Source organism: Anomalospiza imberbis, chromosome 1 (assembly GCF_031753505.1).
Source record: "Anomalospiza imberbis isolate Cuckoo-Finch-1a 21T00152 chromosome 1, ASM3175350v1, whole genome shotgun sequence".
In the NCBI taxonomy this organism is placed as follows: domain Eukaryota; kingdom Metazoa; phylum Chordata; class Aves; order Passeriformes; family Viduidae; genus Anomalospiza; species Anomalospiza imberbis.
In genome coordinates this window covers 95,190,485-95,334,663 of record NC_089681.1, presented here as the reverse complement: position 1 = coordinate 95,334,663, position 144,179 = coordinate 95,190,485, and the positions used below count along the sequence as shown (strand labels likewise).

General features: G+C 42.2%; 2 protein-coding genes across 6 annotated transcripts in view; one reads left to right on the top strand and one right to left on the bottom strand.

Moving 5' to 3' along the window:
* KCNG2 (potassium voltage-gated channel modifier subfamily G member 2) overlaps positions 1-50,135 on the top strand; it is a 63,076-nt gene extending 12,941 nt beyond the window's left edge. For 2 of the 3 annotated variants that reach the window (XM_068200760.1, XM_068200740.1), the window contains exons 2-3: positions 26,785-27,608; positions 49,235-50,135. In XM_068200760.1, the coding sequence (XP_068056861.1) occupies positions 26,853-27,608; positions 49,235-50,029 (1,551 nt within the window). In that variant the 5' untranslated portion in view covers positions 26,785-26,852 and the 3' untranslated portion in view covers positions 50,030-50,135. Of the gene's footprint in view, positions 1-17,034; positions 17,232-26,784; positions 27,609-49,234 lie in introns of those variants that run through there. The other variant, XM_068200750.1, reaches the window with a different exon arrangement.
* Positions 50,136-57,499: 7,364 nt separating this feature from the next.
* Positions 57,500-129,689, bottom strand: SLC66A2 (solute carrier family 66 member 2). 3 transcript variants are annotated; one of them, XM_068200713.1, is made up of 6 exons: positions 129,543-129,689; positions 128,841-129,190; positions 119,798-119,931; positions 116,583-116,636; positions 78,490-78,706; positions 57,500-58,105 (listed from the first exon to the last, which is right to left on the bottom strand). In XM_068200713.1, the coding sequence occupies exons 2-6, from the start codon at positions 129,041-129,043 to the stop codon at positions 57,898-57,900; spliced, it is 816 nt and encodes a 271-aa protein (XP_068056814.1). In that variant the 5' UTR covers positions 129,044-129,190; positions 129,543-129,689; the 3' UTR covers positions 57,500-57,897. The 3 variants fall into 3 exon arrangements, with proteins under 3 accessions (XP_068056814.1, XP_068056820.1, XP_068056826.1); XM_068200719.1 differs by having other exon boundaries at positions 116,583-116,630; XM_068200725.1 differs by lacking the exon at positions 116,583-116,636 and having other exon boundaries at positions 129,543-129,688.
* Positions 129,690-144,179: the final 14,490 nt, after the last annotated feature.

Here is a 144,179-nt window from a genome sequence, read left to right as displayed (position 1 = left end):
TGACAATTCAAAAATCATCTGTGCTGGTTTACTGAATGCTGATGTGCTTTAGGTTGAGTGCTTTTCTTCTTCAAACTTCCAGTGCTTTCATTAACCTTAGGTGCATGAACAGCAATTTCTAGAGCATTTTCCTTCTTATTAAATATTTTAAATCTCCTTATTTTTTCACTCTGGAATTAAGATAAGAAGTATGCAATCTCCCAGCTTCTTAACATGAACTGGCATCCCTGGTAATTGTTCAGGTTCTACCAACAAATTTGCCATTTCACCACTATTTGGTGATAAAATCTAAATCTTTGAAGCAAGTCAGAGGTTTGTGGTATTTTTTCCAAGTGACAAAAAGCTAAAGGAGGTATTTCAATTACTGTAATTGAATTAAGCCACTATATTCCTATTCCTGAGTAGAAAAGGTCTCAAATGATTTCTTTCTTCTTCTCTTTCAGGGTTCTAAATAACTACTTTAAAAATAAGGATAATTAAGACTGTAAACTGTGACACCAGCTGTTGGTCAAAACAAATGTAAAACCACTATGTTTGCAGGGTATCTCCACAAACAATGGTTCTCCATGCTGTGTGCTTAGTCAGCCAGTGTCTTTCTGAGGTCTCAGCAGAATCTGTGATGCTTGTTGAAAATAAGAGATCCAGCTAAAATGTGTTAAATTAGAGTTCTGCACAAGTTGCAGGAGATAAATCAATGTTTGACAAATGGGAAAGGATATGAGCATTTAAAAGAAAAAATGTACTCAAGATTCTAGGAATATTAAAGCGGCCAAGATGAAACAAAAATAAAGCATTAAAAATGTATCCTTTCAGTGTTGTTTCAAGAAGAAGAATTACACATGTTGGTGTTTATGGAGATTATTCTCATCTTATTCAGAGCTTTGTGTTTCTTGAAGATACAAATAATATTTAGACTGACATGGTACCCACAAGAAGCACTTCATAAATAATGTTTTGGGGGATTTTTAGCAATTGAGTTAGAGCTGTTTGCCTCAGCCATCTATAAGTGGTTCTGCAAACAAAATAAATAGACTGATATCAACTGGACAGGGAGTAATGAGTAAGATCTATCTTTGTCTGTGTGCAGAGTAGTGCCAGGATGCCCAGTCGAGAATGGGAGCAGTTGGAGCTATGCTGGTGATACCCTTCTCTGCCTGAATTCCATCGTTCCTTAGGGGGAAAATGGTGTTGACACACAGCAGGATCATAGAATCATTTAGGATGCAAAAAATCTTTAAGATCATGAAGTCTGACTGTTAGCACTAGCCCAGTGCTATGCTGGCTTTGTTTGGTACACCTGGGATTTAAGCATGGTCCTCTAGGAACTTGGGAGAGGATTTATAAACATGTTTGTTTGTTATATATCTCTTTCCATCTTGCAGTGTTTGTTGGGGTTTCTTCTAATGTTTCTAGTAAGACACATTCTTGGGATGGACTGACAATGTGACTGGTTTCCTAGATGTACTGTGTAGCAGTTGTGTGTTGGCTGTGAACTGAATTCCTCACATCATCATTTTGTGCACATTTGCCCCACTGAGTTACAAGACATCTGTGATTTTAAAATGTTTAAGAAGAAACTGGACAGATTAAGGAAAAAGGAGGAGAAGTAAACCATATTTAGGATAAACCATCCTCCAGGGATTTGACACAGCTGTGAGAATATTTTTTTTTGTGACTAGCCCTGTACCCCTGAAAACTAAACCTAACTTCTTCAAGTCTAGCACATTTCTGAGACTCTGGGATTTTTTCTGCCCAGTATGTTGAACAGAACTGAATCCTGAAATGAAAGCTTGTTTCTACTCACTTTTTAATTTCTTGAGTTATAACTGGACTGACACTACTGTTTTTAAATGTTTGTCACATCAAACCAGCTTTGAGTCAAGGAAAATACTGCTTGGATACCCATTTGTCTGAAAATGGGTATCTCTTAGTGCAGATCTGCTTAGTGTGGTGTCTTTGAGGGTGTAAATATTTGCATCTTTTTAGAGTCTCTCCCTTTTTCCTTCTCTCCCCCTTGGGTCCCTCCCTTGCTATGGTAGTACATGGATTGTGAGCCCTGGTTTCTGTGCTTTGTACCATTCCTGGTTCAGGTGGCTTTGGCATTACTGGGCTGTTACTGGCCTGAGCTGGAGGGAATTAATTCACAGCCAAACTCTGTATTTGTTTACAGCTGAAGCAACACTGAACTACATGAGCAGTAATATAAGAACATCACATTCAGAGTGAACAAGAATGGGAATGTGCTGGTTTAACCACATAAGTGATGTAGATTTATGAAGGGACCAATATCTGATTCCCATGAATGGGTGTAGGTCGTGTTGTTTGCACTAGTGGTGTAAGGCAGTGTCAGCCAGGAACTTGTCCCACTGTCTGAAGGTGGTTATCATAATGATAGACTGATTTTTGCAATGTATAGAAAAAAAAATCTCTAGGGTTTTGTTTGGTTTTGGACTTTGCAGGTTTTTTTTTTTAGGAGGGGGGTTAATGTGTTTCTAAGAATAAGAACATCCTGCTTTGGAAATGAGGTGGAAACAATTGCTAGAGAAAGTGCATTGTCAACACTGTGAATCATTGACTGTTCTAAATAATAGGATGAAGGATAGACTGAGCTTGAGGGAAGATGAGGGGTTTTTGAACTTCTCAGAGTGAAGTGTGAGAATCCTAGGTACTCCATGCTGAACAAATTGTCATGGACGTGAGGAAAAATAGTTGTTTTCTTTCAGATTATCAGTGCAATTTTTTTTCAGCTGGTAAAGCCAGGAAGACCATAGCCTCTATGGAGACTCTGCAATCACAATATAAATTAATTCAACAAAACTCTGAGTGAAACTCAAGCCTCTTTAGAGCTTTTCAAACCTTATCCCAACACTAAAGTCTGTATGGTTTAGAATTCTACTTTATTCTGACCTGTCAGGATGAATATTTTACTTGCTTCTCACAAATTAATTCTCCTCCCTCAGAAACTGCCTTTGATAATGTTCCAAAATTAAGGAAGAAATACTTGAAAAAGCAGATGTTTCCCAGGACATGGAGAACATCTCATAAATTTTAGTTTCTAATTCTCACATCAGAAATTATTGCTTTTGGAGATCACTATAATGTGCTTCTAGTTAATGAAGATTATTGTAGACCATCAAGACCGATTCTTGCAGTGAAATTGCAGTTATACTTTGATGGCAGAGACTTGCTGTATGCCTCCATGGACAATCTAGTACCACTCTGTTACCATTACTGGACCTTTTGTCATCTTTTGACACTGCCAGACCTTGTTGTTCAGTTGAGCTGTTAAATTTGATTACAGTAATGGATGCTGATGTACAGTAATGCCTGTTGATTGCAATAATGCATATTGATATATTTCTGAACTTACCTCCATGCTCAGAATAATGACCAGCCTTACCTGCCAGACTTAAGCAATCTGTGAAGCCACAAGAGGCTTGTCTGGGGTTTCTGTTAATGTGCATGAGTATGCTAACTTTGAATGGTATCACTTATATGATGGCTTTGGAGCACACAGTAAAATCATGACCCTGTTAGGTTTAATCAGTTTCTGTGGCAGTGCTCAATAATATATTCAGTCTGTTCCCAGCTAAGTTTTAGGCTTTTTTCTGGCTTGCATTCAGAACTTGTGTTCATTGTTTAAGGGAAAGTCATATCAATTCCTTAAGAAAGTCTCCTCTATTCAGCCTACGAGAAGGCAGGAACAACTCTAGTCACACCAGTTCTGGTTCAAATACAGTTGATTTGTTTTAAGTTTTGTACCTAGAATAATTTTATTGTCATGTTCTTGTCTGTTGTGTTTTTCAAGGTCATTTATTCAAATTTTGAGGAGTAATTTTTAATGTTATTATATACTGTAAAGTCATCAAAGGTGTTTCAGGAAGGACTTTTCTGAGTATGACTTTAAAGTCTGCAAAAAACCTTTGCAATATATATATATGGATTAAGGAAGTTGATCAGGGTTACATGTGAAAGGGAAAAAAAGAGGAATTTTGAAAAGTCTTTTCATGACAAGTTTAAGTAGTCTAGAAGGAGCTATAAGGCTCCATTTCATATCTACTGATTTAGAAACAAAAGGTTGAGTCCTGTAAGGCTGGGAAATGCACAGCATACACAAACTTTTATTTGTCCACCGGAAGCAAAAGCAGCATACTCTCCAGGCTTTAGAGCGTTCCCAGCATTTTGTGATTGTAGATTGTGAATATCCTCTTTCACATGTATATTCTTCAATGTAAATGTCACTAAAATATTTCTCAGTTTAGTATTGCATTTAGTGTATCCCTAAAAGCCTGATTTTGAGCTCAGCCACTCCTGGTGGTTGTATGAGGCTTAATACCATGAAGGCTTCCTCTGGCAGCAGAGGGGCTGGAATTTGTTCTGCAGACTGCTGTTCAGGGCTCTTGATTGAGAGCAATTCCTGGCTGCATGGCAGGGAACTGTTCTTCTTGGCTGAGGTAAATCAAAGGAGCCTGTCTAGACCTACCTTTGTGTAAATGAGAGCATGCCTCAGTCCTAGGTGTTTGTACTTGCATTTCTTTGTACTTGTACAGTGGTCTAGAGTTAAACCCCTCAGAGTTATGGATGAATAATATATCACCCTTGGATTAAGCAAAACTTTTGATTTTACTTCTTTCCTAGCTTTAAAAAAATGTGAGAAGAGCTTATATTCAATGTCTAATTCTGACAGACTTCACCCTTAGATCATAGAATCATAGAATATTTTGAGTTGGAAGGAATCCACAAGGATCCTTGAGTCTACGGATGCAATTTGTTCTATGGCTTCTCAGTTTCCATTGGTTGGTGTTCTTGCCTAATTACTTTTCAATTAAAATAGGTGATTCTCACTTTGCTGCCACAGGTCCCCAGCCAGGTAATAATTAGCATGGACTCCATGATTCTCATAAGGCTAATTAATCACTTTATTATACTATACTTATTAAGAAAGCCATCACCCTTGCAGACAGTCACGATATAGGTGGACGCAGTTGGTCCTTCAATCTAAACACCATCAGCGTTGGCCAATTAAGAAATCACCCTTTGGTAAACAAATCTCCATAACACATTCCACATGTTCACAACAACAGGTGCAGCAAGTGAAGATAAGAATTGTTTCTCATTCTTTTCTCTGATCTCACAGCCTTTCCCAGGACAATGCCTGGGAAAGTCTGTGCCTGCTCTCTGTGGCCAGAGAGCTGCTGCCACATCACTTGGCTTTCTTCCTCGACTCTGAGTTCCAATATAATTGTTCTGCACTTGGGTCAAGTGAGAGCAGCCTCAGGACTGCCCAGCTTGGTCTGTTTGTCGACACGTATGATCAGGGATGCACTTTCCATCTGGAAGTCACTTTGGCAAGCTCTGCTTTTCTCCTGCAGGAAGGGAATCAGCATAAATACCATCAAAACATGTACTAGTTAGGACTTGGCACCGCAATACTGTGTTTTCTGTAGGTGACAATTTTAGCTGAACAATTGCAATCAAAGACTGGCCACTTCTCTGCACTGTCCCGGTGGCATTGGATAACGGAATAGTATGAGCTGGGAGGGACCCTTCATGAGTAATTCACACAAACAGACTACCAAGTGCGTTGGTATCCTGAAGCTGATGGGCTCACAAAAAGTAAGGGGTTTCAAGAGTGGGTCCTTATAAAACATTGAAAAGCCTTTTATTTATCAAATCTCATTCATTCTAATGACTAGCTCATGGTTCTTGTGCTTTGTCATGTTAATAAGTGCAGTGAATCATCTTTAATAACCATTGTATTCCTCTGTAAGCTAGATAGCATCTGTGGGAGACTGTGACAAATAATACCTGTTCAAATGCTGCACATGTGGATATGCATGCTTTTTTCATATCAAACATGGCTCCTTGTTCAACAACCTACTACAATTCTAAATTCTGGAAAATTATTTCTTTTTTTTTTTTTTTACATTATCTAGAATTTATTTATCTTTTAAATGAAGGGATTCACCTTTATCTTAAGTGAGAGAAGACTGGTGTACGATCCAAAACTCATACTTTGATACTTTTTAATGAACTGGATTAACTAAGCTTCTTATAAAAAAGTGTTATAAGGAGGGCACATTGCTCTATGCATGCATCAGTATGAAGAACCAGAAAGTCAGATGAGGATTTGTCATATATAGTGGCAGCCACCTGATTCTTTTCTGAAGCCTCTGGAGTCAGCATTTCTCTGGGCTTTTATTGCTTCCTTTGTCAAGAAGATTTTTCAAGCACATTCAGACTATCGAAGTTTAGTGACATGATTCCTTCCCCACATTTTTGCTTCCTTGGCATCCTTTATACCACTGTTGGCACTCTCAAAAGTGGACCATTATTAAAGAGAAAAAGTAATTATACCACTAAAAGATCCTACTCTACAATTTTTAATCTATTATATGCATCACTGGAGATTTCTGGGAAAAATCTTGAAGAAAGAGACACCGCTAAAGTTAAATTAAATAACATAAGAAAGGTATCAAAGACATCAAACCCTTTGTTTTCAGAATATAAATGAAAATGCAGCATTGGGGTTTAGGGGCAAGCTGCTCCCAAGAGCAGGATACATCGTGAATGTGCAGTAATGAGGTTTTTTGAACCTTCCAGTGAAGTGTTCTATTAACTACTGATTTTGTCCTGTTTCCACCTATGAAAGCTAGTAGGCATGGTCCAACTTTGAAGCATCCATTCCTGGAATTTCACCTGGCCATTAAATGCATTCAGGTAGTCATAATATAATGGTCCACTTTCACTTAAAATAAGTTAGTGTAGAATCACCACAGACTAGTGTTCTGACTTAAAATAGTGCTAGGTCAGAGTAGAACAACAGTGTTCAGGCTGTTTATCTGTACAGTTTGCATTATTTTCTGTCCTCTATTGTAACAAGCAAGAGTTTTTCTCCATTCATTTTGTGCATTCACTTACCCATTCACAGAGATAAGAGGTGTCACCTGAAGTGGTTTCAGAGTCACCAGCTCCATATTCATGGGGCAGTCTCTGAATAAAGGTGTGGGTCCTTACCAGCTAGGATTGACAATACCTGACTTCAGGTTTTTGAATTAACTCCTCAGCCCCATGTAGGGGCTGGATGAAAGACAAAGGCAGGAGGGAACATGGCATTATGCCCTATACTGGTGGTGGTATGGAGCATGTGTCTTGTACAGTGATAGTGAGGATGGAAGATAATGAATGAGTGTGATAAGGAAAAGTGTCCCTCTGCCTTTTCCAAATTTCATCGGCACCAACTGGTAAATATTGGAGTGCAAGGAAACAATGTTTGGGTTTCCAGGGATCCAGTGATGAATTTTGACACATTTTTGTGTTGCTTATTTGCCAGTGTTACATTTTTGCTTCCAGTGGGTTCTCAACAGCACAGGAATAAGTATATTAGTACATTTATGATTAGGGCTTTGTAGTTATATAAAGGCAGTCTCATTTATCAGGTTTTATTTCCCACCCAAATTCCATCCTTTGGTTTTTATTATTTTTTTGAGTGGAGTGGCAGGCATGAATGGGAGAGGCAAGGCCTTGTTAGCTTTGCAGGGGCAAAATGGCTGGAAAGTGATGCCAAAGTCCCATTGGAGAGGAGGACAAGGCAGGCAGCCAGGGGGTTAGGAACGCCTGCTATGAGCTGGCATGCTGGGTGTGGCTAGAGGGAAGGCTTAGGTGAGACTGCAACAGGGAGGTCTTGCCTGGAGTTTCATTTCAAAACCTTTTGAGCCTGGGAAGGGCTGGAAATGGTTTGTGCGCATGCTTGGCTGTAAGAGCTCCATTATTGCACTAGACAGTCCTGACTCCTGATGGAAACTGGTGTCACAGAACTCTTCAAGGAGTCTCTCTTTATACAAAAGGTACTACTCAGCCTCAATGACACATATTGAAGCTTTTGTTCTTTTTAGCATGTTATAGGGATAGATTTAGGCTGCGCCTAGCAGAGCTCTTCTCCCATTGCCTATCCCCCTGCTCCCTTGATGTAGTGCAAGAGAATCAGAACCACACTGACTTCCCTCCACCTCCTCAACCTGGCATGCTCCTCACAAGAACCAGAAACAAAGAGTGTCACATGTCGCTTTGTGTCTGTGACTCAGCCAGCCACAGACCCTCAAAGGATCACGTGTCCCTGTTGCATCACTTGGTGTAATGTGCATGGAAAAGAGGCACCTGCTCCTTTGAAGGGTGCCTAAGGCACCAAAAACCTGTTTCAGTGACTTGAGGTGGGATGAGAAGACATTAACCTGCAACAGAGTAAAGTGCACACCATTTTGGGGAAGGCTGAGCCAGTGGACTAAAGTACATAGAACTGGTTTCCTCCAGGGGGGATGTGAGTGAAGGAGGGATAGGCAGCAGCATATGGCAGTTCAGCTCTGAAAAGCCACTGTGGAGAACAGCGGCTCTTTATTTAGCAGATCAGCTTCCTCTCTCGATGCCCTGACTGGATTTTGTAGAAGACCCAATTCTTTTCTTGATAACTGAATGGATTTGGTCTGGAAATAGAGAATTCCATGGTGGCTTTAACTGAAGATTTTTTCTGAAGTGCAAAGACACTATCAATTTCAAGGCAAATAACATATGTTTGAGGAGAATTTTAGGAGGCAGCATATCAAGATTTTAGGCCAAACCCTGAGAAAACATTTGAAAAGCATTTCAGAAGTAAGTAAATGTAAAAGATAGAATCATGGAGGGGGAAAAAGTCTATTTACTTTCATCTATTTGCTTTCATCTGGACAAAGTCAAAGGAAAATCTTTGCTTAATCACAGATGCGTCTTGGAAGCACCTGCAGGCTGATGATTCAAATAAACTCCTTCCTCCTACTCTGAATGTTCTGGAATGGGAAGCACAGGTGGGATGAGACTGGGGCTTAGGAGAAAGAGAAATTGTGATTGTTCTGGCAAGTTGCACATATTATTGTCATTTGAAGCTACCTTAAGGTCAATCTTGTGCTCTGTGAGTCACCTATAAGAAGTCATGGAGCAGTGCCAGGAGCTGACAAGCAACTGATAGTAAATAACTGACTTAACTAGAGTGATATAGTTGGAATAGACCCAGAAGGCCAGATATGACAAAAATAGCTCAGTGTAAATGACAGATTTTGTTTTCCTGTGCACTTTTATGGCCATACACAGTTATTTTTCATGTTTCAAATCAACATAAGAAGTACCAATTTTCAAAGCAAAAATTAGAACAGGAGGCATACAGAATATTTCTTTGAATTTTGACTTTGCAGCATGTTGCTAGTCTAGTATAAAATTTACTGGCCTCACCCTCTAGAAGGAAAAAAGAAAACAAAGAGATGCTGAAGTAATATATATCCATTTGCCTTAGGCAAAGCAGTCAGGTAATGCAATTTCACTAAGAGTAGTTGAAACAGTGATGAGGAGAAGAACTGATCAGGAAATGGAAAAAGTATATACTTTTCTAGGGAAAGCATGCACTTCTGGTTTTAGGGTTTGTATAATGTGCCCAAGTTCTACTTCTAGACATTGAATGACAGATGAAGTAAGACTAAGCAAGGCTAACTAGAGAGGTGTGCTCAAAATTTGTAGTTTTATCTTGTCAGGGTGAACCTTATGTACTTTTGCATTAGTACTGAATTTCAGCAGACCAAATTTTGAAAGGTTTTAGAACTGCCAAGGATAATGGAATGGGATAATAAAAAGTGCTCATAAAAAAGGGATCATAAAAAGTGCTGACACTTAATTTAGTAAACTGAAAGCCTAAGGGGTACACGTGCTACCTAGCAGTAGGAAAGAAGCTTAATCAAAAGAAAAGAAGTTTGATACCAGTCCTTGTCCTAGAAAGCAAACAATTGTATGAGAAAGGGGGGCATATGGAAGATTAAATGTAACTATTGCAGATAGTCATTGGAAGTTCCAAGAGGTGAAATATTCAGAATTAAACAGAAAGAAATGAGAGATTTAAGATAGCCTTTATTGGAACATAAAACAACTAATTGGAAAAGGTTTTAAGAAGAATAAATATATGTCACCAAACAGAGTGACTCTGAAATAAATTATGAATGTACCAATTACAAAAGTTTGCTTGTTCTGTTTGTGGAAGCACATTCTACATTTTATAACAGCCTCTGACCAGATTTATTTTCAATGGATCAAATGTGATTCTTTTCATGAAGGAACTGCAAATATATAAAAAGATAGCAATAATTTACACTGTTGCAACTTAGAATGTGTTTCTTAATATGCAATATCCTCTAGATTAAATAGCCAAGTCTTTGTTTGGTTTCTGGTTTGTTTGTTTACAGTCGTTCAGGTATGAAAAATCTACATTTGGCTGTGTACAGATGCATTTGAAAAGGCATTTGAATAGCTGCACAGCTAATTAGCTGATACAGTTATGTGGAGGTATTTTGAACCTACAAATAAGGAGGTGGTGAAAATGTAACTTTAATATAATTTATTTTTGTCACGGTTTTGATAATTTAAAGAGCTGATAGTCACTGTTTATTGTTTCCAAAATGCAGCTTCAGTAACCCGAATTCAGTTAACTTTTGACTTTATGCCTTAGATTAGATAGCTAAAATTGGGATGAAGTTTTGCAGTAGATAACAATTGCAGGTCAATTATTTAGAACATATGACAATGACTGCTGATTTATATATGCTATTTCACATAATGTAATTATGCAGGTGTCTGCAGAAGGAAAAATGGACCTGGTAATGAGGAGCTGGAACTGATGCACAGTGGGTTGATACTGGAAGACATTTATCTGGGGTGAAAGGATCCTTAATAAGAGGAAAAGTATGTTGCTCTAGCAAAGAATAGCTCGGAGAGAGAGTAAAGAAACTGTTCAAAAGGTGATCTGCTAGATTAGTAAGAAAGATTATTAGATCTGCCAGGAAGTAAGAAAAGATACTGCAAGTGACTCCTTCGCCTTTTCAGTACTAGGAAAGCAGCAGAAACCAGGCTAATGGATCAAAGTGTTTTATTCATGCTTTAGAAAAAAAACTGAGCTCAAGATTTGATTGAGGGGATCACTCATTAAAAAGTGACATGGACGTAAGACCAGATGTCCATAAGGGAGGTGCTCATCAACAGCTATGACACTTTCAGGAGAATTTGGAATGAATATGTCTGTAACTTGTATAAAATTCCTCCCCACTGTCTGTCTGGGATGGCTTGACCGGGGTTCTGCAGTCTTCATCGCTCCTGTCTTAGTGGGTTGGAAATAAAGATGTTAAGGAGTGTGAAATGAGGTGGAAATGAGGCAACATGTCTATTCTCTCACCTTGTCCCCATCTTGTCCTGATAATCTGAGACTCAGTGCTCAAGAAGGCTCCTTTGTAGTGGTTTCTACATTGCTTCCTCTTCTTCCTCTCACTTGGTGGAACCACGCAGAATCCCGTAGGTCTTGCTGAACCTGAGGGAGCATTGATTTTCTCTGTGCAAAATCACCATAGTCTGAAAACCTTAACAGGTTTACATGCAAAAAGACATTCTGCATATTTCTGTATCAAGAATTAAAACACCTTCTTCATTTAGGTGTTTGTAGCCTGTCCGTACTGCAAGACTTCATCTGCAATTTGCAACTGTTTTTTTATAAATATTTATGACAGTCTGACAAACACACAGTATCCAGGCATTCCAACAAAGCTACCAGTGAGTGCTCACATGATGTCTGTACATACATTATGAAAAGTAGCTTGCTTTACTCTCATAGACTGTCAAATTAAGTGGCCTTGCTTTTTCTGTCACTGTAACAAATTCCCAGTTTTGTCAAGTCAGTGGGAATGCAGACTGTGCATAAAACAGAGGCAGGAGAAAGCATGATATTCTGTCACATGAAAAAGATATTTAGGTGGTTAGGTTTAACTTATTTTTCATAGCTGGGATTTGGTTTTGTATAAAAACAATGACTAGTAGAATTTCTAGGGTTTGGAGGAAACTGGGACTTTTTTACTGTGGTTCATAGAGGATGCATTTTAGTTTAAAATCCTTCTGCTTTACCAGTCCAGGATCAGGAAGGCTATTTGCTATTTTTAGAAAACAGCATTTATGCAGCAGCAGAAGAGGTAGCACCTACTGACATTAACCCTTTCACTGGCTTCTCTTTTTCCATTTGGCTCTTGGATGTGTGTATGTGCTTTGGAAGGGTGAGGACCACCAGGTTGTCCATAATGACATTGTGTGACCAAAGTATCTCCAAAAATAAGGAATAATGTGCACCGTTTTTCAACCTGTACACCCATTTGTACACACATTATAACTATGCACAAACTTATTTCCAGCTGGTCCCCATCACAGGTACCTTTGTATGAGCAGACACCTAATCAAGCTACAGACACTGGAAATTCACATGCACAGGCTGAGTATGTGCAAAACCAGTATCTGCAGTGATCACATTTAACTTCAAAATTAAGGACTTATGCTCTGTAATGCAAATTGTTGAATTTGTTCAGCTTGGGTAAAACAGGAAACATTTAATAATAAATATAGCTGCCTAATATGAATCTTATGGAAACTTCTTCCAGGATAGTATTTAACTTTAATTACTGGAATTTTCAGGTTTACATGCACCAAAGCATGGTAGAAATCCCCTTTTTTTTTTAATAGCGCTTCTGCTGTTTCAGTGAGTATCTCATCTGCATGGAGAGGTCAGTTGGTCTGCAGCACTGACTTTTAATGTAAGAGTGCCATACTTTAAAAAGTTATGAATATGGAGGATCTTTTGTCACTGCCAAGAGATTAAAAATAACCACCCAAAGGCTCTGTGTGCAAAGATTCTCAAAGGACCTGTTTACCTAGAGTAGTTCTGGTTGCCCAAAGATGGCTCTTTCAGTTGTACTAGTGCATCATTCTTGGCATCCAGCTGTTGCTGTTGTGCCACATCTGCAATCATCAGATATCCCAAGGTGTTTCAAATTGCAGTGGATGGCAATGCAGGCACCAGATTCAAGCTGCTCATTTCCACTGGAAGCCAGTGGGAGCTGATGACTGATTTTGACCTTCCTTGGTGCTTCCTGGCCTTGTGCTCCTGAGGGCTGGAGCCGTGCCACATACATTTCATGTTGCAGATCTCACATCTGTCATTTCCCTGCCTGTTGAGGGGAATATATGGATATCTGCATAGATATATGTATGCATGGGGGAAAATACAACATTTTCTAGGGGTGTGTTTATATATATTTAAGCATGGGCTTAGTACCCGTTATGCATGTAGTTGGTAATGGTTTTCCTAGGTGATATAGCAGACTGGGGTCCTGATTCTGAGAGCTTCTTACAAGCTGCTTGGCACTTGCTAACTTGCATTAAAAGTGCAGGGATTCAGCATATGCTTGAATTAGGCTCTAAAATAATGAAGTATCTGCTTTATACCATATTGATCTCTATCCTTTTATTCTTCTCCTCTGCCTTCACACCGTAAATCACATGTGGGGCTTTTTTTATATTTAGTAGTTGTAAACATAAAACCACCAAGTGATTTTAGGTTATGATCATATTTTATCTCAAAACAGTACCATTTACATTTCTTAGCTGATAACAAGAGGTTTAACTAAGTGCTTTCTCTCTCCCACTCTCTTTTTGTAAACCCATCTGTGTTTTCTCATGTCTTATATTTATTTCACACTTTATTTCCCTTTCAGATCATGAAGCTATCCTTTACAGCCACAAAAACATCTCTGTAATGATGACAGAGACACAGAAATTCATTTTATGAATTGGGGTTTACTGTATAGCACTGGTAGGATCTTTCCAGTTCTGTCCAGCAAGTCTTCCTGGGTGTACCCTCCGCTCCAGCTCCTCAAAAGCGTGAGGATGGACCTCTCTAGAACACAATTTCACAGCCCATTCAATTCCTGTTGATTTAGTTGAAGCTAGGCTTTGTGGAGTATGATTACACACTTCAGGACAAGGTTTCTGAGACCAAATGGGGTTTCAAGTTGCTGTCAGGGTATAGAAGTATTCACCAGCCAAATAAAATTTTGCTGTTGGGAAGGGGACTGATTGAACTGGAGAGCAGCTTCTTAATCAGAGTTCAAAATAAATTATTCTGTATCAGTGAGCTACCGAGACTGAATGCATTAAATAAAACAAGGTCATTTAAAGTGTAAAATATATTATTATATATATTATTACACAAAAAGAATTATGCAGTACAAATCAGATTACATGCATTTTTTCGAGCATCCTCATTAAGTAGCTGTTAGCTATTTATTTGCCAATCTTTATTCAGATTTTTAGATGCTGATATCTGTGCTTGCTCTTTACTTGATGAGCAAGTAAACTGGGTATGAATTCATATTTTATGAGATGTCCTTCAAATAAAAATTTTCAGGAGGAGAGAGAATGAAAGGTTTTTTGTTGCTTATTTATTCAGTGTATCTTTTGTGCTAACAGTAAAGTTTGGTTGTTAGCAAAAAACCCAGTAATATAATAATGAAGTTTTGTTTGGAACAAATGCCCTAGGATAAGTAAAATTTAGGTAGATAAATCTGGGGTGTTTTGCTGTATTGCATGATACAAATATACAGAGCTGCCGATCATATAAGACTTGTGCCTGAGAATCACTTCTATTCTCTGCTGTCACTGTCGAGAGATTCTGTAGAGACCATGCTCCAGATTCTTCAGTGTAATAGATAAACCTTATATTTACCTAAGTACAGGCTTGCAATAGAGCTGGAGCCCAGCTTTTTTGTTAGTACTATGAAACTCCATTCTGTGATCTTTCTCATTTAGCTGAACATCCATCTTTTTTCCCCTGACTATGCCAGTACTGCAGTGCCCTAGTAAACACAACCTGATGAGTTAGACCAGCTTATTCATCTGCAGAGCACCTTCCAGGGAACCTCCTTTGGCAGTTAGAGAGCATAGCTGGAAAGAAAAAGAGGTGCAAAATTATTCCTACGTTTGCCAGTCTCCAGCTTCTTTGAGAACCTGTCAGATCTTCTGACAACACAAGAAAGTGAGAGCAGCTTTCCATTGCTCAAAGTGAAATAGTTATGGATATCCTGTTAGCTGCACAATGAACTGGCCAGTCAGGTAAAGGTGGAATGAAGAAGGAACTTGCTCAACTCTGCTGGCCCAGTTCACCATCTTGGTCACCTTCCTGTTTTCCATTGGCAATGGAATTGCCAAGGCTTGTTGCCCTCTGTAGGCCTAGTTCTGAGCAAAGCCATCACGGCACACACTGGGAGTGGCAGTTCTGCATGGATTTCTAGCGTAACCCAGATTTGGGGTAAATTGGTCTGTGTAATCATAGTGCTTTTGCTGATGTAAAGCCTGTTTGTGTGACTGCATAGTACCCCACAGTTAGCCTCTCTCACAGAGCGCTGCAGTAGGAACCTGCAGGGAGAAGTTAAAACCAATGAGGCAACCATGAAGGAGGCCTGGAGTGAAGTCTTAAAGACCTCCTGAACAAGGCCCTTTGGTTAATTACCTCCTGAGTTTTTAATGTGAGCACCACAGACTGTGCAGCTCATGGAGTCTTCCTCATGGAAGGGGAAGGCCACTTGGCAGTGAACTGAAGTAACTGGAAATTCCTCATCATCTTTCTGATGGTAATAAGATTTAAAGCATGACAACACAGAGGAAGAAACCAGCAGCTTTGAAGTGTGCCAGAGATACTGGGATCTGGCAGTAATTTATTGTTTGTCTCACTTGCTGAATAATGTATGCCTTATGAGTAACAACATGTCCTTTTGTTGCATGAAAATTACTGCTCAGAAACAAAATCATATCAGTAGTGGTGATGCTGTAAAATTAATTCCTTTAACAAAGAAACATTTTATCCCAATGTTTCTGTGTATTTGCCAGTATTGCAAATAGAAAGGTGGTGAGCAATCTGGCAGAAACTGAAGGAATTCTGAATAGGGGAGAGCTTTCTCATGGAGAACAGGAATTGTTCATTTGCTAACCCAAGTGCAAAAAAATTAGTGAATAAATAGCCACCCTGAGCATCCTTTAAAAGTCTAGATTGTTGTCATAGTGTTGATATTATTGCCTGCTTTCACTGCCCCAAGAGCTCACCTTACTCAGTGGTACACATAAACCCATTGGGTCAAAAACCTCTAACTGGGGAACTGGTCTTAGAACTGAGCTTTTGACACATCTGCCATTATAGCAGTTCTCTGGAAATGTTACATCAGTGTGTCTGCATGACATCTGATCTACAAGGGTTCTCCAATAAGGTATCAGTGAAATGTTTTCATCTATTGCATACATGAATAATTAGCCTGTCAGCCTTTCTCCTGTATCTGTTCCAGTGTTTTTGAAAAGAGAGGTGATTTATGAAGGATTCAATGATTGCTGAAGATATTGCACATAACTGGATCAGTCATATTTTACCTGATTTTAAAGCCATCATTTTCACAATGGAATCCATTAATTCCCATTGCATTGCGTAGACAAGTCCATTGAAATTGTATACAGAAGAAGATCTTAAAAATGCTAACATCCTCTGTCTGTGACCTGACTGAAATAATTGCATTAGAGAAAGTGCAAAGTTTTCTAACCATTTTGGCTTTTTATGAAACATTAAAACTGGTAACATTATCAGATGATCTTTATGTGAGTGAGTGTGTTTAATGAATTTAAGTGTTTCTCTACTTAATACAGCAATGGCAATTCAGTGGAGGGGAAAGTGGGTTGCTGGTGAGAGAAATTACAGAGATGCCTTAGACTACTACAGGTCATTTTCATCCTCTTCAATAGCAGGGTAAGAATGTCGAAATATATCTGTAAACCCAAAGTGCAAAAGACCTTTCTCTGCCTGTTTGAGGAGAAAAAATATAATCTGTCTCCCACCTTTCCAGAAACCAAAAGAATGGTTCTACACAAAGTGCTGTGGCTTTGTCCTTCAGCTTTTGTTGGGAAAGTTGATGTTGCTACCACATTTGTCTAGGAGGAATTCAGGACAGAAGATGTAATTAAATTGACATTTTGAAACAGAGTTTTGCGTTAAATTTATATAAATATATTAGGTGTTCTTTGTTAGTCACAGTATTAGTTTTCCTGCTTATTTGAGCACAAATTTTAATTTTTTTATTTACTTCAAGCTGCTGCAGTATTTCCAGTTCACCACAACTGAAAGCTGCAAAATGCAGATGTTCCTGGGTAAAGACTGCACATAATAGAAGTGAAGGGCTCTGGGAACTTCCCACTCCAGGTAGTGATGGTAGTTCCATGTGGAAATGCAAGCTGTGTACAGAGCAAGTTCTGGAACACCTTCTCATTTAAAAACACATCTGGAGGACAGGATTCCTGAATTCTGTCCACAGCAGGTAGGGCAGGTAATTCTTGCTGCACTAAGTAGCAAGAATCACTGTGTCAGTATTCCTAGTGCTCAATATGGGCATCATGCCACAGAGTTAAGAACCCCCTCTGTTTAGGAGTCACCTCATCCAAGGGCTCTGGAACCACAGCCATAATAATCTTCTGCAAAATATGTGTGTCATTGTGAGTATGGGTAGGGATATTGGGACAAACAAGGCAGAACAAGCTCTGGGGACACCAGATGTGCACAAAGAGAGTGATGAGCTAAAGTGGACAGACTTTAGGCCAGGAACTATCCTTTAACCAGTGTCTCTCTGAGATAATTCTATTGCATGTGGAGTTTTGTTTGATCCAGTTCCTGTTAACCCCAACCATGGATTAAATATACAATCTTAATGAGTCTAAATTTACAAAGTATTCTATGCAATGATGTTAATAATTAACTACAATCATGTTAAATTTAGAGGCAGAATTGTGTTTAAGTAGAGATGGGAATATTTTTGAGGTCAGTGCACAATTGACTTACAAAACACACATGAGAACAAGAATGTCATCTGCAAAAAAAAACAACGAAAACACATAAAAACCAGTGTTCACTAATTCAAGCTAACAAGAGAAGCAAGATGCATCTGTATACAATTTATCTTCTCTGCAAAGGATTTCATGTGGCAATTTAAAAGACTAGATTGTCATCTAAAATCTGTAAGCAGTTAATAAGAGCATTTATTCATAGAATCATTTAGGTTGGAGAAGACCCTTAGGATCACTGAGTTCAACCATAAGCCCGGCACTGCCAAGTTCAGCACTAAACCATGTCCCTAGCTGCGGTGTCTGCAAGATCTCCAGGGATGTTAACTGAACCACTTCCCTCTGCGGCCTGTTCCAATGCTTCTTCCAGTGAAGAAATGTTTCCTAATATCCATTCTAAACTTCTTCTGGCACAATTTGGGGCTGTTTCCTCTCATTCTTTCACATTCAGTCATACATATCTAACAACCATTCATACAAAAACCTGTGAATGGCCCTGAAAGAGACACAAGGATAGGTACAGTTATTAGGAAAAATGCCCCAGCAAATCTTTATGAACTTCTGAATGTGAAACTGTGTCAAGAGTGGCATCACACAGCCAAACCTTCTTATTTCTAGTCAGAAATCTAGGTGGTATATTCTGTATGAAATCAAGCATATTAATCATGTGGGTGGGAAGCTACTAAGTATAGAATTGCAAAACCTCTAGGATGGATCAGAAAGAAAAGATCAGTGTTAGGAGCAGAGCTTGTGTTAAAAACTGTTTTTTGTCCCTGCAGTGATCTGCAGACCAACTGGAACACTTGACTGTTAATTCTGTGAATTTCAAAGATACCAAAGCTTGTTTTTTTTGTGCTTCCCAAATTTTGGCAACAGAAATGAAACAATTTGTTTAATTTCCTGGATGAGAGGGATAAATAATGTGTTTTAAAATACTACACAGTCTGTCACTTTTGCACTTAATAGTGCCATTCACGTTGTATCTTAGGCCAGCTGTGGGTATGTAATCATGACTGGAGAAGATACTTTAAAAACTGGATTTTGATGATTTTTTTTAATTCTGAAATACAATAATCTGAGAACAGGGAAAGAAAAATTTCAGATTGGCAACTAACTCATAGTACCTTATCTGACTGGCTGATTAAATGGGATACTAACAGGATTAATCAGTAAGGCTCCTAAAATAAACTTGTGTGTGATTCATGGAAGAATAAAAACTTCACCATCTAGTGGCTGCCAGTAAGGGTCAAAGGTACTGTGTTCACAGGGCTCAATCTCTGACCAAGCAAGTGCAGACAGAACACATTTTAATTTTAGGCTCTTGACACTGTATACTTAATCCAAGGTTGCAGTTAACAGGTACTGGATCAAACAAATCTCCATGTTCAATCTAATCTTCCCAGAGTCTGGGAGGTACAGCTCTGCTCTGAAGTCCCTTCCCTTTAGCACATCATCCACTTGGTGTATATTTGGAGTCTGTTCAGTTGTTCAGGAAATATGAACTGAGGGTGAAAGCACATTTTGCAAACCTGTTTTTCTGGTAACCAACTGAGGGTTAATTCACCTAAACAAATAAAGCATGGTTTGAACATGATGCTCTGTTTTATTGTAAGTAGTAATAATTCTGTGGGGAAAAACTTGTCTGCCTAATCCTTTCAGTCTCTGCTTGTTTTTTTTTATTTATAGTTCTTTTTAAGTGAAATACGTGTTTTAAGACCTTTGTGAAATTTTGAAGCTTGCAAGCCTGAACAGAATTCTGTACTTCTGGGTAGAATGAAGAAATAAGCGGTTCTTCCTCTGTCTGTATTTTACCTAGCACATCTACCTTTGTCTGCTGTACAACTGAAGTGTGCAAATAGCTTCATAGAAATAATAGTTTGATGCTCTTTAGGGTACAAAGATAAATGGGCATTGAAAGCTTGTGGAAGTGCAGAATAAGATTGAGTTTAGCTATAAAGATACAGGTGAGGATCCCATACCTTCATGTAGATAGTAACCAAATCCCTGATTTCTTAAAGATGTCACAATACTTTCGCTATAGAACTCTGGCAAGTGCAATGACACAAGATAACTTAATCTGTCTAATGGAGACAAATAGCTATGGGTGTATGTCAGAATAATTAATGTTGAGCCAAGTTAATTTTTTTCATTTAACAAATTGAATTGTTTCAGCTAATTATGTAGTCTGGTCTAAATGTGATGAGGGATATTCAGAGAAGAAAATTATTACTTTTTTCCTCCACTGAATTAATGAAAATATTAAGGAAAATGTACACTCAGAGTATGAAATAATGTCCAAATTCACATGCTGAATTTTGCAGCTTTCATTACAGCATGAGCCTCCTGAGCTTCTTCGACTGACTAATGCAGCATCCTCCTCAAGGCCCCCAAAACACTCTCTGGAGAAAACTATCTTGGCTGTTGTGCTCCATACCTGTACAAGAAACACTTCTTTTTCTGTTAGATGGGGACATCTCAGCTAGGTGTGTAAGGTGGTGTCACTGCTTCCTGTTACTCTGATGAAGAAACAGACAAAATGAAGGGCTGTTCAAAATTCTAGTACCTTTTCAACTTGTTGAGCTATTGCCTTCCCTAAGCAGGGGCTTAGGAGGTTAGGGATGTTAAAGTTTACTGATAATAAATACAGAAGTATGAAAAATTTGACTATGTCCAAGTTAAAGTTCCCCTGAAAGGAGGGTGTAGCGAGATGCAGTTCAGTCTCTTCTCCCAAGTACCAAGAGATAGGACAGGAGAAAACAGCCTCAAGTTGTGCCAGGGCAGGTTTAGATTGGATATTAGGAAGCATTTCTTCACTGATAAGGTGGTCAGGCATTGGAACAGGCTGCCCAGGGAAATGTGAGTCACCATTCCTGGAGGTATTTAAAAGACCATAGATGTGGCACTTTGGGATGTGGTTTAGTGGTGGTTTAGTAGATTTGGCAGTGTCAGGGTAATGGTTGGACTCAGGGATCCCCTAAGGGTCTTTTCCAACATAAATGATTCTATGATTCTGTGATAATGAGTCTGTAGGGAGCCGTAGTCATGTTCACTGTGGACAAACTCAGAAGCTAATTCCCCAAATCCTGTAGGATCTGCCTTCTAGGCTTAGCTGCATCTGTTTTACCATATCCTCCCAATCCCCTTTTCAGTTTTGTTTTTTTGGGGTTTGTTTTGTTGTTTTTAAATATGGGAATTTCTTGCACCCCATCTGTTTTGCATTTTGTAAGGCTCATGGGCAGGTGCTCTCCTCTCCATGTTTCCACAATGACTAGCAAGGATTTATTATTGGGAGTCCAATAGAGTTCTACTGATTGTAAGAGTTCTACTGGATTGTAAGAAGTGCAAGAGTAACGTGGATCTCCTAAGCCTCTTTGTCCACACTATTAGCTGTAATAGCACCAAATGGAAGGTCAGTTGCATGTGTAAGGTTTAGTATTAAAATGATTGTGTGTGCTGTGATTTATAAATCACGTCACAGTAAGAAGTAGGAACTGCTTTGGTCCCAGGCAGCAAAGCCAGGCTTCAGCACATCCCTGACTAGAAATGGCTGAGCACTGCAGAACAGATTCACTGACTCAACTCTCATTGGAATTGAGAGAAAACGTCTTGTGGTCACCTTAATATAAGTTTCATGTTTGTGGCTTTAAATATGACACAATTACCTGTTCTCTGTAAAAATATGTTTCATTTCACAATGGAAATCATAAAACATTAATTACTGAAAGGTCTCACAGCTTCCTCTTGCTACTGTAGCCCAAATGTAAACTTTCAATACTTTGTAATTTTACAGCAGCCATTAAAAAGAGACTGTTCTCAAAATCACAGAGTAGTTCAAGTAGAAAGGGACCTCCAGAGTTCATCTGATTTATCTGTCGCTGCTCCAAGTGGCATCAGCTAGAACAGGTTACTTGGGTCTGTGTCCAGATGGATTTTGAATATTCCCAAGGACAGAGCCTCCACCACCTCTCAGCTTTCTCTTTCAGAGTTTGACCACCCTCAGAGTAACAGTTTTCTTCTGTGCAACTGCACAAAGACCTCTGAATTCTCCCTGTTTCCCCCCGCCCCAGGCCACCTACTTTTGTCTATAGGCCCTTCAGAGCCACCTGGTCAGTCTGGTTTCTCAGAAAAGGTGTGAGTGCTCTGCCCATGACACTTTCCTGTAACCTCATTTATGTGCACACGCTTTATGTAGCCACACTTCCTCACAAGGTCTCTGCTGCAATGGCACCCTGCAGTCTTTGCTCCACCACTACCTCCCTTTCATCACTGTTTTCAAGTTCTCTTTGCCAGGCTGCTCAGCCTCTTGGTAGGGATGATTTTGCCCCATTTTTCATTCTTATCCAAGGCAATTTGAGACCAGGGGAGCCACATGCAGAATCACATAGGACTTAGATCAGTGATACTGATAGAATGGGATAATGAGGAATGCTGGCGTGAAGAGAAGCGGGAGCAGGCAAAGTGAAAAGGCAGTAAGCAGGGAAATAGCCCTCTCTCCGCTGAGGAAATAATTCAGCAAAAAGAAGAATATGAGGCAGTTGTGTGCTTCTGACATTTATTAAACCTTTGAAATCTTTTATGAGAAATACCTGTATTGTGAAGATCCAGCTGTTTGCTGATTTATTAAAGAAATGTGAATATTGATCTAGTACTGATATCCAACTGTGACAGACAAAAACTCTCTAACAGTTTAAGGTTAGAAAGTGTATGTTTATTGTGATGCTGGGCGGCATGCAGGATAGCTCCCAAATACACACTGCACCTTTCAAATGATTACAGAGTCCTTTTATCCATACAAGTATTGGATACCCAAAATACAAATACACATTCATAACTTTGGTACATCCCATTCCTCGCTTTGTATGCTAATCATTTCAAAAGCTATTATGCATGCGTAGTTTGTTCCTTGAAATAGGTCAGTGGTCCCTTTCATGGGGAGGGGTCCCAAAATGAGGAAGTAAATGAAGTCTTCCTCATTCTGACCTTTCTACCTATTCAATGCAAATATGACAAATGAACCTTGGTAGAATTCCCATTCCCTGTCTTAAACTGGTTTCAGAACAGAGGAGGCCCACAATTGTCTTATGTTCCTAAAAGCTGTTTGTCAGTTTCTATATTCTTCATTATAAACCCAGCTAACTAAACATTGTGTTGACAAGCAATCAATTATTAGTTAACTACTAACTCTTAACTTCATCAAGGCCTACTCATTTATTTTAATTAACTCTAGTAAGGCTTATCTCTAACTAAAATCTTAACTCCTCTGAAACCTCTAAATTCCTTAAAGTTTATGTTTCATTGCTACTGACAAAATGTGGCCGAACTTATGTGTTATTATGTATACATGTGCATACACACATGGCCAAAGAAAGTACTTCTTAGTGAATAAAAATTGTTGGACTATCTATGCTTCAAAAAAAAAAAAAAAAAAAAAAAAAAGAATCCACACAACGCATGACCCACCCTGTATATGATCCTCAAACTGAAATATTCATACAGCATTTCTCCCACAGCACTTCAAAATTATGAACAACAAATATAGAGTCAAATTCTGTCCTTCATCCCTGTGATGGGCAACTTATTCCAGACTGTGTTTTAATAGTCTTTCATGCACCCATGTGTCAGATTAAATAGCAGAAATGCCAACTGGATGAAATTGTAGTACAATTTCTGGAAGTATTGGCTTTTAATGATAATCTTCAATGGGATGCTTTACTGCAGGCATGTGCATACATTAGATAACGCTGGCATGCAGGGAGTATTTTAAGACCTACATAATTTTGAAACACCCTTTAATATTTAGTGAAAGTCATGATACATTCCATGCACATAAGATCAGAAGCAGACCTTTCAGGCTTGTTTTACTTCTCAGGATAGATGCCAAATTGGGAGCCCACAGTATTTTGGTTTTGTATAGGAGAGTTAAAATCACACTACAAGCTGATCCACTGACATCTGAGCCCGGTCTTGGGCAGTCAGCTCACAAGGTGGAAGTGCTAAGGACAATAATAAATACAACTGTCTTCACATGCTTATCTTTTAATCTGAGATTAAATATGAGATTTCCAAAACAAATGCTGCCAGCTATTATGGATTCTGGGATGTTGAACTGTGACGTCAGAAAATTCATGTTAGTTACTGAACTCCAACATCTGGTGCTGCCTGCACTGTCCAGAATCAACCTGTTAAATCATAGGCAACTTTAATTTGTAACTACTTCTCTCTCACTTTCTATTTATCCACTGATGATTAAAAAAAAAAAAAAAAAACAACTGCATTCTTAAGCTTTAGAGTTAAGCAACATTATATATCCACAAAAGAAAATACTATAATTCATAGATTTTGTAGCAAACAACATACTTACAGATTTTCACATTGAGTTAGCTGCTGCTTAGAAGGAGGAAGAAGTGCATGTAAGATTAGATTCAAAGCAGTTCTGTGAAATGTGTCTGGCCCCTTTATGCAACAACCTGCTACACGGGGGAGAGGAAAAAAAAAATCCTGGACTTGATGTCAAAACAATGTAAACTCCTTTTAGTATGTTGACTTGTGGAACAAGTGCAGCATGAAAACAAAAGTGCAGAGCCCTCAGTAGTGACAGTGAATATTTTATCTTACCAAGAGAAAGCAACAAGAGACCAAATCCTTAAAGCATATGCCATGCTGACAGTGTGCTCTTGCTGTGACAGTAATGGTATTTGCAATCCCAGCTGCACTCAAGCCTGTGCTGTAAAAGCACCCATTCCTTAGACTGCATGTTGCCCTTTACTGGCTTTTAGCCAGATGAAGGAGCTCTTCTCTTTTGCTCATGTTGCCCTGTAGAAATAAATGTTTATTAAACAATAATTTCTCTCCCCCCAAAGTGAAATTACAGAGATTTTGGCATTGTTAGCTCTTGTGAAATTTTCACAGCGCTGGAAAGTATCTATGGGTGACTGTAGCTTTTTGCACATAAAGCAACAATTCTCTGGCTTTTTACAAATATCTAAGTGTTGTTCTGAAATTCAGGGACTGGATCCTCATAGAAATGTTGAAGCAAAAGTACTACTGTTACTGCAGTGTTGTTGTTTGAGAGTGGTTGGTAAGAATGTTTTGAGGGTGATTCAGGACTGTGACTAAAAGTATACACCAGCCTGTCAGAGATCATTTTTACTAAGTCTAATGAGCTAAGAGTTGGTGAGCTGATTAAAAATAAAGGAAGTTGCTCCTCTGGAAATGTGTTTGAATGTGTATGCTCTCCAGTTTTTCTTAGCACCCATTTGTTTGTTGTTTTCTCCCAATTGAGGCATGAGATTCAGAGGAAATTGGAGAATGTTGCTTGAAAATTATGGATTTACTGCCTCATGATTACCATTCTTCATCAAAAATGTCAGTTTTTCCTTCAATAGTCAGTTTTTTCTCAGTTTCTCCATCCTCTGCTTAAAATTGTTCCCCATCACTGCATCCATTCTTAGCCTGGGTCTTTGTGTGGAGACCCAGTCATCGTACACTGACTTCTTATTTCCTACTTCATATTTGAGCAATTCAGGAAGTTTTGGGTGATTCATAAATGTGATTACATGTGACGCGTCCTGGACTTTGGTCCTGCAGGGAAGCCCACTGCTGACTGGTTGACGGGAGCCCAGATAGCTTAGAGTCTTAATCCACCAAAGACAAGAGGACACCTGGAGTGCTGCAGTTCTCGAGGGTTTATTGAAGGTTCAGTGAGGGAAGGAGAAACCAGGAGAAGGCAGGGGGAAGCACAGGGAGACAACCTCATGAGAGGGAAGCTGACTCTAGGAGCCTCCTCCAGAGGAGGGTTCAGGGCTTATAACTGGGGAAGGAAAGGCAGGGTCCTGGTACAAAGGACCAATGGGGAAGGATGGGGTGATCAGGGAAAACCAATGGGAGAGAAAGGAAGGAGGGGTTTCGGTGGGAGAACCAATAACAGTACAAAGAACAATGAACTTTCCAGAACTGGGAATGACATAAATAGTAGACTGGCAGGAACAAGGGAGGGTGCAACAGTTGATAGGCATGGAGAAAGGCGGGAATCCTGGGGCAGTGCTTTCTCTTATACTACTGTGTTTTCCCAGGGCATTCCTGGTAGATCTTCCCCAGGACCGCCTCCCACAATTACATGGTAGCATTTCAAGACATCCCATTATTGCTTTAGAGATACAGCTTTGAAGAATGCATGTGATGGGCTTCAGAAAAAGTAAGGAAGCAATGTGGATTGTGGTGTGGTAAAGGAGGCACAAATTAAATCCTGGAATTATACATAATTCCTTCTAAGTATGACCAGTTGGGTTCTGCACTATCCAGAAGTAAGTAAGAGCAGCAACCGAGTCACTTCCAGCTCGGCTTCAATCTGAGTTTGATCTCCTGTTTCAGAGCTGCTGCCAGGCTGCTTGGAACCCTGTCCACAACTGCAGCCAAGACCACAGCAGAGCTTCCTGCAGTTCCAGGCTCCCAGGCAAGCTCTGGTTTTAGCTCAGACCCAGCATGCCCTCAGCTCCCACATATTCATTGCTATTGCTACCTAGGCTTGGTGAATTTAGGTTGGGAATTACTCGCATTTTTGCCATCACATTTCTGACTGTACTGTAAGTATCCTTTTTATCCTCACCCTATAGGCTTTTTGTAATAGGAACATAATGTAGATGGGCCAAAATAATCAAAAAACCATTTGCAACTAAGTTTTTTAATTAAGTTGCTAAACTGTAAATTGCCATTTATCCACATGATTAGATTTCTCTTCTAGTATGCATTGATGTCCAGGATACAGCTTGAACCTCTAGAAAATTCTAAAAATGGTAATACACTGGTTTTGTTTCCATTCAATCATTAACTAAACCCTTGAGAAGTAACAGCATGGCTTCTGACCTGATTGTAGTGTAAGTTCTTTCCCCAAGCAACTATCAAGCAAAGATAGTCCTAAAATGATGGGGGAAGAAGGAATGCCATAGAGAAGAGTTTCTCGGGAGGGAGAGGATAGGATTGTTATCATTTAAGAGTGCCCCACTTTTCTTGTAATTTTAAAATTCTGTTTTACAGATAGACTTTCTGGTCAAGCTCGAGATGCTTTTGTTTGAGTAGCCTCAACCTTGCTATGGACTCAACAGATGTACCACGAAATGGCATTGCTCACTGGAAATACAGATCCTGACTTCAGGTCCTGCTCCTTCAACAATTTGGAAAACCTGTGTGAAGTACAAACCAAGAAAGGATTCTTCTATAAAAAAGCCAAACTTCTGCATCCTGGAGAAGACCTGTGCTGCTTAGCCCGCTTGGATGACTGGTCCAGGTTTGTGATCATCAATGTAGGTGGTATTAAGTACAAAGTTCCCTGGACCACCTTGGAGAACTTCCCCTTGACCAGGCTTGGGAAGCTAAAATCTTGCAAAAATTATGATGAGATCATGGACATCTGCGATGATTATGATGTTAGCTGCAATGAATTTTTTTTTGACCGTAATCCTAGTGCCTTCAGAATGATCATGACATTCCTGACAGCTGGGAAGCTGAGGCTTCTCAGGGAGATGTGTGCTCTTTCTTTCCAGGAGGAGCTTGTGTACTGGGGGATAGAAGACGACCACCTGGAGTGGTGCTGTAAAAAGAGATTGCAACAGAAAGAGGAAGAGGCAGCTGAGGCCAGGCTGTTTGAAAGGGAGATGGTATTTAATGAAGCTACACAATGTGCCTTCCAGGACAACAGCCGACTGAGTCTGTGCATGCGAAAGCTCAGGGATATGGTGGAGAACCCCCACTCAGGGATCCCAGGAAAGATCTTTGCTTGCATTTCAATCTCTTTTGTTGCCATCACTGCTGTCAGCCTCTGCATCAGCACCATGCCAGATGTCAGAGAAGAAGAGGATCAGGTAAGTGCAGCCTTTCTTGGGTTAGACTGTGTTTTGCATAGTTGTCTCCTCAGGAAAGGTGACAGGAAAAATCACTCCAGCAGATATGCAGGTACTCTGTTCAGTATATATGATGTGGAGGGCTGGCTGGGTAGAGCACAGAAAGCATTATGTCACTTAAAACTGAGGCAAGATTGGGCCAAACTCTGCCTTACTAACCCAGCTTAGCCAGTTCACACCAGCAAATAGCCTTACCCACCAGATTTGTTTTCTGATATGTCTAACCAGATGACAAACTAGCTACTCTGGGAATAAAAACCAGCCTTTTTTCTGGTTTAATGTTTTGAGGTTAAGCTTAGACCTAACAAATCAATTTTCCCTAAAGGTACTTTAACAATTTGAATGAACTCTCAGTGTGTCAGTGTAAAAACCACATCTAAAGTATTTTGATGCTATAGGGTGATGTAAAGGCCAGGGAAGCTGAGGCAGCAACTTAACAGCAGAAACGGAGCAATTGTCCCAATTTTCAGACCTGCTTAGTATTCTCAAGTGTAAACTGTGGATGAATCATGCTCTTGAAAATCAAGTCTTACAGATATTTTGTTTATTCTTAAGTTCATCAAATTTCCTAAATGTTTAGTCCCTTTTCTGTGCAATGTAGGCCAATGAGAGCTCATCTGAAAAATGGTAGAGGAGGACATTTACATTTTCTTCACATACATGCTGAAATGCAAACTGAGGAGTTGGGGGTGGAGACGTTTTGAAGAATTCATGCCCTCTCTAGTTTTACCCAAGTCCAAGCTTGACATTAAATGTTTGGGCTTATTTCCCAGCCCCATGGTCATTAAATGTGGTTGTGAACTTCAGCTACTAAGACTACTTCAGCCCATGAAGTGCTGCCTCTCAGCTGAAGGCTGAGCTCTCCTGGAAGCAGCTCTTCCCATGTTCTGTCACAGAGGGGCTGGATGGTTTGTGCCCTACTGCCATGAGCAGAAAAGAGGGAGATCATCCCCAGACTGGAGGCATTTACTGTTATGCCGCCTTGAAAGTAAAATACAATGTGATGGAAAATGGATCCAGCTGTTCCAGAGAGACCCCTGCATCTGACTGAGCACCCTGTGTACAGTTAAACCCACCCTTTGCTTGTGAGGTCTGCTCAGGTTACATCTCACCTGAGGAATTTGATTTAGAATCAGACTCATTCAGGAGCAGCCAGGAAAAAAAGATAAAACATTGGTGTGTTAATTGATATATGATTTATTATCAGATCTTTATTTTAAGTGTTTTTTGTGATTTAAAGTTTGAGGATGGTAGTACTGGGTACTAGTTAACACTATGTTGTCCTAATAATGTTTTTTTTAAGATATCATTTCCAAAACACATGTCCTTTAGTGTAATTAACCATCAGGGCTCCAGTACCCTGAATTCTAAGCACAAGGGATATTTTACTGTTGAAAACTGAGATGTATTTAGCATTTAGTTGTTCCCAGGTTTAAGTGAGAGCTGAACTATTGCTTTAATTATGAATTATGAGATTTTAGGAACCTTATGTTTTTACTAATGGTCTGAACATAAATAGAGACTCATAATAATAGGCCAATTATTTTTTGGGTGGAGCAGGATAATAATGAGGGTAGAGCAAACATATGAGAGAAGCCTGGATTTCTTGGTAAGCTGGAACCACTAGAAGGAGCATATTTTCATAGTCAAATGCAAAATTTTGCAATAAAGATGAATGCAGGCTTGCTCATGTAAAAGCAGGGACTCTGGTTCCCAAAATGAGGCTCTAAATAATATTTAGGGTACAAGCAACATAAATTCCTATTCCAGCATAAAGTCAGAAGGATTAATGTCATCCTTGAATATCTAAGATGGGGTGTATTTATAAAAAGCTGGAAGATTTTTTGTGCCTGTATGCAGTATTGGTGAGACTGACTCTAGAATACTGCAGTCGGTTCTCACATTCATGTTTTTAATGGTGTTTTGAAAAATAGGGAGAGAGCTAAAAACCTGTAAATCTTAGACACCTGGGGAAAATGCCATACAATAAGAAACTTGAACATTTCAGTTGATTTAAATTATTGGAAAGAAGGTGAGTGGATTAGGCATATATGTGTTTTTTTTATGAGGGGAGAACTGTATAATCTAGAGGACCTTTAAATTAAGCAGGGGAATGATACATGGATAAAAGCTGAATCCTTATAAATTCATATGGGAAACTATATGCCAGTATTTAATACCAAGGTGATTCATTACTGGGACAGACTAGGAAGAAAATTAGTGGATTTCGTGCTTTTAGACATTTTCAGTTAAAAGCTCAGTGTCCTTTTGTTTTAGCGCTCAGCTAAACAGAATTTACTTCAATCAAAAGAAAAACATCAATTGCAGATCAAGTTACAAAAGTGAAATTCTTGCAATACAGAGACAATCAGAATAAATTATCCAATGTTCTTCTGTGCCTTTAAATTCTAAAAGCACAGAGCTCCTGCAGATAATCTTTGTTCTGCACTTTGCACAGGGAAGGTCTGTGGACAGACTGGAAATGGTTATTTCATTTGAGACAACGGTGGCTCCTCTTGCACAGGGGACTGGTGAAGGATCACTTCTGGCAAGACAAGGAGTAGGCATCTGCTTACTTGCAATCACCTGTAGGGTCTGGGACCATGGCTGCAGACTCCTTTTGTGTACTCCCTGTGTGACTTAGCAAGCCAAGGCAGCTCTGCAAGTAACATGTGTGGAGATAAGAGAGCTTATGTGAATTCAAATTCATGGTAATAATCCTGAGCTCTATCCCCAGTATCTAGTTTAAAATTTGTGCCCAGGGATAGCTCTTTGGTCTGACTTTGCAGTCTCCTAACAAGCAGAAAAAGGATGCACATCCCCTGACTAAGGAACAAATAAATAGTAAATACTATTTCAAAGGCAAACCATACTCAGTGTGCACATTTTCCAGGCTTTCTGGCTGACATTGCTGTTGTTACGGTTCCATGACAAGGCTGTCATAGGTGCTCTGGCTAGCAAGCAGTGACTTTTCCTTGAGCTGGTGTTACTACAGAAAACAAAATCTCTATGTGCCATCTGTCTGTCCTGTTACTGCTTCAGGGAAAGACAGAGAAGCCAATCATGAAAAAAACATGCTGGGGAGCAATTTTCCATACCCTGATCCTTTAATGCCATCTGAATGGACCAGCTGTTACACCCAGTGATGTCCTGCAAAGGTGTAAATGACCTCACACAAGATGTAAGAGTGGGAACTTAAAAGTTAGAAGTAATTACCAGGTGGGTGAGGAAATTATTTTAGGTGCCTGCCTTTCTCTTCTTAAATAGAGCAGAAAACTCAGTCATACATTTTGTTAACGTTATTACACCTGCTCCAGGTGTTCTGGATGACAGTGGCAATTCCTGGTGGTTTAACAAGAGTGGGAAGGCTCATGCTCTCCTGTACTTGTTCTTACTAAAGGTCACCTTGATTCACCTTGAGTGTTACTCTTTTTTGGGAGTAGTATCGTGTATTTCAGATGCTGCACAATTGTCAGTAGAGTTAACAGAATCAGATCCTGAACTACTTTTCACTTACCAAAGTAGGATATATATTTAGTCCATTTTTTTCTCATTTAGCTTTTATTTACTAATTAAATTAAATAAAATCCACCAATTCAGTAATGTGTACAATAGCTCCTTCTGGAAATTTCAGGAAAGGGACACTTCAAGTATGTGAAGAAAACAAACATGTGGAGGCAGTCAGGTTCTTCCATGTAAAGTAACAAGACAATGATAAACTTCTTATTTCAAAATTTTCAGAATGGGAGATTTAGATTTAACAGTGAAAAGTCTCCTCTAAAGGCTAATTCTGCTGAGACAAAATCATAGCAGGAGCCCTCAGGCACCAGGCTCTTTCAAGAAGACCACAAAAGTCATCTCCAAGACATAAAAACAGCCAGAGGCACAGAGTATCCTCAAGGCATTTTAGGCATATCCTACCTTTAAGTGGACTTCTCACCTCTCTAAACAAACAGCAGCTATAGAGTGACTCAAAGAAAGCAGCTAATACACCAGAGAAGTAAACCAGTTAGGGATATATTACAGCAAAAGCTTTAAACACACGGTAAGAGCTAAACAACCAAAAGACACCAGAGAGGTTCAGCTGAAAGCCAGATGGTCATCATACTAGACTCTTCATTTTTTTCTTGGTGAAAACAGAAATGTCAACCATTTCCCTCTGAAAATGAATCTTCTCTTTTTTTTGTTAGACAGCAGCCTTTGTCATCAGAGAAGAAAAGGTGGAACTTAGAGAATAATATCAAACGTTCTGTCCTGATTCAAAAAAGCATTTATAGGCCTGTCATGGTTTGACATAGAAGTGAATTTTCTCAGGAAGTTGGTAGTCAAACCAATCAGTGGTCAGGTTTGGATACTGGTACCTGGAGTGACCACTGAAGGTATGGACACGCCTCTGAGAACACAGGGGGTTAAAAGCAAGAACTCCCAGGGGAGCTCTCTCTTTGGTTCCGGTCAGAGTACAGTGCAGATCTCCCCTGCCCAGCCACAGGCTGGGTGGGCGAAGGGAAGCCATGTGGCCTGGTCAAGGTGAGTCGAGGAGGCTGAAAGACTAGAACTAAGCCAGCTCCTGTGGACAGAAGGGTGGAAAGAAGCAGAGGTGCCTTTGTCCCGCCCCCCAGAGGGAAGAGACAGAGAGTCCTAAATTTGAAGAGAAGAAGTGGGGGGGAGGTTCCCAGCCTTGGCCTTGGGAATTGGCTTCTGGGCAGAGATTTCAGCCGTCAGGGGAGTCTAAACTTTTAACCCTTTCCTCGGAAATGAGGGCTTTGTAAAATACTACTCCTCCTTGATTTAAAGTAGAAGAGAGACAGTCTGGGATCTGAGATGTTAGAAGAGGAAATTTTTGGGTAGGAGGAGTAGCTTGTAGCTGGACTTTTTTTGTTAGCCATAGACTGAACCAAATTCTCCTGCAACATACACTGCATTTTAGGGGGGTGCAGTGGTGAAGGAAAGAGACCTGCTTCAGCAACCACCAGCACAGGAATGGAGAGAACAGAGGAAAACTGAGGAGGGAATGGCGATGCCCTCTGTCTTCAAGGAAGAAGATGATCTCTGTTCTTAGACCCTCGGCCCCAGGGGGAAAATGGGGGGGGGACTGTGGTCCCAAGATGAGATGCTGAACTGTTGTCTCTTTTAGTCCGTAGCAAAGCATCCTTAAAAGACCCCTATGAGCACTCTGTCCATGCACGGTGGTGAGAGAACTGTGACATAGAAAAGAGAGTGTCACACTGGCAGATTTTCTCTGGGCAGTTGCCATGTGTGACATGGAAACACAAGGGTAGCAATTGTGTTTTCTGGGGGAGTCTGTGGTACAAGAGAGACTTCTCTCTCCTTTGAGAGCCTGAGTATTGATTATCTGAAGAGCAGCAACTTAATCAGGAATCCTGGGTGGTGTCTCACTGTAAGTTTGTTTGGAAATTGAGTGAGAAGAGGAGGAATGTTTTGGAGAGTCTTCATCCTAAATTTAGTGTCTGTGTTTTTTATAGTAGTAGTAATTTAATAAAGTTTTTTTCTTTTGTTATTAAGCTTAAGCCTGCTCTGCTCTGTTCCTGATCACATTTCACAACAATTATTTGGGAAAGTGCATTTTCATAGAGGCGCTGGCATTGCGCCAGTGTCAAACCCTAACAAGGCCTGAGACCCCTGAGCTCAGTCATTGTAGCAGCACAGCGCAAAACAGAAGAAGCAGATCAGAGAGCTCGTTTTTCACCACACTTCATAACATGCTGGGAAAAGCTAGCCTAATTAGAGATACTGTGATATGAAGTTACAGTTCAATAACCTTCAGCTGTAGAACATTACAACAAAGAGACTTATAAATAATGAAGGTAATAATAGCTCATAAAGCCAAAACTATTTAACCTTCTAAGCTCAATTTACACACCGTGCTTCAACTTCCATAATGTTGAGGATGGGGAATAGGTAAATTGTGAATGTGCATTTTAAACAATCTTGTGACTAAAGGTTTCATGTCACAAAGGTACACACAAAAGTAATCTCAGACAAGGTTAAGAGAGTCTTGTATAATGATTCTCAATAGCTTTTAATAGACAAACTTTCTTTAAGAGGCTGGATGAGCAAGACAGTGAGGCTGACTGAAAACTGTCTCAATGGCCATGTCCTGAGCATAGTGGTCAGTGACACAGAGTCCAGTTGGAGCCCGGTAACTAACAGTGTGCCCCGGGGGTCTGTACTGGTTCCGGTCCTGTTAGAATTCTTTATTAGTGGCCTGGAGGGTGAAGCAGAGTATACCAGCAGCAAGTTTGCTGATGACACAAACTTTGGACAAGTTGTGGCCAGACAGTTGTGCTGCCGCCCTGAATGGCCTTGACTGGCTGGAGAAACAGGCTCAGAAAGACTGTGGACCTCAGCAAGCTCAGCAAGAAGAAATGCAGAGTCATGCATTCCTGGTGAGGAACAGCCCCACACATCAGTATGTGCTGGGGACCACCCAGAAGGAAAGGAGATTGGTAGAAAAGGACCTGGGCATCCAGGTGGACACCAAGTTGACTGTGCCCTCGCTGCAAAGAAAGATGCCGGTATCCTGGGCTGCATCAGGTGAAGTACTGCCAGCACATAAAGGGAGGAGATTCTTCCCCTCAGCTCTGGACTGGGGATGCCACACCGGGAGCAGTGTCCAGTGCTGGGCTCCTCAGTGCAAGAGAGATACAGACATGCTGGACAAAGTCCAGTGGTGCTTACTACCCTAAGATGGCACTCTACTTGAGACTCTGGAATTACTGGTGTCATTTTTATGACTTTATCTCTTTTCTAACTGTTCAGTTGTTCTGCTTGTGATACTGAGACCTTAATTTTAACTCAGAGCCACATGTGATGTATAGATGGTTTGTTTTCATGAATGAAAGTATTACTAAAATTGCAGGTTGTGTTTTTACTTTTATCGTGGAATAAACTGTTCTAGAAATTACAGCACAGTCAACAAAAAACATGTATTAAAAAAATATCTCCCTGATGGTGTTACAGACAGCTATTTATAGTGTATAGGCACTGAGGGTGACTTTTTATAAAAAGAATCCTGGGGAATTGGACTAACTAATTTCCCTGGGGATCATCTGAGAATTTGTTATACCACTCTCAGCTCTGCTGTTGAAATGCAAAAATCATAAGCTGTAACAGTATCACCAGTTCTGGCATCTGAACCAATCTACTGTACTTGTACCCTATATTGCTAATTTGCATTTTGTGTCTGCTCCAGACTCCTCAGGCCACAGCTGGCTGGAGGCCAGGGAAAGACCAAATGACTCAGTAGCTATGGTCACCTGCCTTTTCTACGTTGTGCACAAGGAAGTTCCTGTAGGCGCATGAGATTCATATTCAGTTTAATATTCACATGTTCTTGTTTAGGGGATGTAGGACTCAGAGCACTGCAGAACTCTGTTTTAACTAGAAGCAAGGTGTTTCTTACTTTTTTTCCTTTCATAAGCCAAAGTAGGTTTTCTCCTCAGATAGTACTTAAATCAAACTGGTAACATACACTCCAAATTACAAGCTTTGACAGCATCCTTTACTTACAGTTTCAGTTATCAGTAATAAGTAAATGTTTGCTTTCTTGTTGAAGTTCTCAATTGGCCTCATTTAGTTCCATCACCTGTTCTGTGTAGTCTTGCCTTCAGATTGGGAATGCTTTGGGGCAGAATATCTTAAACACAATATCTATGGCCATCATAATAACAAAAATAAAACTACGTAACTGCTGTTCAGGTACCTTCCTTATGCCTCACCTGCAAGGCATGTTTCTAGGTAAGGAAATTATTTTTTGCAAGTGAGATCAAATTAGTTCATGCTGAATCCAAACTGAGGAGTAACTGCAAAGTTCTCATGTCTGAGTCATGCTGGCATGGTCTCCCAACTCCTTTCTAATGGTCAGAGACATTTGCTAGGCAAGTTGTCTTTCAGAGAGATCAGGTTTGTCTGAAAGCAGTGGGAAGTGATGAGGTTTGGTTTTAGTAAGTGATGTTGCTTCTATGTGTCATGCAGACAGCGTTAAAATTATGGAGCTGAGAACCTTTGCACTGCTCAATCTAAACCTTAAATGTCAAGTTCTGTGGGGCTTTCGGAGTGGTGTGCATCTTTTATCTGACTCCTGTGGAATTTTTAAGTGTGAGGCCAATGGCAAAATGTTCTTGTGAATATTGAGAAGTGATGATCATGTCCTTTGATGATTTTCCTGGGAGCTGTCTGTGAGGCATCTGATAGATGCAGTCTCTAATGTAAAAGAACACATTTGTTTTTGCTTTGTGGATCCGAATCTCAATCCCTCCTTTCCAGCTGTCCAAATCCAGGTGTTATATGGAGCATATCTCAGTATCAGTTTATTTTGCCGAGTTCAGGATTGCTGTATTCACACACTGAGGAGACACACTGGGTACTGGGAATCGTCAGCATCACTGCTGTACATCTCACTGCCCTCTGCACCAGCTCTGCCAGCCACTGCCTGGGACCCCTGCTGCCTGCAAAACCCCTGGTCAAATAGCACATCATATGCCAGCTTTGCCAACGCTTTTACAAGACAGTCCTTCCTCTTTGCAGGGCTGCCTTAAGCTGCTAACAAATAGAAAACATTTGAAAGAATGATTGGTTGTTCTTGCAATTGGTTGTGTGGACAAGATGCTGGATAACAACTGGCTGTATTTAGTCATTACTATGTTTGGAGAGTTCTCACCATTTCTTCTGCTTGGCTTGCTTGCTCTTCTTGGGAAAAAAAGAAATTGCTTTCTGCATTTGTCCCACCCCTGGAAGAAAAAACAAAAATCTAGCCTTCCTGCTTCATCAAAGCTCTCTAAACTTTGGCAGATGTACCTGGTTGTTCCATCATGGCAGCTGCTTCAAGAGCAGATAAAGGAATCATCATCCTAGTAAGAAAATCATCCTCCATTGTATCAGGAGGATTAGGAGGTATTTTCTTTCTCTAAGAATTGCCTTTAGATTGAGGGTGGGGACACAGCACTGCATGACAGGCTTACACTGAGTCCCTCAGTGAGCCTGCAGACCTTCTGCTCAAAATTCCACCTCTCAGCGAAGTCGCTGTCTGAACTCTCAATGCCCAACCGTGGCTCTCATGGCAGCGCCTGCTATTGGATTGCTCTTCCCAAATAAAGAGAGAAATCCTTATGGGTCAAGGAGCTGCCCTGGAAGATTTTGAGGACAGTAGGTTACAATATAGGCTTTGGGAGACACCTGAGATTCTCTGCAGTGTTTTAGGCTTAGAAGTGAAAAAATGAAGAGTGTTTGTCTGCACTGCTTGGGAACAAGGCAAGAATTGACTAAGATAAAATTACTTTTGACTTGTTAATAACTTTATTCTGTGCCAATGAACTCTTTCAGTCTGCAGGATATCTTCTCATGAATAAATAGCAAACTTGGGTATTCTTTTAAATATTATATAAATATGCTGCAATGTAACATTAGTGATAAATAATTAAACAGCTAAAACTATTTCATAAAAGCATTCGTAACTTTGTCACATTGTTAACTGGTTTATATTTGGCGCAGTGTGGCTCACCCAGCAAAATATGCTCCATGTTTAAGTTCTTTTAATATCTCTCTCTGGTTCCACCCTTATAAGTATCTATTCCTACCAGTGAGTTTGTTCTCCAAACTTCCAGGTAAATCATCCATGGAATCTCTGAAGCTATCTCACAATAATAGCTTCTTGGCCTTCAGACATGTTTGTAAAATTACTACAGCTACTCATCACAGCCTAATATCCTGGGGTACAGCACAGCTCCTGTATTCCATAGATTGCTCCACTGCCTTTTGTAGGACAGTTTGGGCACTGTGGGCCTATTGAGTATTGTCCCAGTGTTCTGAAAGAGAGAACTCTTTCATTTATTTGAAATGAAAATATAATCTGGAAAATACATTTCAGAATTCCTGGATACGTTGCTATCAGTTCTGGAGGTTTCAAATGAAAGCAAGCAGGCAAATGTACATTTGGCTGCACCTCATATAGTTAGGCTGAGGTAATGAGCTGATTTATGTGTACGGCACTTAGAAGAATTGCATTAAATCATTCAACATTATAAATGCTTGCATTTTCATTGCCTAGAGTGTGGCAGTGCAGATGAAATATAAAAGTTTTTGAAAATGGGGTTTTTTGCAGTGTACACATTTATATTCAAGACAAATTGAATAGTATACACATGAGAAAAACATGGTTATAAGATTTTTTGGAGAAGTTTTTAAACAAAGGCTTGAGAAAGGTCCAGGAGAAATCTATAAAGCTGTTACGTTTTCTAATGGTAAGCATGATATTAGTTCCAAGTAATCAAAACATCAAAAACATGGTACTGAGTACAGTCACATTTGATCTAGTCTGTGTAGAACACCATTCATTAATCAAATTTAATATAATTTTTTGAGGTTATAAAGTTTTCAGAAGAAAGTAACTTCTGATGTAGGTACTTCTGTAAGACATTTGAATTAGTGCCACACAATATTCTTCCTTAATAAAAAGGCATTTTTCAAAAATTGGCTTCTTTATTGTTTAAAAAATTCTGTTAGATCTCATAATAGAAGAAAACCAACATAAGATATCAAGTGAGGCTTGAGATTCTGTGTCCAGAATTCATTTGGCAGGCAAATTGAAAAAAAAGTTTTAAAAATGGTTGAAAATCTCAAAGTTCTGCTTTATAGCTTTTAATGCAGTGGGAATCATAATAAGAGAACGTCTGTGGGCAACAGTGAACTGAAATAACTGAAAGCTGCAGTTGGACAAACTCATGCTATGAATTAAAGTGTGTTATAGTGTGAGTAATTAAAAATGGAAACCATTTATCTAGACATGCCTGTGTGCATCTCACAGAGTTTTTAAATACATTCTGTCAGTCCTTCTTAATGTTATAAATCAGCTCAGCTGAAGCTATGCAGATGATGCATGAGCCACTTGGCAAGATCCTCTGCTCCACGGGGAATCAGCTCAAAAGCCTCTTCTGCCCTTCCAGGCCAGTGAGCTATTACCATCCTGTCCCTGACTCCTGCTGGTATAGCAGGTGCCAGCAAGGATGCTGTACATATTCTCACTGTCTGGGGCTTTCTTGGCCCTTGTGAATATTCAGACCTGAAGGCATCAGTAAGATGAAATGAGCACTGACAGTTCATAATTGTGATTAAAGGCAAGGGCAGCCAGAAAAACTCAGAAGCCTGGAAGCTCTCTGAAGAGTGACATGGGATGAGTCTGGTTCCATGAAGGCAACATCCTAACCCAGGTGTCTTGTCCAGCACTGACTGTGTTTGTAGGGGGTGCCACAGGGGCTGGGATATGCTATTGGTGGGGCTTAGCCACAGGTGGAACAGGCTGTTCATCAGAACATGTGCCAGCCCACCCCTCTGCCCATTCACTAACTCTACCCTCACCCTTCCATAAGTCACACACACACAAACAATCCCTTTCCCTTGCCCCATCTCATTTACTGAGCCTGGATTCAAATAGGAAATACAGAGAATAGTGTGAAGGTCCCAGCCATGCAATACATCCTGAGCTGTGCTGGAAAATTGGCACCTGGTACACTGGGTAGAGATGATGACAAGAGAAATTGCAGCACTCTCCCAAAAAGTCCCTGCACTGACTGTGAGCAGACACTGCAGAGATTTTCTCCCAGTCTGCAGCTCGATGCCTTCACACACAGTACAAATGTTGGGTGTTTTAAGGTAAGCTCTTGTGTGCTGCACTGCTGTCACAGAAAGCACTGTTTTTACTGTTGCCTTGAGCAGAAAGAGAGAATATGAAAGTGTGTGTGGCTTCACGGTGGTCTCATCTGCCTTGCAAAAATCCATCGCAACTTAGAGCATTTCAGTGCAAGGGCACTGCAGGAGCTCACTGACAGCTGGAAGCTGAGCTACTACCAGCAGGAAGGTAAATCTTCCCACAGGCAACACAGGCAAATCCTTCCCTTGCTCTCAGATAAGAGGATAAAGGTAGACTGAGGAGGGAGAGAAACAGGTTTGGAACAAAATGTCAAAGGAAAACAGTAAGCTTGACACTGACCTCCTTTCCTCCAAGGAAAAAAACAGACACCCTCAGATTTACAGCAGGTTACAGGGTTGCAGGAACCAGTAAAATAAATATGGGTCAGTAAAACAGAACTAGCAGTGAGGGGGAGGCAGGAGGAGAAGAGCTTCAAAAAATGATTGAAAGAAGTGAGAAATTGGGGTAAATAAGAGGGAAAATACACTTTTAAATTATATTAAGAATCAGTTGATCTTTTAATATAATTAATAAGTGAGAGAGAGAAGGAGAACAAGACAGATTCTTTTTTTAGTGTGAGACAAGTTTGAGGAGGAGAAGATTGAAAGAGTGTGCTGGGTTTCGGAAGACCACAGTTCTAGGCAGTGTATATCTGTGAGCACAGCTAGGTGCCACCACATCACCTTTTCCCAGGTATTGGGTAGGTGTGAAAGCCTTGGGAATTCCACTGCTTTGTCACACAGCCCTGTCCCTTTTGGGCTGGTTCTTTTGGAGGGGTGTGCAGGTGTTCCCATTTCCTGGGGAGAATGTTCAAACTGCACCCAAGTGCCCTTGGCAAGAACTCAGCCCTGCTCTGGTTCTGCAGTTTTATGCTGGTTTGGTTTAAGGGAGATAGCCCTCATCTTGATTTCTGCAATCTTGCCCTGTCTGTGAGGACGAGGTGTGCTGCAAGTGCCAAGTGCCATTGCTCAAGCTGTTCCCAGTGCCAACTGAATCTACCTTGTTTTCAGAGCACTAGGATAGAAAATACAGTTCTTCAGAAGTCAGATTTGCTAAGTTGCAGTGTAACTGGGCTTCTTCCTGTGAAAGCTCGGGATCAAGCATTTACTTAGTTTTGCAAATATTGGATTTTTTTAAAAAACATTGTAAACTTCCAAGGCTCTGATGCCTCTATCAGAGCTAGAAAATAGAGGGGGCTAAGGAGGAAGATTTCTATTCATGTAAAATCAGGGGAAGAGGGCAACACTTGTCAGTAAGGACACTCCTGGTGCTTCATTATTCTCTTGGGGATTTTTACTATCAATTTCAGTGAAAGAAATGGGCCAAACACAAAAAAAGAATTCTGGAAATCCAGAAATAGAAAATTCCAAGGTAACTAAGAACATTGGTGTTTCTAAATTGAAGCTGTTCTTTGGAGGACACTTTGACTTGGTGAAATCATCATTTTTTTCCTGCCTTCCTGCCTCTGTCGGTGGCAGGAAGTTTCTAAATTGAAGCTGTTCTTTGGAGGACACTTTGACTTGATGAAATCATCATTTTTTTCCTGCCTTCCTGCCTCTGTCGGTGGCAGTGGCTGATAAACAAATCCTCTCTTGCTGAGCTGCCCCCTGAGGCCAGGCTGGGCAGGTTGTGCCTGGTCCAAGCACAGCGGCCTGTGCAGGAATCCTGGGCGCACCTGTACCCCTGTGTCACCCATGGGTGTTTCCCACAAAGGGGTCAGCTGCAGGGCAAAGACAAGCAAGCCACTTGGGCAGGGGTCTGTGAAATCCTGCCTCGAATGTCATGGGAGTTGATGAGTTTCAAATACAATACCTTGTTTTCCTGGACTTGTCTCTTCCTGTGCAGTTATTTGTCTTCAAACAGTTTCCTGATGGCACTGAATGGCTGCAAAATTGCCCAAGCAGACCCCAGGTAGGAAAGTAGTGTTTTGATTTAAAATATTTGTTCAAGCAAATGGCAGTAAATTTATTCTTGTACATATAGGTTGTAATTCTCTAAATATTAATAATAGCCTGCTTATGTCTTACATTCACACCTCAGCCAGGTGGGGATCTCAGACCCCAAGAACTAACTCTAGCAGCACCAAGAGATCATTTCCTTTGCCAGTTGAACCTTATGGGCACGTAGGACTTGGAGGGGTCCTCTGAGGTGAGCGCAGAGCCCTGTTCTCATAGGAACTACATCACACCACCAACCCTCGAAACTGAGAAGCTTCATCTTAAAAGGTCTCTGGTCTTCCCTGTTCTTGCAGGAAGTCTTTTCTGGAACTTCGTGTGTCTTCTAGAGTCCAGGTTCTGAAAGCTGGTGTAGCTACTTCTTCTCTGGCCAACACTCTCCTGTCAATTAGTGATGGGCTCTCTTTGCAAGAAGTCAGTACAGACTGATCATGTAAGGTCCCTTTCCTTTGGCCTACTGGCTCCCCTGCTGGTTGCAGTTATTCAGCTGATGGTGCTGCCCTTCCCAGCCACTCCTGGACCACATCTGCAGAAAATGTTACCCAGGGTGTATTGCTCCTCCTTATGTGATAGTACAGCCCCTCACTCCTGGTCTGTGGTGTGATCAGAGTGGGAGATAGGAGCAGCTGGCTGCTGGAGCTCACACTGATTCCTTAAGCTGCTCCCAGCCACAGTCACAGAGTCTGATGAGCTTTAAGACATTGAATGTCTTGACATTTCCCCCAGCCTTTCTGGATGAGGTGCTGTGTTTGTTCCTGATAGGCATCTGAAAATCAGGCAAGTTGATAGTGTTTTGTTTCATAGATATTTCATGGTCTGTTTTATTCTTTCTGTGTTTCCTGCTTCTTGCTGATTTTAGATTTTGGTTGCTTTCCATAAAGTAGAGCCAGATAGCATTTTTTCCCCTCTAACAAATACTGTTGCTTTTGGAGAAGTGTGTGCTAAAATGGGCACAGGCATGAGGAGAGTTAGTTCAGAAGAAGGCATTAATGAGGGGGTATTTTGTACATCTGTAGTACTACTTATCTGTTTTCCATTCTTCTTAACAGCTCTACTGGAGCAAAAAGAGGCAGGATAGTGGACCAAAGAATGTATCTGCATGTGTCAGGGGCAGTACGTGAAGGAGGCAGGGAAACAGAAGAAAGCCTTAGGATCATACTAAGTCTTGCCTGGTAGATAGGCAACTGAATCCCTCGTGTCTGTCTTTCTCCACCATTCAGATGTATATGCCAAATCCACGCGGTCAGCTATTAAGACATCAGTAGCATTTCCAGGGAAAAAGGTATCAGTTAAACAGATCTCAAAGCTCAGTATTTATATGGCTTAGGAACCCAAGGCCTACTTACAGTGTCTAATTATGGTTGTACAGTTTGGGGCTGAGATGGCCCAGAGCATCAGCTGCTTGTGGACTGGGCAGAGTAACCCAAGGAAACACAGCTGGTTCCCTCTGCAGCCTCCTGGATCAGCGGTGCCATCCATGTCTCCTGTCTCTGTAGTCTGCAAGGGTCGTCATAGGTAACGTCCTCATGTGGTCTTATCTTCCCTCTCATTGACTCCCAAGGCCTTTTCTGAGATTTCCATGAACACAGACATCTGGCTTCACAGTTACAGGTCAGAGGAGCAATTTGAGACAAATGAAAGGCACATGCAGGTATCTCAGTAACCCTTTGGCTGCATGACTGCAAGTAAATAGCACAGCATGCAATTCCACAAGCTGATTAAACTCTAGCTGGGTATTTCAGCACACCCTGAAGTTACCTTCTAGCAGCTGCCATAGTCTTTTGGCATCTCCCTTGTTCCTGTTGGTGTTCCGGGTTGATTTGCAGCTTCACTGGCAGGATAAAAATGGCAGGCTGAGGGGTTTTGAGAAGTGATGATTTGGGGCTGTGCTGTTTCAGGATTAAGGGAAATCCAGGCAGGTAAGCAGGTGTAGCTCCTGCCTACCTCCTTGCCCTTTCTCCTCAACAAAGACAAGCTGTACAAGAGCTATTTTGTGTTCATAATAGGGCTGCGCAAAGTTCGCAACAGCCCTCCCTCAGAAGGCACAAGTTAGCTTTGCTGGCAGCTGGGCTGAAGATGAAGCACAAAGTAAACTCGAGTTACAGATCAAAGTGTGGACCGCAAGAAGCAGAGGATTCTTTCATGGCCCTTTGGTGACTTTAAAATGAGAAACTCTTACTTTGACTTCATAGACAGCCAGCTTTGAGGACAGACTGTGCAGTTATCTGAATCATCTTTGTTCCAGAGCACAAGGAAATATTCGGAGCAGGCTGACTGCGAGTTCAGCCTGACCCCAGCGTTAATGGCAGAAGCACTGAGTTACAATCACTGTGTCTGTGGGTGGTCAGATCGAGGGGAGCTGCCTGTGCCCCAGGGCAGGGTGGGATGCTGCCCTTCCAAGGTCGGTCACATCGCAGGAGTCCTGCACTTATCCCTGCTGTGAAAATTGTCTGGATGCTTTCACCAGAAAATCACTTTTCATCAGAAAATTGCCTTTCATCAGAAAGTGTCAGCGTGAGCAATACCTTTGAGTTTCGTTGGTGAGGCGTGTTTCTGGGAATGTTGCTCTTTTGCTGGAATTTTTCTCAAGGAAGGATTCTTCATTTTGCAATGACGAGAGAGCAAATGATCCAGCAGCCAGTGCTCTAGGCGCTCCCATGCACTAGGACAAAGCCAGATGCAAGCTTCCACCCCTCTCTCATAGGAGTAGGAGCTGGGTCTCTCTGCAGCCCAGCAAAGGCTCCAAGTGTTGGGCTGCTGAATAATTAGTAGTGGAGGAGTGTCCGTCTTCTGGGTCACCCTGCAGATGTTCATTGAAACAGGTGGCTCAGCCTCCCACCAAATCCAAAGGGAGCACCCTAAGCCTCTGGACTGGGGACTGTAGGCAGACTCGTCAGCAGCCTCAGGGCTGCAGGTCTCTTTGTCTGCAGGTCTCTTAACACGGATCTCAGTTGCATCAGAATTTCAAGTTCCACATTGTTGTTAAAAAAGAGTTTGATCTGATGTGCACAGAGAAACACTTGAAATATGTGACCTGAAAGACTCAAGTAACAAGGGGCAAGTGAACATGTACAAAAATATAATTTAGGTATGTCATGATTTTCAAGATTATGTAAGTACTTTTGTATGCAGTGCCTCTCATGTTGAAGTCTCTTTTTTTCTTAACATATAGACTTGACAGTAAGGGAAATCTCATTATAGGGTCAAAGTGGGCAGCATTGAAACTTCTTCCTTTAAAGTGCCGTGGAGCTGCTGACATCTCAAAAAAGTGCATGGAAAGCAACACAAGAACTGGAGCAGTTAGAGGTGATCTGGCTTTTGACATCTTCTAATGCAGAGGGATTAGAAGATGGTGTCAAAGCCTGCAAGAATCTAAGGAAGAGTCACAATTTCTTCTCAGGAGACCAGAGGACAAAGCAGGGCCAAGAAGTCACACAACACACAGTGGAGAATTTTTCTGAGGCTCAGTACAGGGTTCAGTACAAGTGAAATGGATGAAATGGACCCTGCAAGCCAAACCAAAATGTTTCTGAAAGATGTCTGCCACTTTTAGACAGGCCATACAGAACAATGAATACAGATGGATTTGAACTCCAGTGACACTGATTTTCCTTTCTTTAATTTCCCTTTTGCCAAAGGAACTTTTGGCAAAGAAAATGTTTCTCCAGAAGAAAGATGCTGTGGTTGGCTTTTAGACTGCAAATTTCTATAGTTCCTAATGAAGGAGACTCACTTTAATTTGACTGCACAGAATTACTCACTGATGTCTTTCTTACTTTCTTTCCTTGTTTCCTGTGTTGACATTGTGTCGTGTTGACAGTATATAGCCCCCACATTCTGTGCAACTGCAGATAATTTCCCATATTCAAGAAATTTCTGCATGGAAAAGAAACCCAAACTACTCATGGTTTGAAAGAAACAAATGAACACAGATAAATAAATATACACACTTTGTGAAAAACAACTGTTTTCCCTGTGGCTCAATTTCATCAATCTAAATATGAAAAAAAAAGGAATCATTAGATTACAGGGTGAAGAAATTTCGTTACTTGGTATGAGGGAGAGCTGTTTTGCTTATAAGAAGTAAAAAGCAGTGTGTAGGTGTTATTGGACACGTTTATGGCCACAAGCTGGTATAGCTCGATCTTTTTTGAGAACATACAGATTTGATGAAGACCTATTTTGGGCAGGATGCCCTATTCTGTTAGGACTTCTTTTTCTTGTGTTCCAGTGGCTGATTAATTCCTGATTTTTTTCCATCTGTGTGTGTGCCTTTCTGAGAATTTTTGCTTTGTTTTCTTGAACGGAAAAACCTCAAAAGCCCAAGCAGAATTACAGCATCCATTTGGACTGGAACACATAGTTAGAAGGTTTAGAAAGCAAAAAAATACCTTTTTTTTTCTTTATTAACCAACGCTGTAGTCAAGCAAGGAAAATAAAACAGCAAGGAAAAGCAGCTGCAACTGAAAGAAATGAAGTGCAAAGAGCATGAAATACAATTTTGTGTTGCTGTTTTTGATAATGTGTGAGGATAATAATAGGTCACACCTAGATGACATTGGAACATGGTCCAAGGGATAGGAAGACAATTAGTGGAAAAAAGAGACCTCTGGCAGGTGGATTGACACACAGATCTGTTTTCTAAAAGCATGTTCAGACACTCTTATTCTTAGGACAGCCTTTGGACAGAGCCTGGCTTTGTGATACGTTAATAAGGATACTGAGCAAGTTGCTGGAGATAATTATGCATTTGCTGGAAGGGGAGATTGTTTCATCCTGTTGAAGTGAACTCTGTGTAGTAGAACATTATCACTCCACTGTAATGAAAGTTAACATTTTGACTTTCATATTATTTGTCAGCTGTGGAGAGTGGGAAGAGTGGAAAAAAGCCAGGGCCCAGCCATGACTCTGGATGGAGGAAATTTCAGCTCCTCATTATCTTGATGTGCAAAGATGAAGCTTGGTTCTGCAGTGTTGGATTATCTGAGCTCCAGATTCCACCAAGCTTCTTGAGCTTGGCTGAACAAAGGTTGCCAGGCTTCTCCCGCCTTTGCATTTGGGATGTAGTTCTGCAGGAAGATTGAAGACATGAATAGCAATGCTTTAAGTCTGTGAACGTAGGATAAACATGTCAGAGTGTGGGAGAGCAGACAGGGTCTTCCTGAAGTCATCTGCCCTGGTAGCCCATTAGTGAGGAACAATCTTCACTCCTGTTTTCTCCTACACCAAAATTCACATACAAAAATGCTTTAGAGAGTCTCCTTTCCATATGAAACTAACAGAAAGTCCTGGGGGAATTAGGTGCCAAATTAGCTATTAATCACCTTAGTGACTTTGTAGGTTTATTTTAAGGCCAAATTCCCTATAGGCTTCACTGACTTTCCCAAAACTTTTAGTGGCACAAAAAGTCTGTACATGTGCATCAGAATCCAGAACACTTCCTGCCAGATAAAGCTCTTAAGGCAAGGTGCATCTGAGTTTCCACAGATGGTGGTCCAAGTATGGTGCATCTATCAGAGAAAGCAAATTTGCACATTTGGGTATTCATCTTGTCATTGTTGTTGCTTTGCTCAAGCCATAGCTATTCTTCTCTGGGTTGTCATCCTAACATCGTAACCTGATCCTCTAGAGCACCTGCAAGGATAGGATGAAGAGCTGCAAATCACCTCCAGCTACTGCCCTTAGATATGAGATCAAGCATATCCTGATGAGAGATTCCCAGGCAGCAGAGCTCTGGAACAATACTGGTCTGAGGGTTGGTTTCTGGGTCATAAGGAGAGAAGTTACTGTTGTACAGGCAGAGTCCTTCCACTGACTTTGTGAGTTTTTTCTCTGGCTCACAGAGCCAGATTTGTGTTGTGATGTGAAAGCATCTTGATTCTGTATTTGACAGGAGAGCCTGACAGCATAATTATGCTGTGATAGGAGGAAAGCTCCTAGAAACAAAATCTTATATGCTATGTATTATGCTTGTGACAAAAATACTTACTTATGACCAAATTAGTTTTGTGAGGCAGATATAAATTAAGCTCCTAGTGTTCACACATATCAAAATTTGGAATTTAAAGACAGGCTATCTGAGATACTATATTGGTAAAATAAGATTATCATTCCTCCCTGCAATATGCTTAAAATATTGACAGTAATTTCAAGGTGACGAGAAATTTTTCTCTCCATATCAGCATGACCCCCTGGGAAACAGTGGGAGGTAGATCATGTGCCAATTGAAAGTGAAATACAGAACAAAAATCCATAAACACAAGGCATCACAATTTTTTAGTGTGGTTACTACAAGGACCATAAATGCTGGCTCTGAGGATTCCTTTTCACATCTGTTTTTCTTGTTGACATCTCTTTTAGTTATTGTCTCAATCTCTTAAGTGTAAGGTGTGCAGAGTGCCGCAGCATTTTGGCTATCATACTGAGGTAACCCAAGGCTTTGCATTCAATGTGATGACACTGCTCTTACTGCTGGCAGTGCAACAGCCCTTGAAACATATCCACATTTTGGGGAAAGCTGCAGTTAGCAAAGAGGGCAAGAGCCTCATCAGCCTTTTGCTGGCTGCTTTCTTTCCAAACAGGGAAAAAGCCTGTGCATACACACTTCAAGAGGGATGAAGTTAGCATGTAATGCTGTGCATTAAAAATCTCCTTGGCTCTCTGGAGCAAAAGACTCCCATGGCTGAGTATGTAGGCAAAACTGCTAATAGATGTGCCAGGTTCTCAGCTTCTCCAGTGGTGAAATGGGGACCAGCTTGACACAGCTTCGCCATTCTCAGCTGATGTCTTATTGCTGTAATTTGGCATAGGCAAGTAAAATGAGGTTGGGCATTGGGACCTAATACCTGTTGCATTCAGTGGGAGTCACACACCCTACTAGCATGGCTGGACTCCTTACAACAGTTTCACAAATTGTTCAAGCTGTCACTGAATAAATATACACTTCCCTTAAATAAGTATACACTTGCCTTCCACACAAAGTCCCCAGAACATCCACAGTTTTATACGAGCATTTACAGAGGAAACAGCACTAGCCCTATTTTGTCCCCATCAAAATCTGTTTATTTAGAGAAGCTGTTTATTATTCAGCTGGAGGTACCAAGATATAGCAGAGAATTGCCACAGTATTAATAACCGAGGAGTGGCCAACACCAGCATTATTGTTTATTGCCTTTCCAGTGCACTGAAGGCTGACTTGTTTACAAGCATTGTAACTAAAGAGCCAGAGCTCTCTTTATTTGCCACCAAGTGAGCCTGCAGGGAAGAGCAGAGGAAGAAAGCTTGGGGAAGACATTGTGGTCACTAGCTGTTACAGATGCAGTAACTAAAAACACTTACCTCTCCATTCCCCACTCTCTCCTGTGGTATTTTTTTATTTTAGAAATGCCTACATTTCTCAGTACTTCATATAAGACTGTAGGGGTAGTGTGTTAATAAACGTTCACTGGAATGTAAAATGTGTACTGTATTTAGTGAATAATAGATTATAGGTAACTCCAAGCATAAAATGCTGCAGGTGTTTATGAACTATTAGTAAGCAATTCATTATTGATCAGGAAGGGAGGGAAGGATTACATATTTATTACAATCCATGAATCCTGTATTAAAGGTATTAAAGTCTTGGTGAGAAATTAAGTGTGAGCCACTGGCTTTTTAGCAGTAGGCTCTCTGGCCAACAGCAGATAAGATCACACCAAGTTCTTGGCAGCTTTGGGACACTCCAGAGCATTGTTGACCTGTCCTATAGTCAAACACATAGCCTCTGGTTTTAGTGCCCCTCAGCAGCCATGATTTTGCATTGGTACATCACAATTCGTATCAATTTCACATGGTGCTTTCCTTTAAGAACTGACACTCTCTTTGTTTCACTCCCTGGCTAAATCAGTTTCTTCCTTCTTTTATGTGTTTCCTTCTCCTCTTCTCCCCAGGGTGAATGCTCACAAAAGTGCTATGACATCTTTGTGCTGGAGATGGTGTGTGTGGCGTGGTTTTCCTTTGAGTTCCTGCTGAGATCCATTCAGGCAGAAAACAAGTGTGCTTTCCTGAAAACCCCGCTCAACATCATCGACATCCTGGCCATTCTGCCTTTCTACATCTCTCTCATTGTGGATGTGGGTACCACACAGAACAGCAGCAAGCCTGGCGGGGGAGCTGGGAACAAGTACCTGGAGCGCGTGGGGCTGGTGCTGCGTTTCCTGCGGGCGCTGCGCATCTTGTATGTGATGAGGCTGGCCCGGCACTCACTGGGGCTGCAAACGCTGGGACTCACTGTGCGCCGCTGCACCCGCGAGTTCGGGCTGCTCCTGCTCTTCCTCTGTGTTGCTATGGCCCTCTTCTCACCGCTGGTGTACTTGGCTGAGAGCGAACTGGGAGCCAAGCAAGAGTTTACCAGCATCCCCACCAGTTACTGGTGGGCTGTGATCTCCATGACAACTGTTGGCTACGGGGACATGGTGCCTTGTAGCATCCCTGGACAGGTGGTAGCCCTGAGCAGTATCTTGAGTGGGATTTTGCTGATGGCTTTCCCAGTCACGTCCATCTTTCATACCTTTTCCCGTTCCTACAGTGAGCTGAAGGAGCAGCAGCAGCGAGTAGCCAGCAGGCAGGTGCGCCAGTGGCACGAGAACACTCAGCTCCCGGGTGGTGACAGTACAAGGGGGCTCAGTGCCACATTCCCACCAAATGCTGATGAGCAGGAGGATCTGGCCTTGGTAGACCAGTAAGCCAAGAGAAGTTCTTGACCCTGAACAGGTAAGGACATATGTTGGCAGCACAAGAAGCAGTGGACAAGGGAGGTCAGTTCTGCAAGAATGCCAAGAACTGCATAAATGACGGGCACACAAGGTTTCTCTAAAGACCAACTTCTGATCTTAAGGGACCTCTGCAAAGTACCCCTATAAATTCTACCAAGTACAGCTCTGCTCTATTGCTTTACTTAAGACTTTTCTATTGAGCAAGTATTTTTGGGTATGCCCAAGGAGCAGCCATTGAACACAGCCAGCCAGCAGAATGTAATGTGAAGCACAGCCTGTGCCAGGTGCCATGTGGCAGAGCAACCACTGTGCCACCTCCTCCCTGCCCTGCTCAGTGGCACTCCCTGTGTGAGGGGCTGAGCAAGGAGCTCCCCGTGCTGTGATGCCCCACAGCATGTTTGTTTTGGCAGCACCACCAAGGAACACAAACTTCAGACAAGCCAAGGGGCGAGGGCAAGAGAAGGGCAGAAGCATTCCTTCAGCTTTATCAGGGGCTTGCTTTTGTCCTCTACAGATGAAGCAGTGCAGCCAGAGCGCTGCCAGCTCTGCCAGCTCTGAATTGTGTGTGAGCACTGTTTGCATTATTTAGTAGAGATGCATATTTACCATCCTAAGCTTTATATCTTAGTCCCATGACAGAAATATACATACAAAAAATCTTCCTGACTATTGTACTGAATGTTAACTTGGTTATTTTTCCTTTGCTAAAAGTCAAATATTAAAAATACCGTTACAAATTATGATGTTTCTCCACTTTCTGTTAACTATTTCCATCTCTCATGTATCGAGAAATGTGCTTAACAGGCAACTGAACCAATCTGAACTACATGTAGCTCAAGAAGGGGAGGGTGATGTTAAACCAGCAGTAACTCCCAGCTCTGCAGAGTCTTCCTCAGTGGTGGTGGCTGCACTGAGTGCAGTCATGTGCAAAGAGGAGTAGGGGAGCAGTACAAACCCAGTGAAACCAGTGAGACATCTTCAGTGGACTCTGGCCCAAGCTGCAGTGCAACAGCTGTGCTCTGAGTTAGGAGTAGCTTTTTGGTTTTGCCCTTCTACTAAGAAAAAAGAAAATCCTGTCATTAGAACAAGTGTTCTGGCTCTTCTTCCTGATTCTCAAAGGATTTAAGTCAACTTAAAGGGAAAATTAATCATATGGTGGCATCTGTATGTTTGCTTATTGATGCCAGCCCCATACATGAGCTTTCCAGCCCCCACCCTGGCGGAGCTGTGCAGCTGGTCCAAGTCAGGATGCTGCATGTGTCTTTCAGTGTTCCTACAGGTGGGATGTGATCAGGGAATGGAGGGAGATGGAACCCAACAGTCTCTTGTACCTACACTCCTATATGTACTAAAGCCATGCAGTGTCACCCACCATATTCTCCACCCACCAGGAAGGGAACAAAACCTGATGTATTGAAGACAAGATTTTTCTGGTATGTTGTTTGGGTTTTTTTTTTTTTTTTGCTTCAATATATGTTGTAAAACTAATCCTACATTAGCAAACTCTCATATTAAGCCATTCCTTATGCAAGGGAAATGGAAAAGTTACACTTTATTTTAATAAAAATATAAAGCTTTGTTGCTGACTCTTTGTGTCTGGTGATTTGGGTGCGGAGGGTGGTGGTGTTTTGCCGTGCTGATCTGAAATAACTCATGTTACTTGCTGCTGAACACTGCAGGAGATGCAGGCAGCAAAACTAAGCCCCCTACCCTGCAGAATGCACCTGGGTCAGCAAAGCCCCAGCTGTACTGAACTGCAGGCAAAGCAAATGCAGGGGCCCACACCAGGGTTCTGCCCATCCTTCATGGCCCAGCAGCACTGGGAACACATCTGCTCCTTGTGCTAGAGAGGAGGGCCAAGAGCTGGTGCCTGGTGCCTGGGTTGACTCAGACTCCTGGCAAAGCAATGCTAGCACTGGGTTGCTGTGACTCATGAAATATTTTAATTGTATTGGTTTTTTATTCCTGCTGGAGACATTTTTTTCATTAAGGATTATTAAGGCCTGACATCAGGGATACAGCTTTGGAGACAGCTGATTGCAAACCGGAGAAGGGAGCAGTGACAGGGTGACAGCGTGGTCTGGTGTAGAGGAGCAGCACCACATCTTCTGGTGGCATTCAGATGCTCAGTCTTAAGGTAGCACCCGACAGACTCACCAGGTGGACTCACAAGTTCACTCCTCATAGTGATTTGGCTCATGTGCACCAGGTGTGTTTCATGCTCCATCTCCAGTGTGAATGAAGTGACCACGGCTAGTGTGCATGAAAGGTGCAGAATGCATCTCCTCGAGGTGGTGAAGCCCAAAAACTGCAAGCACCCTTACCTTACTACTAGAAAAGCCAGACTGGAGTAGACATCCTTGAAGAACGAAGAGTTTCACATTTGCAGTGCTAGCAAATAACCATTAATCAATGCAGCTTATGGCTTTGCAGCATGAAAAAAACAGTGCTAGGACAGCAAACTGCAACTCAGCAACTGTGTAGAAAAACAGACTGAGGACACATACCATATTGCTGCTGTTCTCCACCAAGTTGCTATTCTCCTTCAATAGTGAGTTCTTTGTATTTTTCAAAAGGCACATAATTAATTCCAGCATGCACAGAGTTTTAATAAAGTGACAAAACCCACTCATTATGTCTCCTAGTCAAAGCCTAGCTTTTAATAAAGTTTCATTTCATCTACTGGGATGACAGATGAGGAAACAAATATAAACCAGAAAACTTTTAAACAAATTTTTTTTGGAAGCTGTATAAAGTTGTGATGCACATATTGCCAGACATAAAAGACACTCGGAGGAGAATGAATTTCACCCAGAGCAACTGTTGTTATGGGTGATGCTTATTGCTTTTGATCAGCTGCTGCAGAATGTTGATTTTGTTGTGTATGGTGGTTGAGGTTTTTTGACACAGCACACAGATGATTTTAAGGCCATTTATCTCTAACTATAATAAATGCCACACTGCTGTCTGCAGGCACACTGGTGCCAGCTGGTAGTTATACCTGTTTCTTTGAACAACTAAGTGCTTCATGATTGTAGCACACTAGTTTTGCCTCAAGGAAAAAGTAAAAAAGAAAAGGAAAGAAATATTTCTCTCTTTTAGATAGGATAAAGACTCAAAACATGAGCAAAGCCACCTCTTCTACATATCCACACGTCCACCTTGGTGGCAGCATGCATGGATCTAGACCTACAAATTCTGGCAGCTGGCAACACTAGTCATGAAAACCATAGCTTAGGAGAGTTAAGGATGTGTTAACTGGTAAAGGGACAGAGCTAAAGGTAATGGCACAAAGTCAAACACAACTTCAGCTTATAGAGCACATGTGCACAGCCACTTTCTACCGCACAGAGGCCTCAGTTAAGAAAAAGCAGTAATGCAAAGAAAAATGTGATGCTGGTGTCATCTCAACTGTAAGAGGCTGCTGTCCCACACTGCTGATGCCAGAACAGGCACAGGCTATGGCAGCCTCACAGCAGATGCTTCAGGGGGCAAAGCATCCTTGGCAGCTACAAGCCACAGCCTTAGAGCATTGTGAAGCCTTGGAGTGGAAGAGGATGGAGGCACATGGAAGGGCTTATGGGTAGAGAAATCCAGTGTGGTGTTGCTGGCCCACCTGTGGCTGAGTGAAGGCCCTCAGACTCCCAGCTAGCACCTACCAGATCAAGTGCATGTAAGCCGGGACACAGAAGGGCAGGAGGGGGGTCTGAAATACTGTATTTGCTGTCAGTGCATTTCTAGATGCTGACATCCACTTAGGACTGGCATTACAAGGCTGTTTACAGGAAAACCTGCCCCTGCCCTAGGGTGAACCTCACATTATGTTCTAGTCCCCGTCTTTTATTTACAGCTGTTGGCATGGGTATCCAGGAAGTGTTTATTTATTGGCACACTGTTTACTCTCATACTGATGTCTTCTTTCTTATAGAAAGCCTTCAACAAAGCTACAGTTGTCAGTCAGGTCCTTGAAGCCTGTTTGGCTCTCAAGCCTAAGGATCACAATCAGATTTAACAAACAGAACCTGTGGGCCAGTTTTTGCTTAATACCCAGTACCAAATGTGAGCTTTATTATATGTTGTAAAATTTTTTTAATTGCACCTAACTGCATGCATCTCAAACAGGTAACCATGAAAATTCTTCCTCCATGGAGCCACAGTGGAGACCACTGCCTGCCATGAACAGCAGAGAGAGATTTGACTTAAGGGAGGCCTGGGGCAGCACTGCACCAGTCAGCAGTCTACTGCACCACCCAGAGATGGGGTTCCCCTTTGTTTCCTTTGGGGCCAGCCCCACCATTGGCTTCCCCACAGTGAATGCCAAAGCAGCAGCCAGTAATACCAGCACTGCCTGGGAGAGAAGGTGCAGGCACTGTGAGTGTTAAGCAGGCTTGACTGCTGTGAGAACTGCTTGGGTCTCCACTGCCAGCAGACTGCAAGAGAGCAGGCAGGGTTTACTCTCCACCCTCACATTCCTCCTCCTTTCCTGTCCATTTTGCTGATTTACCTATCTTTACCTTCATGTTTTGGTTTTCCTTCTATCCCTTCCCTTCAGGAGTACCACCTTTCAACACCTTATTTGAGCAAGTTCAGTCTCCCCCACATCTCTCCTCTCGCCCTGCCCAACCCTCTCTCCTACACCTCCAGCCCTCTCTCCTCCCCAACTCCCCTTCTGCAGCTCCTGCAGTCATTGCACACAGCAATAGCAAATCACCTCTCCATGCCAGAGCAGCCCAACATCCTGGATCAGCAGCCTGGCAGGATCCAGGAGGTGCACAGCAGCTGCAAGGCTGCTCCTGACAGCCTTGGCTTGTTTTGCCATCCAGAGTCAACAGAGAGGGTGGCCAAGACTTCTCTTGGGGCAGCAGTTGGCCATGAGATGACAGACTCAGTGTCCTCATCTGTGCAGAGGCTGCCAAAAGCACATCCCTAATCTGTATCCCATCTTCAACTTAATTCTGCAGCCTGCATGACACAGGGTTCCTTTAAAGCTATGTAATAATCTGATAGTAATTTGGTTTTTAGTGTGAGCATTGCAAACACAAGTTACATGGTCTCAATGGTTAAATTTACTCTGGTATGTATGGAAGAGCAGGGAACAGAAGTCCAGAATCCCTGCTGTGCATCATGACTTCAGGACAATTTATGCCTTCTGCTTACTCACACATCAGAAGGAAAAACCACACTAATTATTCATATCAACAATGCTTCTGACAAGATAATTTGTAACAAGAATTAAGAAGAACACATTTTGTACCTGAACAAAACAAAGCAACACTGTAATTTATATATAATAGGTATTTTTTATTTAAAAAAAATGGAACTGACAGAAAAAATAAAGTCTGTGAAATGTGCCATACATTCAGAGATGCATTTAAAGTAAGCGATTTCTTATTCTCTGAGGTGATCATTGAAACAGATACTTCCTGACAATTAGAGAACAAAACAAAAGTTCTGTCACACTTTGTCCCTAAAGTACCTTGCAAGAAGTTCTAGAGTTCCTGGCCAAGAGTCCTACTTTCTAAATGCCACATACAAAAGATGACTTAGACATGGTTTCACTGGCTTCTCTTCCAGCATTTGCTGCTCTGGTGTAAATGAGACTGGTCTGCAGAGCTCGCTGGTTTAGGTATTGATGACAGACTCAAAAATTCACCCATGGAAGAATCCCAAAAGGAAAAAAACAGAAATTGTTTTATCCTCAGTAATATCTGTAGTTCAAAGCCAAAGAGGTGGGCAAAAGTGTGCACTCCCAGGTGAAGTTATAACATACAAAAGTATGTTTTCATTTTCTTACATCCCTGCTTTGCAGAATATTAGAAAAAGACCACCAAATACAAAAATCTTACTATTACAAGTTATTAAAAACCCTTCAGGCCATTAAAACACACAACAAAGTGTTTGTTTTCAAACAGTAGAAATACAATCCTCGTTAAAGCAGAATACTGGAGAAGCCAGTTGTTAAGTTTTCAATTAAAAAAGATGAAAGCCAAGATGTTCTTTTAACACAACCAGAATATTGGAGAAAAGAGAGGAACAAAACATTCATAGTCTGCCATGCTGAGTACATTGTCTTTGTAAGGTCACTTCAGGCCCAGAAGAGTACAGTATCAAAGAGCACGGAGTCAGTGCCTGGCACAGTGTGATTCCCCTTCACTGGACAGTTTGCCACCAATGAAGACAGTCCAGACTCAAATTGTGAGATTCCCAAAGAAAGCGTGGTAGGGGAAGTATCTGACTTACACACTGAAGTTATCAAACATCAGACTTGCTGCCACTGTTTAGAAAACATAAGCTCTTGGGCTATTCTTAGAGAAAAAAATTATTCTGAAAAATCTGTCCAACACCTTGCCCGTGGCCAGATGGGACTCACACAGCAGAGGGAGGAAGCCTCATGAAGGAAGCAGCACAGGCATAGCTGTTCCTGGGACCAAGGGCATTGCTGCATTGCTACAGCCTCCTCACATCACCTGGGGCAGTTTCATGACAGCAGTGTTACAACAGGAGCCCAGGGGCTTGGTGACAGCCCCCACAGGTCCACACTACCAGCAGCTGCACGTCACAGACAGAGCATGGTGACCTATGCTGGCTAATGGCCTTTAGAGACAACATCTACATGAACTCTGCTCTCTCAGCCTTCTCAGTCCCTCTCAGTACAGGCTGCTGATTCTTCTAAAGGAGAAGAACTTCTTCTTTAAGAACCTAACAGTTCACAACAGTAAAAGGAAAACATGGACTTCTTCCTTGTTGGGCCAATGCAGGAAACACCCCAAAACATAACCTGGTTCTTGCTTGGCATTGAACAACATGAACATGAATCTCAACCTCAACAAATCAAGCTGTCAGATGCTGGTCCCACTCCAGGGGATGCAGTTTTTTCTCTGTCTTAAACTTTTTCATTTCTGAGCCAATGAAAGTGGACCTGCTTCTATCTTTGCAGCTCAATCACATCTAGAAATACTTGCCTGTCAATACTGGCAACACCCCTCTGCTGGCCCCTTGGTTTGGGAAAGACATCCTACAGCCCAGCTCTGTCCTGTGCACAGCTGCAGGGGCAGTGCTGCCCCCCAGGTGCAGGGCAGGCTATTCCCACACCCCACAGTTTCAAAGCATGACTACTAAGTTCCCTGCAGTCTCCCACTGGATCCTTTTTTTGCCTGGATGACTGGCTGTGTCAGTCTAGATGTGACTCCAGCACCATCAGACCCCCTCCATCATCTCCTCCATGTGTCCTCCTGCAGCAGGGATAAACATCTGCTCGCTCTTTAGCTTTACAGCATCTGTGGCCAGCTTATTTCTGGCTGCTCCCCTCTTTGCAGGGCCTCCCACCCCCACCTTCTCTCACCAGACACCTTTATAAGGAAAAGAGTAAGCTCCTGGATTTGCTCTTGAATACTGCTTCCTCCATCGTGGAGATACTGAATGCTAGTAAACACCACAAACTTCCTGCCAATATACAGACTTGATATTATATAAATAGGTTGAAGTTTCAGACAAAATATCCTATAATTTCTGTGGTATAACATTTTAAAATAGCATTAAAAACACAAACCATCCAGCCCTTGTGATTAAATATACAAACATTTATGAATTAATAAGGCTCATAGGTACGTATGCAAAAATAAAGTGCCCCTCCCCCCACCAAGAAACAGTTCTGTACAGCTAAGTCTGAAAACAGAGCAAGTTATTTAACATAGAACCTCCCAAGCTGGACATGCAAACATATTTTCCATCCTTGTTCTCATTTCTGCTTTCAACTTGGCAACACAGGAGTATTTACAAGTGGAAGAAGAGATGCCATGGCTGACTCTGCTGACCTGCAACCTGCCCAGCCAAGTTCCTCACAGGGCCTTGGTGCTGGCTGGGTGAGCAGTGTGGGACACGGGCTTTTGAGGGTAATGACTGTACAAGTAAACCTGCAACAGGATAGCGATGTCCACAAATACCTGCAGGAGTCCACAGATGGAGAACTGGAAAGGGGCCTGATTCAGGATGAAGTAAACAGTCTTGAACGTGTCCCCACTAGTCCACATCAGCACCATCTTTATACTAAAAGGCAGAAGAAAGGGAAGAGTGTTTACTAAGAACTTGGTTTTGGATTAGACCTGCTGTGCCAGAGGATCCCACCTACTGCAGCTAGGATTTATACCCAACAGGAGGCTGGGACTCCCCTTGACAGGGGCAGACAGCATGCCTAGCCGAGACAGGCAGCACTGTACTTGGAAGAGAGGATCAAACTCTCTGCTCCACAAACTGCAGCACTCTTATCTCAGCAATTACAGCTCTGAACACCTGTGGCTATGAAGGCATCAAACATTTTAAAATCTCCAGCTAGGATATTTGACTCAGTGGTGCTCTGTAAACATGGCTGCCACATGCTGACAGCATTGACCATAAACCGAAGTAAAATAGTGCATGGAAAAGAACAATTAATCCCAGCAGTTACTTCTTGTGTGTACCATTCTGTGCTCATGCAAGGTAAAGTAACACAGAGATTGCTTTCTTATGCGTGCACATTTTTAGCATGTGCTGAAACAAACAAAACAGAAGAAATCACTCATTACTGCAGAAAATGTCTAAAAAACTAAAAAAGCAGACAGATTGTCCAGTAATACAGAAAGAGGAGAAATTACATGCCTGCAGTTGTTACTGGAAGGATGAACAGCACTAGGGATTTTTATCAAAGACACAGATCAAGAGCAATGCTCAGAGTTCCTTTTAATAACCAAACTTGCTTTCATCTTGCTCTTCTGCTAAGTATTTCGTGTCCTGTAGTCCAGCTTCTGCTCCCCCACATCAGGAGAAACTCTGGGGAATAGAAGCAATTTCTTCAAACAGACCAAATTATTTTCAGTGTCCTCAACAAAATGTGAATAATCAAACCTGGAAGGCTGTTTCTGAGCTTCATGCACTTTATCATGAGAGCTTTTTAAGCAGCTGGATAAGCAGCAGTGGACAAAAGCTTTGTAGTTCACAGAATGAGCATTGCACATGATTTGTCATAATTACAAGCAATTTACATTTTGCCAGCACAGACTCCATCACACACAGTCAGGCCCATGTAGCAGGGCAGGACTTAAATGTTCATTTTTCAAACACTCAGGCAGAACCTCGCAGGAGTTGTGTTTTGGGCACAAGTGCACAATGCCATTGCAAGCCAAATGCTGCAGCCCATTCTTTCCCCACATGGGAAGGGTGGACAAAAGCATCAGTTTGTACAGGAGCCTTTTGTAACTTGGGTCATGTGGCCCACAGCACAAAACAGGTCTACAATCAGGACTTTCCACAGAAACTATGTGGAATTGCAAGCAAGGATATGGGGTTAAGTGAACAGTCATTTCCCACCCAAGGTCAATCTAAAAACGTAAATAAATAATCAGAGAAAGAAAAAGCTGCTGAACTCTAAACATCATTTGTACTTGGTGCAAACAGCTTGCACCACCTGCCCCGTGCATGTTCCCAGTCACACCAAGACACTTAACATCACACTTACATGACATTTGCAGATGCAGGTGGTGGTCAAAGAATTGATTGAGATTTTAATTAGATAAGCAATAAACTTTGAGGGTAATAAAACTGGCACCTTGCTTGCTGGCAGCCAGTATTTCTCCTCCTTTTATTTTAAGTGTATTAATGTTTGCTGGGCAACTAATCAAAATGTAATTGTGAATCTGTCCTGGTATGGCTAGGCACCCTCACTAAAAGCACATGCTCAACCAGGTCGATCAAACTAACTGCTCACTCTTGACAAAAGGGAAATTCAGGAATACCATGAGATAGCTGAATAGGAATTTAACAAATATCCATAATACAAAGGATATTTGTCACTCATTCCCTCAATGGAGAAAGCCAGCTGGGTTTTTTAAGTGACTTTACAGTGCAGTGCAGTTGTGGGGGAGAATATACAGAGTCAGAAGATGTACAGCCTAGAGAAGAGTTAACCCCCTCAAAGAAAGAATAATCAATCACTGAGGGAAAACAAGGACCTGCAGTTCAGCAGAACCACAGGAGCCAAGGACACCCCTGTGTCCTGGCACATGCTGTGCCAGGTTTGCCAAAGCAAGTCTGTGTTTTGCTAGGAAGCCAACTGTGAACTCAACAGTCTGCAATACTGGCTGGAAAACTCGATGCATGTTCTGATAGTCTCTGCACGTTCCAGAGCCCACACTTCAGCTCATACATCTGACACTCAAGCACATCATCATCGTGCCTGGAGTTCTCACTCCAGGAGGACATGACAACACTCCACACACATGAAAATCTCAACCTATCCTTGACAAAAATGATCTTAAAAAATGCTACAGGTAGTTCAAAGACCTAATGCCACTGGTCTGTCTGTGTACCAAAGAACATACATCCTTCTCAGTCCAGTAGTTTGGACAAAGCTCCAGAGAAAACCTGCAAATCACCAAGGTACAACAAAAATAAAATACAGAAAACACTTGACATCCCACAACACTCAGTCCTTCAGCTGCACCAAGGTTCTCAGGGCTGATGCAAAGTAGTGACTGTGGGAGTGCTGGCTGCCCTCCCATAGGAGAGGCTGGGACTGGGCAAAAAGATCATGTCCAACAGAGACCAAAAGGTGCAGGGGGTAATCACAAAGAGCTTAGCAAGAAAATGGGGACGGTGTTGTGTAAGAGAAAAGGAAATGAAGGGCCACAGAGGAAAGCAAAGGAGACAGCAGAGGAACCAAGAGATTGGTCAGATGAGAAGAGGATAGAAAAAAAAGAGACTGGAACAGGACAGAGAATGACAGGAATGGAAGAGAACTGAAAACTTGGTACACAAGTCCTTGAAAATGACCTTAATTTGGGGTTGACAATCTGGGGTATGGCAAGGTTTTGGTAGCAGGGGCCAGGGAGGCAGGCTACACAGTGACTTCTGTGAGAAGCTGCCAGAAGCGTCCCCTAAGTCCAAGAGAGCCGATGTCAGCTAGCTCCAAGATGCATCTGCCACTGGCAAAGGCTGAGCCCATCAGTGACAGTGGTAGCACTTCTGGGATAATGTATTTAAGAAAAGGGGGGGAAACTGCTGCACTACACAGCAGCCAGGTGAGAGGAAGAGAGAACATATGAGTGGAACAGCCCTGCAGACACCAAAGTCAGTGCAGAAGATGGGGGAGGAGGTGCCCCAGGCACTGTAACAGATTCCCCTGCAGCCCACGGTGAAGACCATGCTGAAGCAGCTGTGCCCCTGCAGCCCATGGAGGTCCATGGCGGAGCACAGATCCACCTGGAGTAGGTGGATGCCCAAAGGAGGTTGTGACCCCATGGGAAGCCTGTGCTGGAGCAGGTCCCTGGCAAGACCTGGGGGTCCATGGAGAGTGCAGCCCACAACAGCAAAGCTGGAGCAGCTTTCTGTCAGGACTTGTGACCCCTGGAGCAATGGATGGAGCAATCCATTCCTGAAGAACTGCACCCAATGGAAAGGACAGATGGGGACCCACACTAGAGCAGTTCATTATGAACTGCATACCATGGGAAGCACCCACATTGAAGAAGTTAATGAAGCACTGTCGCCCTGGGAGGAACCCCAAATAGAGTAGGGAAAGAGCATGAAGAGGATGGAGCAGCAAAAACAACATGTGATGAACTGACTACAACCCCCATTCCCTGTCCCTCTGTGCCATTTGTGGGGAGAATGTAGAGAAGATAAAATAAAATTGAGCTTGGGAAGAAGGGGGAGGTCTGGGTAAGCTGTTTTAAGATTTGGGTTTATTTCTCATTATCGTACTCTGATTTTGATCAGCAATAAGTTAAAATTATTTCCTTGAGTGGAGTCTATTTTGCCTGTGATGGCAACTGGTGAGTGATCTCCTTGTCCTTATCTCAACCCATGAGCCTTCTGTTGTATTTTTCTCTCCCCCTGTCCAGCTGAGGAGCAGGAGCAGTATGAGTGGCGTGGTGAGGACCTGGCATTAGCCAACATCAATCCACCATGAGGGTAAAGCTAGGGAATGAGCAAAGAGGTGGGTGCTGGCCCAGGACCCTCACCTCACCACTCCAAGCACTCTGAAATGCCCCCAGCACCCTCTCCAAATCAGTACGTGTCTCACTCCCTCAGTGCCCACTCCAGGGAGAGGAAAAGCTACAACTGCTGCTGGCTCTCTCCCATCTCAACCAGCACCCACACACACAGCCTCAAAGTTTCAGCTTACTGGGAAACCCATCGAGTCTCTGTGTAGCACCTTGGAGGAAACAACCCTGCCCCCACTACCACATCACAGGCCTGAGACAGGCTGGATGAAGGTTACACCATTAACACAGCTTCTGTCAAGTTCTAGTCTCCAGATTATCAGTGCAATAGCAATGGTCCTCCCCCTGGTTTGAGATTTGCAATTGCTCTGCCCTTGCTGCATATGCAGATGTCACTTGCAATGATGCAGCGGTTTGTGTATGACTATGAGGGATGGATGGCATGGATACACTGTCACTGTTCTCATACCTTCCAGCTATTGTGTCACTTCAGGATGCTACATTGCACAGAAAAGCCAGTTTTTGTCTGTAGCTTCTTAACTTTACCCAGTCACCTGGGGAAGAGAGGTAATTCTTATATTTGGTCTTACTTTTGGGGTAGACAAGAAAGACACCATTCTAGTTTGGGCAGATAGCTGCACCTTACCTGGCCTGGTGGATAAAAGAGCAGTGTCTGTGAAAAAGGAAGCATTTTTCTGCCTAGAAGAAATAGGAATTTTCAATTGGTTGTGGAAAAGAAAGAGCAAAAAGAGGAGAGCACACCTAAGCCCTTGCTTCACTGCTCTACTGTAACTCTGCTGAGTGAATCATAGAATCATTAGGTTGGAAAAGACCTCTAATATCACTGAGTTCTATCATTAACCTAAACTCACCCAAGCATGTCAAGTCGACCTCTAAACCATGCCCCTAAGTGGTGCATTTACACATCTTTTAAATATCTCCATATTTAGGTGGATGTCAACCAGCACCCCCAGGTCCTTTTCTCCTGAGGACCCCTCCAGCCACTCTTTCCCAAGCCTGTAGCTTGGGCTTGTTGTAACCCAAGAGCAGGATCCAGCACTTGGTCTTGGTGATGCTCATATAACCAATGTCAGCCCATGGATCTGCACCTTTGCCATGTGCCAGGTATTGTGGGCTGGTAGATCACAGACTCTGTTGCACCAGCGTCTGACCCTTGGCTTCACAGTGCAAGCAAAAATGCTGCACTGCTAATGCAGAAGAGGCTTTGCTACAATAAGCAGTCAGGGCCCATCATCAACACTGCCTTATACTGGACAGTACAGCACAAAGAGGCTGTGTGCAGCAAAAATTTCCCAGACTATCTCACAAAGACCAACTTCACACTCCATCTTCCTGCTATCTGCAAAGTCACACAAGCCAAGCTGTTCTGTGCAGCACTGGCTACAAAGCAAAGCAGGACTTAGGAGTAAATATTTCTTTCCTGAAACAGCCCAGAGCTAAGCTGGGGAGAGGCAGAAGGCAGGAAATGCTCACCTTGTTGATATGGAATATACACTCTAGGAGGACAGCACAAATGCTCTTAGCACAAATGAGCAAGCAGGTTAGGGGTGAGCAGTGCCAGAGACAAACCTGGGGATGCAGAAATAAGCAAATAGCAGCGTTTGTCTGTCTGACAACAGAGATGCCAACTGGAGAGGCAGGAACGGCACTCAAATAGCTGGTATTGCCAGAGGCTAAGGCAGACTTGCCGTAAAAAAAGCACTTCCCAGTAATGTACATCAGCACCACAGTATCCATGACAACAAACCTCCTAAAAAGCAAGCGTCTTCCTCACAGCTGAGCTCGATAGAAGGAATTGTTAATGTAGTAACAGCCAGGCCAAGTCTGCATAAATTGCAAATGACTATAAAGAGGAAAAGCTGGTATTTTTTCATTTGTTTTTAAAATCTGAAAGAGCACTTATTTAGTCTGTTGCTGGAATTAATTCTCAGAGAGACACCAGCCCTTCTGATCAGACACTAGATTAGGGGTGGGTTGCTAAATGATGGTTTTTAATATGGTAATATGAAAATGCCTTATGGTGCTGCTGTTCTCTACCACTAATAGCAGATTTCATAAATAAGCTGTACCCGTCTTCATTTGCTAAATAAATAAATTACATGCTGGAAAACATCATTCAATTTTCGCATGGAATAACTTCCTTCTTTCAGGTTCCCTGTATGTTGTATATTAATCATGAAGTGACAGCAACTAGAAGTAACAGCAGTTATCAGTAACATGGTATCTGCAGTCAGCCAACAAACCTTTCTTTTTATAGAATTATTTAGATGTAGAAAAAGCTACATTCGAAAGAGGAAAAAAAACCTCCATATTTTGTTGCTTCTTTCTGTGGAACTCTACTAGAGGATGAGTAATTTACAAAACAATTATATCTGCTAGATATTCAGGTTCTATCTGCCTTATCCAGGACTAATACTGTTCTAATCAAAGCTTCTCAGCATCTTCATTCCTTCTGCACAAAACCTGGCTGTCTCAAAATCAGAGTCTCAAGTCTCTGATTCTCCCTTGGAGTCTTTGCACACTCTGCTCAACATTAGTCATTTGTGGATCATTACACTTTTCTTCTTCCTTCATCTGAAAGAACAAAAATTAACAAAAAGAAGGATCTTGTAAAAGAATATGAAATGTGAAGCCCCCCTCTTCCACTTCCCTGGTAAACCAGTCTGTTTTAAGACTGTTGCAACCCTCCATCCAAACAGCAGCAGGGCTGCAGAGCAGCAGTTTGCAGAACGCAGGCTGGGACTGAGCACAAAACATGCAGAAGGAAAAAGACACAGCAGTCCTCGTTTCCTGTTTGCACTGCAAATTTTCTCACACTGATGTTATGACTCTGAATGTTTGTAGCTTAACACACAAACCCAAAAATACCCTGCACGCTGGAAGACACTGAGAGAATCAGACACTAGACGGTGACTTCCATTGAAAAATCCTGTAGTGGTTTGAGCAGACATTTCAGCACAAATAGCAACAGGAGGTACATGTTGCCCTGATGTAATTACATCCTCCTACAGTCAAAAACTTAGGGCTAGCTGTGCTCAGACACTCTATGAACTCAAAACATCTAAGTTATGTTTGATAAGAGAAAAAAATAATATAATTTATTTACCTTTACCTACATAAAGAATTAGCCTGGACTCTGTTCAAGAATCAGTGGAAGCTGTCCACAACTTCCACACATCATGGCCCCACATTGTGGCAAACTTCCCCATATCTTGGCCATGACACAGGTTTTGCCAAATCAGAAAATCTGATTAGACTGCCACAGTTTCAGACATTTCTTCATATATTAGCACTTGACTTTCACGCATGTTAAAACACAGTGACAAATCTTTGAATGATGGGATACAAAAGCAAAATAAAATAATTTAAAAGCTGATAATATAGTATTTAGTTCAGGAATAAATCCACACAGAAGCAGCCTGTCAGTGAGTATTTTCAACACTGCATTTGGTTTTGGCAAGTGAGGAAGAAGGTACAGAAGGTATCTCTCCAGCAACATTTTAAGCTGCTACTTCCCACAATCCATTTGCACAGGAATGTCTGGAAGAGAAAGCAGACTCAGTTGTAACATCCTGACTTTGGAAAACTTTCAGTTTCCATTTGCAGCTCCAAAATAGTCTACTTAGGAAAGACAGCAAGCATCCCTAACACTGCACTTCAATCAGAGGCTGGCCCACCTACAGCAGTGAAACACGGACCAGAAAACATGAAACACGAATGCCATGCTATTTTTAACACTGCACAAAACAAACAAAAATTAATAAATAGAGCATTTGTTTCTAACAAAATGCCATATGGCTTAACAAAAAAGGAATCCTCCTCATGATAACCAATTTGCTTAGCCTGCCAAAAACAATTAAAAGGAAAAGAAGAAAAAAAGAAAACACACGGATTCAATATCCAAAGTGTCTGAAGTTTGAAAACATGGAAACTAAGTGTGCATACCCTAAGACAGGTCCTTCCGTGTGAACAAGCAAAAATCTTGTTTTAAATATTGCACAGCCAGCTGGGAATCCAAGCATGAAACCATTCACCAGTCCTACATGCCCTGCTTGGTGTGGGTGACTTACCTCACTTCTCAACAATTCCTCTGAGGCTGGAGCAGCACTGACCATCTCCAGAGAAAGACATTCATCCAGCCCCACAATACTAGCAGAAGAGGAGCGTGCAGCAAGAGAGATCCAGCATTTATTTTGGACCTCTGTAACCAAGCTGAAGCAGATGAGTTAAAGCCATAACCAGAAGCAACTGATACCACATCAGCTGCAATCCAAGAGCAAATTATCTAAAAGTTCCTGTGATTTTCAGGGACTGTACTCATCAATGAGGAAAGATGAAACGCAGGATTTCAGTCTGAAACACCATCAGGCAAACAAACCCAAAAAGGTGCATCTAAACAAAAATTTCACAGAAAAACAGGTTAAATAGGTATTTGTCTTTTTTTTTTTTCCATTAATATCTGTTTTCTAAATTCCCAAGTATGGTAGTGTCAGGCATTTTAATCCCATGTAGCATATCCACCCAAAAGCCAGTATTTGTTAGAACGTGTCTGTAAAATGATAGTCAAGAGGAAACTACAAGACACGCCACACAGGGCTGGCAGATAGTCCAGGATCACTAATATGGCCTTCAACTATGCCAAGCAGCTGTGCCTGGAGTTCAGTCTGTAGGGGTCCAGAAACTGGTAACCCTTAACAGCTACAAAGTACTTCTAGCACTCTACAACTTGTGCTGCAGAAAGAAGGGCAGCAGGTATTAAACAACACAAAAAACCCCAAGTTCTATGAAGCAGGTGTGGATCAGAGGAGAGATTTGAGCCACAATTCACACCAGTGCCCTTTTCACAGGAGACACAGATGGATGCCAACCAGACTGCAAAGCTCAGGTCTGCTTAGACATGTGGTATGATCACACCAGACAGGCTCTGTTTCTGCTGCTGGTGAACTGGGAAGCTTGGGACCTGCTGCCATAGTAGAGACCAGATTTCCTCTGGTGCCAGGGCAGAAAATCACATCCTGCACCTCTCACGATAACCGCAGTCAGCTGCCAACACACATGGTACCACCAATGTAATGAGAATGATGCAGAGCACACTTAAATTACAACATTCTTCAAGATCTCACTTGTGAAGTTGTTCTCAAAGATCTGTCCCTGCTTCCCTGTTTCTCACCTCCCACTCATGGCATTGCAATTGGTGGAGCTGCGGGCACAACTGCTGGCCCATGCTGCTCTAGATGCTCTCCTGATGCCCATCTTCTCTCCAGCCACTTGGCACAGCCCACCCTGGGGCCCCACATCATGCACTGAAAGGTGGGTGATAAAAGGACCTGCTGCCATGCAAGGGCACAGGGAAACAAATTCCAGGAAGCAGCACTCCTTCCCATGGCTCACTTCCCTGCAGGGTGAATTGGCCTGCCACATCCCAGTGGTTGCAGCCTGCCCGCTGCCACATCACCACTATGTCCTGCAAGGCCATTACCAACAAATATCAACATAACATCCCTGTGCAACACCATTCAGTGCATTTCCTGCTCTAGTTGTAAATAACTTGGGACAAATTCAATTTGAAAGGTAATCAAAAGACATTAGGGAACAGAGGTTTGCTTCAGCACAGCTGTGTATCCCAAGGTTCAAAGCAATGCTTTTAAATCTTCCTTTCTTCCTGCCCTAGACAACCAAGATATCATCAGACTCTTCATTCAACTTGAGGTAATATGAGCACATTTTCCCTTAATCTTCATATGGTAACAAGTACATTGCTTGAGCACACTTCTAGTTTCTACTTCAAAAACTCCAATTACCTCTTTAATCAACATACAGAAAGTTAACAGTCCCAGCTCCAGTGCTTTCCTTTTTCTAGATGGAGTTCACTTTTCTTCAAAGCCAGCATCCACAAAGACAAAATCTAATGATGTTGAAGTCATTACTTTTCATGAATAATCATATCCTTCAGTTAGTAAAAATGCTTCTCATGTTCTAGGAAAACACTGGGGAAATTAAAACCCCAAACACACTAGTGGGTAAAATAAGAGTGATCACTCAGGGACAAAATCCAGTTTACTGTCTGGAAAGGAACTACAGATAGTTGCAAGAACAAAGCTTGCATTATCCTCCAAAACATCTTAGTACCATAAGGAAATAATGGTAGACCTGGCAGTGTTAGGTCAATGGCTGGACTCAGTATTTTAGAGGTTTCTTCCAACCTTATTGATTCTATGAAATAACCCCTTGCAAGCTCCATATGAAGGTATGTCACCACCTAGTTCATCATCTGAAATTCCAGGTTTCTCCATTTCCTTCCACATGCTCAAGTGCACACAGAGGTGCAGCAGTGAAGTTACTGGTGACAGTGACACTATACACCTCTATGCTGCTTCTTAAAGCAAAACCCAGTGGGAAGGCTGTGCTTTGTCAGCAGGTGCCACCACAAAGCAACCCCTTCTGAGCCACTTTCCACTTTGCCACTGACCCACAGTGGCTGCAGAGCTTTGAAGCCCTGCTGTAGGCAGAAATGAACGCTGCAGGGAGGAAATAAAAGCATAATGATCACATCCCACACACAGGAGCATGAAACAAATTTTAAAATTTGGGCTCCAGTACGGTTTTTGCAGTTCAACAAGGATAGACATCCCCTAGCCTATCTTCATTCCCAAATTCTTGCCATCTGCTGCCTTGTATGCTATGAATCCTGTTTTAGGAAATTCTCTAATACGAGACATAGTATCTGACAGGACAAGGCTTCCACAACTACCCTGAAAGCTTGCCTGACAATGCCAGGACATCTGGCTAGGCATGTAATTCCCTGACGTGATGTAGACATGTATCATTCCTAGCCATCCTCCCCAGAACAAATTAAAACCCTACCTTTCAGCCTTGTTCAAACAGGTTTTTCTGATATCAAGACTTTTTTTTTTTCTACATTCCACTCAAGAATACTATGAGCACTTTCTCCCCATCTCAGTTTTTGGGCTCATCATTCAGTACATCAGTCTCTGCACTTCCCACTCTTCTTCTGTTTGCTTGTCCCTCTGTGTCTGAGGAGCAGAGGACCAAACACACCATTACAGGTCAAAGCTGAAACAGAAAATCTTTGTAGTCGACTCACTCACATCTGCCCTACCCCCATTCTCTACCCAATTCTTCATGGTAGTCTTTCTGGACCACCCTGCAAAGTCACTTCCTGACCTAAGGTACTTTGTTATCTTTTTAATGTTGTTCTGGCTCATCTGTTAACTACTTAAATTACCCACCTCTCTGTTGACTTTACAGATCTTCATCACAGTCAGTATTATCATTATGGCTGTTTGCATCCTTGCATCTCAACCTACTTTTCTTCAAACTCAAATCTCAGTTTACTTCCGTATTTCTAATCCCACTCAGTCCTACTGCACTAAGGGAGACAGCTCTGCTACCACTAATGTGCAGGTAACTTAACACACACAATTGGCTGTGGTGAATTCTAACAAAACAATACAGGTGCTGGAATGTCAAGAACTGAGGCACTTCTATTCCCAAATTTGTTAGGTAACATAGGAAGACAACATTTTTAGAAAACTTTCATCTCTCAGGTGTCTTCATGACAGGCTCAGTTCCCATCTTTTGTGCCTTGACCTGACTTTATCTAAAAAAATACCTTGCATGACACCTCCTTGCCAGAGGAAGATGGAGCACCTAAACTTAATGGAATGGTTTTGTAACAGAAGTAAAATAAATTTTCTCTTGTAATTCAAATTCTCAGGGCACAGAGAAAAGCACCTACCAAGAGAGCACTCATTAAACATGCCAGCAGAGCTTTATTCCTATTACTGTACAGAAGCCTTGAACTATTTGTAAAAGATGAATGCTTTTGGTTTGAAGTCATTTGCTTTGATTTTACTTTTTGAACAGAGGGGATTAGGTGCCAGGGAAAGAGAAATGAGAAAGAGGTTCAATACGTGCAAGAACCTTAGCAGTCCACACTGTGCTACAACCTTAGAGATGCTTAAGGTAAGTGGATACCACTGCTCATCCTGTCAGAAGTGCTGGGAGGCTGAGGGAAGGAAGGTCTCCCTCCTGGGGAGGGAGCAAAAGGACAACAAGAACTGTCTTCAGAGACTCATACTGTGCTGCAGGTCTTGAGAGAACAGTTCTGGGGAGACACAGCAGGAGAGCACAGAGGTGACTGCAGTGCTGACCCAGCACAGCAACCCATAGGCCATAGATCTGCAGAGAGTCAAGCAGAAAGTGCAGGCCCTTGAACCTGGGACATTGATCACAAGTCTGCTTCAAGTGAAAGCAGGGTCTGGAGAAGAGGAGAGGATCCACTTAATTCCTAGGCTCAGAACAAAATAGTTTCAGCCCATCTGTTCACATGCTGACAGGACTCTGCCCTCATCCTGAGTGCACTGAGACCAAGCCTGTTTATTTTCCCGATGTAGTAACACTTTCAAGGGAAAAGAAATTAGAAATATTCTGAGGATTACAAACTACTTTCTTTAATCTCTTAGCCTTAAAACAGGCAGATTTGAGAAGGGAATCTGCTGTTCCTGTTGCCATTAGAACTACAAATGAAAAGGTTAAGAGAGAAGACAAGCAGTTTGTAGTAAGCCTTACAGTTGTACAAAAACCTCAACCATCCAGTCATGAAAACTGTTCACTGACTATTATGCAAACCTGGATGTGCATGCGAAGTCCAGAAATGAAAAACTTTTGAATATTTTACATAAAAGCCATGATAAAGGAGAATAGCAACCAGTTAATCAGTGCCAGGAGCAGAAGAGGAAATGTCAGCAAAGCAAAACAATCCAACAAGTAAAACTTCCCCAGAAAACCATGAATGCTGGCTGGAGCTACAGAAGCAATGACAACAATTTTAAGTCCACAAAGAAAACTAAGGATCTGAGTAAAGAAGAGCATTTAGGAAGACAAAAGAATACAATCACAGAACAACAGTAAATTACATCGTTTAAAACAGGCAATTTCTAAGCACAGTGACAGTTCTGATTAATTTAGTGCAATAGGAAAGGCAGCAAAACTAAGGAATGGGCTATACAACCCTAAATACAAACCACATTTAAGTAGAGCTAATAATTTTACATTTTCTTGATGTAGTTCTGGCTCATGCTTAAGACCTTGATTTCTCTATTCGCCAGGACCCCATGTTTAACTTTTAGGTCCTAACTAGTCCCTCAAGAACTACTTTTTCATAACTTAGTCCCTATGATTGTCTGCACAATGCTTTATGCAATGAAAACCTGCTTCTTAGTTGGGTCAGATGATTTGAATCCACCAATCTATATTGGGGGTTGGTTGGTTGTTTGTTTGAACTAAATGGCCCTCACCTCCCATACCGCTCTACCATGTTCTCTGTTTTCTCTGTTTAATATACAAAGCAGCTGCTATTTTACGAATAACAGAAGACACTGCTTAACCAGCACCTGGAGGGTACAAGGCCAAAGCCTGCGGGAAACAGTTCTCCCTCTATTCAGCATCTTCCTTTTTATTAGTTCTGGACTGGACACAATTTACTCCTAACTCAGGTCTCCACTGTACTGGTGTCTGCTTTGTGTATGTGGCATGCTCAGGAAAGGAGATCTTTCCATAGGCATCCATTATCCCTACTCCTATTTCTTTGATTTTGCTCTCATCCATGCAATTTCTGACACTGAGAAAATGGAGCTGAAGAGAAAAAAACCCATAACATTCAATATGGCCATTGCCTGCATCATTCTCTTTTAACTTCCCTTCCTTTTAGCACTTTTTAAATTCTTTTCCAGGTAATTTCTGTTACTGAGCCTCCCCCAAAAAGCACAGATATGTAACAAAGTTGCCATAACAGATGTGAATTGCCTCCCTTTTTAATGGAACTAAATTTATGCTGAAGAAGCTAATACATAGTTGGTGCCTGAGCAGAAACATCCACAAGTCTTGCTACCTCCCTCTAGCACAGGGTTTTGTTTTCTTTTAAATAGCATAAAGGAAGTAACTCAAAAGTTACTCCAAAGGAAGTAACTCACTGAAGCTGTTTTACTTATTCACTAATAAAAAAATCCCTCAGGCTAAAAAAATACCAAGAAACCACAGGAGTAGCATTTTTAGAGTACTTGCTGAATCTCCTTAAATCCAAAATCTCACTAAAGGAGGTGGCCAGACATTGGTTAGCCAGTCCTGAATAAAGCCTTCAGTTGCTTCATCACAGCAACTGGTTAATACAATGCAAGCAGAAAAAATATAGCAGCTTTCATTATTTCTCACCTTTTGAATAAACCCAGGATTTATCTCTAGGACAAATACTGTTCTCAGAAGTAAAAAAAATTCTCCTGAAAAATGATAAGAAGAGCTGCATGTCTCATAAAGGAAAAAGTTATAAAGCAGTATTCAATAAAAGCAACTAGCAATAAAATTTATCTCTTTAAGAAATACTATCTTCTAGTATTTTTAATATTATCTGTAGAGGAGAAAAGTAAACAGTATATTAAATATATATACATATTAGAATAATTTAATAAAATTTATTTCTTTCATACCCCTTTATACCACACTCATTTCACTGGATACATTTCAGATAAACACTTGCTCATAACTAGCTCACAGCTGCAGCACACCTTATAAAACATTTCTGAACGAAAAAGCTTCTTATAATTTGCAGCTTTTGACTCCAGCAGCTTTTGAGACAATAAATGCCAATTGTTCCTCCGTCAGTTGTTTGCACTTTTTAAAACAGAATAATCTCTGTGACTGACCCAGCATTGCCTCAGGAGAGACTAAATTAATATTTTTCTTTCATAGCACAATAACCAGATTGAGTGAAATCCTGAGATTATCCTCATTCAGCCTTTTCAGACTAGATTTCCCAAGACAGTCTCGTATCAACACATAAGCAGAGTCACTGATTGTGTTGGCTGTGTCCAGGCAGTGAAATTCTGTGCCCCCAACCCAATGTCAGCCAAACACAACAGTCAAAGTTGTGCAGAAAGGAGGTTCCTTCCAAGCAGACTGAAAGCTGTCCATGAGCAAGAAGACAGACCTGGGAAATTGCTTGCAGAGGGATGACACAGGTTTGTGTCCCTGGTTGTGTCCTTCTGACCCTGCAGCTGCACATGTAGCCCTGAGCCAGTCATGGCAAGGGGCATCCCACACTCAGAGTTTAGCCAGGAAAGAGACAACAGTGCATATCAGGACCTCAACTACTGCTGCAAAAATGCCTTGCTTTATTGAACCCACATGTTTCCAAGCTAATAACTGTTGGGCACATTTGGGTATCCAATGGACTGTGGCTTCTGAGATTTCAAGATATGCAGTACAGCTCTGTCCTACTGCCAGACATCTTTCTTGGACCTGGGAAGATTGTGCCATGCAGCAGCTCTGACTGAAAAGAAACTGCTTCTCCATGGGGTTTGAGCAGCAGCTGGCAGTCAAAAAGGGTTACTGCCAGGTGATTTTGAGAAGCCTTTGCAAAAAACCTTTGATGAAGGGCAGTTGCTTTTTTTCTGGAGCAGGGCAGCAGACAGGAACGCAATACTGTCCTGGAACAAATCAATCCTTGTGCAGTCCCAAGGTCAACATGGTCCTTGCGTAGGACCATCAGCTACAACTTGGCCATAGACCTTACAGAGGAACACCCTTGTCCTGGTTTAGGTTAAATTTGGGAGAAAACCTCCAAAGGGGTTCCCTCTAGAAAGCAAACTCAAGTGGCCCCTCCCCCAACTGGTTTGGGAAAAGATTTCCTTGGAGAAAAGTGGAAAAAACTTGTTTATTTAACAGCCAAAGCATTCACCAGCACAAAAAAAAAATGAACAATATAAAACAATAAAACCTCTTGATGCTCCAAAAGAGATAACAAACTCAGAAAGTCCCCTCCATGGGCTGTAGCTCGGCTCACTCAGTCTCTTATCAGTCTCTCCGGTGCAGGAAATGCCACAGCCCAGACCCGGCCCAGTGGGTCACAGGTGCGAGCTGCTGGTGCTCCTCTGGGTGTTCAGTCCAGAGCAGGTTTAAACAGATCCAAGAAGAAGAAAAACCTCAGTCCAGGGAACTTCTCTGCCTCAGCTAGCTAAAAACTAACTAAAAGCAAAGGAGAGCTCTGTCCCGCTGTCTCTCTGTGCTGCAGACAACACAGTCCAGGAGCAGGATGCGGGGGAGCCAAGTGCAGTTTCTGATAACAAACTCTGCTCTTCTTCTCTCTCTGCCTTCACTCTCAGAACCAGTCTTAAAGGTGCAAAACTTATTTCTGGGCTAAACAAACAAATGGGGATACAAGCATCATAAAGTCACCCCAAGACAACCCTCCATCCTCCTCCTTTGGTGGAGGGAGGTCAGATGGGATTATGAAGAGAGCATAATAACAGCAATGCCTCCCCTCAGAGGCTCTCCCCACACCTGCACAACAGTACACACTGCCCCCCTACAGGAACTCCATAAAAGGTGTGTCCACACAAGGATGGGATTCTCCCAATGCACTCACCTCTGTATGCAGCAGTGCTGCTGCCAGATCCAGAGGCAACCTTCCTGCCCTTTCCACTGCCTCCTGTTGAATGCTACCTTTTCTTACAAATGCAGTTTATTAGAAAGAGAAAGTGACTGGGAGGCAACTATCCTAGAAGGAGTGGAGACGCAAAGATAAATAACAGAGTAATTTTCTTGTCCCCAAACAAAAGTAGTTAATAAAATAAGGAGCATCACATCCCAACTGTAGCATTTAGCAGCTCTGACTCCTAACAGGTGGTATAGGAGAGGTGTTCTGGATGTCAAATCTTGAAATATTTTACCACATAATATAAAAAACATTTACAAGTGATGAACAATCTTTTAATGTCATAGTGTCTTTTTTTCTCAAATACTCTAAAGCTCTTTAACTTTGAGGCAGCTTTTGTCTTTTCTAACACAGTTGCTTATAATTCTAATCCACCCCGATAATTAAAGTAATTAAATTACTCTTTTACTAGGTGACCTGACAGAACTAGTTTAGTTCTTGAAAAGAATGGAGATAAGTGAATATTTCTTTGATAGTGATTAACACAATTCATTACAAAGCACTTCTGTCAAGTTTAGTACCATAATTTATATAACTACTATTGTACTATTCAGGTTTGCAACCATTCAAAAGTATTTAAATACTTAAACAGAGCTCCAAGTTTCTATAAAGTACTCATCCCAAAAGTAATCAGGTGAATCATCAAAGAGAACATGATGAAACTTTCTGTTGCTTTGACTAGCTTAGTTGTTTACTTAATCATAGGAAAATTTCCACCCATCAATCATCAGCCCACAAAGACATACTACACTGTCTTCACTCCACAAAAGCTGTTACCCAGCATGCATCTCCTTTCTACTTTTATTGTTTCCATTTCTTTCCAACTCCTCCTTTGGTCTCTGCTCCGTCAGAACAGAGGAGGAAGCTACGGGACCTAGTAGTAATAATCCTACAACAAGAAGGAAAATGAGAAAAGAAGGGAAAAATGAAATCTTAGTAAGATGTGAGGAGCTCTATCCAGTAGAATAGAGCTATCAAAGAACCAGCAGACTCATTCTCAGGAGCACTACAAAGCACATAACTGAGATTCCTTCACTCCAGCCATGCTCTATGACAATAAACAAAACTGTCTAAGCTGCAGATGCTCTCTGGACATTTACCTCAGACACAGAGGACATTTTCAGTAGGGGACTTTTCAGGCAGTAGCAAATGGAAATACAGGGGTGAGATGATAGGACCCTTTCCAAAACAGAGTCCTAAAGGGTATCCTGGCTGCCACTGCAGCCCTCTCCCATTTAGCTCTCTCATGGCCCCTGGCCTCCAAGTTTGTCTATCAGGAAATGACTGCTACCTCAAGTATGAGATGTCCTCAACTTCTCACTTAAACAGGTGTTACTGGGGGGTAAGGGATGTGGATAGTGTGGCCTTTTTTCAGAAACAAGAGTGTCAGACTAGTCTGGCAGGATAGTCTGATCAGATGGGGACTAGTCTGGCAGGATAGTCTGATCAGTCTCACATACTGAGACTTTATTCTCCATTTCTTTTTCAGCAGTTAACCTTTATGAAAGGACTTGTTTGCTAAATAGAATTAATGTATCAGCTGCTCTGTCCCAGTTCAGAGACAGATGCACATTACAGCTTTTCTCAGCCAAGCCATGATGACCTGTGAACGACCACTTCTCTGGCAGTAGTGAAGGTTGCGATCTTTATCAGGGACTGCACTCCTGCACTGGGTGACAGAATTACCCAGTGGTTTAAGAAATTACCACCTCCAACCAAGATGTGATGACTGACCAAAAGGTCACTATATAGAACAGCTTAATATTAATTGCTCTCCCCATTAAGCTTAAAGTCACAGAGATACTAGAAACTCATCTCTTTTTCTTTGCCACTGAGGCTAGCATGGCTGGCAGCCAGCCATTTTGGCCTAGATCCCCAATGCAATTGCTTCCGACAGTGTAACCAACCACACACATGGTTATTTCTGCCCTGAGCTAACCAGGACATCAGCCAGCCCTCACCTGGTAAATACCCATGCAAGTAGGCTGGCTGCACTGTTACATGCTCCCTTCAGTGTTCCTGTGACTGGGGTCTCTTCTTGATATGTTCTTAGAGAAGTGGGCACAGGAAGGGAAGTTCAGAGGAAGTATTTCCAACAGTGGAAATACTGGCAGTAGTCACTCATTCTCACAGGAGCAACAGCCCAGTACTGCTTAGAAAACATCCAGTCAATTCAGGATTGCATGGTACTACAAAGTGTGTGTAGTACCTGCAAAATATATATAAAACCACAATTTAACCTGATAAAAAGAAAGAGCACCAACATATGCATGAATATCCTCCCATTGCAGTACAACAGCACAAAGTTGTGCATTATTTCATCAGTGCCCAGATCCATCAATTTCTAAAGCCACACAAAGTACTGCTTCAAGAGTGGAACCAGACAGAGGAATGCATTCTGGAACCATGGGCACAAGTGATAAGGAGTGTGGCTATGCTTGACCTGGTTCTGTTCCATGGCAAGGAAACATAAGCTTTTATGCTATTTTCTCTTGACTAAACAGAGTACTCTTTCGCCGAGCAGTCCTAGATGAGAATTCTGCAATTCTATGCTTAGCAGTTTACAAAGAACAAAGGGTTTTTTTGAATCATTTTCCTAATAGCACATACAAGAAATAGCAAAACTGAAACTCAGTCCCCAGGAAGGAGTTAGGAAAAAGCAAAACACTACCAGTGGCCATCATTAATAGGGCATTATGATTCACAGATGAAAAACAGAAAAGGAAAAGTCAAACCAGAGCATAAAAACTGTCTAGCAGGTAAGTTGCTTACTGGATATCACAGCTACAGAGTTTTCCAAGACAGTGGGTGTATGAAAAATACCTCAATATTTTGGAAGCAAATCCTGACTCATTCCATACCAAAAAGGCTCCCAATCAGAAAATACCTAAAGCATCAAAGCAAATTTCTGAACATTTCAACATTTGAAGTTAGAAAGGATCTCAGATTAGCTAGTATAAGCATGCTCAAGCCAAACAAGTAAAGCAAACAAGAGGACAGAATTGCTTTGGTTTGGGGGGTGGCATGGTTAATTGTTTTGACCAAAGTAAAAATTATCCCAGCAAATTTTAAAAGGAATGAAGAGAAGTAATAATGAAACAGTGAAAGAGAAAACAGAGTCACAAATGATCACAGCACTCTGTGAACTGAATTTACTGTTGTATTGTTTCCACAGACCAGTGCACTGATGCACCATAGTGAAGGTTTCCTCTCTCAAAAAACTTTACAAGTTGCCTTCGTAATCTTACTGTTATCATTTGAGTTATCCAATAAACAGTATGAAAAAATATTCTGATTTAATGACTCAAGAGTGGGCACAGATTGAAGTTTTCTGTCCCACATTTTTACAGTCATGACTGTAGAAGTCACATTGGAGCTTTCATAAATGTCAGTTTCAAGCTCTGACACAAAAATAAATACTGATGTCATGTTCTACAAATGTAGTAATGGATTATGAAGAAGTGATGAGCAAATATGTGAGGAAAGCTAATTATATGAGTTACACTGATAGTTATAGCCTGCAGGCTCAAAATATTTTCATCCTCTTTGTTACTTTTGATATGCAAGATCTCTTTAGACCATTTCTAATTACCGGCATAGCACAGCTTGAGTAGAACTGCAACATGTTGCTAATGGCAACAGCAGTGGTTTCACATGTTTATTTCACTAGAGCATGTTTCACCTTGGAACTCTCCAGCTGGACTTGAATAATGGGTCAGACTTCAGAGGTGACATGGAACTCCCAAAACCTTCAGCAGTGCTGCACCAGCTCCTACCGACAGAAAGTCTACTCCAATTGCTGCTGTGTTTTCAAGTAAAAATTGTAAAGATGACATTGCCCTTCCTGGAAAAGCATTCCCACACTGCAGAGACAACCCCCACGAAGGCACACACACGTGTTTGATACAGGACAAGCACCATACCTCATTCCTTCTGTCGATCTGTTCTGGTAGTTGCAGTACAGCTGGGGGATGCCCAGCATGGCCTCAGTGAACACAGCAAGGAAGCCCAGTGTTTCCACAAAGAGGGAGGAGTCCAGCCACAGGTAAGTGATGTAACCAGTCACAACAGTGAAGGTGAGGACGCACTGCATGTAGTCTGTAAACTTGCTCCAATGCCAGAAATAGTTCAAGTCAAAATCTGCAACAGAACAGGAATGCAAAAAGAATGAAATATGTTTTCCCAACCAACTCAAAGTTAATCAGGGTGGAATTGAGAACTGGGAAGCATGAGGGAGCCACGGTCTTTGGAGGAAGGGGTTAGTAGAAAATGAGGGATAGGATTAAAAAAATAAAAACAAAACAACCAAACAAACACACTTGCAATCACCCCACCCCACCCCCAAAGAAAATCCCACAAAACAAGAAAAAGAAAGAATAATAGTCCTGATTTCAAAAACATTTTTTGGGGGATGTTCAATAAAGAAACAAGAAAAAAAAGGCTTGCAAGCCAAGGAAGTATTTACAAAGATAACTTTTTAAAAGTAAGCATTTCAAAAATATCTTCCTCTATCAAACATAAAGGACTTTGCATACTGCTGTAGTGGAGCTGGCATAGGAAATGTTTCACAATCATTTTCCAGTACTAATAACAGGCCCCAAGCACCGCAGTGCAAGCATTCTTTCTCTTAGGTCATTATCTCTGCCTTCCAAGAGCCTCAATCCAAGCTGTTTAGAAGGTCACCTGAAATTCACAGCTCTGTTCCCTGGTGCAATGCAGCTGCCTGTGGGGAAGGGCAAGATGCCAATGCAGCTGCTACAGTTTTACTGAGACAGGTGTAAGACTGAGGCAAGGTTTTCCCTGGAAAAAAGCCTCTCACAGACATCATCACTCTCACTCCTAGGACAAAACTTTGCTCTTGCCTTTGCCAGCACCAAGGAGTGCAGTTGTAGCACCTATTTCTGCATCCATCACAACGAAGTGCTCAGCCACAGAACGCAATATCCCCTCTTGAGGGAAGGAGAGAAGGAACAAACCAACCATGGCATTTGCTTTGTACATTAAAAGTGTATCATTAGAAGACACCTAGCAGTCTTATTGATGAATAATAAAATACACAACCCCATAGCGATTGACTATATAGCAATATAACAACTTCATTTTTAACAAAAATGCTACAATAACTGTTCATTAGCAGGTGCGGTTCCTGCCTTCCTTTCATAGAAGCACCTACTTTAGACCAGCTGGACTCTGAACTACCAAGATGATGAACTACTGTCCTAACAGGGATATTACAACCAGCCCAAAGCCATGCAACACACAGCACATCACTAGAAGATTTCCATTGCTGTCATTTCAGAAGTAGTCGAGAAAGCTACAGAAGTAGTGCCACTGCTAACTCAAGCAAGGAAGACACTGACCTCCAATGACTAACAGAAAATTCAGTAAGATGGGAATATAGGCCACTTAGCTGCCTCAGGATAGATACATACACCAAGTAATAGTCTTATTTTCTGCATCTCTTCATGCCTTCATATCAGTATCAGTCTGGCTCTCAGACACATTTTATCTGCTATTCTCTTTTTGGTACTTAGCAAACCCACGCCTCAGGACACCTCCTGACTGCACCCAGCTGAATCATTTTATTTTGCCACCCAAAGAGGAAGCCACAACTGGCCAGGAGCCATACCAAACCTGCAGCATTATCAGCCATCACCCAGAATTGAGTAATATGACCTGGGGCAAAACCCCTGTCAATGTAAATGTTGACTTCCAGTATTTTATGGTAGTGTCTCCTCAGCCTCAGAATTCAAGGACACAAGACTAAATAAAAGTTAGAGCCAGTGCTGGCACAGCCCAAACCATGTGAGCCTCTTGCATTTCTGGAGCTTTGCGAAGGCCTTCCTTTTTGGAGATGAAGGGCCCATGGCCCTTCATTCATTAACCTTCCTACCAGCTGTCACATCTGCCCTGCATACACTGTGTTTTTCCTCCTTAGTTCTCCACATGCTCAAAGATCCTTTTCAAAATACCTATCCCTTTACACCAAATCCTAAATTTCCCAGTTCATTTTCGTAATAGAAATCAAAGAACTAAAACTACATTGAAGGAACGAAAGTTTAGGAAGTTCATGAAACCAAAAAAGTCAACATTCCCACAGCTATCATGAGGCAAGCTACAAAATCCATGGATCCATGCAAACACTTGAGCATAGATGAGAAAAACACTGTGTGAAATAGGATTTCAGCTGAAGCAGAAGAACTAATTACTAGCATAGAGATTCTATTTTGCTCACAACTATCATGATGCTAGATAATCTCCATTTCAGTGTAGTAGCTTATAAGTTCTTGTTTCTGCAATAAATTTTGCTTGGTAATATAGTTAAGAAAGAAGGGAAGAGAAGACAAAACAGATAAGAGCAATCATAACATAGTTAATAGTTTTGCAGAGAAAAAGAGCTGAGTTATTGTAAAAACAGCCCAATATAAAATCACTGATTGCTCTATTTAACAGATGTATTCTCCAGATGCAGAATTCTGTTTTAGGACACTAAACCTCACCACACTGCATTACCAAAAAAAAAAAAAAAAGTAGAGAATGAAACACTTGACTTTCCATAAGGGTTGTAGTTACTTTAGCCCTTATTTGAACTGCTAAAATGTTTTGCCACATGATTTCTTCTTTTTAACCAAGGCTAAAATTTATTTTCTTTAAGAAATAGCTTCAAAAACTCAGAGGGAACAAAGTCACACACCCATCACTTCAAGGTCTGGAAATAAACTGTGACTCATTTTTCCAAGTGGCTCCTTTCTCAAGGGGGTCCAAACACATTAGTTCTGTAATGGGAGTGATATTTTTAAATAAATAAATGTTAATTCTGCTGCATACAGTGACAGGTATGTGCAAAAAAAAATCTTAAATACTTTAAAAAATAGTAGTTTTTAAAAACAGAATAAAATTCATGTGTGCAAATCAGTCCTATTCCAAGAAGACAGGAAGAGAACACCAATCTGCGTCCCAGATCATGTCATCTGAGAAATGAACAAAGTTATACATATTATTGCAAACATTATTCATGTTTGAATAAAAGTATGAATAATAAATATCATATTGGGATTTTTCCTCCCCCCATCATCTCTTTTCCTTAGAAGGACAAAACAAGAAATCCCACCATACCACCATTTATTTCTAGAAAACATCTTAAAAACTGTCTAAGTTAAATGTGGATGCATATCTTTCTACTCCCTGAAATGGGAAGTCACTGCCTGCACAGCTCACTCCATTCTGCCCAGTGAGAAATCCATGACATGCGTTTGTAACCACACTCAGCTGATGCAGTTCAAGCAGTAACTCCCAGTCACTAACATCCTGTATGGATCAGAATTAGCATTACTGTGGTGAAAAGTACTGTATTTTATTACCCATGGCTGAGCTCTTTAAACCACTCAGTGAATTGCATTTTAAGCAAGTTAATCCATTGATAGATGAGAGATTTATGTTGGAAAATCCTATTAATGCTGGGGGAAGGAACAGCTTGGGAGGTTTTTTGTGCACTGACTGGAGAAAACTCTACACAGCTTGAGGGTGGAGAAGGATGAGGTTAAAAGACCTCCTTTGGGAGGCACTTTGTATGTCAGAGATGAAAAATGTGAAGCAGGCAGAGACAGCATTTTAAATAACAATGGTTATTACCAGCTGGGCCAAAATGCAAGTAGTAAATTCAAGATTCTGGTGTGGGATAGATGCCAAGTGACACAAAAAAGAGTCCACAGTATCAACTTTCAAGTGAGGATGAAACAGAGGTCCAAACAGTTACATTATTTTTAGACAAGAAACATTTTATACCAAGCCAGATACCATGCTAGTTCCTTTTGGGAAAGTGAAGCAAAGACTTTGACATCCTAAAAATTATTTACTGTAGCTCTCAATTTCTCTTACTAGCTGCATCTTATTTTGTGCCGTGACCTAATTCTGTTCCTACATCCTTGCACTACATTCACTTACACTTGTCCTTAGACATTTGACCCAGTTCCTCCATTTGGTTGGTTCCTTCCTAGTTTTGAGGTCAAGGATAAGCTTCTAATTTCCACTGTCTGTCTTTGCAAGGTGGGAGAGTTTGCATTTGAGCCCTTTGTATAGCTTTGACAAGAAAATAAACTCTTTTCCTCTTACAAAGGCTCCTGGTTTTACCCTCTCTCCCACTCATTACTGAATGCCATTACATCACAGTCACTCACCCAAACTGCCTCCCATAACTAAACTCTTGACCTCCTGTATGAAAAGCACTGCTCACTAACTCCTTCTAAGAGCATGCTGAGCAGACAGTCTCTAGCCCTGAGTGCCCTTCTAAACAGATGACTTAGTAGTTAATCCTCCTACTCCTCGGTACACAGCTCATTCTTATGTTTTGTGAGACTGTGGTGCTGTTCAAAGGATATCCAATTTCCATCATCTGGCTTGCAACCACCATGCCTGCCCACCTGACCTGTTCCTGCCACATGATCAAAGGAGTCCAGTCCGAGCAGTCAGATGTCCAACGCCTCCCTCAACAGCACTGCAATCCAAAACCTGGCTGAGATGCTGTGAAAGAGCCGGATAACAGTAATATATCCCACCCGGAACAGTTACAAAATGCAGTAATGGCTGGGAATTATTTCAGATTATTATCCATGGTCTGTTTCCTGCAAAATGCACACACTTTGAAGATGCAGAGGCCACTCTGTGGCAACATTCTGTGCTGCCTGTGGGTCTCAAGCCACTGGGCTACAGTACAACACTCTTCCCCCTCATTTGCTCTTCTGCTCATCTCCAGAAGTCATAGTCTCTGCTGTAAAAAGGGTTCAGCTTTGAGCTGCAGGCAAATATGCTGCTGCTCCTCATCCCTTCCCAGCTACAAGGGCAACTCTTTGGACAGCTGGAAGATGCAGACTTGTATCCCCAGGCTGAAAAAAGAAACTAGCTCAGACCTCTCACACTTCCAATGAGTGCTCTAAGCTATACACAGCTCCTGCACTCAGCAGTGGCATTTTGCCACATTCTGTAAAGAGGACTTGCAAAGCACCTGCCACAAGAGGCTGGGCCCAGGCAGTAGATTCTAAAAAGGAGACTTTTACACTTCCAGTTCTTCAGCTGCAGCAAAGCTTTAGACATTTGCCTCAGGCATTATCTGTTTCCCTGGCAATCTTGATTTCAGCTGTCTCATCTAAAAAACAGCAGCAGGATTGCAGAGAAGCACTCTGGCTAGCACTCCTTACCTTGCTTATTCTGAGCAGTTCCCAGACAGAACCTGGGTTTCTCTGATGCTCTGTTCTGAAATTCCTGAGTACCCCACAGGGCACCCAGGAAATAACTAGGGTGATAAGGGCAGTAAGACTATGCCTGACTGTTACTGCCTGATCCAAAACTTTTTCTCTCACTCTCATCATCCACATATCCAGGTAGGCACCCTTTCTTTCCAAAAAGAAGGAAGAAAGGAAGCAGCATTACAGACAGACAGTGAGAACTGATACATTTAGATTTTCTTTCCTCCTTCTTTAAGAACTGACAGACACCTGCAAATGCTGTCTGAAGCCAGCATTTCCACTCATTGGGACTGAAAAGGGATTTGTTATCTTTCATTCATGGTACAAAAGAGAAGAAAGAAGAACTTAGCACGAAAAACTTCTGGCTCTAATCCAAACCACTGTCTTTTTGAAAGGACACTATCTATAAACAGACAATGTTCTTCATCTCCATTCCTTCAGGCCCATGACCTAGGAATTTCTCAAACTCTGAGTTACTTTAGGTATCTGCTCAGCCCTGTCACAGCACTACTTCAGCATCTCTCAAACATTCTCAAACATTACCTTCTATCTGGTCTTCACCCTGACCTGTACCCAAACATTGTCACTTTTCCATCTCTAGCCAATGCAAGATGGGAGCAAAACATTCCGGAGGGTCTTGAATCTTTTCTGAAAATATCACCCCCAGCCTATACCAAATAAATTACTCTCTTCCAAAGAAATCCATTTTTGACATCCCTCGGCTCCTACAGTACCTTCTTTTGGCCACATCTAGACTAATGTCAGTTCATTAAAGCCACTCCTCTTAGTATCTGACTCTCCCTGAAGGCCCAGCATGAGTCCTCTAGTCAACAAAAAGTACCCAGCAGATTTTTATGTGAGAGGGGGAAAACATCAAATCTTAATTACATAGGAAAAGGCTGAAAGCCTGACCCATACAAACCTTGAAGAGTCATACAAAGAACTTTTGTTTTTAAAAGCTCAGTGGAGCTTTCAGTACTTGATGGGAGACAGAACACCTGAGATTAGAAGTTCAAGTGTTATGAAACCTCTACATCAAAATTATCCCTATCTCCCCTCAGTCATCTTCTCTAGTTTGAAGGCAAGTACCTGCCTTAGTTTTCTTTGCCTTACTTCAGGTAGCTTCACAGTCTTCTAAAATCTTCTATGCTGGGTCTCTGTTTTGTCACATCAGGTTCATGTTTTTTCTCTCCTATAAGGATTATTACCCACTCTTCTTCCTCCTTCTCAAAAACACTACACACAAGTGGGCTGACATTTTTTCAGCACCATCCTGCCCATCCAGGGCTTCTCACTCATATTCTACACTGTTCCCCAGAACACACCTACATGCATCAGCAACTGCTCTATCCTTCCCCTTTGGGTTCTGTAGGGTCCAGTCTACCTCCTCACCAAAGGTAATTATCAATTGCCCAGTTCAGAAACATATGTGAGTTACAACTACTTCAGAAAAATCTGACACAAATGCACTAGTACATATGAAAAAGTCAAACAATCCACACTCTATTTCTTAATACCTTGCCTTTCCCATTAATGTGCTATTTCCCTGATTTTACAGCATTCAGTTTAAGGAAACCTTTGAACACCACTTAGCACAGTGGTCCCCACTAGAGATAATTAGTGGTAACACCTATCTTGACTATTTTGTGACCCTTAAAGAGCAGCAATTTAAAAGTTACAATGTATTCTGAAAGTTTTACACCTGCTGCTAACAACACACACGACAATAGGAATGAAAAGATAAATCAAAATATTCATACCCTGGGCACCTTCTGTGCAACTGACAGCCTTTGCTGTGCTATCTGCAGTATAATTTGCTTTGTACACATCTTCAGTTTATGGGAGTCTCACAGTGAAGAAGAAAAAAAAATCTTAGAGAAAAATGCAGTTACATAAACCCACAAAATTAGGTTGACCTTTACCTCATTGTTGAGAATTTCCACTGTCTTACAAAAGGATGCAGAATTGTTTCATTAGTTGTGCTGCACTGATACCAGCCCTGTCAACATTTTAATTTTTGTGTTTATACCTAAATATGCCTGCATACACATACATGCCTCTTCCTCACAGCACTGCTGATATATAAGCATGAAAAAGAAAGCAAAATTATAAAAGCAAGCAGGGTAGAACAAATATTTTTTGTTCTAATACAGAGGAAGTTTTAGCAAGTATAGTATCTGTGAAGAAGGTTCCAGATGTTGGGTTCAGAAATTGTTGGTGAATGCCAGCTGAGCTGGGAAATCCTCATGGAGCAGTACAGCTCAGCTCAGCCATCTCTGAATATCACTGCAGAATGAGTGTAACCAACCTGGGGGCAGCCAGAAGCAAACTCCTACCCCAGTCCCTCCAACAAAAAGCGTGCAGAAGAGTACTCTGGACTTCTCTTCCAAAGCAAGTATATTTCTTGGGTTTTTCCAGATGGAAGATGCTTTTGAGGCAATCTTGCAGCAGGTACACATGCAACCCCCCTACCACTGTACCTTGTGCAACATATGCTAACCAAATTCTTTGCTTTCCAAATCCAGCTGAGAGAACGCATTGGGTCTCTACTTTACTAGTGTACTAGTAGGCCAATAAGATTAGGAGAAGAAAAAAAGACAACAACCACCACACACATGCCAATATTGCTACAAGAGCAGGGCACCTAACTTAAGGCTAGGTATATCTAAATCAAGGCACTTGGAGCACTCTATTCTTCCTGTAAAGACTTGCTCCCCCAGTAGCATCACTACTGCAACTCCCTACTGTGTTACTGCTACTCTTGCCTATTCAGTACAGAAGTCTCTTCTTTCTATTCCAATGTATAGACTGTTCTTCTAAGTCACTGTGTCCATAGATAGTCTCAACAGCAGGCAAAAGCAGCAATTATGACCAATGAAGGAAAACAGCCTAATAACTAGGCAGATCATGGGGCTTGGAAAGCCACTGGAGTAAGACAGCTGTGGCCCAAAGGATACAGTGCTACAGAAATAAGCTCTGCATTTGAAAGGTGGAGTGAAAGCAGTATGAACAGCTTTCAGACTCACAAGGAGCATGGACCCCAGAAGGAAATTTTCCTCTAAAGTTGCAGCAGTGGCAGTGAAATGGAAAGCCCAGGGAATGTCATAGCAGAGTTTTGATGACTCTGGGCAGCCTCTGCTTTCACTACAAATACTCCCAATTCTGCTCACTTCCTACACCACGAGCACCAAAAACCCCAGAGCAAGTCAAACTAAAGAAGTGCCCCAACCCTTCAACCTCAAGCAGAGCTGTGAAGTCAGTTCTTTACTCCCAACCGTGCCAATGATGGAGACGGCAGACAAGAGATAAGCTCCCTCTTCTTTTGGCCAGATACGCCTTTCTATGCTAACTATAGAAATAGACTTCTTTTTCTGACAGCAAGATAAGCAGGAATGATGAGAATGTCACAGCAAGAAGAACATGTAGTACCAAGTTTCTATTTCTACAGTAATTTTAACAATATTTGACACTATCATCTGCATAGTTTATCAAAGATATTACCCACAGCCCTAGCAGGCAATATACAAAGGCCTCCAAAAAAGACTAAAACTGAGTAAGTTTAGCATTGTAGAGCAGGCAGCCTTGACTCTAAAATTCTTGTAGCTGGGAGTTATAAACTCTATATGAAAACAGTTTAATTTATTTTGAATAGTACTGAAACTTATTCTTTGCAGCTGAAATCTCAAAGATATCAAGACTACTATAATATTAGAAACAATATGCCCTTTCTCATTTAAAGACTGTAATTAAAGAAATGAATAAAGGTTCTTCTAAACATTACAAAACCAAGCTGTGTGTTAGACCAGATGCAGTTTGACTCAGATTCCACCATGCCAGAGATTACAATGCCAGGTTGCATGTATAATGCAGCAAGTTACTCCCAGAAACTCTAGAAGTAACTGCCAGATAAGACTTTAGCACCTTTTGAGCTGCAGACGTCTGAGAAAAATGCTGGTAAGTGATCCCTCTTTTTCAGCCTTGTCTGAGCTTTACTTGCCTGAGACCCTATCTCCTCTGTTGTGAAGACACCACAAAAAGAAGGCATTTGGGATTTTCTTCAGACACCCAAGTCAGACATGCATAAATGAATATGTAAGTATGTACACAACACAAAGCTAAACACTCTTCATAAAAATACAAACTCATCTCCTCATTTAGGATTTTTGGGGGCAAGTTTAATCCTTGTTTCCTAGGTAACCCACCACCAGCCAGACAAATTCTAGTCCCCAAACAGGCCCTAGTAATTTAGTGTCTAAACAGAAGAATGCCCTGTGCAGCTAAAACAATGTTGCCTGCTAAACATCTCTTGGCCATTACCTCAGTTGACCTCAGAGTAACCCATTTTAGTATTGATAATTGAATACTTTAAAGTTATCACAAGCATGAAGGAAATTGTAGGAAGCTTTCACCTCTTTTTTTTCACTCGCCTCTCTCCTCTGCCCAGTCCCTGCTACACATATGAAAATGTCAGACAAGTTTTCTTTAATTATCTGAACTACATTACAAAGATGCTAGTATCTCAAAATGATGGCAGAGTTTACTCCATTTCATAGAGCTTCCTTTCAAATATCTATTATAGTTAATAATCATAAGGTAGGCTGGTGAAAAAGAATCCCATATTAAAAAAAATTGTATTTCTCAATTTTTGTTCTATGCTGGAATAAAAAGAAAGACTTTGGGAAATCTGAGGGAGAATGAAGAGAGAGGCAAACATACAGGTGAGATCTGGGAAATCAGTTTAAACTTTTAATGTCTCTGATTTGAATTAAGGACCTTCCACCTAAGTTTTTCCATGTCCTGTGGCAGTGGGTCATAAAGCTATTAGCCACTCAGGTCTGGAAGCATCTCCTACATTCTGACCAATTTTGACCAAATTCATTAAAATCATTTATGTTTCTGTGTTTGTGAAGATGTGACTATTCACTGGTAACAGCCTTTATCACCAACAATCAATTTACAAATTTCAGGCCAGCAGTAGCAAAAAAATCTCAACTTATAACTTCTCATTTACTACAATAAACATTATTTAAGTGTAAAGGTGACTATGGAAATTCATCTGCTATTTAAAAAAAAAAAACAACAAAATATATAGGTAGATAAAGCTGGCAGTAATTCCAATCTCCATGCAACTTTCTAGGGAAAAGGGAATAAAAGGATTTCTGGTAGCAGGTTTTCCAGAATCTCTGTGCTTTCAGTGTCCCCTCACAACCATTAAACCAAAGCTCATCCTATTTACAACAAGTCTGCACAAATCTAAATTACTGTATACGGGCACCGAACAGCAGGAATTTCCACTGCACTAGCAGAAAGAATTTACAGGATGGGAAACCAGTAGAGAGTTTCATTTGAGTGCCTGCAGACTGCCTTACTGATTACAGCACTTGTAACTGGAGGAGCCAAGCGAGACAGAGCTTCCGTGAAACAGAACTTCCCCTTCAACTTCCTAGCTGTTTTGTTTGACCAGAGATAAATCCCTGTTTTGACAAGAGCAGTGTTTTTTTATGTAAGGTGCACTTCTGAATACGACATTTTCTGAACACCTTGTGCCTGCAATTCAATGCTCCAAAGCTAAAAAACCTTCAAGACATAGATCAAAAGGTAGCTGATTTAAGTAAGTGGCTCTGTAATGAAGACTTTGGTGGTGACATAGGTGTGCATTCACAAATTGTTCCCACTTTCCAGCAGAAGTTTAAACTCCTCTTATCCCTCTCAATCTCTAACAGGATAACTCTTTAGTTCCCTGAAGCATTTCCCACTGAAGCCACAAAATGTGTGCTTTTTAAGCCTTCATTTTAAGCAAGATTGGTTCACTTATTTGGTTCAAAACATAATCCCACAAACTGTTCTGTCAGTATAAGTGAGGGGGCAAGAACAAGTGGCAGATAAAAGAGGATGAAGAATATCTTCAGCATCTTCAACTGCTAAGCATCCTGGCACCCAGCCATTGCTAGAGTCAAAAGACTTTGGCTATTATGCCCCTTTAGAAATATTTTTACTTTTAAAAAGGACAACAAAAGACCTTCAAACCAAAACAGGCAGAAGAGAGTGCACTGAAAGTGTTCACCAGAGAGATGACTTTGCCACCACAGGGCAAAGTCCTTTTATCCCTGGCCAAGTGATTCTGGGATTTGCCCTCAACTGCTGTTGTCCCTTTCACATTGTGTACTCAGGAGTGCAGGGGATCTGGAGAATGATGACAAGTGAACCATAAACAATGAACTGCAAACAACAATCCTATCCACAAAATCCTCATTACATTTCTGAGCTCTGTTGTGAAGAAATAGTGAATTTCTTTCAAGAGTGATCAGTTCTTTAACATCTACTGTAAACAAACATTAAATTAGGAACTTGTGTACAAGACTGTTTTAAGCCATTTCCATATTAAGTTTGCTCTACTCCCTGAGTGCAGTTACTTGTTCTACTACAACCTACTCTCAACAGGGTGTGAAGAAAGGCATTAGGGAGTAAATAGCATCTCTGAAGACACAGCAAAAAATCTAAGGCAAAACACATTTTCTTAAAATAACTGCTCCTGATTTTTACATGCCAAGGGGTGCAAAGACAAGAAAGGGCAGCAGTGGAAAACACTGACATAAGCAAGGAGTCACTGCAAGTTTGTCGTGGTTTGTATAAATGGACAAAAAAAATGGCGGTGATGGGAAGCAGAAAATTTCAAGACCAGCAACTGTTTTTTTTCCAAAGGCTATACAAACTGCAGATAAGGATGGGAAAAAATTTACCTATCAACAACTGCAGTTTGTGACACTTCCAAAGCAACCTACTAAAAGCCACTTTAAGAAAAAAGAGAATGGCATAATTTTTATTATCATAGAGATAAATATCAGGTTTTAAAGATTAGCTGTGCACACATGCATGCACAAAAAAACACAGCAAACTTGTAAGGGCTACTGAAGTGTGTGTAACACCAAGGCAGTCTACGTATTTTAGAAACAGCAGCACTGGTCCTGATTTTGATGGGAAAAAAATTCTGACACTCATACCTTATGCAAAGAAACAGAGATGTTCTGAATATTTAAAATGTTCCATCTTCTAAATTCTCTTCAGACTTCTGAGCTGCAATGGGTAATAGTAAAAAAGACAGCTTTAAGCAGCTTTTAAAAATAAAAAATGTTTCCATGAAATACTCAGGATCTGCCTTCCTTTCATAGATTTCTATTTCTCCATGGAATCGGTCAGGATGAACAAGACCCTTTTTTGTAAACGTACAATGCAAGTAAAAATAAATCTGTCAGAACTGAATTCTGGGATTTGGAATCTTTCCCCCACCCATGGGAGGGGACAAAGGATCTTGATGCAGAGATGTAATGCATACTGATCACAGAGCAGAGCAAAGAAAAAGTAGGGCACATAATAAATGCATCTGAAAGGAGACCTTCATAACTTCAGGAATAATGGTGTAGTTGTTCCCTCCTATAGCTGTTCCAGCTGTTTCCTTCCCACATGGAGGGAAACATGCTGTTTACTAGTAATCCAAGTGTTAGGAGGAAGACTGTGTACACCCTGCCCCTCCATAAATTCACAATTCACAAAAAATAACACCTTTTCTGCTGCTGATTTGAGACCATACAGGAAGCAGCTTCTCACAAAGAGCTAAGTAATATCCTTTCCTCCCAACCTCGCTCACTGTTATGTCACCTCCTCCTACAGACAGAGACTGCACACCATTCTCTTAGTTACAAGATAACATTCTGAAGCATAAAACAAAATCAAATTTTGAAATGTGATTATGCACCCTTCTGATGAGGTCTGTATTTGCCAGCCTATTAACATCACTTAAATCACTACTGCATAGCTCTATTGAGTCCAATACTACATCTGAAGAATTACTCGCTGGTGCACTGGAGCCAGAGCTTAGAAGGCTTTGTCTACTTCTGCAAGAACAATTTTTATACTTTTTCAGTTTTGCTTAGTAAAAAATATCTCATTTATTCTAACAACAAGAAACTGATTGGAGCTGAGTAACATCTGCTTTGTTCTAATGTATTTGAATAGAAACTGAGAGTATAAAAGAATGAGAAAAAAAGAGTAAATTAATTTTACTAAAAATCTATCTGAAAATAATACCCACTTCATTTGTTTTTAAAAAGAAATATTTCCATAAAATGAACCTTCAGAACAAAAATTGCAGTTCATTTACCTTTTTGTAATTTAAATTTAGACATTTTGCATTTCTATTTTAAATCAATTTTCAACCCGAACAGCATGCTATAAGTTACAAGTAAAAGTAATGCAATATTTGACCATTTAATTAATATTTTAAGATGATAAAAATGTAATTTAAACAGATTATTACTAAAACAGTTATTCCATTTACACGTATTACCACATGAACCAAACTTGCTTTAGTAAAGACACAAAATAATTTATTTTATTACCATATTTCCTGCTTGGTAATTTAAATCATTATTTGCAAAGGCAGATCCAACACTAACCTTTCTTTGCACTAAGAGGAAAAAAACTTATACTTTCCTCATCAGCTTTAACGAAGCAGAGTGGTTGGAAGTGAAAAGGAGATGGTTTGGGCCTTGAAAAGGGAAAAACAGTTGGTGGGACACAACTCTGAAGTAAATTCAGGAACTGGTATGACCTACAAAATAATCCTTCCACCTTAATTCTGCCTGTTCCTTGATACAATGTGTTGTACAACCCTCCAGCAGTTCTGGCTGCAATCTGGAATGTGGCTGTAAACCAATGCTGCTCTACACTGTGCTGTCACACTTCTAAATGTCTAAATAATTTGCCCCAATACCTAATGCAACCCGAAACAATCTATATCAGGTGCATACACACCAGTAAAAAGTATCAAGCTGGAAGGCAGGGGGAAGATGATGTACTGCCTGTCTCTGATAGTTGACCGTCACATCTCGGTGCAGATGAGCATAATGGATGCATAGGCCAAATCTGCTCCACTGCAGCATTCCCATCAAACAGCCTTCCCACTTACAGCCAAGGTCTACACCATTTCCAATAACAATGCCCACCTCCCCAACACACAGGAGGAGAACCAACAAATAATTTGTAAACAAGTTTCTTCTCTTGAGCATTCTTAAGTCACTCTTTGGGCATGTTAACTACAAAACATCAGAAGGGACAACTTGGCATCCACACCGGAAGGCTGTTTGGTTTGGTGTTTGCTCTTCAGCACACCTTGGTTCACAGAAAATTATTCCAAAAATAAAAACAGATAAAGCCAGCTGTGAACTTACTATTGCAAAAGAAAATCAGTAAGAAAAACTTCACAAGGCAGGCAGCTTTCCCTGACATGGTGCTGATCTCAGCACCATAGAAGGCAGTATTCATCTCATCAGAGTTGAGATCTGGAGTCCAACCCACCAGACTGAGCCTCAGATTCAGGCCCTTTGTAATTCATGGGGAGAGACTGGCTTGCTTTCAGCTTCTGCAGGCCACTCAACAAGTCATGGATAGACCCAGACAGTATGCCTTTTTCTGTTATGGAAAACACTGAGATTTCAGATGTTTCTCCATCCCAAGTCAGGGGAAAAAAATCACACTAACATTAAAAGACAGAACTATCAGTACCTAAACAGCCTAAAGGGTTAGGATGCAGGCTTCAGGCTCCCACTAAGGGCTCTATCCCCCCTGTCTGTAGCCTGGCTTACCAAGAAACCATCAGAGCCACTTTACTCACACTTATAAACTCAGAGTGTGCAAGCAGGAGCCTCCACCACAGTCTTTCCTATCCGATCCAAGTGTCATGATACTGCTTTGCGGCCTGTATAACTGGAGTGCTCAGCTCCAGTCTTTACAGGGCTACAGATACTCAGGGGAAGAGACAGACACAAACTAAATGGGCAATGAGGGCTAAACAGAGTCAACTGCATGCACCTTCTTGTGGTGGGAACAGGGGATCAAAAATACTCAGGAAAGCAGGAGCACCTAAGCCCCCTGCCCTAATTCATCCTTGCTGAGCATTCACATGGGATACAGAGTACCTAGGTTCTACTGCTTCATTTTCCTGCTTCAGAGATAGGACACAAAATAGGATTTCCTATGTCATCTCTTAAAAGCAGACAAGGGAGTGTGTCTAAGACCTCTCTTCTCTCTCACTTGAAAAATCCTTCTAGAATTTGAAAATCCTTTTCAAATGAACATTTGGTGCATCACTGCTTGCAAAATGGGAGTGTGCAGTGGAGAGAAAATGGGAATATTTTAGAAAAATAAAGCTAACACAAATTGTTTTCAGTCCAGGATGGTCAGTGTACTGCATTACAGGCGAAAAGCATGACAACTGACCCAAAATAGAAAAGGGTTTATTTTGTTTTCTGTTCATACAGCAATGAAAATGGTAAAGCACTGATGTTTCAGTGATAAGTGCCTTTCAATCTCCAGCATCAGGAAATACCTTGTTAAAATGGCATTATTTATAAGAGCTTCAGGAGCACTGATTTATTTATTTATATTCCCTATTTCTAGCTTATTAGAAACTAGTAACTACATATTTTCAGTGATTTTTAAATAAAGCTAACAAAACATATAGGACATTAAATGTAGTGAAAAAATCCATCAGGCTGTGTAGAACAATCACATTGTACCTTTAGCATTACCTCCACATACAGTTCACAGAGCAAATTATGACAGCTTAGACATCCAATGTCACACCTGCCCCATGCAGCATTTTAAATGGGACCAAGCTGCCACCCTGCCCAGCACTTCAGGTCACTTCATTGTCCATTCCTCCCATTGCATGCAGCAGTGGGTGTGGTTATCTCAGCAGGCTCATTTCCAACAATAGGCCCTAACATATCAAATGAGCTTTCCCAAGTGACAACATCTGCCTTTCCTAGAGAGTATGGTTAGAGAGTCAGCAGCAGAAAGTGAATGCAAGCTATGCCCCATCTCCTGTACATGACAGAACTTTATTATTGGCAGATGTTGACTCTGATGATGTGTTCATTTGTTGAATTGTTGATTCCATACCACTTACCTAAATGCAAAGATAAGGTTCTTTAAAAACTCATGAAATCTACAAAATCTGGATCCTAGACCCTAGTTCCAGAATCATAAAAATGTGCTGCAAACCAGAAGTTTCCTCCCTACCAAGCTGTCTAGACAATCCATTATGTCTGAGCAGGCAGCACTGGGCAACAGTGCTTCTTTAAGTACACACCATGCCAGCCACTGCTATAAGTCACTTAGAAAACTAAGAAAGCAAGCTATCAATGTATCTGTACTAACAATTAAAGCCCCCTCAGCCTGAAAGTTTATTCTGAAGTCCGTGGGGAGTTGAGTCACATTTTAGAAATTTCTTCACTTATATCTTCGGCACTGAACTGGCATCTTGGCCATCATCTAGAAAATCTTAATTTCTCTTCTCACTTTTTTGCTTACAGAAACTGAAAGAGAGCTGGCAGGCAGCAAAGCAGGACATCACCGTGAAAGCCAGAGAACTAATTGTCACCATGGCTCTAAATTCACTTCTTGCCTTCTTGCATTAATAATGCTTTAATGTGCTTTCACTGGTGAGGTCTGCCCCCTACAGCTCCTCAGCCTTGCTAGCAAAGCTGAGGGAGTGAAGCAGTACCCAAGAACAGGAAAGCAGGAGTTTGGGACTACCAAAATTTTCAAGTGACACAGATAGGATGCATGTGGGGGTGTTGAGGCTGCAGGCTTATGCCTTTGCAAGGCTAGTCCACCATCTCTGAAAGATCATGGTAGTGGGAGAGATTTTCTATTACTGGGGACAGGGGGAAGGAAAGGTAAAAAAATCACACTTATCTCCAAGGAGGAGACCAGGCCAGTCAGGATAACCTCATCCCTGGGATGGTTATGGATGAAGTCCTCATGGAATTAACTTCAAAACACAGGAAGGATAAGAAAGTAACCAGGATGGCCTGCGTGGCTTTACCAAGCACAAACTGCAATTGACCAAACTGACCTATGCTCCCCATCTGAAGGGAGCATACCAGCAACTGGAGAGGGACTCTTCAGCAGCTGCAGTGATAGGACAAGGAGTAATGAGTAAAAATTGAAAGAGGGAAAATTTAGGTTAGCTATTAAGAAGAAATTTTTTACTGCGAGGGTGATGAGACACTGGAACAGGTTGCCCAGGCAGACTGTGGATGCCCGGCAAGTGTTCAAGGCCCAGCTGGATAAGGCCTTGAGCAATCTGGCCTAGTGGGACACATCCTGCCCATTGTGGCAGGACTGGGACTAGATGGTCTTTGAGGTCCATTCCAATTCCTTAACATTCTATGAATATATGGTTTTAAGAGCAAGAGGAGAGCAGAAGGTGTTTTTTACAGTGCTTTTAACAAGGCTGCTGACAGTCTCCTGCAGTATCTTTATTAAAGAATTACCGATTGGTTAGTGGACAATAATAAAGGCAGAAAATTGGCGGGATCATCAGGCTCAAAGAATTTCTCCTCTCAAAGGAAAAACATACAATTTACAACCAGTTACAAGGCAGCCCACTGTGATTAATACTAGGGCCAATACTCTTTAATATCTTTCATTAACAACCTGGATGATAGTGAGTTTATGAGTACCAAATTAGGGAGAGTAAGCAATAAACAACTTCATCCCTATGTGAAGCAGAAGGGCAGATGCTGACCAGTGTCAGGACCTCAGGAAACAGCATGAAGCTGTGTCAGGGGAGGTTTAGTTTTGATATTAGGAAAAGGTTCTTCATCCAAAGGGTGGTTGGGCTCCTCTGAAAAGTGGTCACAGCACCAAGCCTGACAGAGTACAAGTGTCTGGATAACAGCCTCAGGGTCACAGTGTGATTTTTGGGGCTGTCCTCTAGAGGGCCAGGAGCTGGACTTCAGTGAGCCTTGTGGATCCCATCCAACCCAGGATATTGTATGATTCTATGATCTGAGGACAGCACTGCTATTCAAAGGGATCTTAGTCTGAGGATACGGGCTGACAGGAATACCAATGAAGTTCAGGGTTACTGTGCAGCTGGGATGGAGTAACCACAGTACTGCTGCAGAGGGCTGACTCACTAGAGAACAGTTTCACAGAATAGCAGAGGGTAGCAGGGCAGCCAATTTGAACATGAGTCAAAGTGTACACCCATAGTAAAGACACTGAATCACTTTCCAGGTTGTATAGCTGGGCAAATGTGCGGCAAGCAGATGGATGGACGTGTTTATTCCTCTCTACTCAATGTCCACAAGACACATTATCTGAAATAATGCATTCAGGGCATCCAAGTACAAGAAAGACATTGGCCTACTGGAGTGCACTCTCAGCAATTTCAGAGATGTCACCAAGCTGGGTGGGGGTGCTGATGTGCTAGAGGGTAGGAAGGCTCTGCAGAGGAAACTGGGCAGGCTGGATCAATAAGCTGAGGCCAAGTGTGTGTCAGTCAAAAGGCCAAGTGCCTTCAGTCACAACAACGCCATGCAGAGCTACAGGCTGGGACAGAGTGGCTGGAAAGCTGCCTGGTGGAAAAAGACCTGGGGATGCCTGTCAGCTGTCAGTTGCTGAACACAAGCCAACGTGTGCCCAGGTGGCCAAGAAGGGCAATGACCCTGGCTTCTATCAGCACTAGTGTGGACAGCAGGACCAGGGCAGTGCTTGACCCTCTGTACTTAGCACTGCTGAGGCCACATCTCAAGTTCTGTGTCCAGTTCTAGGCCCCTCACTACAAGGAAGTGCTGGAGTGTGTCCAGAGAAGGGCAATGGAGCTGGGGAAGGCCTGGAACACAAGTGTGATGAGGAGTAGCTGAGGGAGTTGGGAGCTTTTACCCTGGAGAAAAGGAAGCTCAGGGGAGACCTTATAACTCTTTACACCTACCTGAAAGGAGGGTGTAGCCAGGTGGAAGTCAGCCTCTTTTCCAAAGTAATAAGCAGTAGGATGAGCAAAAATGGACTCAGGTTGGATCAGAGGAGGTTTGGATTATATATTAGGAAAAAAAATCTTCACAGAAAGGATTGTCAAGCACTGGAACATGCTGCCCAGGGTAGCAGGTGACCACATGTGAAGGAATTCAGAAGATTAGGTGTGGTGATTAGAGAAATGGTTTAGTGGTGGATTTGGCAGTGCTGGATTAACAGCTGGACTTGATGATCTTAAGGATCTTTTCCAACCTAAATGATTTTATGATTCTATAAATGAGCCCCATGGAGGGCCACCAAGATAATTAAAGAGCTCAGATATACAGTGTACATGAAGAGGCTAATATGACCCGTTCAGCTTTAAGAGAAGGCTGCCCCCCTTGCTGCCTACAGCTATCTAAGGGGGAAGTGGATCATGGAGGCAGGCTCTTCTTGAAGGCACTTGGAGACAGGACAGGAGATAACAAGACACGAGGTACAAGGGAAATTCCAATTAGATGGAAGAAAAATGTTATCATCATGAAGACAGTCAGACACTGGCACAGTTGTCAGAGAGGTTGAGGAATCTCCATCTCCGTAGATACTCACAACTCACCCGGACAAGGCCCTGAGCAACCTCATGTAACTGGACCTGCTTCAAGCAGGGAACAGGATCAAATAACTTCAGAAGACCCTTCCAAGCCAAATTTAAAGAATGAAGTTCACAATTCAGATCTACATGTGACCAAGTTTACAACAGCATGTGACAAACTCAAGAAGCAGGCAACTGCAAAAGCTTCTCACCTCTACCAAATCAAAGCAGCAGCTTTGCTGCACACATGCTCCCTGATATGAAGGGTGAGCAGATAAACTAGCTGTCTGAACATTTAGGTGTTTCATTGCTGATATTATTAAAGCACCTAATTATTCTGGCTCCCACCAATAAGGAAAAGATTTTTTCAACATCTTTATTCGCTATTTCCACAGCCCTGGAAGTGAGCTCAGCCTTCTCTCTGAGGTTCCAGTTTAGTGGCTCAGCAGACAAGTTTTTGAAACCCCAGAGCACCCTCATGTGGCTAGATGTTGCTAGAGTTCTCCTTCCTCTGTCTGAATTGTGTGAGGCACAAGCAAAATCAACATTTTATTCACAGGTTTATCTCTCCACCACACCACCAACTGGGCATGGTTCTTACACCATAAATAATATTTCTGCTGCCACACAACTCTTCCAACAGACCCTGTTTCAAGTCTCTTCTTCCCACCAGAGTAGAGCTGGATGATAGGCCTGCCAGAGGGCTGATCAGGGACATCAGCAGCCAGAGCAGCCACCCTGAGCAGCACACTCCACAAACATGGTGCTGAACCTTGCTCCTGTGAACCTCTAGGTATTACTGCCTATGCCAGGCTGGGGAGTAACCTTCACCACCTCTCTTCTTTTCTCCCCAGCCTGAAAAACAGTGTTCCCTCAACTTAAAGTAACATTGAAATTTCTTGGTAGCAGATAAAGATTTTTTTTCTTTACCCCATTCACCTTTTTTCTTTCTTTTTTTTTTTTTTTTTTAACAAAGACAGGCTGGGAGAACAGCTGCACTGCTTCTTTCCAGCTCTCCCAACCACTGCAGTGTGCTCCTCGTGCTGCACAGCAAAGGAAAGGCCCTGACACTGTACATACCTTCCTTAGTCCACCTAAACTGTGCCTGCTTGTCCATCCCCTTTTCCTTGCAGCAGGTAGGCTTTTGGAACAGGCATGGGTCCTTCACATGCTACATTTAACTTGGCAGATCCTCTTAAACTATAAACACAAGCACTGTAAACTGCATTAAGAAGTCCATAAAACAACAGCCTACCCATATTTTCATGTCAAAGCCATTCAAAAGTAGCAGCAAGGCTGGTGCAAAGAAGGGGTCAAAAGGCTTAGGTCCAAACATACTACTCTACCACCAAATAACATTTTACTGAAATGACTCTAACTCACAAGAGATTGTACCAGTCTGTGGTTGACTACTTCCCTACTGTCTGCAAGATGAAAACTTAAAGGGAGCTAAATAATAATTTCAAAATGCGATAGCAGCAAAAATAGAACACTGTCCTCCAGGTTCCCTGCCCTGGTAACAAGTAAACACAGGTAATACCTTCTCAACTCTCTGTTTTAGGGATAGAGAATTATGTATATTGTTTGATTACCACCAATGACAGAAGCCAAATTAACTAACACATTATACAAAACATTATAAAGCTAATACAGCTGACAGAGGAAATCACAAATATTTTTATTTACAATCCCACAATAGTTCAGATGAGAAAAGCCTTTTGCAGGACATCTAGTGCAGTCTGTTCAATGGTAACCTGTTAAAAATTTAAAAACCAAGGACATTTCACTTTACAAAGTGGTACTTTGAACCTTGCTGATTAAAAATGGGTAAATTTTTAAACTGTGAAGAAGAACCAGTTTAACCACAAGTTACTGTATGCAATACAATAAAATACAAACAAAATGTTATTGTCCACATTACACGAGATCAGAATAACCCCTTCAGTGCTTAAGGCTTCAGAGGATTCCGTTTAATAAGTAAAAGAAGTTGCAGGTGGCAGTTCCAATTTCTCAAGTATTTTGAAAGAGTACTTTTTACAATACAGCTCTCAAAGCACAGGAATGCTATTGCAGTCATCGCTGAATGCAAAATACTTTGTATAGTGTATCAACTCTGCTGGTGCAAAACATGTGGCTAATATGAAACAGCCACCAGTCACCATCTCCCACATACAACTAAGGAGAGAAACATTATTGGCCAGATAATGTTTTCATTGTCAAAGGTGCCAACTCCAATCTCTGAGTGAAGCCCATAAGATGAATATTTCTTTTTGTAAAGTTGTTGAACAATAAGTCTAGAAACTAAAATTCATTAATGGATAACCAAAAATTACAGACTCTAGAATTGTTGGCTTCATTGCCCGCTAAAAATATAACCTGAAATGCAACTCACCCATCCACATTCCATGGTGGGTGCTCATTCCATTCTCCATCCCACAGGCAACCATGATGACCTGGCAGGTGGCAACTATTCTTCCTGCTTAACTGTTGTAACAGATACACAAGTTAAGCTGGGAGAAAAGCAGCTTCCAAACTGAAAGGAGCTTGAAGATCACTGCTTCTATTTCAGACCTGCATAAGAACTTGCACAGCTGTAAACACCTTTCCCCCAAGTTGTCTGTTCACGGAAATTCCCTCTCTGCCTACCAATTTTAGTTTTATCTTATATTAAGGTAAAATATCTAAGTTCCAAAACAAACCCCAAGATCAGTAGGAACCTATTCAACCAACATTGTGCTAACCAAAATTCTGGAAAAAAAGGATTAAGTGTTACCACCTAAATGAGATCTCTCCTCCGAGTTATGCTACCTACATAAAGAAAACAGCAGGTCAGCAGCCAAAAAAACTATTTACCTGGCAGACCCAGTAAGAATCCACTATGAAGCATGCTGACTAAGATAAAACTTCAACTTGAGAAGGAGGACCCATGTGCTAGCATGAAGTAACAGGTTCTCCATGGCTCTCATACACTACTAAACCAGAAAGCAGAATTAAGAGAGGAGTCCTTGGCATTTCTTGGGATCAGAAAAAACGCTGTGGTTTTTTGGATTTATACCACATTTCATCACCTCACCTTTCTTCAAGAGGCAACTCAAGCATCTGTGTTTAGGTAACATAGGCCTGTGTTAAGAGGTGCTGCAGTTCTTTAAGGAATGGTATCACCCTGCAGCAGACCCCCACAGATAGGAATGTTAGAATGACCCTTAAACCCTAGAGGGAACCTATTGGCCAGAGGCCAGATGGCCCCAACCCCCCAGAACCTAGATAAAAATCCACTCCACCATTGTTCGGTCTCTTTTTCCTCATTCTCCCCTGAAAATAAACACATGGAAACTGAGCCTCTCTCTCCTGGCTTCTGAAACTCTGCTCCTCAGCCGTCCCCCAAGACTGAGCTAGCATAACAGTTCAGGGGGGCAGTCAGAGAGAATTATTTCAGCTGGCGCCCAACGTGGTCTTTTAAAAGCCCACGGAGTAGCTGGAAGTCCTTATTTCATGATTTCATAAGCTCTTGGGCTGTTCAGCTACCTTGTAACTTTTAGCTGCTTTTAAGTAGTTAAAAGTTAACAGGATAGGATCGGGAACTCCTCTCTGCATTTAGAGAAGAGCCAATCTGAAGCTGGAACCCCTGACATCGGCAGGAAGCCCCGTCATTTTGCATCCCGGGAGCGGGGAGGGGGCAGGGACGGTGAAAAGCGGCGGTGGGCGGCAGCTAAGACCCAGGGCGGCCGCTTGTGGGTGAACGTGGGCGTGTACCTTTAGTTCGGAGATAGGAGCGGCGGGGCTCGCTCCGACCCGACCAGCCCGCAAAATCGGGGGGTAAACGAACAGGGAGGGGTACCAAAGCCAGGGAATGCGGCCGGGCACCCCCCCTGTGCCAGGGACGACCGAAAAACCCAGGGGGAGGGAACCCCCCGCGGCGGCGCCCCCCACCCCCCCCAATCCCCCCTCCCTTCTCCCAAACGGCGGGAATAAGGGAAAAAAGTCCTGCTTTACGTTAGTGGAGAGAGTGAACATACAGCACATAAAACACCAAGATGGGTGAAAAATTGTCTGTTCTAGAGAAGAGTATAACAACACATCTTAATAATATTTTAATTAATGCTAAATTTCAAAAAAAGCTGATATAGGAATTTGTTTGCTAGCTAATAAGAGAAATACCAGATTTTAATATTCATTATATGGATTCAGTTTTATTTTGGGATCAAACTGGACACATGTTAACGTTAAAAATTGAAAACTGGGAGAATAGGGCTTCTCTGTTTATTCCAATATTCTTACAAGCCCGAAAACAGCTTTCAGAAGCAGAAAAAAGCAAACAGCCAGAGACAAACCCCCAGATTAAACCAACCCCAAATACCTCTGATCCTCCACAATATAACACATCACCTACGTTGTATCCCTCGCTCACAGCTGGCTTTCCTCAGGAATTTAGTGGAAATTCAGCTTCTGCTACCAAGCACATGGGGGAGAACAAAGGTCCCTTTCCGACATCTTCCCATAATTCCTTGGGCCTTCAAAACCCCACCCCGGCTGCCTACCCCCTCCCTAATCCCTGCTGGCCACCTTTGTCCCCACCTCCCCCTCCCTCTCTGTGCTTATCACCGGGTTACCAGGAATACGGGGAGGGGGGGATGTAGCCCACACAACCGGCGGGGCGACAGGACACAGTGGCACAGGGCAGGAGCAGCCTTTAGCCAGGCCTCGGGGGAAAGGGCAGAGCACACCTACTGCCTCTTGGGGAGCTGCAACTGTAGCAATTCAAGACCCAGCTACTGACAGCATACCATCTGTAGCTCCTGTAGTTTATGTTGGGAGGAGCAATGGTAACAGAACCTACCAGCCACTATCTTATCAAGATAAAAAAGAGGTATGCGGGAGGTCAAGCGAGATTTTTAAAGGCATGATGAGAGCAACTTTTAATTCAAATGAAATGGTTCCTAATGATATTAAAGATCTATTTAGGTGTTTATTAACTCCCTCAGAGTATGATTTATGGGAGAATTGGTGGAAGAAAACTTTAACAACACTTTTACAGGAACTACAACAAAATCCTAATACAGCAAAGGATAATGATGGAATCCCTTTAACAATGAATCACCTATGTGGTGAGGGCGATTGGCAGTGTCCAGAGAAACAAACTCGAGCATTATCTAAGCAAATTTTAGATAGGATCTGGACTGCTGCAGAAAAAACATTTTATCAGTTACCAACAATGGAAGCCAAAAGCAGTTATGTTAAAATTAAACAGTTTCCTTCAAAAACTTTTTTGCAGTTTGTCGATCGTCTCAGAACACAAGTGGAGAGACAGGTATCAGACCCAGTTATACAAGCAGAACTAATTAAGGAAATGGCCTTAAGGAACGCAAACGATACCTGCTGGAGAATTATTCTGAGCCTTCCTTTAGATCCATCACCTAGTCTTCCACAGATGACTGAAGACTGTACTAGGAAAGCAGAGCTGCTTGGTAATCCTGACAGAAGTACAGGGACAGCACATACACAGCCTGCTGCAACAGAGATGCCTCGACCAAAGACGAAACCGATGTCATCAGACCAGCTACAACACATCATTTGCCATCGTTGCAAGAAACCAGGCTATTTCGCAAGAAATTGCCCACAAAATCAGACACAGAAAAAGTTCAACAAACAAAAAAACTGACTAAACAGCACGTTCCCACCACCAATACAACTGCGCGCAAAGATATAAATATAGCGGGACCCCCACGGGAGAACGCCACTCTTGCAACAGCTAAGGGGAAGGGCGGGACCCAGGGTGGGGGAGGGCGAAAAAACAAAAATGTAAAAATTAATAAGAATCAGCAGCCACCGGGCCGATATCGCCTGGTGACTACCAAAGGTTTTCATTTCAGATCTACTGATTGGGAAGTCATTATAGTGGACCTGTCTAACATCTCACAAGACCCAAAGGTTAACCCCATGGACCGTGAGTATTTTGTATTGGGGACACAGCACACACACCCATGGAAATTGAGATAGCTCCCATGAATACTAAGGGAAAAACAACAAGCTTAATGCTGTTAGCACGCTGTTCACAACCACCATTCTACCTAGAAAAGGGGCAAATTCTTGCCCAGGCTATTCCTATTCCAGCAGATATTACTGCAGAAGGGAAGCCACCAGAAATTTACTGGGCAGAAGTGGTGGGAGAGGATAAACCTTCGATGGCATGTAACCTAGCCTGTGGATCAGACCGCCTCCATGTGGAGGGGGTTTTAGACACAGGCACAGACATCATGGTAATACCTAAGACCATGTGGCCACCACAGTGGGAACTGCAACCTGTGGCAGGCAAACTTCAGGGTATAGGAGGTACCACCCTGGCGAAAATTTCAAAAAGCGTTGTGCAAATTGAGGGACCAGATGGAAAATTAGCCAGTGTCCGTCCATTCGTTGCAGATTACAAGGCACCACTGTGGGGGAGAGATACCATGTCCCAATGGGGAGTTAAATTGGTCATTCCTAAGACACCCCAGGATTTTTAGAAATAGCCACTGTGAGGCGCCCCACCCTGTCGTGGTTTGACATGGAAGTGATTTTTTTTTTTTTCAGGAAGTTGGGTCAAACCAATCAGTGGTCAAGTTTGGATATTGGCACCTGAAGTGACCACTGAAGATAGGGATACGCCTCTGAGAACACAGGGGGTTAAAAGCAGGAACTCCCAAGAGCTCGCTCTCTTTTGGTTCCGGTCAAGGTGCTGTGCAGACCTCCCCCGCCCAGCCATGGGGCTGGGTGGGGGAGGGAGAGCCATGAGGCCTGGTCGAGGTGAGCTGAGGGGTAGAAGGACTGGAACCGAGCCAGCTCCTGTGGACGGAAGGGTGGAGAGAAGCGGAGATGTCTTTGTCATTCCCCCCCCCAAGAGGGAAGAGATAGAGAGTCCAGACGGCACCTGTAACTTTGCCGGCGCGGAGGAGAAGGAAGAGGGGGGAAGGCGCCCAGCCTTGGCCTTGGGAATCGGCTGCTGGGCAGAGATATCAGCCGTCCAGGGAGTCTGAGCTTTTAACCCTTTCCTGAGAAACGAAGGCTTTGTAAAATATTACTCCTCTTTGATTTGAAGTAGAAGAGAGACAGTCTGGGATCCGAGATGATGGAAGAAGAAATTCTCGAGTTAGAAGGAGATGATGGAGTGGCTTGTGGCTGGACTTCTCTTGTTAGACATAAACTGAACCAAATTCTCCTAACAAAAGCTGCACTTAGGGTAGTGCGTTAGTGTGCCAGGAGACCTGTTTCAGTGATTACCAGCAGAGGAGTAGAGAGAAGGTGTAGAGAAGCCCTCTATCTTCAAGGAAGAAGAAGAGGAGCAGAAGACCGCTTTTCTTAGACCCTCAGCCCCAGGGGAAAATGGGGGGGACTGTAGTCCCAAAATGAGAAACTGAACTGTTGTCTCTTTTGGTCCATGGCAAAGCATCCTTAAAGGAGCCCTATGAGCAGTCTGTCCATGCACGGTGGTGAGAGCACTGTAACATAGAAAGGAGAGTGTCACCATGGCAGATTTTCTCCGAGCGGTTGCCATGTGTGACATGGAAACACAAGGGTGGCAATTGTGTTTCCTGGGGAGTCTGTGGCACAGGAGAGACTCCTGTCTCCCTTGAAAGATTGAGTATTTGAATATCTGAAGGGTAGCAACTTGATCAAGATCCTGGGTGGTGTCTCACTGTTAAGTTTGTTTAGAAATTAGGTGGGAAGAGGAGGGGTGTTTTGGAAAGTCTTCATCCAGGATTTAGTGTTTGTAGTTTTTCTAGTAGTAGTAGTTTAATAAAGTTCTTTCCTTTGTTACTAAGATAAGCCTGCTCTGCTCTGTTCCTGATCACATCTCACAGCAATTATTTAGAAAAGTATATTTTCATGGGGGCGCTGGCATCACGCCAGTGTCAAACCATGACACACCCGAAAGTTAAAAAGGTTGGATAATACTCCAAAGTGGGTGGCGCAGTGGCCAATGAGTGAAGAGAAACTCAAGGTGCTAGAGAAACTTGTGGAGGAACAATTGGCTCAAGGACAAATAGAAGAGACAGATAGCCCTTGGAATTTCCCAATCTTTGTAATAAAGAAACCGGGAAAGGACAACTGGAGACTGCTCCATGACCTCTGAGAAATAAACAAAATTGTAGAGGACATGGGACCACTCCAGCCAGGGATGCCTAATCCAACAATGCTCCCTCGAGATTGGCAATTGGCTGTCCTAGATATCAAGGACTGTTACTTTCAAATTCCACTGCACCCTGAAGATGCCCCAAGGTTTGCATTCTCAGTTCCCACAGGCAATCGAGAGACACCAATGAAACGCTATCACTGGAAGGTCTTGCCTCAAGGCCTGAAAGTGAGTCCTTTCATATGCCAACAATATGTAGCCTCATTACTGTCTCCAGTACGTGCGGAGAGAAGGGACGCTATCATCCTTTACTACATGGATGATATACTTGTGTGTGCCCCCAATGACTCAATACTCCAACACACGCTTGACCTAGTGGTTAAGGTTTTAACCTCTGCTGGATTTGAAATGCAGGAAGACAAAGTTCAAAGGATGCCACCTTGGAAGTACCTGGGTTTGGAAATCACTGCAAGGACCGTTGTTCCGCAGAAATTGGAAATTGATTGTAACCCCAAGACACTAGCAGACCTTCATTCCTTGTGTGGGTCTTTGAATTGGGTAAGACCCTGGCTAGACCTCACAAATGAAGAGTTAGGTCCTCTCTTCAAGTTATTGAAGGGGGAGAGGGGCACAAACTCTCCCAGGGAACTGACCCCAGAGGCAAAGAAGGCACTTGAAAAGGTACAGAAGGCCTTGTCAGAGAGACAGGCTCATCAGTATGAGACAAACGCACCTTTTCAATTCATTATTCTAGGAAGGCTGCCACATCTGCATGGCTTGATTTTTCAGTGGGTTAAGGGACAAAAAGATCCACTCTTGATCATAGAATGGGTCTTCCTATCTCACCAAAGATCCAAGACCATCACTGAGCCACAGGAGCTCATGGCACAGCTGATTTGGAAGGCCAGGGTGAGATTGTGTGAATTGGCGGGTTGTGACTTTGCATGTATTCACCTTCCATTTAAAATTGCAGAGGAAAGAAAGGACGCTCCAGAGAAATTGACTAATGAGAAGTTCGAGCATTTGCTCCAGAGCAATGCCAGTCTCCAGACAGTCTAGACAGCTACAGGGGACAAATATCGGTCCATGCCCCACCTCATAAGCTGTTTAATGAGGAATTCCACCTTCTTCCTCAGCAAAAGAGGAGCTCGAGACCACTCAAGGCTCTCACAGTGCTCACGGATGCATCAGGGGTGTCCCACAAGTCGGTGATGACTTGGAGAAATCCACAGACCCAGCATGGAGAAGCTGATGTTGAGTATGTGGAGGGATCTCCCCAGGTGGCTGAACTGGCTGCAGTGGTAAGAGCTTTTGAGAGATTCTCAGAACCAATTAATCTGATAACAGATTCAGTTTATGTAGCAGGGGTAGTGTCCAGAGCGGAGCAGGCAGTGCTCAAAGAAATAGACAATGAACAACTCTTTAATTTGCTCACAAAGCTGATTCATTTAATTTCCCACAGAGAGCACTCGTATTTCGTGATGCATGTGAGGTCACACACCGATTTGCCCGGCGAAATAGCAGAGGGGAATCGCCATGCAGACTCCCTTGCTGCACCAGTTGAGAAAGCACGTCTCCCTGATGTCTTCCAACAGGCAAAGCTAAGTCACCAACATTATCATCAGAATGTGCCTGGCCTGGTTCGACAGTTCCAGCTAACACGGAGTCAGGCCCGAGCCATTGTGGCCAACTGTCCCAACTGCCAGCTTCAGGCCGTGCCATCGATGGGCATAGGGGTTAACCCCCAAGGCCTTGGCAGCTGTGAAGTGTGGCAAACAGACATCACACACATTCCTAGTTTCGGTTGTCTCAAATATGCTCATGTAAGCATTGACACATATTCAGGCGCAATGTATGCTTCAGCTCATGCAGGAGAAAGGTAAGTGCATGCTAAGCAAAATCTATTGCAAGCATTTTCTGTATTGGGAGTTCCACGCACACTTAAAACTGATAACGGCCCAGCGTATGCTTCCAAGGAATTCCTAGAATTTGTCCAGCAGTGGGGAGTGGAACATAAGACTGGCATTCCCCTCTCCCCCACAGGTCAAGCTGTGGTTGAGCATGCTCACCAGATGCTCAAGAAGGTCTTGGATAGGCAGAGCAACTCCACAGCGTGGATGTCTGCACGGGAGAAGCTCTGTAAAGCCATGTTTACCATCAATTTTCTGAACTGTTCATTTGAAAACATGAGTCCACCCGTGACACGGCATTTTAACAGTGGTGAACAGTTCAAATTGTCTCAGCGTCCACCGGTGTTTATTAGGGATCCAGAAACTTGGGAAACCAAGGGACCCTATGAGCTCTTGACCTGGGGCCGAGGCTATGCATGTGTGACTACTCCCTCAGGCCCTCGGTAGATTCCCCAGAAGTGGGTAAAACCTTTTGTCCCCAAGAATCCAGGTCAGACAGAAGGGGATGAGAAGCAAGCAGCCGATGCTGCAAAGAGAAGACACCATCGGATGGAGGAAGGAGAATCTTCCTAAGTGAACCTTCCGACAGAAATAGAAACTTTTAACATGTTATGAAAATGTTTGTGTTTCCTTTTTAGAGAAAATATACCTTCCACTAAATCGTGTGATGAACCCCATCCAAGTTGTCATCTTGCTAATGCTGAACAGTTTGGCAGACGCATGGATCATCCCTCAGCCGCGTCAAAATGTCTGGGTGACCCTGGCTCAAACACTTCAGCAGGAAAACATATGTTTGTCCATGGCAGCAGCAAAGAATCCTACGTCCACCTGTCTGGTAGGAATTCCATTGCAGGCTGGAGAGTTTCCAGCAAGCTTGGACAAACATAGGTCCAATGAAATTCCAGAATCCACTCCCCGACCACAAAAAGAGCAACAGAAGCATGTAGAGGGGAAGATGAAACGCTTAGAGGAGTGGTTGTGGAATTTGCCCAAGGTAGCACAGGAACCCCAAGAATTAGAGTTATTGGGATCCTCCCCTGCAGTTTACTGCATACATTTTTCAGGTATCCCTCAAACTGCTAACACTAACGAGTACCACGTTATAAAACAATATTGTGGAGAGTTTACTGCAAGAAGGTGGTGTCATAATATAAGCCATATTGCAGTAGACAATCCATCACATTCAAGTCCCAAAAGTCTCCCTAAGGGATTGTTCTTGGTTTGTGGGACAGAGCATGGGCAGGAATTCCATCTCGGCTTCTAGGAGGACCATGTACAATAGGGCGGTTGTCCGTATTGACACCCAACCAAACTTTAATAGGGGAATGGACTCACAAGAACAACTCGGCAAACAAAATTCAAAAGAGGAGTGCAGACATTCTGGACCCAAATAGTAATGCAGATGTTTTCCATTGGGCAAAGTCAAAAAGAGTTGCTGTATCCCTGTTCCTTCCGTGGGTAGCAGCAGCTAAAGCTCTAGGTGAATTGGGACATCTAGGGTGCTGGGTGGTCAAACAGGCAAATTTAACATCTACCGCCATCAGCTCTCTCCTAGAAGACAAGGAAATTACCAAACAGGCCACACTGCAAAACTGTGCTGCTATAGATTTCCTTCTGTTACTGCATGGACATGAATGCCAGGAATTTGAAGGACTGTGCTGCATGAACCTGACTGCAAAGGCTCCAAACATCCATGCTGCCCTTCGAAACATGAACATGATTGGACAAGTGAAGCAAGAATCTGAAGATTGGTTCAAAGAACTGTTCGAGGGTTGGGGAATCACTGGATGGTGGACTTCTATATTTAGAACAATTATGTTATTTGTAATTATCCTTTTCCTTGTAACCATAGTGTTCGGGATAGTACGTCGTGTGATTTTCAGAGCCATCACAAGTCTTATTTCTACCTCACAAGTCAACCACATAGAGTTGACAAACCTAAAAAAGCATACCTACCCCAAGGACTGTAAATGGTGGGAAAACCCACGCTTAGGGTCAAAATGAATCAAGTGTTCTTGTAACCTTCTAACAGAAAAGAGGGAGGTGCTGCAGTTCTTTAAGGAATGGTATCACCCTGCAGCAGACCCCCACAGATAGGAATGTTAGAATGACCCTTAAACCCTAGAGGGAACCTATTGGCCAGAGGCCAGATGGCCCCAACCCCCCAAAACCTAGATAAAAACCCACTCCGCCATTGTTCGGTCTCTTTTTCCTCCTTCTCCCCTGAAAATAAACACATGGAAACTGAGCCTCTCTCTCCTGGCTTCTGAAACTCTGCTCCTCAGCTGTCCCCCAAGACTGAGCTAGCATAACAGTTCAGGGGGGCAGTCAGAGGGGATTGCTTCAAAGAGGCACCATTATCAAACATGCCTGAGATTCCTGCCCTGTTCTGGAGATAAGCAAATCACAGCTGAGTCTGCCTGTGCTGGCTCACATATTCATCAAGTAATCATAGAAAGTGTAAGCACCATGCTCAGGAGGAAAAAGCAGGGATGCCTGAAATTATGGATTTTGTCTCCATCATGTCCCATGATGAATTCCTACTTTCCTAGCAATGTTTGGACATTTGGCAGCCGATGGGAAGTAGAGAATTAATCCATGTTTTGCTTTGCCTGTATGCACAGCTTTTGCTTCATCTATTAAAGTATCTCTGCCTCAACCCAGGAATTTTCTCAGTTCTAGCCTTCTGACTCCCCTCCCACCCACTGCAGGGGAGCGTGTGGGTGGCTCTGCTGGGAAGAGCTGCCTGCCAGGGTGAGTCCACAGCACTGGATTATTCCATATGGCTTAACTATAACTACTGATAAGTCTGAAGCTCATGAATGGAACAATACATCTAAGATCAGTTTAAGACTTGGAAGCTATTGCTTCATACTTTACATATCAGTCATACAGGTAATGTCAGTCTCTTCCACTTCTGTTACCCAGTTCATCCATGCATCCCATGAAAAGAAATACCGTTAGGTTTTTCAAAGGTGACCACCTTAACTCTCATGCAAAGCCACCACCTGTCTCTCAGGCCTAAACCTGCTACATGCCATGCATTACAAGAGTGACTTGTCCACCTGGATCCCTCACCACTTCATCTGTAAGTCTCTGGATTTACTGCAATTCTCCCTCTCCCTTTGCTCCACCTTCCAGAGAACCACGTGGGCCAGTTGCCTCCAGCATAGGGAAATGGGAAAATTTAAAAGAAAATTAATTCCTGACCACTGTGAACAGAAATGTGCTTTCACAGCACTCAGTCAGGCAGGAAACAGACTGGCCTCATGCCTCCACCTCACTGCAGTGGGTGTGTGTATTTCTGGATCTTTCACCTTAAGGAAACTGCAAACTGCCAGAGGCAGAGATCATAGCTGCTCAGAGGCCTCAACAATCATCCTTTGGGTTTCTCCCTTCCCATCTGTCTTCCTGAAAGGAAAATGCTCTCTGGAATATAGAATTTAAACTTATCCTTCCCTTTTATACCTTATGAATAATAACAGATAAGCCTGCAAAAAGGTATGCCCTCCTACTGAACCACTTTCAACATTTTCAACAGGACATAAAAGGCCACAGAACTTTTATTTTGAGGCCCATTAGCCTAAGGGGCTGAAGAAGGATTTACACTGAATGGAACTTCAAAGCCTGAAAGAGAGTATTTACTTGGAAACATAAAACAGACTGATCCAAACCCATATTTCTCATGTTTTCTGAAAGAAAATTATTTTAGTGTTGAACTTGAAATGGTTCAGGACGAATTCCCTATGAAAATAAAGGAACAACTTTTTAAATGAAACTATACCCTATCTGTCTGTAGTTTAACAAAAAAAAAAAAAAAAAGTTATCTGTTCAATCTGTTCAGTATGCCAACAATTTCTAAGCTCCTTTTTAAAAAAATCAAGTGTTCTATTTGGACTGAATTATTCTGAAATGTTTGAATAGTAAGTAACTTAGACCTCCAGCACAGACCCATATCTGTAAAGACAAATTATTTTTCAGACTTGTGTTGGTCTCTTTTGCAATATTGACTAAAAAGAAACCAAACTTATGTATTAAAAAAAGACACCTATGTTTACCACTTCAGTATTTACTTAAAACAAACTTTAAATTGCCCCTACGTGTTTAAAATCTCCATTTCTTACTCTCTTTTGTCTCCTGAAAGGTCTAAAAGTTGATGCAGAGAAAGACATGGGGAAATGACTGTTCCCATCATACACAGAATTACAACCAAAGTGTCAATGCAGACAGGTACCATTTTCTGAGGCAGAGTAGTCCTGAATTCTTCAACAACTAGAACCCCATTAATATGTTTTTTTTAAATCCTTTTTTTTTTAATAAAAAAAAAAAACAACAAACAAACTGCAAAACTAAACAAAGCAAAACAAACAAGCAAAAAATATCCTTTTGGCATGCTGTTTTCTCACAGATATGCCATTACAATCCCTTCTCCTGAACATCCTCCCCCAAAGTACTAACAAAAGCACTATGAAATTAGTCTAACAACGATACATATAATCCTGGGGAGGAGGGATCAAAATCCTTCCAAGAGCACTTCCATGTTCAGTTATGCACAGATAGAGGTGGTGACACACCAGCAACAACTCTGCTCTCATCATTCCAGCTGTACAGGGAATTCAACCACTGGGCAGCACAGTGCAGAAGTCAAGCACTTTCAATGAAACCAAGGTGCTACCCACAACCAGCAAGGAAAGCTGAGCCTCTTCTGCGTCTCCAGCTCTGCTCAGGGTGTCAGGGCTGGACAGAGAAGCACATTGTGCATGTTACTTACAGACCACTCCTGGAAAAACACAGTGCACGCCTGCAAGCTGTGCAGGATTCCCCGCTGAGCCCAAACAGACCTAGCACTGAACAGAAGAAGTCAGAGAGCTGATTAAATAAAGTTTAGATTCTTCATGGCACATGTAATGTAGTAGTGCTGCTCTAAAATATGTCAACACTGTGGTGGTGCTGTTGAACAACACAAGCCAACTGATGCCCTGAGCTAACTAAAGAGCATGGACAAAAGGAGAGGTGGATGTGTGAGTTATTCACCAGGCTGTCACACTGCCAGTGGAAACATGCAGCAGATGCCTACACCTGCTCAATTCACATTACTGTTGTCTCCTCGTTATTATGCAGATATAAGTCTGCAAAGTCAATGATACATACATTTTACATTTCCCCCCCCTAAAAAATGTTTAGTAGTTTACAGTATTTTGCAACAGGTATTCAATGAATCTAAGTTTTTTTTTTCCTGTTTCATTACCACTAGGGTTTTTTTTTTTAAATCATGTTTTAAAATTTAATGTGATTTGATGAGGTTTTTTTGAGTTAAAACCAAGGTTCAGGATTCAGTAATATAGCAAGTGTTAAAACCATCTGCAGAGAGGGAAGGGAGGAAATCACAGAAATGTCTTTCTAAATGCTTAACCATCTACTTAGAAGGAAAAAAAAAAAACCAACAAGTCCCATCCACTCTGAGGCTCACCTGCCACACACTCAAACCACTCTGAAAAACTTTAAACAAAACAGGCTCTTTGGAGCTATGGTAGTGTTTTGTTACTTCTTTAATGGTTTTGTTACCCCAAAAGTCTCCAACACTTACAGGGCTCAAAATATATCTATGGAATTTGTATTTTAGCAAAACAGATTAATACACTTATTCACATTTGTTCTAAATCATCTCATCATGAAACAAGGAACTAGCGAAAACCCAAATTTCAACTCAATTGCACCTCGCTCAGCTTGGCAGTTGCCATGCTCCCAGGCACTAGGTAGAACTAGATACCTGAATTAGAAAACAAAGGAAGTAAAGCATTAACCCTTCAGAACTGGAGCTACTTCTTTTTAATCTTTCCTTTGCCAAGAAAAAAAAAAGGAAATAATTTTATTTCTGTATGGAATCAGAAAACCCTACACCCTGGGGCCAACCTTACTATAAATTTTTTAGGCCACTCAAACTGCAGTAACCTTCCCACACACCCTCAACTCTCTCTCAGTCCTAACTGATAAAGTCACTTTTCAGAATCATGTGACAGAGATAAAGGCTTTTTTAGATAACATGTGGAAAAACAGTGGCATTAAGTGGTTTCTTGAACTACTGACAATAAAACGAAAAAACAATCTGGGGAGCTCAGCAGGAGTCCACTTCCTATTCAAGGAGAAGCACTAAACAAATGCCTCTGTATTTATCTAACAAGTTCACCTAAAATTCATTGGTAGCCCAGTACATTTTCAGATTAATTGTTCAACAGCTTTATAACAAAATAGTTTTCAGAGATCATCTTCATTTACAAGCATAATTTACTACATGACCAGAAAAATAACATAATTATTTCTGAAGCCTAAAAATACATTGAAAAAGTTTTTACACCACTCAATTATTCAAAGGAAATTAAAAAACAATTTGTTCTTCTTAAGCAGAAGTTTTAATTAAAACTCATTAAAGGACATAATGAGAATGCACTAACACATGAAAATATGGTAAATATTCCCCTCAGCTAATCTCTTAAGTGAGATTCCCCAGAGCTGTAGCAAAACACAGCACTGCAGGGCACAGCTCAGTTAAGCCCTATGTAAATTGAGTATGACATATGCTGTGACACACAGCACTGTGCACCCCACTCTTTATACCACCAGCACATACTTCTGTATGCACATTATACACAAACAGCTTAAAACATTTCTAATTTCTTTATAGCAATGAGAATGGTCATATTTCAGACTTCCCCACCCAGTCTTTAAACTTCTGAGCAGTAGTGTAAGGCTGTCTTATTCCTTAGCAATAATTAAATTAATCCAGTTTTGCTAAGTAACTCCAAAAAAAAAAACTCAAGTAATACCTATTAACCAAATGTCTCAGACCAGCTGGATTAAGATGTGTGGTGCTTTATTCTACATCTTTTTAGGCTATCAAACTACCAACAAATGACTTTTTAACCAAAAAGACAAGGAAAAAAACTGAATGAAAAAAGTGAAAGGTCGCATTAAGTTACTTATTTCTGTTTAATTTTAACCACTTGAAGCTGACAACTGTTTATAGCTCTGAGACTGTAAATAAAGCATTGCTGGAAACTAGTAAAAGACAACAGGAATACAGGCACAAGGAAGATAACTGCTTAAACCTTACATTCCAATGGTTAGTGTTGCAAGCCAGTGAGAATGACCACACAAACTAGAGTAAAAGGCAAACAAATAGAAAATAGTTTGATACCAAACCCTGAAAAAATAATGTTTTTAAAATATAAAAAGAAAAGGTGCTTTGCAAAAATACTGGTATAAGACAAAAAAAACTGATAAATTTCCCAAAGCATGGATTTTGCCCCTAAATCTGAAAGGGGAGACCCAGAAGATGAATCAGTAAAAGAGAGTCTTATTTAACCTAAGCAGGGATGGCCTTATGGCTTCAAGAAAGCACTCAGGTTAATACCACTCTGGGGCAGTTTCTTAGAGCTAACTCCAGCTTGACTAACTGTGTGTTGAGAAATACACAGACTCTCCTTTTGCCACAGCATTGTTCTTCTGTGCCCTGGATATTGCCATTTGAGTTGATCCCTCACTAACTCAAGAACTGCAAGAGAACACAGCTGGTACCAATGGAAGATTCCGAATCAGTTCAGTTAAAACCAGTCTAAAAGCTGACTCTGGGGAACTTCTGTGTCAGTGTAACTTCTTTGACGTAATACCCCATTAATTTAAAACAAAATTACAATTCCATGACTCAAACTGTCATTCCAAACTATTAAGAGTAGAAAAAGTACTGCAAGGCTGGTTTGCACCTAATATTTCCTGTTCCTTAGGGAAATTAAACAACATAGATTCCAACTCTGAAACTGCAGATTGGAAGCTCTCACCTTAGGCATTACTAATTCCCAAATAACAATTTTGAGGCTGCTCTATAATGAAAAAGAGAGGAATATTCACAAGGATGCAGGCACTTTGCTTGAATATCAAAGTGAAATATCTGCTGAAAGATACTGCTGTATATTTCATAGTTTCCTCCAGGCCAAAACTGAAAAAAGGCCAACTGAGTCTGAAGAAGTGGATCTCTGTTTTGTTTGTCCAGCTTGGGGAAGAAGTAAGGAAGACACACAATGTGTCAATTCAACTGCCTTCAAAGAATTAGTTTCTGAAATAGAGCTGAAAGCAGCTTTTCCTCTTTTCCACGAAAGTTAAAAGTGGACAGGTGAAAAATTTAAAAAAAAAATCATAAAAACAATAGACACCAGGTTTTAGTAAGTCAAGAAAAGGTAATGTAAACATTCTCTATAGAAATGATCATGCAACCATTTCCAAAAATAGTCACAAAAAGTAGCAAATCATGAAATATGTGGTTAAGGGGACAACTTCAGACAGAATGGGTTTGTACAGTACATACCCAGATAGGATCTCTTGGGAGGTGCTTTGATTTCTTCATCCTCACTATCTGCAGCTACATAAAAAAGAGTTGAAGGAAAAAAAAAAGAAAGGAAAGACAAACAGACTTTTATGATTAAATGCAACAGTGGTTATTTGAGTTGCAGTTTAGTCAGTTAGTACATTTTATTAATTAAAAAATAATAGCCAGACAAAAACATGCCAGAAATTTTCGTCCCCATGCTTTCTCTAAGGCTCCCACCCCACAATGTTAAGATAGGACTGAGCAGTAGGAAGTCCCAGAACAGTCTCAGTGCACAACCTAACAGCAGTGTACCTATGAAGGGAAAATAAAGGATTAAGAAACAATGAAACAGGCAGCTTGATTCTTACTTTTGACTACATAAATTCTAACTTTTCATGATCAGAGAAAACAACCTGTTACCTCAGCAACACTGGGTGTGTGGATATGTATGTATTAACAGCTGAGACAGCAGTTGCCTTGCCTCTGGTGGAAAAATCTATTCAAAAATACTGTCACAAAGCCCAACATCAAGAAGGAGAGAACAGACCTCATCTGCAACCATGCTGCATGCTAAACCTTTTTCACTCTAACCTTCCTCTGCCAGTTGAAAACTGTATATTACACAAGAGAGTTTTCCAGTGTCAAAACCAAAGCTCTTCAAAGGATTAGAGTGCTATAATAACATACAAGTTACAAAGGAGATTAAGTCAACCAGCAAAACTGGTTGAATGGCAAGAGAAAATAATATTAATGTAAAAAACACAGGAGTCCATGTTCTACTTGTGGAGTTTGGGCTGCACAAGTAAGGAGAGATGTCCAAGAGTCTCCTTTCAGCAAATATTGTCCACTGGTTTTCAGTATAGTTCATAAATTCAAGGGGCTCCAAATCTGTCACAACATCTTGGGCATTACTAGAATCTTTGTTGGAGAGAGGTGGGAGGCTGATCTGGGGAGAGTGTCTGTCTCTCTAAGAATATGAAGAAGCTGCTCTGGTCTGCCAACATTCCCAAAAGCAACCAGATGTTTTCAGCTGTCTGTACATGTGACAATCTTGCTTCAGGCACCTCTTGGTTCTTGAGTAAAGGCATAGCACATCCATGTTTGTATTTCAATATTCAGCTCTTTAGCACGGTAGCACCATCATGCCCCAAAATATTACAATACTTTGAACAAAATCAACAAGAAAATTAACAAGAAGCCTGGCCCTTTCTGTACTGAGTCAACAACGAAGCATACATATGGCACCACAAATACAGCTTTAAAACTTGGGAACAAATATGGAAAACTATTTGTCATGGTTTGACATTGGTGCAATGCCAGCACCCCCATGAAAATGCACCTTCCCAAATAATTGCTGTGAGATGTGATCGGGAACAGAGCAGGTCCAAACTTAATAACAAAAGAAAAAACTTTATTAAACTACTACTACTATAAAAGACATACACACTAAATCCAGGATGAAGACCCTCTAAAACACTCCTCCTCCCCCCCAAACTTAATAACAAAACCAGTGAGACACCACCCAGGATTCCTGATCAAGTTGCCTCCCTTCAGATAATCAATACTCAGTCCCTCAAAGGAGAGAGAAGTCTCTCTTGCACCATAGACACCCCAGAAAACACAGTTGCCACCTCCTGCATTTCCATGTCACACATGGCAACCGCCCGGCAAAAATCTGCCATGGTGACACTCTCCTTTGCATGTCACAGTGCTCTCACCACCGTGCATGGACAGACTGCTCATAGGGCTCCATTAAGGATGCTTTACCATGGACCAAAAGAGACAACAGTTCAGCTTCTCATCTTGGGACTACAGTCCCCCCCATTTTCTTCCTCCTCTGGGGCTAAGGGTCTCAAGAACAGAGATCATCTTCTTCCTGAAGACAGAGGGCATCACCACACCCTCCTCAGCTTTTCTCTGTTCTTTCCATTCCTGTGCTGGTAGTTGCTGAAGCAGGTCTCTCGGTTCACCACTGCATCCCCCTAAAATGCAGCCTCTATTGTAGGAGAATTTGGTTCAGTCTATGGCTAACAAGAAAAGTCCAGCCACAAGCCACTCCATCATCTCCCCCCCACCTAAAAATTTCTTCTTCTAGCATCTCAGGTCCTGGACTGTCTCTCTTCTACTTCAAATTGAGGAGGAGTAATATTTTACAAAGCCTTCATTGCCCAGGATAGGGTTAAAAGTTCTGACTCCCCAGACAGCTGAAATCTCTGCTCAGAACGCCAACTCCCATGACTGGGCATCTTCCCCCCCCACTTCTCCTTCTCCTCTGCCAGCAAATTTACAGGTGCCACCATCTCTCTGTCTCTTTCCCTCTGGGCTGGGGGGAGGGGGACAAAGGCATCTCCGCTTCTCTCCACCCTTCCATCCTGGCTCGGTTCCAATCTTTCAGCCCCCTCAGCCTACCTCTCTCAGGCCACATGGCTTCCACTCCCCCACCCAGCCTGTGGCTGGGCAGGGGAGAGTCTGCACTCTCAAGACCAGAGAGCATTCCCCTGGGAGTTCTTGCTTTTAGCCCCCTGTGTTCTCAGAGGCATGTCCATACCTTCAGTGGTCACTCCAGGTGCCAATATCCAAACCTGACCACTGATTGGTTTGACTACCAACTTCCTGAGAAAATTCACTTCTGTGCCAAACCACGACACTATTGTTACCCCAACAATGGTACCAGGAGATCTAGGTTAGAGCACTTAAGATGCAGTGAGGTTAAATACAAGATAAAAGATAAGAAGCTATTGTTCATGCCTGCTGATTTCACCTCCATGGAAAACTCCATGTAGTTTTCAAAGCATTCTTATGCAGGGGAGAGAACTGTCCCATCAACTGGAGGTTTTTATATCAAACTGGGGTATTTGTTAATTTTGTATTTTGCCTGATTTGGATGCTGGCTTTCTCCAGCCTGAGTTGTTAAAAACAGACTACACAGTTCAAGTTAAAAAAAAAATAATAGAACAGTTGGATATATGAACAGCATTTGCTCCGTTTTCAATTGCTATGTATTGAAGGATAAAGTCTCAGTATCTAAAACAAAAAATCAGAGAAGGCAGCAACAGCACAAGATGGGTTGCACCACTTTCAACTTGATTTCATTTTGCAATACTAAGAGGGAGCAGGAGAAAATCCCACAATTGAGAAGTAACTGTGAGAATGGAAAAAAATTTAAGAAAACTCATATAATCTTTTTAAGTTCTGTAATTCCCATCACTGACCTGCAAAAGAGCGGCGTTTCACATTCAGCTCATTGGACACACGAATTTCAGTGCACAGTTTCAGCATCAGTAACATTGTAATGATCATGATAATGCTCTGCCACAAAAGAGAGGATTCAAAACGCCTTCCAAACCTAAAAAAGGAAAAGAAAGTATGCAAAACATCTAAGCACCTGGAAAAGGAAATGCTAACAGTAACAGGTATGGAAGGCTTAGGAAGTCAGAGTCACCAGACAGACCTAGTTGCCCATAGAGGAGCTCAGAGCAGAAGTATCTGAGAACCTTATTTCAACATCCCAGTGGACTGATCCTAGAGATGCTGAAGAGAGAAGCTTAAGTCTTTGCTTCAAAAGCCAGCAGCAAACCTATTGTTTTGAAAGGAGAATCACATCCATTTAGCAGCAAGTCGGTAAAGACAGACCAGAGAGTTATGCCACATTAACACCAGTTATGTGTGCTCTCCACACACACACTCCAAAGATTTTACATGGACTTTGTGCAAAACTTTCCTTTCTCAATTTTCCATTTTTAAGTAATAAAAACAACAGCACTTGCCCTATAAAGAAATAAACACCCACAGCCCTGTCTAGACATCTGAGTGGAAAAGGTCTGCAGAACACAACAACAATTTAATCAATTTTTGCCTTACTTGGACCAAGATTGAGGGAAGTAAGGAAGTACAGATGATGTGTCATGGGAGCTTCCGTACACTTCCTTCACACAACAGAGGGTGAACCTGGATTGTGGCCAGTCCTGATTGAAGAGCTTACTCTTAAGTGATTGCACAAGATTCTGCTGTAGGAAAAGGAGAACCCTTCAGTGGAGATCAGTAATGCTCTTCCTACATCACTTGATGAAAGCTCAGCAATCCCCACCACACACTCTGTAAGTGCATAAAGGGTTAAGGGTGGAAGCTCATCATGTGCAGCCCTTGAAGCATATTGCATTTACAACAGGAAGGTGACACACACATCACAGTGAGCTGCTTCTCTGTGCTCAGTTCTGCCAGGTTTTATGCCTTGAAAACAGAGATGCTGAGGAAGTGATTTGGTGAGAACATATTGCTGTGTTCCCCAGCTCCCTCACCTGCACCATGAGGCACACAGGCTTTCTAAATTTCCTAACAGCACAATTACTAAGGTCAATCTTCAACCACATCATGCTGACAGAGTCCCAAGACTCACAGGCATGGCAATTATTGCCCTCTTCTTGACAGTTCCTGTTTTACAGCACCCTGGCAAAATGCAATGTTATGCCTGGGCTACTTTTATGGCCAAGCTCCATGCTAGTAGAAATCAGCTAGGTTCACCATCATGCTGCCTCACACTACTGTGTTTCCACTGCAGCCATTTCATCAGAGAGATTTTTTGTTATGAGTCAGTTAACAAGGAACGGGACAGAGACTGGAAAGCCCTTGACTAGCTTCCTTGGAAATCGTGTGCAGAAGAGCCAAGGCACCCACATGAGTGAAAACAGTCAAGTATTTCCTGTCTAATGGCAGGCATACAGCTAAAGAAAAGTACAACTCCTTGAGCCTTCACACTCCTGCCAGAGGGCCCACCAGTTACTACTGCAGGAATAGTAGTTCTGTGACCTTTAGTCCCCCACTTCTACCCTCAATGGAGCCTTTACTGTAACAAATTTGGAGGACACTATGAGGAAGAAAATAAAGAACACAGCTGATAAGCATAATCATAAGCAGTGTGTGCTCTAAATAAGGCTTTCACTGCACTAGTTCAAAATGCAGGGGAAAAGAATAAAAGTTTAGTCTAGCCTATGCTCCAGGTTCATGATTCCAGAGCTCATTCAGCCTGTGTTGCTGACTGTGGCCAAGTTCCCCTCATCTACAGGAATTCAATACTATTATATTTGTCTCTTACTCAGGGATAAGAAAAAATATGGGAAAGACTTACTGAGAATTACAGAGCAGTTAACTATAAACCAGTTTACATCAGATTTAGAACAATTACAAATGTATTTGCATGTAAAAATACAGTAATGCATTTAAGAGGGGCTGAGCTAGCAGCACAACAAGTTAGAAGCCTATTATGACAGTAAATCCAGCCACAGGTTACTGCAAGGTTAGCTTCTCCCTTCTGATGAGATTATTGGTCATTCACTAATGGGTGCCTCACGAAAGTACTGTCTGCTTTATAAATACCCACTCACTACAAACACAAATAAGCATAGCCACCTGCTTCTCTGATCACAACAATTTGTCATGAGATTCAAGTACTGCTACAGACCCTCTCCCCCTAAACACTAAGTGGGAAAAAAGTAAAACAAAACTCACAACACACAAGAGAGTTAAAATGGAGATTTAAAAATTCTTATGGGAACTTCAAACTATACAAACCACCTGCAGGGTTTTTCAAATCCATCCAGTCACAACAACGAAGGTTATATAACAAAACATACTCATATTAAATGTATCTCCCCAAACACCAAATTCCAGATTGAGTCTTGCAGGCAACACAACCCACTAAATTAGATCACATATACAGGAAAACAAACAGCTGCCATGGAGACCAACAGGCAGAGCAAACTACACCACACTACCTGGGCAGCAAGACTGAAGGGAATAGCACTGTCAAGGACCACTCTTGGGTTCCTGAGGCTGTGAAAGTAAAGCCAGAACACTCATTTTGCTCAGGATCATGGACAAACACCACTCTGAGCTACTTACCCTATTTTGCATTAATATCAGGGCCTGCCAAAGCAACACTTAATCCAGTTTAAGACTCCTCAGGCCAGGCTGAGCCAGGAGCACTACGGGATGTAAGCCCTGTAGGGAGAGCATGCCATTCCATGTTCTGTTTCTTTTCTGCCTCACAGACATTATTCCTGTCTCTGCATAAGCAGGAGCCAGGAGAGGAGGCACATGAAGGTAATTAAAGCACCTTATGAGAAAAAGGTGAAGAGCCTTAGGATACTAGAACAGGCTTGCAGAAAAGATTAGCTTTGAAGTACTGGGGGTGAGGGGTCACCACCGTTATTCTGCATTTTCATCCTATAACTACAGTGTTGTGTAACAAAGTGAACAGTGACGCTTGCAGTATTCAAGGAACTCAGAGTTCATATGTCAGACTACAAAGAGACAAAGTGCTTTTCCATTGTTTACTTCATTTGTAAAAACAAAAGAACCCTTTATTTCCTGTACTAGTCAAATATGCAAATAAAGGGCGGGGAGTGGCTTACACGCTATTAGTGTAAGCCTTCAAATGACTAATGCATGTTCAGGGTGATGAAGACAAGAGAAGTGCACATTCAAGCTAGAGCAGAGACTAACAAGTAATTGAGAAAACGACCTAATTCCATTGGTACAATTCAATTCTGCAATAATCCTGCTATTCCAGTCCTGGGCCTACTCGAAATGGCAAATGCCAATTGTGAAAAAGAAGCCTAAGCTAGACCAAACATAAAAGGTTTGCTTATCACTTTTCCTAAGACATCTTTGAAAATAAAACTGACTGCTTTTGGTGCAGCCACATCACCATGACTCTGACCACTCTCTTTCCTCCTACACTCCTGGATGCTGTTCCAGCTTTCATCTGCTGTCTGCTTTTCAGCTCTTTGGGAAGTTACAGATTCTAGGCAACAGGGAAAGCACACAGGATAAACCACACACTACCAGGATCACAACAGATAGCCCAGGGTAGCAGCACAGCAGCTGTCCTGAAAGTCATCCCACACAATTATCAAATTTAACCTGTAGGATTTAAGCAGGAAGAAGAAACAAACTAGTTTTGCAAAACAATCTTTTGATACATCTCTTGACATGCAAACTTCCAAGACTTTATGCATCATCCTAAATGAAGTTCCTCACTTGGGCATACAAAATTCTACTTTACTTATTGCACAAAAAAGTAGCACTTCTTATCCCTGCTCTGCAGCACTTACACAGAGAGGAAGAATTGCATAACACTTTTGCTCTCAATATCTGAGCAAAATACCAGCAGGCCATATGTAAGGCAATCTTTCAAAGTTGTAGTCATTCCATCAGCTTGATCCACAGCATCATCCCACATGCCACATATGGTAAAAACTGGCAAGATTCATTTTAGTAACAGAAGCCTTAAAAGCACAAGTTTATCTTTCTTGCAGGAAGTCCTTCAGACTTCACAGCTTTGCTTTCCAAAGCCAGAGCAACACAAGACAGAAGGGACCTGGTCCACAAGTAGCACTGTAGATGTTACAGCACAATAAATACCTAGCAATCTACCCCTGACAAGAGCAAGTTCACAATTTCTCTGTAAATTACCTCCAGCTCCATACTTGAGTCTCTAAACCTTTATTCTTAAACAGGGAGCTTATTCAATTGAGTCTAGCACAGAGAGCTCTGAGCTCTATTGATATTGCTGTTTTAAGAAGACTTTTTGTTTATCATCAACTGATGTGGAACGGGTAGAGGGCTACCTCTGCTCAAAAATAACACAGTCCATAGTCTCCATCCTGTCCCTGGCTATCAGAACTTGTTCCCATGGTTTGCCTTATGGTAACTATTTTTGTGAGAACAACTCCAAAACTGGATGGTTTTATTTTCTGGTTTTGGATTTCTGTGGCACTGCTGTATGAGTTTTAGGACAGTGTCCTTTGGAATTGCAACTCAAAACCTTTGGAAAGAACATTGTCTTCTTGGAAAATACACAAACCCTATCATATAATGATATCCATTTTACAAAAGGTAAAACTGAAAAAAAATCCCAAAAAACTTCTGGGGATAGCAGGCAACTTAAGTACTTTTGGCTGCACTTAGTCAAGATATATATAAAAATGTCTACACTGATTTGTAAGAAATCTATAGTTCCTTTTCCTCTACCTATTTATTCTCATTTTAGTATTAGAAGAAACTGTAATTTATCTCTTTATAAGCTCTGTTTTAAAAAAAGAAAGGGCAAAGAGAGACAGAGGGGGTAGAGAGGGAGAACTCACAACTAAGTTTCTCTGCATCCCCCACCCCCAACTGATTACACAACTCTCACTGCCTTCTCATTCCTGTTCTCCATCATGACAATGCAAAGCTACTCAGTTGGCAGCCTGCAGGCCACACAAACCCAGATGATGTGTGCACCATGGTCTAGTGCCACAGGGAACTCTGGAAGCCATCCCACAACCTCCAAACAGCCTGGGACACCTTAAACAGATAATTAATCACCTCAAAGCATCACTTGAGCAAGAACACAGAGCTAACTCAAGAACATTTAATAAGATATAAGGCACAAGCAATCAAAAATGGTAATGAAGTGTTTAATTAAAAATGTAGAGGGAAAAAATTGCTATCAGGTTTGTTTTTTTTTTTTTTTTTTTGAACAGGCCATACACTTTCATATGCACCAGAATTACAAAGCCTGGAGTTCTGCACTGCCTCTCAATGCCTATGCACACTGTAGATTTTCCCCAAGTTGACTAGTCCAGAGAAATAATGGCCTGTGGAGCTGGAGAAGACAGACAGGAGAAGCAGTAATGACAATGGCTGGACTAAACAAAGGGACAGCTGATGCAGCCATAAATCATATCCAGCAGCTATACTAGCACCCCAAAATACATATTGCTTTGATGTGTTAGATAAAATTGTAACAATAGATTACTACTAAAAATAAAGTTAAATTGGTATAAAATCTACTACAGCACATAATCTGCTCTTCACACTACTAAACAGTGACTCCCTTGTGATGTTATAAGCACAAATTGCCTACCTTTATTTTTTTAAGAATCCTCTTTAAAAGTGCGTAAGACTTAAACATGGCCAAACTTCTAGTTTCTTTTTCCTAAACAAAAGCCATGCATGCATAAATAAAGTGAAGTAAAATCACACCCATTGCTATCCATACCCTGTCTTCATTCTCCCAGACCAATCCTTTCACACAAAGTTCGGGCACATTGCTGGAACACAGCAAGGCCAAATACACATAACTGAAAGCAGAAACAGCTCCTTAAAGATGACATTTTGAGACAGTATGTGAAAGAGAAGCATGAAAAATGGATACTGTGCTATTGTCATCACTAGTAAACTAAAAGTTCTTTGGGAACATACTGAAATTAAGTGATTAGACGTAAGAATGACAAGGAAGAGAGGCATTGCACTGAGTCCTCTTGACTTCAAAAGACAGCTTACCACTGAAGACAGTCTAATCTGAGAAACAGAATTATTAAGAACAGGTAAATGGAAACAGGATTGATCTGAATAGTACTTTGTTCACTGGCTACTGTCACAGTGCAATCCACCAGCTGAAACTCTATTGACACATTAAACATGCCAAGAAGATTAGGAAGCAAGTACTCTATTTGGAGGGGAGATGAAAGGTCAAACTTAAACCACAACAAAACCAGGCATTAAACCAAAAAAGGATAACCTCTGAAATAACCAAGTACAGTTATAGGAACCTGTGGAATGCATCATTCCACAAAGAGAATGCGAGGGAATTGCCCCCATAGCTGAGGAGAAGGAAGTATAATAAAGCCATAAGGGAAAGGTAGGAGGACTGGGTCTGTTACGAGTAACAAATACAGAAACACCGGCACCACCCAAGAGTAAAAATACAGAGGCATAAAAGGCGTAAGAGGCAGGAAGAGTCTGTCCTTGCGAGCTGCAAATTCAATACATGAAATTTCAGGCGAAACCTGGAAGTCACAACAGAAACAAACTACAGAAATGTCTTTGAAGCTAAAAACAAAACAAACAACTAAAAAACAATAGAAACATCAGCCATCCTAGGAAATAATTAAGTCCTGAAAAGCAACACTATTAAAACTTGAAAGTTTTTAAAGCCTAACAATTTAAGTACTTCTTTTTGGATCAGGGTGGAGAGGAAGTCCAGAAAAAATTACTCTGGCTCAAATCACATGCTTAATAATCAGAGGTAATGAAGTGAAACCAAATTAAACCGGAAGCTTTATGGCAGTAGAGTTCTAAGAAGAGAGACTTGGATTAATCTGGGAAATCAGAAGGGAAGGAGATGTCAACTGGTAAATGGGTGGGAAAAAATTACATACAGAACAAGATTACTTGTAGGAACAATTCTGTCCTGGCACCAGAATTGATTAAATTATTTTAATAAATCTAAAACAAAATAAATAAAAACTTTCTAATATCCTCCAATTAATATTTTATATACAATTAAAATAATTCTGCTATTTTTGTCATTATCAAGAGCATTGTGTCCCAGATAACGCATCAGCCATAGGTGACATTAACCAAATAATGCAAAAATTGAATTACCAAGGTGCATTTTCACAATGTTCACACGAATCACAGACTCTTGCTCTACAACCCTCCTCTAATCATCCAGATACCCAAGTATAACATCCACCCTCCAAAGCCTTTTCATGACTTACTGGTGCTTATAACTAACTACCAGGGATGCCTAATTTTTTAGGCAGACAAGCAAAATATTTTCTCCCGGGAACACTGAATTATCATTATGCAAGTACTCTTTTGTCTTTTAGTTTAGCAGAACTAGAGAGAGACAATTCATTGCAAGTACAGACACAAAGGTTTCTACAGGCTCCTGCGTGAAGCCATTCCATGCCAAGCTCCAAGGTGACCAGAACTTACACAGTACTTATATGTGCCAGGGAGTGATACTATCATGTGGCTTAACTACTCATACATACTCCTATCAATATAACTGCATTCTCTCTCTTTTGACATATTGACAAGCCTTTAAATATTGACATAAATTATAACTTTTCACTACTTGCATTGGAAGTATTTATACTGTCACATGTCTCTTAACTAGATGTACTTAAAATCAATTCAAATTAAAGATCTTTCAGTTTTTCCATAGTCTGAGTCTCACTTAATAGATGCACTCACCTGAGTTATCTAGAAACTGTCAGCATCTCTTTTCAGGAGTAAGCCATTTATATATTTTGACTACCTCCAGTAAAATCAAAAATTACACTATTTCTCTTTCTAACACTGTCAGCTCAGGCTCTTCACTTCTCCTCCTCCTGCCAGTTCCTCTGCTTCCTTCCCACTCTCTGCTTTCTCTATATACTTCTCCCCAGGAAAACACAGTTCCAATGCAACAAGTAGCTCTGATCTAGTGATGACTCCTCGGTTTGACTGCCAGCTTGTGGTGCCAAGAAAGGGTCTCCTGTTTTCCGCTCCAGCACAGCTATAGCAGAACCTACGAACCCATTATACAGAGTCAGAGGAGGTTTCTTTAAAAAGAACCTGGAAACTAACAAACGGATGCAGCCTGTTACCTATCAGTTCTTTATGGATTAAAAACCATTACTTTGTAGTCAAAACAGAATAACAGAATAACTGTCCTTAGTTTCAGTAATTGCCCAGACCATTACATCTTTGGCTTCCCAAGTACATTCTCAGTAGTGTAGCACCTATATAATAAGAAGTAATGAGCAAGATGTTTATAGCACTGATTCACAGAAATCATGCAGTAATAACATTTTCTTTGTCCAGCAGCACAAGACCAAAATATGGAAACAAACTTGCTCTTAATTATTGAAACTGGTGTTGAAAGCAAAAGAAATTTACTTTTGAAAGGCAGCACATCCTTTCCTTGCTTATCCAAGAATGAAAATTTTCATCTGTAGTTGTGCATGAAGATCTACAAGTGAACCCCCTCTGAAGCCAGCTGGCATCCTGGGAAAATGCAAGAATATATGTATGGCAAGTGTTCCAGTGACACTAATGCCAACTAGACACTAGAATAAGTGGGTGGTACCGAGGCTTTCACTCTGAAAATGGAGATAGAGGAGCATGAGAAATGCAAAATACAGTCAGCAAGAAAAAAGACCTGACTTAGCATAAACCTCTTTGCCAACAAGTTAAAAAGTTTCATCTTGGAAATCAGAGGGCTGATAATCAGATCTGGCAAGGGAAACAGATCATGCTACCCAGCCCAGTTCACTCTACTTAATAAGACTCACACACTGATGGAAATACAGCATTTAGATCTTCAAGAGAAGGGAAAACATACGTAAAACATTATTTCTTCAAATATTCCAACCAAAGCTTTACAACTGGCAAGCAAGCACGAACCTTTAGAACTGAGCAGAAACACAGCCAGCTTACCAAAAAAGTATGCGCAGAATGTTTGCGACCAACAACACCAGGCAGACGTAGGTGGAGAAGCCCTCCGCGTTCTGGGTCCGCCGAATGTCCCGGTACTGGGGGATGTAGGGCACGACGCCGCCGAACACCATGGCCCCCGCGGCGCCCCACGACACCAGCTGCTGCATAGGCACCAGCAGCCACTCCAGGCCGCCCGGCTCCATGCCGGGGGCGCGCGGGGAGGCGCTCAGACTGAGGGATGCCCTCAGGCTAAGGGTGCCAGCTCTCCGGCCGGGGCCGGCTCTAGCCACGGGCGGGCTCCTGGCCGGGATGCGGCACCATGACTGCGCCCTCTCCTGCGGGGCCCGGACCTGGGGAAAGGGACGGGGCGCGAGTCTGGCTCTGCCGAGAGCGGCTCCGGCCGCTGCCAGCCGGTCGCTGGCGAACCCGGACCACCGCCCTGCCGCGGGCGGTCGGGTCCGCCCCCGCTCCAGCCTCAGCTCCGGCCCCACTCCCAGCCCGGCGCTCTAGAGGGGAAGCCCGGCCCCGGCATGGCAGCCGCGCCGCTCCATAACTGAGAGCGGCCGGGCAGGGCGCGGACACACGGCTCCGCCGCCACCCCCGCCCGGACCCTGGGTCGTGTCTCCGAGGGGGTTTCTCCGCCTCCCTCGCCCACCCGCGCTCTCCCCGCCCCGCGGACAGGCACGGCCGCCCGCCCCGCACCTGCTCCCCGAGCTCTGGCCGCTGCCGCTTCCATACCCCGGCGCCGCTCCGCGGGCGGGCAGTGGCGGCCGGGGCGGCCCGTGACGCACCGGGAGCGGCCCCGCCTCCGCCACTGAGAGCCGGGGCCGCCCCTTCCTCCGGTGGGGAACGGCGGCGACGGTCCCGGGCCCCTCCTCCCTTTCTACCGCGGTGCCGCCCGCGGTCGGTACCGGGACACGGCGGGCAGCACCGGGATACCGTGGTGGGCTCGGCGCCGGAGTGGCTCGGCTCCCCCGGGCGCACCTGGGCGCCTCCTTTTCCGCGGACTTCGCTGAGCTACCGCCCCGGGTCCTGCTACCCAGGAGTTACGAAAAATTCCGTCTTGCCTCTTGGACAAGGGGCAATGGCTTTAAACTGAAAGGGAGTAGATTTAGATTAGATATTAGGAAAAAAGTCTTTACCTTGAGGGTGGTGAGGCACTAGAACAGGTTGCCCAGAGAAGCTGTGGCTGTTCAATCCCTGCAAGGCCAGGTTGGATGGGGCTTTGAGCAACCTGGCCTAATGAAAGATGTCTATGGCAGCATGGTTGGAACTAGATGGTCTTTAAGGTCCCCTCCAACCCAAACCATTCTATGATTCTGTGATTTCTGTGGCTCTCTGAATTGCAGTGGCTGGGGAGGGAAAGTGTGCATCTTCTACCCAAAGTAGGACAGACCCAAAGTGACCAGGGAGCCTCTACTGCTGCTTGCACTGGGCCAGGAGAGGACAAGTGCTGCACACAGATGTTGTGTGAAGAATGACAGCATGGACACTGCATCCACCTCCTTCAGCCACACTTAAAAGGATGGATCATCCACCATGCATCCAAGTGGCTGCACAGCTGTCCTCAAAGCTTGTTCGTTGGGCTCCCCATAATACTACCCCAGACATGCTTCCTTCTACCTTGTAAGTAGAAGAAAGGCTGCTCATCCCCTGCTGCTCATCCAACAGGTAGGAAACGAGATGGGTTTTCCTGCATCTGAGTGATGTATGATTTTGTGTCCTATAGCAGCAACTGCAAATGTTTTTTGTGAGTGTTAAAGGGGAAAAGGAGCTGAATTAAAAATAGAAATGTCTGTTTTGGGATTTCAGAAGCCTTTTATTTACTTCCTGCATAGCAGCACCTTGCTCAACTGCAAATATTTCTTCCACTGGGCAATTTTTGCAGCATATGTGCAGCACATGAACCTGCACATTACCACAGAATGCATTTATCAAAGACATTCTTGGAGTACCATCATACAAATATCCAAAACAGCCTCCTATGTAGATCAGGTGACCAGTGATAACATTGGGACATGGCTTTCCTACAAGGAAGTAGCAGCTCTGCTACTTGAACAAAGCTCTATTCCATTACACAGACTTGATAGTTTGATTGCTGAAGTTAAAAATACATAGTGGATGTTTTGAACTCTGATTTTTGGGTGAGGATCCTGAAGTTCCTGATTTCATCTCATCTGACTCAGAGAGACTATAACAATCCAATTATGTATAAACTGCATTGTTTAAAACATTTTATTATTTAATGGCTCATATTTCATGTATCAATGGCACATTAAGATCAGGCAGTTATGCCAACTTCTTTACATGCTTTCCTTGGAACCCTTAGCACATTATTTTTTCCTTAAGCACAATGGTCTAAGCAAACTTCAAGTTGAAAATATGAGTAGCCCAGAATAGAAAGCCAATTTCTGTTCATGTAAATACAAGTATTTTGAGAAATCATGAAGAAATTGTCTTGAGAAAACAGGTGTTTTGAAGTAATGGTTACCTAAGTAGAAGAAACTACCCAAGGTGCCACCAGATCTCCAGGTTAGCTTCCAGAATTATTCCCGGATGCTCTTATGTCTCTTCAATAACAAATTGTATTTAATATTCAGATTCTAAAATACTCAGCTGGAAACAGACAACTGCCTAAACTTAGCTTGTTTTTCCTTACTTGAAACTGTAAGAGTAAAAACTGTGAATTAAAGCATGTTGCTGTATGAACACAATTCAGTTCCGGTCACTAAAAAACATCCTGGTTGTTCAGGAGTTAATCCATGGATATAAGCTAAACTGACCAGTGACACCAGACACTGAGTAGGGGGAGGAATGACAGGTTGGCTGAACTCCTCAGGCTGAGCAGCTGCCAGCATCAGGAAGGGACCCTTCAGGTCTCAGGATATTCTAAAAAGCCAGGCTCAGGTGTTTTTGGTAGTGGTGCCATCCTGAGGTGCTTGCTGCCTCCAGCCATAGCATTCTGCCTGACACAGGAACACCCAACCACAGCAGACCCAGCAAGATGACAGTAGGAGTGTGTGCTGGAAGAAATTTATCTAAACCTGAGGTGATAACAGGTGATTGGAGAGAGTCTTGCATCATCAAGGAAAAGTTCCTCAACCTGCATGTCTGAATGCAGTCACACAAGAATGAGCCTTTTGAGGCTTCATATGAAAGCAGATTTCTTTCTCTGGCAGATAGTAACTGAGAGAGAGCTCAGAAGGACCATTCTCTTGGTGAAAAAGTAGAGCCTACCCTAGAAACAGTGCTGCTTCGCTGCCAGACAGCAATCCTCTGTTTCAAACGAGGAGAAAAAGAACAGGTGTATTAATTTTTTCACACAGACTGGCAAAATTTCCCCATTAGGAAAAAAGCCCCTCTATTTGCTAGAACTACATTACCCATTCAGAAAACAGAAGCAGAAAAAGTTTCACACCAGATCTTTGAAGACTAAATTAATCTTTTTAGGACATCTGCTGTAGGAGAATTGAAATTGATTATGTGAGCAGCTCTAGCCACCTAGTTATGAACTAGCTTCTAGCAATTAACATTTTGGCAACCAAACCTCCAAACATCATGGGAACTTTGATTTATTTTAGAGTAAGAAATCTGATAAGAAATGTTCCTGTAGTATCTTTGGATGTGGTTTAAGCAAGCTGAAAATGGTGAACAGACATGGGATGTTTTCAAAGGGCTTTTAACTTTAATGTTGGTAGAGGTAGTAAAAACTACTGTGTAAGGTTTAGTTTTTGCAAATAGGTCCACTGACTTAAAAAAAGTAAGCAGAGCCCCCTTTCTACACTTGGCTCCATATGGCCATATTCCTATCAGGACACCACTGGGATCAACAGGACACAGAAATGAACCACCCAATGGACCAGTTTCATGACAAGCCTTAGCCATCTCTTTGCAGTTTTTTACAGGAGGAGGAGGACAGCTGTTGGTACTTCACTTGTATTTACTGCAGTAGCAAAAGTAGCAGATTGCTGCAAGTCTCCCAACCAGTCTGTTGTTCTGTCAATTGATTTTGAAAGATGAGTATTAAAATTATTTTATATTCTACATTAGGGAAATGCTGTTGCACAGAAGCAAGCATATGAAGTCCCTGCAAGACCCTGGTAAAGTGCAAATAAGCTCTAAGATACTTCTTGAACACACTGCACAATAAAAGGATAAAGTGAATCCCTATGGTAGCCAAATTCCCTTCAATTATCACATTATATATCTCATTCTACAACTACAGCCAGGGGAGCATTAAAAAGAAATATTCACTGTACTGTTCATCAAACAAGTAAATGGGTCTTAAGTGTCTTGAAATTGGCCATTCCTACCGTAATGTATTATCACCAAATCAGCTGTCCTCATCTCCATTTTTTGATTTTTTTAAAGCAACCCTGCTGCAACTGGTGGCAAAGGTTGCCTCCTGGCCCCTCCAAGCACTGGTGAGTCTCTGTTTTGGCAGCTGATGGACAGACTCAAGCTAGTGTTAATAGGAGATACAGTTTTATTGCACATCTTCACCACTCTTCCTTTCTCCTTCTCTGCTGGTCTTTGCAAACAGAACAGTGCATATCAGCATGAATGGAACACCCACTTGCCTGCAGAGGAACACCCTCTGCACTTCCAGTGAGGAACTCTGACAAACATGCCCAAGCCTACAAACATGCCCATCCCTGGGCAGTAGTCACATGCTTTGCACCAGGGAGCAGGAACCAGGACCATGGAGGTTGATGATTACACTCCTCTCTGTACTTGGTCTGCTACCATCTCCAGAGACAAACGGAGAAAAAGCCCTGAAGCAAACATATCAGAGCAGGAATCAGCCTGACAACTGGCAGAGATACATGAACCCTTCTTCAAACCATTACAGCTTTGTGAACAATGGGCAAAGTTCAGAGTGAGGAAATAAACAAATAGCAGTCCTGGTTCAACTTTTTACCTGTGTAGCTGCTTACTTAGGTAAGACCTTGAACCAGGACTGCTTAACCCACAGCCTGCTCTTCTGTCAAACAGGTCCAGCTGGCTGCAATTATTTCTTCCCCACCTGCTCTTGAGATGCCTTTGGTGTGTCCCATGGCATCAAGGTCACCTCAGCAGTTGGCTGCATCAGAGGAGTCCATAGACAGCTCCCAGTCCACCTACATATCCTTGCCCATATCCAGCAATGCAGCCAGAAGTTCTCACCACAGCAAACTTCAAGAGTAGAGCTGCTTTGTCTTAAGAAAATATGTAATAGAAGAATGTCTCCACAGATGGGATCTGCACAGTGTGCCATGGGAAAGTACCATGCAGGCTCTATTCATCGTTGATCCAATGCATGGTGCTCAGCATAAGAAGGGACAGATTCCTCTTTTTATTCCATCTTACTAAAAGGGCTATTTTATTAAGCTGGTTTTTGTTGGACCTTTCTTGACATGATGCAGAAAGAGCTCTGTACCATCTCCCTCTCTCATGCACTTCACTCCTCCCTGGGGCAAAATGCTCACTAATTACAGGATCAATTGTGTTCCACAAGAAGCTGCTTATTACCAGAGAGAGAGCTGGGAAAGAAGGAGTGTGGTGGGTTGATCCTAGGCAGCAATGAAGCCCCCACTGCCACTTGGTCACTCGCTCCTTCCTGCAGGACGACGAAGAGAATCAGCAGGGTGAAGCCATGGGGAGAATACCTATGGTTTGACATAAAAATCTTGTAGTGAATAAAAATAACATAAATAAGTGATGCAAAGTCAACCATCCACCACATCCCACTAAGAGACCAGTCCCCAGCCACTCTCTGAGCAACAACTACTTTGGAAGAAACTTCCTGCCCACAGCCTGGTTTTATTTCTGAGTGTGATGCTATGGGTCCAGCATGTCCCTTTTATCACCTGGGTCAGCTGTCCTGGCTGCTTCCCCTCTCAGCCTCTTGTGACTCCCAGCCTGTTTACTGGAGGAGAGGGCAGAGTGAGTAACAGAGGTGGCCTTGATGCTGTGCAACCACAATTCAGTGATGGCTAAAACACTGGTGTGCTGCCAGCACTGTTCTAGTCAAAAACACAACACCATATGGGCCACTCAGGAAAAAGCTGACTCCATCTTAGCCAGAGCCAACACAGGGCATGAAATGCCATTTGGGAGATCCTCAAGCTGGCTTTTTCGCTGAACAAGTGAGGGTGCAAATGCAGCGTCCAAAGTGTCAGGAGAACTATCCCTAGCCTACTCTGACTCATTTTCTCTCCACTATAGAGTAAATAAGAAGCAGAGAGAGAAAAGAAAAATGACAGAGAAACTACAGCTTCATCATGATTCAAAATACTGCCAGGTGACCTGGAGTCAGTAGCATTACAGCACCCAAACTGTTTTTCTGTTCTAGGACAAGGACAAAGTGCTCCTGGTGGCATTTACACACTGTAGCACACACCTGACTTGTTTCTGGTAGATAAGCTCAACAGCTCTTGTACATTTAAAAACAGAATAAAACTAAATTCATGCTCTCCTTACTATGAGCAAAGAGTGCAGAATGGGAAAAAAAAAAAAAACCAAAGACCATCTTTATTGCAAGAGTAATACATGAGTCAAAGATAATTTAGACAAGACAGACACAAACACTGCAGACTGACTTTTCTGGTACCCCAAGGAGTTGCAGTTACAGGTGGTTTTGCTTCTGCTTAATACAGAATCTATCCCGGAGAGAAAATTAACATCTTCATGTGTCCTTTGAGCCACTCTGGCTAGCCCCAAGAGTGGGCCCCTTGGGGGCCCATGCCACTGCACCTCTTCCCCAGTTGTGGAAGGTCAAATCTCCAGTGCTCAGCTGACACTTGTGCTACCTATGCTGGTAGTGTCCCTTGGCACCCTTTGCCCCTCTATGCCCTTGTAATTTCAGATGCCTTTTGCTAGGCGTGCTTGGAATATGCACCCAAATGTCTCCTGCTGGCAAAGACCATGTGGAACACTAAATTGAGCTGATGTGGGAGGGCTTCCAACATTACCCAAGCTGCATAAAATACCTAAAATACCTGTCATAACTCTTAGCACCTCCCCTCTGCCACAAATGTCTCACAGAAGAAGCAGGCAGGCCACTGCCAGTCAAGGTTTCAGTCTTAAGAGCATATTTGCAAAAGATCTTTGTTTCAGATGAGGAAGCACAAGCTTTTTCTCAAAAAAAAAAAAAAAAAAAAAAAAAAAAAAAAAAAAAAAAAGACAAAGAATCAGATTACCACACTCATGGCTTTTTTTATTACTGTCATTGCTCACAAACCCACATCTTGCTGTTAGAGCATGCATCCTATGCCCAGTGTTTCTCAGTGTTATTGCCTATATTTGCCCAAATCAACTCACTTTTTATGCAACTATACTAAGTGCTTTCCACTCATTCAAGGTGAATTTAAACTGCCTGTATCAGGGAGACACTCCAGTTGCCTCCTCTGGGAAAAATTGTGTCTGAAGCTAGAAGGAAACATTAGCATAACTGCAGTTTGGTCACAGGAAACTAGGAAACTTTACCCACAGTTCTTTATGCCATCTGGAAATGCAGAATGGGCATTTTCCACTGTGTGACCAATGTGTCTGTGCCTCTTCAGCACAGACTCTCTTTATCAAATATTTTAGAAAAATACTCTTTCCATCACGCACCACAGCACATGCCATTTTTAATATCTGTACAAAAAATGCACATTCTGCTCTGGACCACAAGGTCCCTGGAAGAGTCACCCCAGGCTGTGGGATCTGAACCTGTGAGGTCAGCTGCCTGTCCTTGTGCTGTAGGGGCAGCCCCTCCTGTTACACTGTTACTTCGTTTGCTTCAAGAAAGCTCCTCTGTGCACATGTAAGGAGCAAGGCCACCACAGGGTGGTTTGAACAGCCCCCAGATGCAGTGCCAGGCATGCTAGTGAAACATGGGGTTAGAACTAGAAGATATTAATCATAGAAATTAGAAGGTATTGAATAGTAATAGGCATATAAAATAATGGATATTGCTTAGGGCCACATCCTTAGGTTACGTGAGAATATACCATATCCTGGCCTATGGGAAAGGAAGAGACTACGTGCAGAGCAGCAAGGAGAGACCTGATAAGGAGGAAGAATGTATATGAAAAACAGGATACAGGGTGTAAAGACAACTGAAAAATGGGGCTCCTTATGTTCTGGGAACAGATGGATCCTGACCCCTGGCTTGGACCGTGGCCAAGGAATCAATGGGCATGTGCAAAGCAGTGGGGTCGAAAAGTCAGCCTGAAGAAGACCATTCTTACTTCATCCCTTTTACGACCCCCGAAGCCTGGGACGACCACCAGAGACAGCTGCGCAGGCGCAGAGGACCGACAAGCTGATTAGACAAGCTGATTAGCATACAGAGCGGAGAGGGAGGGGAGCCAGGAAATGACCCATGGGGAAACTTAATGCATATGTAACACTCCAGGGGATAAAAGAACACGTGTGTAAGCAAGGGGCACGCATGTATTTGGAGAAATGTCCCACGTGCTTCCGGCCGAATAAACATACCTACTTTAAAACTCACTTTGTCTTTGAGTTTTAGAGTCTGGCTCCGCGTGTCACTAGCAGCAGGCCACCAGGCCAGAGAATCAGACCCTGCTCCCACTCCCACCAGGGACAAACACCTCCAGCTCCCTCCTGCAGCCTTTCCAGAGGCGAGCTGAGTGGTGAATACTCCTTCATCCTCACTATCCAAAGGCAGTGAAACAAGGCTGGAGCAGAAAAAAGCATGGGAAGCAACATCTTTTACCAGCCATGTCCAGGAAACATAGCTGGAGATTTCTGGATCACCAGATAATAACTCTGTCAACAGCAGCTGGGCGGGTGATTTCACAAAGACGTGAATTACATGCCACCACCACCCACCAGACCAGCCTCCGAAGTCACCTTTCTGCTGCTCCTGCATTTATCCCGGTGCAATATGCTTACAGGGAAAATTACACCCTGTGCTCTGTTACAGCTACTTAGCAGTACTTGATGCCCACAGCACACACTGAACATCTGATCAAGATTATCCTTAACCTTTTCAGTTTTCTTTCTGTAGATACTTGCAGAAAGGGGCTGGCTGAAAACTTCACAATAAGGGGACTTTTGAGCAGCAGTGCCAAAACTTTTATTATTTTTATTAAAGAACACTTTTATTAAAGGCAGAGCACCTCCATCAAGGATCAGGTTTCCAACAGCTGGAATTATCCTTTTCTCTTCAAAAGATACAGAATCCGAAATTTGAACCATGAGCAAACATCCAGGCTTTTAATATTCACCTCAAATGACTTTGTCTATCAAAGGAGCACCAGCTGTCAGACACCACTGACCCGAATGCCTTTTCCCCTGCCCGAGGAATTTGCATTTCACTCACCACGTCTTTCCATGCTTTTAAATAACAACTTGTTGGTCTACTGATGTTACCATATGAAAGAAAAGTGATGCGTTCACTAGGAAGTACTCCAGTGGAGCAAGCTTTCAGTGAATTGCATTATGCTGAATCAAAAGATGGGTAAATGTCAAAGTTTGCTCCAAGAACCATCAGTACCATCTGGGAATGATGCATATAAAAGCTGATGACCTAGCAAAGCCAGATGGTTTTTTCTGCACTCTGTATCCCTCTGAATCATGACTGCAAAGTGACACAAGAGAAGCTACCTGAGAGGGAAGGACCAAACACAGCATGACTCAAAGACCCAGCCCAACAATTTGTTAGCAAAAATACCATGATTGTGCTGCAAGCACTTTTACCTAGCCCTCTTCTCTTCAGAGAAAACTTTTAGTATTGACCATGCCTCTGCCAGTGTTATAAATGAAAAGTGATCCAGCCAAATTAAAAAAAAAATAAAAATAATTTATTTTAGCAATAGAGATCTAACTTAGCCAGCCACACGGAAAAGGACAATGCCGAGCCCGGGATCGGCGCTGGGTGCAAGACACAGAGATCAGCCTCAGCAGACGTTTCACTCTATGCCCCCACACCACCATCCTGGTACAAGCGATTTTTATAGGGAAAATTTTGCCTGAAGCCAGGATTTCGGCATTCAGTCCTTTGTTTCATTCAAAGTCCCATAAGTTGATGAGATTTCCTTCTCGGCGACAAGGTAGAACAACTTGAAGTCTGGTGTAGTGGAAACTCTTGATGAAATTTACGGGAACAGAGTATTCACATGTATCGGCCCGGGGGGATGTTCCTGATGTCCGTCTCGGGTCGTTCACGCGATGATCAGCGCCTGGGTGTCTCCATATCGCCTCAGATAAGGCCCATCTCCTGGCGAGCTACATCCCCTTGCTTGTAAATCAGGTTTCAACACACAGTTTTGCCTGAGAAGGGGGGCTTCTAATGCCAAAGGGTACATCCTAACAACTACTTAATATAATATATATATCATGCAAAAAAATGGCGCGAATTATACCTGTTACATATAACAGCCAGGAAGAAAAAAAAAAGCAAACCCACAAAATTTACAGTACCATTTGCATCCTGCCTTCTGATCTGCAGTCAAACAAGCTGCCATGTTGGCCCAGGAGCGCTTGCCTCCTTGTCTTCCAGGACTAAATTCCTGTTTTCTTTCTTACCACACATTTCATATTCAGCTTCTCTTTGAGATTTCCTCTCTCTGGCCTCACCTCCATTCCAAAGCAACCCTGCGCCAGACATGCTTGGAGTATGTGACCAAAGGATTCCTTACCCCTGGTATATAAAATCTTATTTGTCAGCAAAGAGGAGGAAAAGAGGCTCTATGTAAAATCCAAAGAGAGTAATGCATTTCTACAACAGTTGTTCTATCTCGCCACACCACAGCCTTTTACAGCATGGCAGTGAACTTGGAGCTTAGGTCTTATAAATATTTCAACATGCTTTTATGTCCTATCCTGCTACTCTGACTTCTCCTTCCAGCAGTGGTGGGACTGGAATTTCCCTAGGAAAGAGCAATAGACACATGCTTTGGATACCATTTTAGCACACACTGTGAAGAGTTCACAGCACAGGTCTGCAATACTGAAATAGGATGGAAGCAGATGACCTCAGCCTCGAGGTCATCCTAATTTTATTTTCACTTCATGTTCTTCATATCAAGAAGACATATTTAGACTGAAAGTGACTAAATTCTAGGCTTTTTACTGAAAGAAAGTAGCATAGAGCATATTTTAGAATGGAAAAAGAATTTATTGTCAAATCTTCTCTTTTGGTCCTTTCTCAAACCTCCTCAGGACCTGTTTTTGTACTCATTGCCAAAATGAACTTCTTGTTATCCTTTTAGTAAATTAAGCATTCTTATTGCAGTAAATGCTCTTATGATCATTGGTGGTTTACGGGTTCTCAGCTAGCCCTCTGCTTTTGAAACAAAACAAAACCAAAGCGTCTGTGCTCAGCTTCCCTTAGCCCATGGGTGCTTGCCCAACATGGACTATGCTTTTAAACTATGGCTCATCTAACATCCCCAGATTTCAGACCCTGGAAATGTATGCAACAGCTCAATTCTGAACTTCTAAGTCCTCTGAGAAGGGAGAGACTAGAGGACAGCAAAGCAAAACGAAGCATGCTAGTTCTATTATAAGTAAATACATTGTTAAGCAAAGTCTGTTTGGTCTTGCCATTTGTCTCTTCTATTCTTAGACTTTCTGAAGTTTGGAACTTTTCCATGGCTACTTTTGGCTTTAAAGACACTTGTTTTTATTTCATAAACCCAGCTGTGCACTATTGGCTCCAGATCTGAACTAAGAGGGCCATTCACATCAGCTGCTGAGCCCACAAAGTAGAAGAACCAGCCCTTTGAAGGTGGAAATGCATGGTAAATATTTTTCAGTCTCTTTCACACTTTTAATTGCCTGTCCTTCATTGCTGTGCCAGCTAGATAGTGTATTTTTTTTTTGTTGTTTGTTTTGACCACACTGATTTACCTCACAAAAATGAGGGGCTAATTACAGAAAGCCTTTATCAAGTCATGCTTGTTTTCAGTTGAACTCTAACCTGGCCATTGCTAAAATGTGGCACTACAAAGATGTAGTGGGATTCCTGCAGATTGGTTGGGAGTATAATGCTTGCTCCTCTGCATTTTCAGCTGGTTCTTTATCCTTGCAAGCTCTTCACTACAAATAGGACTCTATGGCTTTGTTCAAGATAACTGGGCACAAGCAGACAGATCAGCTTTGCCTCTGGGGGAAAAATACTCTTGCTTGAGGGAGATTTTTAGCTCTTCTGGAAGGAGGGAAAACAAGGAAGACTATGGTTCTTATGAGAAGTAAAAATACTACAGCTCTACCTACTACTACTACCTAGCCTTAAAGGAAAGAATATTTACTGTTGACAAATAAACAGGTAAGAAGCACCATTTGTTCCTTATTACTTATGCAACAGAACAAAAAGGCTGTATGGTTGAAGCTAGTGGCTACATACAAAAGTGTGAAAAATGCATATTTTATGATTGGCTTTTCGCAAATATTAAATTGAATACTATATGTATTATGTTATATTGATTAGAAGTGCTGTATTAACATTTTAATAGTATGGTATATGTAGTTTTGTAGTTAAAATAGAACCTATGTATGTGGGGTTTTTTTACTAACTCAAGCAAGAGATGAGATAGTGAAGAAACTCTTCACACAGAGATGACAATGAAGGGGGCCCATAAAGAATTACGGCCTCCTTATCGGAAAAGACAAACATTCTTCCACCTTCTCTCCGTCTTTATAGAACCACCAGGATTAAGGGGAAGAAGTTGACAAAAACCAGAAAAGTTCTTAATTTGCAAGGAATTTATGCATCATGTATGAGATGTATGAATATGCAACAGGCTACTGCTTTTAAAGATTTTTCCTTTGTTCCCAAGGCATGCTTATTGGGCTTAAGTGCCCGAGAGCATCTGGACGTCCGTAATTCTTTGCTTTTTATTGTCTTGTAATTGTCCTAACTCTAAATTTTCATTACTCTAATTGTATTACTATTTTTATAACCATTTTATTATTATTAAACTTTTAAAATTTTAAAAAACCAAGTGATTGGCGTTTATAACAAATGGTAGCAGAGGATGGTTCCTAACACCTCTCTGCCGGTGCCTTAGGAGAGTCAGAGTGAGAAGACACGTCCTGCCCTGATTAGGCAGCCTCGCTCTGCTCCCCTGGTGCTGCCGACAGATACAGGTTACGATCAGATGGACAAAAGGAGACAATAAAACAAAGAAAATGGAAAGGATTCCCTAAAACCGCGGTAATTGGCCCCTAAGACCAAAGTGTACACGAAGAACAAAGACCCAAGGACAAGGGATAGGTAAGTATTTGTTGGGATGGGGTGGATAAGGGGGGATGAATGTGTGTGAATGGGGTGGATAAGGGGGGGATGAATGTGTGTGAATGAGAGGCGGGCTGGTTACCCCAGACCTGCTAAGTGAGAGCGGTAGTCTCCTATGCTGCGTTTCCGTCTTTTTCGCGAGAAAAGCGGCCAGTACAGAGACGAAGCGAATTATAAAAGAGTGAGAGAATCCCCCCGGCGAGATTGAATTGAATGGGCTGGGTTGAGGGATTAATATTCAAGAGCACCCAGGGTTGCTGCTGGGTTGAGATATTAATCCTCAAGAGCACCCAGGGCTGACAAAAGGTACCTTTACTTGTTGTGTACGCGACAGTGGGTCCCGCACCAACAAGTCCCCTGAGGGTGGGGGCTTAGGCAAAACCCTGCAAAACTCAGGGCCCTTCCCAGAGGCCCAGCGGTACTGAAACCCAGAGAGGCTGCCCCCAAAGCAAGGATGGCTCAGTATCGTAGGACCTTTTAGCACCGCGGCTGCGTAAAGTAGTCGTCTAACCCATTCCCCCGGGGGGAGGGGGTGTGGGGAGTCCAGATCGGGCAAGGTACGGAGGTCCGAACCCCTGACTCTGAGGCTATCTCTAGGGAAGAGGGATAGCCAAACCTCGGGGAGGTGGAAGGGGTCAGGGTGGGGGCTTACACGATTCACGATTCTCTGGCAACAGAAATCCCTTTGTGTAAGTCTAAGAGGTTTGCTAACATTTCCTTCCTCTGTGCAATAAAATAAAGGGAAATGTAGAAGTATGAATGGACAGGCCTGAGGGTGTAGATGTGTGTGTGCGAAAGTAAGTGGAAAATAAAGGTGAGTAAATAGAAATTAGTGAAAGATATGCAATGTAGATTGCTTGTTTTGAGTTAAATAAAAGTAAGTGTGCACGAATGAAAGTATATGTAACAGTATTGTGAAGTTTAGAAGTATGAATTAACAGGCTTGAGGGTGTGAATGTGAGTGAGAGTGAGGGAGAGATAAAGGTGAGTAAATGGAAATGAGTGGAAGATATGTAATGTAGATTATTTTGAGCTTTATTTTTTTGAGGGAGGTGTATTATGTTGAATGGTTTGTGAGAGAAAGGATTTTTTGCATGGTAGTTGAAAGAAGGTAGTATTTAGGTTGTTAGAAAATGTGAGGAAGATTTTGGAAAAAAAAAAAAATGGGACAGAAAACCAGTAAAAAGGAAAAGGGAGTGGAACAAAAGGGAACCACACCACTCGCAGCCGAGCCGCTTGTCCCGGGCCCTGGCTCGCCGCTTGTTTCAGCTCCGTCTGTCCCAGTCCCGGCATTTGTCCCAGGTCCCAGCGAGCCGGTCGTTTCGGCTCCGCCTGCCCCAGTGCCGGCGCCTGTCCCGGTGCCTGTTTCGCTGCCCGCAGCCTTTGTACCAGTCCCCGTCTCGCTGCTCGCGGCTGCCCAACCGGTCCCTGCCCCCATCCCGCCCGGCTGGTCCATGGCCGCTCCGCCGGCCGCGCCTGGCGGGCTCTCGTCCGTCCCGTCTGTCCCATCCTTGGCAGCTCCTCCTGCGGCTGTTTCCTCTGCCCCATCCCCAGCGACTCTGACCGTGCCAGCTGCTCTGGGCACCGCCGCTGCTGCTTCGCCTCTGCTGGGAACAGCTGACCCAGCCGCCATTAACTACGCTCCTGGCTGGTATCCCCTAGAAATGCCCCCTCGTTTGGCGGTTCCGGCAGCGAGCCCTGCCCACGCTCCCCTGAGCTCCGTTCCCCTGGTAACCGCAGCTCCAGCTCAAAGAAAATCGCACCTGGAGGACGCCCCTTATAGGAACACGAGAAGTTCAGTTAGAAAACAACATTCTCCAGACTCTTCCTCACAACACGAGAGAAAGACTATAGAAAAAGACTGGGATCTGTTTCCACTAAGAGAAGTCCCGATGGGAGGGGGTGGAACTGAGTTTGTAAATGCTCCTTTAACTTCTTCTGAGGTCAGGAATTTTAAAGAGGAAATCAAAGGGATTTTAAAGGATCCCATAAGCACTGCTGAACAATTAGACCAATTTTTAGGTTCAAGCATTTATGCCTGGGAAGAAATGTGGTCGATAATAAAGATACTATTTTCTCCAGAAGAAAGGGAAATGATCAAAATT

Bases quoted from the DNA above. Each gene is read 5' to 3' on its own strand.
- SLC66A2 (XM_068200713.1), bottom strand. From the start codon at position 129,043: ATGGAGCCGGGCGGCCTGGAGTGGCTGCTGGTGCCTATGCAGCAGCTG. The intron at 119,932-128,840 runs GTAAGCTGGCTG...TTCCTTTTTTAG, and splicing joins ATTCTGCGCATACTTTTTTG to GTTTGGAAGGCGTTTTGAAT. The intron at 58,106-78,489 runs GTATGGTGCTTG...TCTGCCTTTTAG, and splicing joins AGATCGACAGAAGGAATGAG to TATAAAGATGGTGCTGATGT.